Source organism: Lepus europaeus, chromosome 1 (assembly GCF_033115175.1).
Source record: "Lepus europaeus isolate LE1 chromosome 1, mLepTim1.pri, whole genome shotgun sequence".
Lineage (NCBI taxonomy): Eukaryota > Metazoa > Chordata > Mammalia > Lagomorpha > Leporidae > Lepus > Lepus europaeus.
Genome location: NC_084827.1, coordinates 10,124,361 through 10,248,398, shown reverse-complemented (window position 1 = coordinate 10,248,398; position 124,038 = coordinate 10,124,361). Strand labels below are relative to the sequence as shown.

Here is a 124,038-nt window from a genome sequence, read left to right as displayed (position 1 = left end):
ATTTGCTAATTTCCTAAGAACCTATCTACCTCTAAATTCCATTAGTCTGGGTATAATTCTTAGAATAGTATAAATAGGAATTCCTAACATACCACAAAATAGGTATAAATCTACCTTGGGGAGGTAGGGAAAAACATGCTCTCAAAATATCAAGAAAATGGAGGGGTGCTTGTACCTTGCTCTCTGCATGACAACAGTTTGCCTCAGAGTAGCCCCCTACCAAGACGGATTTTTCAGCATTACCAGGTACCCTCCTAACAGCTGTCAGTCCACTGCAGTGGGGAATGTTACAGTCTCTGTGCTCCACAGTTCCTAGTTACTTGCTAGCAAGTTGCCTTCTCTGTAGACAAAGAATGATCACTACATGATAGGGATAAGGATTTGATGGCCTGGCCTGGCCTGCGACTCCAGTCTCCCGTGTGTTGTCTTACAGACCCTTTCGCAGTTTTCTGGTGTTAGTGCGGATGTATTCTATGGCTCTAACTATTCCCACTTTCCACCTAGGAAACCCTTGCTTGCCTCATGTTCTGCCCTTGGCACTCTGTGTCCCTGGGCAAAATGGCCAGCCATTTAGCCTCTCAAGGAGGTAATTTTGTTACTTTGGTGGTGGGTCATTTCTCCTTTTCCCAGTCTAAATGGAGCCACTCTTCATGATTGCCAAGTGGGCCTGTTCAGATGTGACTTGGGTCCAGCAGTAATGCAGTGCATCCTGGGATGTGAGTAGCTGAGAGGTGGCGCCTTTATGTCAAGCCAGCTGCTGCTCAGTGATTTTGAGCACAATCTGGTGGCTTTTTTTCATTTGTTTTTTCAAGTAGATGAAAAGTTCTCCCAGTCTGCAGGTTGACTCCCCAAATGCATGCAGCAGCTAAGGCCAGGCTGAACCAAGGAGCGCCAGAACTCTGTCCAGATCTCCTTTGTGGGTGGCAGGGGCACAGACACCTGAGTTACCATCTGCTGCCTCCCAGGGTGCATTGTGAGAAGCTGGATCAGAAGTGGAGGTACCAGGATTCAAACTGACACGTATGTAGTGTGGGTATCTCACCTGGCAGCTTAACCCGCAGTGCCACAGTGCTTACCTCAGTGTATTCTTATCATGGTATGAAAAGCTTGCTGTAGGTTTAGAAATGGCACTTTAGGGGCTGGCGCTGTGGCCTAGCTGGTGGAGCACTCTCATATGGGCGTGGGTTCTAGTCCCAGCTGCTCCACTTCCCATCCAGCTCTCTGGTACAGCCTGGGAAAGCAGTGGAGGGAGGACGGCCCAAGTCTTTGAGCCCCTGTACCTGTGAGGGATACCTGGAAGAAACAACTGGCTCCAGCCGTTGTGGCCATCTGGGGAGTGATCCAGCAGATGGAAGTCACCTCTCTCTCTGCCTTTCAAATAAAGAAATGGCATTTTAAATGCCCTCTTTAGTGGCTTCCATGACCATGAAGATTTTCTGAGCAGGAGTGATTGGTACACATTGGCCAGTGAGATCCTAGATAATAAAGGCCATCTGAAGCAGGGCTGGCTGGGCAGCTGGACACCTGGGTTTGTGTGGGTGGAAGCAGCAGAGCTTGCCATCCAAAAGTAGGTGCTCGCCTCCCAGCTTGTGCAGAGGTTAAAAGCACCATAAAAGAGCATTGCTTTGCTTGTCAGAATTCTTTTCAATCTAGAACATCTTGTATAAGTACTTCGAAACGGAAAGTAGACGTAAATGATGTTTACTTTCATGCAACTTTTTTTTTTTTTTTTTTGGACAGAGTTAGAAAGGTCTTTCTGTTGGTTCATCCCCAAATGGCCGCCACGGCTGGCGCTGTGCCAATACAAAGCCAGGAGTCAGGTGCTTCCTCCTGGTCTCCCATGTGGGTGCAGGACCCAAACACTTGGGCCATCCTCTACCTTTTTCTTCAATCTTTTAATTCTGATTTCTATCAACTGAAATGCCCTTTTGAGAAATCAGTTACAGCCATTCACCTAAAGCTGCTGTTTATTTCCAACATTGGCTTATCCCATCTCCAGCCTTTTCCATATCAAAATTGTCACTTCCACCTGTCTAAATGGCAGTCGTATGTAAACTAATGGATCCTATGAGAGCGGGAAGTGTGTGGATAGGTCGTCGAGGCGGGTCTGAGCACTTTGAAAGAACCTAAGTGCTGTTAACTAATTCTTACTGGAATTAGCTAGAAGCCATGCACACCCACTCCCTGAACTCTTACAAATGATTCCAGTGAGGACTGTCCTGTAGATCAGAAGTCAACCGCACTCACCTGTTAGGACAAAGCTGTGTGGTCTGCCATGGGACAGGCACGTGCACTGGATGGCAAGGTGACACGAAGGTATAAACAGCCGCTCAGCCAGCAGAAGGACCGATTCCTGAAGACAAACAGCGCTCACCACCTATGCAGCAAAGGGTCAGATCGAACAGAACATGTTTGAGTTTTCATGTGGGTGCGGTCAAATCTAAGAGGAAAACTGAAGTACTGATGTCGGCAATTAACAAACACTTTAAAATGCCCAAAAGATTTAAAATTCCAGGGGCATGTAAATTCTGTTCTGTCATCCAGTCCTCAGGGCAAGCCTTCAAATAAACTCCTATAGGTTAATCTGGCTGCTTTCTCACACAGGCAACACCAAAGCTGCCTGCCAGCAGCCCACTGGGGGTGGGGGTAGGGGTGGGGTGTCTGCCCTCAGGGAGTGGAGGTGAACACCCCCTTGCCTGGTCTCCCCGAGCCAAGAGGAAACAGTTCCCTCAGGGCACCCGCTTACCCTGCTCATCTGGGCTGAGAGGACCCAAGTCCAGCTCTGATTAGACCACGGTGATTCTGAAAGTCTGGAAGACGCACACTTGGCTGCTGGCATCCTGTTCCCACTTCTTTGGCCATGATTCTAAGAAGCAAGGATTGGTGACGGCACGTGGCGCCAGCTCCTCCTGGGGGACTCAGCGGCGAACATCTCTGCCCTGGGTTCTGGTGGCTGCAGGGGTGGGCACTGCTGCGGTGATCAAGGTCCCGCTTGGGACGGCGTCTTCCCCTATCAGAGCCTGGATTTGGCCCCGGCTCTGCTTCCAACTCCGGCTTCCTGCTGATGCACACCCTGGGTGGCAGCGGCGGTGGCTCACTGAGTACAGGGCTCCTGGCGTCAGCCTGGCCCAGCCTCAGCGCGGCGGCTATTTGGGGAATGAGCAGTGGGTGAAGATCCTCCTCTGGTTTTCAAATACAAGTGAAAATAAATCTTAGGAAAGGGTAAAGGCGGCAGTGATAATGTGGGCTATTTTGGGACTTGAAGATTAGGCCAGAGATACTAGGCTAATTTTTTATTTTAAAAGCTTGAACCTGTAGTAGGGTCCTACATTTTTATGGGGTGCACTGTGGCACTGCTGTGCATGCATGTACCCAGCGGTTCACAAGTACACATGGTGGTAACTCGGCAGAAGGCCACAGTGCATTTGCAACATCATGGCAGCACACAGATGTGCTCTGTCCAAGTACTAAGAGGGCTGAGAGGGGCGGGGCGGGGGCGGTCTCCTCGAAGGGCAAACTCCTGGATTTTCATGGTTTCTCCTCTGGGCAGGATTCCCATAGGGACTGCACACACAGGGATCTTGGGACACTGGGCCTCTGCCTCCCTCCAAGCAGCTACAGAGCTGTCGTGAAAAAACTCACACAAGGTGTTGTTTTTCGCATCTTACTAGAGACGTGCAGCGAGTGACACTTGGCCTCTGTCCACATCCACCGACCTGGCGTTTGTCTCATGCGAAGGGAGCAGGGACGAGGGTTTCAGTTCCAAGACTGTGGGGGACTGGGGGCCGCACCCACCCCCGCGCTTACCTGGGCTCCCGGTGTCACTGGAGCTCCCACTGGAGCAGAACCTCACGGCCTGACTGCGCGGGGCTCCTCCTGCAGAGCCCAGTCCTGGTGAGGACGCTGCCTGGAGAAGCCGAGAGCTTGCATTCTCTCCTTGAGCTTTGCCTGGACTTTGGGCGCGTCCAGCCTAGTCGGTCACCCAGGCCTGTGAGGCATCTGAAGAGGGCGGAGCTTGCAGGAGCGAACCAGTACCGAGCCCACTTCTCTACCGCTCCGGGTCCGAGGGCTCTCCAGCTGGGCCGTCCTGGGCACACACGCGTCCGAGCTCCACGCTCACAGGGTGGGGAGGCGGCCGAGAAGCCATGGCGTCTCCAACGCAGCGATCTTCACCAGGGAAGGCTCGGGCATCCACCGGGCCTGCCCAGGACCACTGAGATAGGGTCCACTCCACGCCGGTCGTGGCAGCAGGGGCGGGAGCGCGGACTGGGAGCCCGCCCGCCCCCTCAGGTCCCTGCACGGGCCCGAGGACGCAGGGACGCTTCCCCGCCTGTCAGTCCTCCAGGCGCCCAACGTCAACCCCAGGCCACGTGGCCCAGGTGCCGCCACCAGTGTTAGCATCAGCAAGACGGTCAGTCCAGAGGCGGTGGCCCTTTCAGACTACAGGAAGACACAGGAGTAGGAATTTGCACAATCATTATATCTTTTTATTTACATATAGAAATTAGTAAAACTTAAAACAAAACCAAATGCGACTTGTACAGAAATCCTTTAATTTTCTTTATTTCACACATTAGAAAATGAAACACACTATACAAATGGTCTTCATAGCAGATGACACGTGGGCCCATTCAGACTTGCTCTCAAAGTGCTGCCAACATCGTAAGTGCTGCCCCGGCCGGCAGCTGGTAACCAGGTAGCCAATGTATTGATTTAAATGCAGTAGCATGCAGCCCTCAGCGTGGAAGGTTCAGTCCCCTCTGTTCTTAAATTAGGTTAAATGGCATCGGTGTCCATATTTACAGATTGAAATGTATCGATCCTGAGCAGTTCTGATGTACGTGAGACCACCGATGGGAGCCCTGGTCTCGGTTTTAAAAAGGGAGGTCCAAACGGCGCAGGCTGGCTGCTAGGAACTCGGGTGTTTCCCTGTGCGTCCCGAGCCGCCGGCGGCGGGCCACGGCGCACCCGGAGCAGGGCTAAGCCAGGTAGCTGTAGGTGTCCTTCTCGCCGTCCACGCGCTCCAAATACTCCTTCTCAATCAGAATGTCAATGCATTTCTGGGAAGAGACAGACAAGTCACCACGGGACAGGCCGCGGCCCCGTGGGTTCAGCTCCGGCAGGTCTCGCCCAGGCGGCTGACGCTGCCTTCCCGGGCCTCCTCCTCGCCTGCCGAGGGAGGGAGCGAGCCCTCCCAGCGCCTGGGCGCCTCTGGCCCGGCCAGGGTCTCAGCCGAGGCCGCCCCGCCCCGCCCCACGCTGGCACCCACGAGCTCCCGGGGCCTCTGGGATCTGCTGGGGGGCGTCCCCTCTCTGGCCAGAGGCCCCCCTGCGTAGTGGGCTCTGTGGATCCGGCCAGGCTCTCCCCCGGGTCTGGGTGCTTTCTACACAGGTTCACCGTGCAGAGTGAGCAAGCTGTGTGCTTTGTATAAACGAGCGTTTCCACAAGAAGTTACAGTTAAGCTGGTTTCCTCCCACAGACACTACTTCATGCCAATAAGCCACCTTCTCCCTCCAGGAACCAGCGGTCCACCCCGCAGCAGCAGGGCCCCCCGCCGCGCGGCTCCGTACCTTGATCACCGGGACCCGGGGCTTGAACCTGGACGACAGCTGAGTGAGGACCTCGCCCAGCAGCTGCTGGTGCTTCAGGACCTTCCTCATCTTCATGATCCGCACGATGGCCGCCTGTGCGAGCAAGCGGGGCACACGCGCACCGCGGTCACCCCCGGGCATGGCCGCCCGTAATCCACGCCCGCTGCGGTCACCCCCAGGCACGGCCGCCCAGAGGTGCGAGTTCTGTCCACGCTCGCTTCTAGCGCACGGTCACTAGCACACCGCAACCTCGTAATTAACCGGGCAGCATGTGTGTGAAGAGGGAATCGAACTTCGCGGCCACGGGAGCACTCGCCCTCCCCATCCAACACGTGCCCTCTCTCGGCTGCCGCCCCATTGATCTGCTTTACAACATTAGGAGCCACAAGTCGGTTCCATCTGCCTTGCAGCGGAATGGGCCGACTCCCTCCGCGCACAGAACCACGGTCACTCAGGTGCTCGCTCACGGGCCACACCCAGCAGGACCCGACCGAGCGCCTCCCCCACGCCACGCCGCGCCGCTGCCGGTCACCTGGATCAGCAGCTTGCGGTCCTCCTCAATGTTCTTGTGCGTGGTTTCCTGCTCCTGCTTCTGCTCCGTTTTCATCGGCACATTGATGTTAACCCTTAACTTCTTGCTGTCGAGAAAGCAGGGGACGCGATCACTACGGGTCTGCAGGCAGGCGACAGAGGTGCTTGTTTGGGCCCTGCCGCAGTGCTCTGCTCCTGCGCCACCCCATCGGCCACCTGGGGGCACTGGCAGCCCAGCCCCGGGAGCCTCCCGCTCTGCCACCAACAGTGACGTCTGCATGCCAGGAAATCTGCTCCCCCAAACTTTGTCAAGCAAAGTCAAATCAGGACACTTGGACCCGAGAGTCCGTACCTTCCGCGTGTGCCATTTAAGGAGACGTACTTGCCAGATGATTAGCCCGAAAACTCAAGAGTCACCCGGAGAAACATCTAGGGTCACCAAATGGCAGCAAAGGGCTACACCAAGCTCAGGACGCAGGGCCCGGCCCATCTCATGCTGAGTCTGCCCTCTGCTCCAGTTCACATGGAAACGTCCCAACAGTGCCAGGGGACCCGCCTAAGGCCTAGGACCACCTACTTCTTAGATTTTCCTTACTTTTTATAACCAAGATACAATTTTATTAAGGTATCTGGCTTCAATTCCACTTCATCAACGTTTGCATTTTCATCTTCCAAGACCTGTAAGAAGGAAATGCTGTCACCACACCATCTCAGGGAGGTGCTTCCTTGTAGCTTCACATAAAAAGTACAAACGTACCAATAACTTTGACTTCAATAAAATCTGTAGGACTTGGGCCAAAATGTCCTGCAATTAAAGAAAAAGGTGGTAAGGTAAAAGGAAAATGCTTCTCTTTGTAATGAGCACCACCGGCAACCCCACGGCCCACTTGTCCACGGAAAGCACAGTAGTGACAATCATCACGCACGGGGACGCCCAGGGGGTTCTCCGAATCCGCCACTTCCTCCCACCTCTGAATACAAAACCAACCCCTTCCTGGTTTCCATTACTCAATAATGAAAATGGATAATGGCCAAACTTAAATATCAGACACGATGCACAACCGATTTCTGCCATTTAACCTACAGGAGCCTATCCACGTGTCATCTGTCAGCTCATCTCGGACATGTTCAGCAGGACTGGAGGTCCGGCGCTGTTCACGACCGTGCTGGACGTGCCGGGGTGGCATCTGTAAGCAGCAGGTGGACCGGGCGTAGCCCAGAGCTCTGTGACCCCGTGGTCCAGGCGTACCATTAGCCTCAGCAGCCATAGCCAGCCACGTGCTGCCCTCACAATGGGGAGCCCTCCTGGCCCACGGTGCACCGCCCAAGCTATCAGGGCCACGTGGCACGGAATCCCACAGCGGTGATGCCAGGGAGGGCTCACTTCGTAGGCCGATCCGACTCGACAGTGGGAGGGAGAGAGCAGCTGTGGCCCCAACAAGCGAGTTCTAGTATGAAAATGAGTGGAGGGACCGCAGAGTCCGGCTGTCAGCCCGTCCAGTGCGGAGCAGGGAGTGAGCGGCTCTGTCTGGTCTGGGCGGCACCTGTGTCTCCTCGTCCTGATGTGGGTGAAGATGAGCAGACTCCTCCACACAGACGCTGAGGACACACTTGTGACGAACAGGAAGACGGACCATCCAGTAACCTTCCCGACTCCATGCTCCGAGGTCAGCACTGAGCTGGCACCAAAGGAGCCGCGAGAAACCACACCACTCTCCCTGACAAAACTCAACCCACACGGCCGAGCAGCCGCCCCTCACAAGCAAAGCGCCTGGGACTACCAGTGGCTCAAACTCCAGAATATTGGCACAGACTTGATCAGTTAAACGTTTCTAATTGAAAAATCAAAAATGCTTCAAAATATGGAACTTTCTGAGCAGCAAGTTGGTGCTCAAAAGGTTTTGGATTTTGAGACGTTTTGGATTCTGGGATTAGGCTTGCTGAACCCGGAGCAGCCAATCAGTCCCTGCAGTGTACAAAAGAAACGACCGGGGTGGCTCCGCACAGGACCATCGCTCGAGAGGCTGCGCTCCGCCGACAACCAGGAGGCCACAGCTGCCTCAAGACAGCGAGAAGAGCATTCGACAAAATCCAGCATTATTCCATGAGCTCGAACACACACACGAAAAGCTAGGAACAACAGGGACTCTCCAGTTCGATCCTGAAGGGCGCACTGGAGAGCTGACAGCCCCTCACTTCCCAGGGGAAGCTTCCCCCAAGGGGCAGGAACAAGGCGAGGACGCTTGTTTTAACCACTTCTACTCAATACATCAGCACTTCTAATTCAGAAGAATCAGGTGAAAACAAAAAGATCCAAATAGGGAAAGGAAGAAATAAACTATGTTTGCAGATGGCATGATTATATTTTAAAAATATCCTAAAGAATTCACCCCCCAAAGTACCAGAGCTAATACATGAGTTTGTCAAAGTTGCAGGTTACATCAACTGGATTTCTTTATAGTAGAAATCAGAGTGAAACAAAGTCATTTCATTTACAACAGCATCGAAAATAATACTTAGAAATAAATTTAACTAAAGAAGGGCAAGACTTATACAATGAAAACTATGAAACATCTTGAAAGACATTAAAGGCAACCCCGTCAGATGGAACATCGCCCACTCCGGACTGGAAGGCAGTACTGCTGCAATGGTAGTAACGCCCAAGGCAATCCGCAGCTTCAGTGCCCGTGATCTTAATGTTCTTTGTGCGGAAATGTACAAGAAGTTTCACAATTCATATGGCAATAGAAGGGACCCAGACTAGCACAAAGCACAAAGTTAGAAGTCTCAGTGTCAGCACTCACCACACAACAGTAACCAAGACAGTCAACACTGGCCAAGGGGAGATCTTCAGATCACTGGCAAAGTACTGAAATTAGAAAAATGAACTCAAGTGTCTATGGCCAACTGCCTTTCGGCAGAACTGTTGGCACTGACCAGCGGGGAGAGAAGGCCGTGACCTCCGGCAGGCAGGCATTCCCCGGACACCGGATCACAAGAGCAGGAGAGAAAACAAAGCGGGCTTCATCACAATCAAAACTGCCTACGACAAGGTGAGAACACAGCCCAGTCACGGGTGTCCAGAGGGTTGAAGATACAGACTATGCAGAATTCCTGTGACTCAACAATGAAGAGAAATAACCCAATGGAAAAACGGGCCAAGGATTGAAAAGACATTTCACACAAACAGCTAATAAGCAAACGCAAAGATTCTAAACAGGAGCAGTTGCTAGGAAAATGCAAATCACAACAGTGGTATCGTTTCATGCCCACTAGGATGACAAGAAGAAGAAGAAATAGAAATAACAAATGTTGAGTTAGAGACACTGAACTCTCATACGCTGCTGGTGAGAATATTAAATTGTCCAGCCACCGTGGAATAGTTTTACAATTCCTTAAAATGTTAAGCACAAAGTTGTCACATGACCCAGCAACTCCACACCTAGGTCTATACCCAGGAAAACGGAAAACATACACTCATGGAGGTATTATTCAAAATCAGCAAAAAGTAGAAACGATTCAAACATCCACCCACAGACTGAACACTGGTCAACCATGAGAAAGAAGTACTGGGGCCAGCGCTGTGCCACAGCGGGTTAAAGCCCTGGCCTGAAGCACCAGTATCCCATATGGGCGCCAGTTCCAGTCCCGGCTGCTCCTCTTCCGATCCAGCTCCCAGCTATGGCCTGGGAACGCAGCAGCAGATGGCCCAAGTCCAAGGAGACCCAGAAGAAGCTCCTGACTCCTGGCTTCGGATCAGTGCAGCTCCAGCCATTGCTGCCATCTGAGGAGTGAACCAGTGGATGGAAGACCTCTGTGTCTCTACCTCTCTTAACTCTTTCAAATAAACAAAATAAATCTTAAAAAAAAAAAGAAAGAAAGAAAGAAAGAAAGAAAGAAAGAAAGAAAGAAAGAAAGACGTACTGATGATGTAGACCATGGAGCCTTGGAAACAGTTCACTAAGGGAAAGGCAGACACCAAAAGCCACCCGTCAGGATCCCCTTGTGTGACAAGCCCAGAGCAGAGAACTCTGGGTAGTGAGCAGGACGCAAGGAGGAGCTGCCCCCTCAGTGCTGGTTTCTTTGTGGGGAATATTCTGGAGAGTGGTGGCTGGAAGCCTGTGATGACGATGGGAGAAACCACTTACACATTTTGAAGACAGTGGATTCGGTATGTGAACTTTTATGTTACCTGAGATACATCTCAATTTAAAATATGAATAATGCGAAGAGCAAAACTAAAATTAAGTGAAAATTTAAGCTTAGTTGGAAAAGTCTAGCTGGAAAAAAAGGTTAAGAACTGGTTAAGGGGCCAGGGTTGTGGGGCAGCAGGTTAAGCCTCCATCTGTGATGCAGGCATCCCACATGGGCGGGCGCCAGTTCAAGTCCTGGCTGCTCTACTTCTGATCCAGCTCCCTGCTAATGTGGCTGGGAAAGCAGCAGAAGATGACCTTAGCACTTGGGCCCCCACACGCACATGGGAGACCTGAACGAAGCACCTGGCTTCCTGGTCCCAGCTGTTGCAGCATTTAGGAAGTGAATCAGCAGACAGAAGATCTCTCTCTCCTCCCTCTCTAACTCTGCCTTTCAAGTAAATAAAAAACAAATCTCAAAAAGAAAAAGAACTGGTTAAATGAGAGAAGCTTGTCATGGGGTAGGAGTGGGTATTATATTGAAACTACAAATTAAGTCTTAACACTTATTAAAACTCAGAATAAGAGCACATTCACATCCCCGAGGCAAATGTATTTCAAATCCAAGACACCACATCTCGCCATGCCATGCCTCCCCACAATACACAAGAGCTCAGGCTATGAAGAGTACCATTTTAATCTGAGTGCTGTCAGTCAGCTGTTGGACCGTGTAGGCGTCTTCTGTGTTGTACTGGAGCAGGATCGCCATCTGGAACGTGGACGCCTTTGAAGCCCCCACATAAAAGAAAGAGAAGGAAGATTTAAATGCATGGAAAAAACTCCAAAAAATATGTAGCCTGGGTCTGAAGATCTAATCTAGGTAACAAATTCTTCAAATCGATGTAAAGATAAAGGAATATAATATAATTATAGTAGAATACAACATAATAATTCCATATGGGCACCGGTTCAAGTCCTAGGAAAGTGAGCAGGAGCTGTCAAAACAGGTAGCTCTCGCATCTTGGTAACCGAGGGAACAAAAACCTCACAGAAATGTTCCCTGTCAGGCAGGCACCTGGCCCACAGTGGGTTAAGCCGCCATCCCATGTGGACTCTGGTTTGAGCCCCCAGCTGCTCCACTTCTGATCCAGCTCCCTGCTGATGTGCCTGGAAAGCAGCAGCAGATGGCCCAAGTGCTCAGGCCCCTGCATCCATGTGGGAGACCTAGAAGAACCTCCTGGCTTAGGCCTGGCATAGTCCTGGATGTTGCGACCATTTGGGGAGTGAACCAGCAAATGGAAGATTCTGTCTCGCCCTCTCTCTGTAACTCTTTCAAATAAGTAAATATATCTTTAAAAAAAATCAATAATAATAAAGAAATGTTCCATCTTGGGGGTGGTTACACAGGTGAAAACATTAGCCATAACTCAAAGTGGGTACTTAAAACACCTGCCTTTTATCATGTAAGTGACCTCAATAAAGCCGATATCAATATTTTTTTCAAGAATCAAAGCACACTAGGAAAAAGCACCCTACTGAAACTAAATAAAAGCACCAAGGCCGGGAAAGAGCACTTCAGCTGGTACTCTACACCTGGCCTCTCTTGGCAGACATACCCTGTGCTACGCCTCTGATCAGACACAGGGCAGGAACACACAGGGACTCTTGGCATGAGCACACCATGTGCACACACATGTGCACAGGTGTAAACACAACTCCACCTGCCTCGCAGTAACACACGCAAGCGGATCACGCCTGAGCCCAGAGCGACCGGGTTGATCACAACAGAACCCTGGAAGCTGCAGACACCCCTGTCAGTTACAGGCTCCCCGGGGCCCTCCGGAGCCTGAAACAAGCCGTCACGGCGAAGCCCCCTACGCAGCAGCGCGAGCACAAAGACCCGAGCGAACGCTGGTTCTGCCGCACACAGGCCGGTTTCCAGGGAGGTCACCGACGTAACCAGAGCCCGTTTGCGAACCCACGGAGGGCAGCGTCAGCGGCACCGCACGGTGCTCGGCCCGGCCGCAGGCGCCGAGTTTGCTCTGTCGGAGGACAGGAGCCGTCCCGGCCGCCAAGGGCTTTCTGGAGCCGCCGGCCCACGCCGCGTCCCTGGGCCCACACTGCGTCTCTCCACGTTACGCCCACACTGCGTCCCTGGGCCCACACTGCGTCTCTCCACGTTACGCCCACACTGCGTCCCTGGGCCCACACTGCGTCTCTCCACGATACGCCCACACTGCAACCCTGGGCCCACACTGCGTCCCTGCGCCCACACTGCGTCTCTCCACGTTACACCCACACTGCGGCCCTGCGCCCACACTGCGTCTCTCCACGTTACGCCCACACTGAGTCTCTCCACGTTACACCCACACTGCGTCCCTGCGCCCACACTGCGTCTCTCCACGTTACATCCACACTGCGTCCCTGCGTGTAGCGCCCACACTGCATCCCTGCGCCCATACTGCGTCTCTCCACGTTACACCCACACTGCGACCCTGGGCCCACACTGCGTCTCTCCACATTACACCCACACTGCGTCCCTGCGTGTAGCGCCCACACTGGGTCCCTGCGCGGAGCATCCACACCTAAGTGCTGGCGAGGCTCGGAGCCGTCACTCGCTGACCCCTCGGGCCTGGAAGGCCGGAAGCAGCCCAGCCGCCTCCCAGCCTGGGGTTTCCCGTCATCCAGCCCACGCAAGGCTCCCAACGCAGCGGCGACCTTACCTGCAAGGTGTACCTGTTCTTGAAGCAGTTGGTGACCAGTTCTCCTTTAGACAGCTGATACAGCCACGTCAGCTTCCGGCCGCTGTGCCGGCTGGCGTAGAAGGCCGTGAAGCGCTGGTAGCTCCGCTCCAGCTGTGCCCAAGGACAGCGTTAGGGAGAGCGCCGGCCCCGCGCCCCGCACCTGCCCCGTGCCCGGCCTGCCCGCCCCTCCCGCCCGCGCACGACAGGAAAGGCGCGGTTCCCGTTCCCAGAGGCACAGGTGCTATCCCGTCACACAGAACGGGGCTGCACTGCCCAGCGCTGGCCGGGAGCTCCCAGGCTTCGCGGCCGGCCCTGCCCCACCGCCCAGCAGCGCTGCCCCGCCGAGCGGCCGCGGCCCCTCACCTCCGAGGGCAAGGCGAACGTGCAGGACTGCTGGAAGGGCCACGATCCGGAGCTCAGCACCTGGATGCTGAAGTCCACTGAGGAGGGAACAGCGGGTAGTCTGTCAACGCAGCGCTTCTCACGAGGAAACACGAGAAACGCACACCCTGCCCGAACCGAAAACTAAGAACTGACCTACGCAACGGCAATCTATTTCATTTCACTAGTAGTACAGGTTTAAGAAGAGCCAGAAATTCTTTCCCTCCAGAGAGGCAGTTTCGCCAGCTCAGAACTGTGGCAGCCTTTGCCTGCTGGCTCCCCTGGCTTCCATTCTCGGTCAAGGACAACCTCAGTCCTCTCAAGCCACACCCGTGTCCAGGAGGCAGGGCCTTACAGCCCCACACTCAAGGAAACAAAAAATGTAGATGTAGACATCTAACTTTACCATTGTGAGTAAACACACACACACAAACTGTAATAGTAATTAAAAAAAATGATTTATTTATTTGAAAGTCAAGAGTTACACAGAGAGAGGAGGAGAGGCAAAGAGAGAGAGAGGGGTCTTCCATCCACTGGTTTACTCCCCAATTGGCTACAACAGCCGGAGCTGAGCCGATCCAAAGCCAGGAGCCAGGAACTTCTTCGGGGTTTCTCACGTGGGTGCAGGGGCCCAAGGTCTTGGGTCATCTTCCACTGCTTTCCCAGGCCATGACAGAGAGCTGGATGGGAAGTGGAGCAGCTGGGACTGTAACCAACACCCATAGGGATGCTAGCACTGCAGGTGGTGGCTTTACCCACTACGCCACAGTGCCGGCCCCAACAGTAATTTCATCTTAACAGATAGCCAAAATCTTCTCTTGTAAAACTCTTTTAAGATTAATAATGGAATAGTATTCTTGGTCTGAGAACAGCAAAATTTCTCATTTTTTCATTTAAAAAGACAAAAATTACCATGTGATGATCTAAGCATAAGTACGCCATCCTGCTACGGCAAGACCTAAAGGATATAGGGCTGGCATTGTGGCGTAATGCCACTGCCTATGGTGCCAGCATCCCATATGGACACCAGTTCAAAACCTGGCTGCTCCACTTCCAATCCAGCTCCCTGCAATGCGCCTGGGAAAGCAGTGGAAGATGGCACAAGTGCTTGGGCCCCTGCACCCACATGGGAGACCTGAAGGAAGCTTCTGGCTCCTGGCTTTGGATTGGCCCTGCTCCAGCTGTTGCGATCATTTGAGGAGTAAACCAGTGGATCGATGATCTGTCTCTCCCTCTCTAACTGTGCCTTTCAAATAAATAAATAAATGTTAAAAAAAAAAAAAGACCTAAAGGATATGCCCTGCTGCCTCTCCTGGGGGAATGGATTTCTGCAGCCCACCTGCATTAATTCCTGCTTTAAACCTGCAGTCACAAACTCGCTGGTTTTACTATCTACATAGGCCAAGCAAGTTTTAGCTTAAAAAAAAATTGCTAAAAGAGATCCAAATCAAGTTTGAAAGCAAAATAAAACAAGCTCATGAGTCTCTCATTTGTGTGTGGGGTGGCAAGAGTCTAGAGGTTTGGCCTCAGATGCATGTCACCTGCTTGGTCTCCCTGACTCCCAACGTGGTGACCCCATCCTGCCATCTCTTAAGGTCACACTTGGGCCAGGAGAGAGGGGCATTTGGGAGAACTTCCTGCTTCAGAGTCCTTGAATTCTGAAGAGGCCTCTCCCATCCTTTCTGAACACTGCATCTGTTATCCCCTTCGCTGCAAAGAATCCTGTCCGTAAAAGCGGCTTAGACTCAGATACTCACGGTCTAGTGGCTCCGAATTCGTCAGGTGTTTCTTGAACTGCTCGTTCAGATCCTTGCTTACACCGATGTCCTGAAACATCCGCTGGAGTTTAGAGGTGTACTCAAAGCCACAAGCTTGCTGAAATGAATCCAGGCAATGGTCTCATCAACTTGTACAGAAATATATGCACGCAAGGGAGGTCACAGCACAGGATACAGACCCGACTGTACGAAACTACTACTAAAAGTTAGAAACACCGTGAATATCCCTTCATTACAATTATACACTGTGAAAAATAGTGCAACTAGAAGCTAAACAACCCTTATCTGGGTACCTACTTCTAAGGATGGAATCCTCTCCCCACTCCCCTCCCAGTGTGATGCTGCTTGCAGATGGTCTGTGCGGGAGATGACTGGGTTTGGATGCGGTCTAAACCTCACCTGGGGCCCTCCCGGTGCCATCCGTGTCCTTATACAAGATGCACAGGAGAGCTCCAGGCTTGCGCTATCATGTGAGGGAGACAGTCCTCCTCAGGAGCCAATCAGCTGGCATCCTGACCACATACCTCCAGCCTCCAGAACTGGGAAGAATCAGTTTCTGTCGCGTTTAAGTCACCCTGTTTACGGTATTTTGCTCTGGCAGTCTGAGCAGACAGAGGCACCCACACAGGGATGAACGCGAAGGAGGCAGAGAAAGAACTACTCGGTGGCAAGGGTGCACTGATGGTCCCGCCTTCCTGCACGCAGGGCTGCAGACAGTCAACCGAATCCAGGGCAAACCAGAGCATCCCATCAGCTCAAAGCCAACAAAAAGTGAATACCCGGAACCGGGGTGGGGGTGTGCAGACGGTGTCTGGGAGGGACAGAAGGTCCCAAAGCGCGGTGGGGAAGCACTGGGAGAGTCCTGGAGGCCTGATCACGGAGGAGCTGGCCTGGCCACAACAGCTAGCGTGGACTTTTGCCTGGAGCAGCAGAGCCCACACTACTGTACAAACTCCCCTGGCACACCACGCGGCCTGGAGTAAGAACTATTTTGTGAATGACTGAGAGGAGGGAGCTTCTCCGGGCGAGAGGAAACTCACCTTTAACTTGGAGATCATGCTGGCTTCAGCGTCGTCACTCGCGCTGTTCTGATGCACCAGTCGCTTGGCCAGCATCTTCGCGTAGAACTTCTGAAACACGTCTTTGTCCTCGATGTACTTGAAGACAACCATCTGGCAAAGCCCGAGAGAATACACTGAACACAGCACACTCACAGGCAGCCTGTCACCTGCCACACGCCAGGAGCCAAGGTGTGTGCTTGGTTTTGGCTGGGCCTGCTTGCCAACATTTATATGGTAAAAAACTATGCCAAAGACTTCAAATATTTTCATCAACCCCTTAAAATCACATCAAGTTGTACTAGGCTCAGTAATAGTGACCAAAATACAAATGCTAAAATTAATGACTCAATTTAGGGAGTAAAACAGATTTGAAATAAAATCTGTGGCTATTACTTTCCCATTTCAGATGCCCTATGTAAATAACGTTACAATTTGTGTAATCGATTGCTATGGGAAACACATGTGATAATGAAGCACCTTACCACTTGATTGAGCGTGTCTTCTAGCTCAGCCTCTTCTGGGTTCTTGGAACTGAAATTTTTAAGACACTGTGTTGTGAAACAAATCAGCGAACACTGTAACAAGCACCACTTAACCAAATTCCCATATTGGGATGTAGTATCAGGCACTCAAGTGAACAGTTCTCTTCAGATTAGTTCAGGGGAAGAGGGAAGGTTACCTTTCCTTACCTATAGCTATTTGGCAATTTCATACTGTAACATCATCACAAAATAGGTTATGAATCAGTTACTTAGAATATCCAAGATGACAACAGAAGATATTTATAGTCTAAACAAAACGGTTCCCAATGAACTTTTCCTTTAAGATAATCCATTTATATGTAAGTAAATGAGTCTCACTTTTCCAACTGCTTTCTACAATTTACACAAAGTTTTCCTTTTCAACAGCCTGATAAAATTAATGAAATGGTTCGGACTACTGCCGAACTGAGGCCTCCCATTAGTAGTCATGTCTATAAAACAGATTATCCTTCAATAACTGATTCATTCAATGAACAAGCATTACTTTACATATGATTTAAGTATAAATGGAATTTTTAAAACGTTTTTCTACAAGAGTCCTTTATAAACAAAATCACCTACTTCATATAAAACAAATCAGTCACCAAGTAAGCTCTGAAGAGGTGTTTCTAACCCAACAGCTGGCTCAGAAAGCTCAGTCCTGTTCTTCACCCCGTAGGTCAGGGCTGCTGCACTGACTCCAGGTGAAACTCGCCAACACGGGCTCATTACAGACACGGCCAGCCCATGTCTCTGCACCCTGCCTGGCTCAGCAGCCTTAATCAATAATCTATCAGTAGACTTGTTGAAGGACACTACGTGTTCTCTCACAGAAACTGAAGAAGTTCTCTCCATGTTTAAATTCATCACTTTACATAATCTAAATAAAATCAAGTCATTACACGCATTCCAATTTAAAGCCCCTTTTCATTCCCGGAAAAAATGCATTAGAGGATCTGACCAGAACTGCTAAATTATATGTTAGATCATCATTGCAATAAACAGGAAATAAATCCAATACTCGGTTTCTCACTGGCTCTGGGCAAATGGCTTTGTGGCAAAGACAGAGGACACACAGCTACCAATCTACCAAATGCTTCCTCCTCACGTCCCAACACGTCCACATGGTTTCCACCTGGTTCTGTTATTTCAGTAAGTCACACTGAACTCGCTGCTGCTGAGCCACCCTTGCGTTCCTGGAACCTGGAAGGGGGATGTGTCCTAGCTCTCTGGCCAGTTTGGTCTGCCGGCACTCCGGTGACAATGTCTGCAGATCTGTAAGTGAGCCTTGCCTGCAGCCTCCCTGTTCTGTCGGTGCAGGTTTTCTTGGTCTCTGGAGATGGGTTTATGCCAGCCTCTGAGAGCTGTTTAAAACATGGCTGACTCATGGGCAGACCACCGCCACAGAAAGCCAGAGGAGGACTGCTCCTCCTGCAGGGGAGCCTTTCATTTTTGCTAACTGCTGTTTGGAACAGTAAAATACACCTCGAGCATTTCTGATCAGAAACTGTTAAAGTGAAAGAAGCAGAGAAAAGTCAGAACAAACAGAAACAAAAAATCAAAGAGAACTTTAAAAACACAACACAGAGGTGAAAACTACATTAGATACTCTGCCTCTAACTCAACCTGATTAGGACAAACATCAGTTGAGAAATAGGATTAAGGAATACAGACTATGACACAGCACCACCACAAACTCAGGAGATGAGAATAACGTTTGAGAGTATACCAAATGAAAAAGTACTATAGCACACAGAGAAACTTTACATTTAAACAAACAGCCTGCAGGCACTAAAGCAGGTTTTCAATGTCAAAAAGTATTACGTTGAAAGTATTTTCTCAAAAGGAATGAAATGTAATCACTGCCTGTAAAACGTAACGTAATGGAGGCTGGTACTTCAAGCAGGCCTGCTGAGAAAAACCAAGTCCCTTAGGTACCTTTTCTTCAGCAAGGAGTCGCAGTACCGCGCCAGCAGCTCGGGGGATTTACTGGATGACTGAGCCATCTTGGTTACTGCGTTGTTGTTTATGAAGCGGCCACAAGCCTGTGGACGTGAGACACAGTTAGAGAAGGCTCTGATCGACACACTCTCGCACTACAGAAGTCACAAGTCACATATTTCACCTTGTCAAGCGCAGCCACGAAGCCAGCGTCGTTGTTGAATGCTGACATTACCAGGGCGTTGTACTTCTTGTGAACATCTAGCACTGTCTGCACATACATTTTGGGGTCCTTCGGTAGGAGAGAAACAGAATGAGAAGTTGGTTACTGGATTACATGATCTACTACTGTGTTGCTATACAGCATTCTAGAAGGTTTAGCTTTTTCTTTGAAGACATTAACCAATAAGATACAAAAACTCAACTTTTGGTTGTATCACTGAAGCACACGGCACATTTTGTCTCAACGCGTAAGTCAAGAAAATATTTTTTCCACACGCAAAATTAAGCACCTATTTCAAGCCTGCACTACAAACAGTGAAACCTCAGCAGAATCATGAAAACAAAATTTTCAAAGTGACTGCTTTGCTTAGCCAACCTTGTGTTGTCACAAACTCAAATTCTGGACATTAATGGCCACAATCAGGAGCCAGCCGGCAACACAGAACTCAGCTGGGCAGATAATGTAAGAACCATGTGGGCTTGGTCAGAGGACAAGCCCATGGGGAAGGGCATTCTAAACACAGGCACTGAGGTCAGAGCCAACCAGAAGACTCCCGGGGACTGGCAATGGGAAAGGGGAGAACAGGGACCGACCACCCAGAGCCGGGAAGACTGGAGACCACTGGGCACTCCAGACAAAGGGACGATGCGACGGCAATGAAATGGGAAGATCAGCCAGCGGGGAGGTTCTCTATCAGTGCCAAAGGAGACAGCACTGAGACAGAGGGGCAGAGCAGAGAGCAATCAGAACACACAGCGGGCGATGCTGAGCACTTAGCACACTCCAGACACAGCGAGGCTCTTTACCAGGACTGGCAGCTACTACTTTTATCCCCACTACACACATAAAAGAACTAAGGCTCAGCTAAGTATCTTGCCAAGAACGAGAGGCGGAATAATCAGCTGTGGGCCCAGGCAGCCCAACCCTCTGAGCTCAGCATTTCCTCAACAGCTATGGAACAAGACGAGGCCCACATGCCAAGTCAGACGTGAGCCATGGTAGCAGCCCGGGAGGTGGGCACGATGGAGAGGGGACACATCGTCCAGGAAGGAGGGTGGTCACAGCACAGCTGGGTGAGCTGTCACCCCAGATGAGAGGGCTGTGGTGCGGACGGCTGAAATGGGTTGCCAATGTCTCCAAATGCCCGACATTAATTCCCTGTAATTCAGCAATGAGACCAGAATCCCCCAATTCTAATTATTTTGCATGTTTTTGGAATATTTTGACTTTAAATAGTAACCAGCAATAGTGCATAATTTTTCTGTAAAACAAAAAGGATAATAAAGGTGAATATTATGAAGAAATACAGTATAAGATAATTTAAGGGCTGGCACTGTGGCACAGTGGGGTTAAGCTGAGGCCTACAACACCAGCATCCTGCATCAGCACCAGTTCCAGCCCTGGCTGTTCTGCTTCCGATCCAGCTCCCTGCTGATGCATCTGAGAAACCAGCAGAAGGTGCCTCCAAGTGCGCCATGGGCTCCAGACGCTCATGGGGAAGACCCAGAGGGAGCTCCTGGCTCACGGCTTTGACCTGCCTCAGCCCTGGCCATTACAGCCACTTGGGGAGTAAAGATATCTCTGTCCTTCCTTCTCTCTGAAACTCTTTCAAATAGATAAATCTTAAAAAAATAAATCAGTAAAATACAATTATGGTCTCCACCTGATATAAACATCTGACAAGAAAAAACACTAAGAGGGAACTTAAGGGTGGGGTGTTCGGCCTAGTGACTGACAGCCCACTCGGGCGCCCTGTGTCCCCTACTGCAGGGTCTGGATTCGAGCTGCGACCTTGCTCTCCATTTCCGCTTCCTGCTAATGTGCACCTGGGAGGCAGCGGTGATGACAGCTCAGGAACCTGGGTTCCTGCCACCGAGTGGGAGGCCCAGATGGAGTTCTGGGCTTCAGTCTGGCCCAACGCTGGATATTGTGGCCAACTGGAGGGTGAATCAGCAGATGGGAAAACTCTCCCTCTCTTTCAAATAAGTAAATATTTAAAAACATGTTTATTTGAAAGAGAGAGGAAGAGAGAGACAGCAAGATCTCTTTCATTGCTGTTCACTCCCCAGACAGCCGCCAACAGCCAAGCCAAAGCCTGGTCTCCTACTCCAACCAGGTCACCTACTCGGGTGGCAAGGGCCCAGGGACTTGGGCCGTTTTCCACTGCTTTCTCAGGCTCATTATGAGGGAGCTGGATCATAAGTGTAGCAACTGGGACACTAACCAGTGCCCATATGGGATGCCAGCATTAGAGATGGCAGATTTAACCGCTACTCCATGCTGGCCCCTAAATGAATTTTTTGGAAAAAGCATTTAATGCAAGAATAATTGCCAAATGAATATCACTTAAAATGCTGACAGGTAATCACAGGTAATATTTCTAAATAAACCACCTTAAAATGTGGTAACACTGGGACTGGCGCTACAGTACAGAAGAGGTTAAGCTTCCCTCTTTCACACCAGCATCTCATACGGGCACTGGTTCAAGTCTCAGCTGCTCCTCCTGATCCAGCTCTCTGCTATGGTCTGGGAAAGCAGCACAGGATGGCCCAAGTGCTTGGGCCCCTGTAGCCACATGGGAGATATGGAAGAAGCTCCTGGCTCCAGCCCCACCCAGCAATAGCCACTGAAGCCATTTGGGGAGTGAACCAGCAAACGGAAGACCTCTCTCTCCCTCTCTTTGTAACTCTGCCTTGCAAATAAATGCATTAAATCTTAAAAAATGAGTTTTTCTTTTTTTCAAAGAGTAATAACTGTAGTTCATGAACATCCCTTTACTCGTGAACACAGAGGAGCTTTTTCATCAAACACATCTCACAGGGCTGTCCCGGGGCCTCTGGCACTGCTGTTTCCATGGCCATCACTATGCCAATGACTGACACATTTACATCTGTAGACCAAACCTCCCCACTGAGCTTCAACTGCCCTTGGATGCCGCTTGGGATTCCCAAACTCCTCCGCGTGTCAGAAATGACCCAATGCCCTCCCGCCTCTGCCTCTAGAGCCCTCTCTCTCATCTCAGTAAGTGCCACCTATCACCCTAGGAGGCACAGCGACTCCTCCTTTCCAACATCCGGATGACCTGATGACCCTGTCTCTTTTTTCAACGTTTTATTGTGGAAAAATTTCAAATATTGTTAACTACAAATAGTGAAATCTGCCCTGTGTACTCATCATGCAGCGTTGGCAATGATCCGAACACAAAGCCTGCCTCTGTCAGCGTCCCGTCCTCCCTAATTCCTTCTCTCCAGGCCACCCAGATCTCCCAGGCTGTGGTCATGATCATTCGACCTGAACCACTGAGGCAAACTTCTCCCTTTTAATCCATTTCCCATACGGAAAATGCAAACAATTTTTAAAAAATAAAAATCTGATCTTTTTATTTCCATGCTTTTACCTGGCTTCCTCTTGCCCTCAGGATGAGCCAATCTCCTTAGCAAGGGCTGTCAGGGGCTTCCCGGATCTGCCGAGGTCATCCCCCTCTCACTCCTACTCTCAGGTCACGGTTCTCAGCCCCGGCCGTGCCATGGCTGGGGTCAGCCTGAAGGGCTGTGCTCTCTGGGATCCCTTTGCCCATCTAGCTCTACCTCTTCGCTTGGTCTCCATGCTATGTGATGGCACTTGCAGTCTGCTACAGCTGCCTCTCTTGCAGGACACTGGCCCAGTGGAGCCCCTGGGACACGAGTCCATGCCCACACTGCTGTTCTAAGTGCTCAGGAAAGCTGGCAGCACCAAAGATTTCTAAAACAACTAAGTCAGGAATGTAATGATGATCTCAATTATTATGCTTTACCCCACACATTCCCACTAAAAGGATTTGGAAGGCCAATATACGGAGAGAAAATAAACATGGACAGTCTCACTAATGTCTACGTTATTCTGTTCTTAAATTAAGTGGAATATGCATCCACGGACATTGGGGCACATTCTCTCATGGAGTACCCACAAAGAATAGGGTACCTCAAAAAAACTCATGGAAAAAATGCAATTAAGAGGGGCCAGCGCTGTGGTGCAGTGGGTTAACACCCTGGCCTGAAGCACCGGCATCTCATATGGGTGCTGGTTTGAGACCCGGCTGCTCCACTTCCCATCCAGCTCTCTGCTATGCCCTGGGAAAGCAGAAAATGGCCCAAGTGCTTGGGCCCCTGCACCCTCGTGGGAGACCCAGAAGAAGCTCCTGGCTTCAGATCGGCACAGCTCCGGCCATTGTGGCCAATTGGGGAGTGAACCATCGGATGGAAGACCTCTCTCTCTCTCCGCCTCTCCTCTGTGTAACTATGACTTTCAAATAAATAAATAAATCTTTAAAAAAATGCAATTAAGAGATAAATATGCTCTTATCCAGGGCCAGGTCTGAGGGTACATTTCACATACATTTCAGAGTGAAACAGAACACAGCAGCTCCCGGAGCCTTGGGGAGTTCTGGGGACAGGCAGCCAGCACCGCGAACAGTTCCACCAGAGACACGGGGACCCTGCTGGACAGCGACCATGGTTCTCAGTACCTCCAGGCAGGATCTCTTTCCAAAGAAGGCAGAGGAGAGCAGTCAACCCTCCTGAAGTCACGAACACATGATGCAGTTATTTGGGGGCAATGGGATTCTTCCTCCTATCCACTTGATCTCTGGAGTAACATTATCTCCACAGATAATATAGAGCGCGAAATTTCCAGGAAAGAAAGTACCACAAACCATCTACTACAGAGAAAAAGGAAACAATGTGTCTGCACGCAAAGTCCCATTTTGATGACTCCCTGTGAAAATCAGCCCTGGCCTGGCTCCCTCACCCCCAGCAGGTCCGTGTTCTCCCCTCCACTGTTTGTTGTGTAGCCAGGGAATAAAATTAGTGTTGATATGATGATCAATATTGGAGATAAACGTGAGGTCTCAAAAATCATTTCGTAAACATCTTGCATTTTCTTAAGACTTTTCCTAGCTAACCTAGGAATCAACCGTTCTTCAGAGTGAGGGTAGTTTTAATTTTAAAATACTGAGACAAAATAATATCACGTAAGTATGCTCTGTTCCCATTATTTAACCTGTCTCCTTGCTACTTTTGGCTTCCAACCATTTGTGATTTCTCTTGTGATCATGGCTCTGAGTTTCAGACCATGATAATATAGTTTTGGGCAGGTAACATTACCTTTGGATTCTGTAACTTTCACCGGCTCCTGAACCAGCCATCCCAGTGTATGGGTTTTCATTTTGACCCTGGTCTTGCCCTAGTTCTGCTCATACCTATATTTTTATTCAGTCCCAGGTACAGCTGAAGCTTCTGTCACCTTCAGCCTGCTGGTATTGCACTCTGTCAATGCTGAGGCTCTAGGCTGACCAGAGTTAGGGCTGAATGATCAAAGGTGAAATACCGAATTCTGAATGCAGAACTAAGACTTGCCATGACGTTTCTGAAGAGAACGAGTAAGATGCATCTGGAAGACAGGACAGTGGGCAGGAAGGCAGGGGCAGGGCTGCCTGTCTCAGGAAGAACCAAGACAGGGAGAGCGACGCTCGCAGGCAGTCTCTAACTGCCTCCATGCAATCAGGGCTCACGTCAGGACTCGTACATGAGAAGTCAGATTTGAGCAGGAATGTGCACTTCCAAAACGGGCTTGCTTGTGACATGGCTCAAACCTCCTCTACAGTTGGAAGAAAGCAAGGAGTATCCTCGATATAAAAACAACAGACTGATTCCCCTAGACTTAAAAACCACAACTAGTTTTTTCATTCTAAGTGGTTCCTCTTTTCCTCCCAATAAGATAAAATAAACCCAAGCCATCCTTGTTTCCCTCAAGTTACAGATCACAAACTTAGCTACCTAAACCAATTTGTATCTCCAGCACACATCAGCTCTTGGTAGTAAATCCGTCAGTCTAAGATGCTATACACAGCTGTGCTTCTTTTTGTCTTAGAGTAACTTTCTGAATGAACACATCCACTGATAGCTATGTGTTCCTTTTCTTATTTTTAAATGTTTTTTTTTTTCTTTTTAAAGATTTATTTATTTATTTGAAAGGCAGAGTTACAGAGAGGAAGAGGCAGAGAGAGAGAGAGAGAGAGAGAGAGAGAAAGTCTCTCATCCACTGGTTCACTCCTCAGTTGGCCACAACGGCTGGAGCTGGGCCAATCCGAAGCTAGGAGCCAGGACGTGGGTGCAGAGGCCCAAGGACTTGGGCCATCTTGTACTGCTTTCCCAGGCCATAGCAGAGAGCTGGATCAGAAGTGGAGCAGCCAGGACTAGAATCGGCACCCATATGGGATGCCTGCACTGTAGGCGGTAGCTTTACCTGCTATGCCACAGTGCCAGACCCTAAAATGGTCTAATATGGAAAATTCTCAAACATACTCAAAATAACAAAGAACAGTATAACCAATCCCTGTAAGTCCATCATCTGGCTTTCAGGGATCGTCACACCTGTGGCCGGCTAGGATCTTCTTGTCCTATAAGCTTCACAGTCAAGATTCTAGGGCTGCTCGTCATTACCTTCTTCGACCAAACCAAGCCAGGTCAGACTCCAAACGTAAGGTTCCCTGGTTTCATCACTAAACGGTTATTATTGTTCTCTCCCCATCTACAGAGTAAGGCTCAGTTGTTTAGGCATGCATTTGACTGTGGAATACAAAGGGAATCTCAGACGTAGGAAGCAGATCCAGACCTCCCCCAGTATCCAGTACTGTGTTACTCTGTTCACTCTAGCCTAGTTCACACATGACTAGGGTTTTATAACTACTTACAACTCAAGCTCTCAATACGGACCACAGAACATTTCATAACTCTGATAAGTTCTTAAACACTCCCGCCTTTAACATTATACTGGAAAATATGCTTGTTGGAGCTACCTGGTTTTATTTCTGCCTACAAAACTCTTCATGTTAAGTTCTCCCTCTTGAAAGCACTATCATTGCAACCCTGAGACCAGCTGCTCCTGGTGATTTGTCCTCGGATTTCAAGACACAATCTCCCTCGAAGCTGAAAATAAATATGCATGATTTGGTTTCTGGGTCAGTCTCTATAGCCGAATACCCCCATGCTAGACCAAACAGCCTTGCTGGACATCAAAATACCTACACACCCATTTCTGCTGGATCACATTTCAACAGCAGTTAAACCAAGGGTGCTAAATTAAGATATGGTTTTATGCTTTCCTGTTGCCATTGTGACCCTACCGACAGCAATGACACATTCTGCTGTGACCCAATTTATGTTCAGTTAGGAAACCACCTTTGAGGAGAGGACAACAGCATTCAGATCCTGAGGAATCATGTAATTATCAAGAAGGCTTCCGTTTTATCCTCAAGAGCTAATTAGCAAGTACTAACAAGTGTGCAGGATTCGACTCTTTCCCTCAGTTTTATTTTGGCATTTTGCTCTAAGCTGCTGTTAGGAAAACTGCAAAGTCATCCAATGGGTCAACATCGTATTTATCTCTAAGCGTACTGCTCATGTTCACTCTACATTTAGGATTAATGACCTTTCTCCAGATGAGCACTGGAGAAAGAATTGAATAGGAAAAACTGTTCTGAGTGGCCAGCTGATCATACTTCCCAGTACTGACTAGGAAAATTCAGTGGCAAAAACGTGGCCCACCCTTACCAGAGTTAGAGTACGCTGCATACACTTTACGTGCCCACTGAACCTCTGCCTTGTGTTCCATAGGCTTACTTCGCTACTCTGATTTATCCTGAGGGCTCTTCAAAAAAATTCATGGAAAATACTGTTGAAAAACAATTTTTTGCACCCAAATAGATCAGTGTTTAAATTCTATTTATCTACTCTTTTTGGTGTACCCCCAAATTTTACATATTGTGCAAGCAGCCCCTAAACGGGAAGAGTAAAGAGTGCAATTAAAATCTAACAATACTGCAACTCTACACAGGGCACTGTGCTAAACTGAGGATTCACATGTAGGTAAATCTTTCTCTGCTAAAAGCTTTTTAAAAATGGGATTTGATTATTTTTCAGTTGCTCTTTGAAATTTTATTTTAAAATTACTTTCATTTCCTTTGAAAGTCAGAGACACAGAGGCAAGGCAGAGTCAGGTCTTCTATCTGTTGGTTGGTTCACTCCCCAAATGCCTGCAAGTCATGTGTGGGCCACGCCGAAGCCAGGAGCCCGGAGCTCCATCTGGGTCTCTTGTGTGGGTGGCACGAGAGCCAACCCCTGCAGCCGCTCAGGATGCACGCTAGCAGGAAGTGGACTGGAAGCAGAGGAGCAGGGTCTGAATCAGGCACTCCAGGATCAAACGTGTCTGCTTAACTGCTACGTCTGATGCCTGCCCCTGTTAGAAAACTGCACAGATAACTGAACTGTAAAGTGACCCAAACATCACTTAAATAGTCCAACATGCTATTATTCCAGGGGAGATTCTAAGGTGACTGACGAAGGCTTTTTGCAACAAATGGCATCGAGCTAGATTTTGAACCATAGACGACAGGTGTTTAACAGAACTAGGAAGGTCAAGAAAAGCACATTTACAAACAGTGAGGGCTCCAGTTGAGACAGCAGACACAACTGGGAAGGGAGAGGTGGCCGTGGAGAAGACAGCTCTTCTTCACCATCACCATCAATGAATACCTGATGAGCTAAGTGCTCGGGGCTAAGATTACAGAGAAGATACAACTATAATGAGGTTACGAGCTTCCCTCGAGACATCTGCAATATATGGCAGACAGACAGGAAACAGGAAGTTATAAGCAAACCAAGTGATAATGAGAGTAGTGTATAAATGCCACAGGGAAGGGGAGGGGAATCTCTTCTTTGCCAAGGTCATTTGGATATTTATAACATCACTGCGGGCCACACAAAATTATCAGCTTAAAATTTAGCCTGCTGTAAATTATTGAATTTCAAGTTCCACCTGTGGTTGCCCAGGCAGGGCCAGCCTGCAGGCCGGGCCTTCCCCACCCCTGCAAGGGGCTTCGAATGGAGTAGTGAAACAGAGTTGTTCTTCGAAGCGAGGGCTGGGGCTGGCCTAGCCAGCAGGACTAAGCCCAGCAGAGAGCAGAGATGACTGTCCTCAGAGACATTCCCAGGAGTCTAACCAGCGAGTGCACAGAATCTGGGGGAAGACGCAGGCTGACAGAACAGTTTCACTGGAAGACAAGCTTCAGGAAAACGGGGTGGGTCGGAGAGGATTTTCATTTACATGCAGGAATTTCATGTATCATAGAAGGAAGAGTTTTAGTTTTCCTGTTCAAAACAAAAGATCAAGACTGCAGAGCAAAACTATTAAAACATTAAATGATGTTTTACAAAGATTAAAATGCTGTGGACGGTGTTGTGGCATAGCTGGTTAAGCACTGCCTGGGACACTGGTATCCCATATGAGCGCCAGTTCAAGTCCCAGATGCTCCACTTTGGAGCCAGCTCTCTGGAGAAGCAGTGAAAAGTGGCCGAAGGACTTGGGCCCCTGAGCCCACATGGGAGGCCTGGAAGAAGATCCCGGCTTCAGCCTGGCCTAGCCCTGGCTGTTGTCGCCATTCTGGGCAGTGAAACAGAGGATGCAAGCCAACCCAGCTTCCTGCAAATGCACCCGGGAGCAGATGACGGCTCACATGCTGGGGCCCTGCCATCCACATGGTAGACTCACATCAAGTTTCGGCTTCTGGCTAGTCTGAGCCAATTTCGGCTGCTGCAGCCATTTGGGGAATGAACCAGTGAACAGAAACTCTCTCTTCCCCCCTCCCTTTTAGTCACTCTTTCAAATAAGTTAATTTCTTTTCTTAAAAAATGGATCGGCCGAGGCCGCGGCTCACTTGGCTAATCTTCCGCCTGTGGCGCCAGCACCCCGGGTTCTAGTCCCAGTTGGGGCGCCGGATTGTGTCCCGGTTGCTCCTCTTTCAGTCCAGCTCTCTGCTGTGGCCCGGGAAGGCAATGGAGGGTGGCCCAAGTGCTTGGGCCCTGCACCTGCATGGGAGACCAGGAAGAAGCACCTGGCTCCTGGCTTTGGATTGACACAGCGCGCCGGCCGTAGCGGTCATTTGGGGGGTGAACCAACGGAAAGAGGAAGACCTTTCTGTCTCTAACTCTGCCTGTCAAAAAAAAAAAAAGATCTACAATGTAGTCACTACACTAGGCACATGAGCTCATCGGGATTGGATGAGAAGACAAAGGTTAGCATTTCAGTATCAACTATTAAAAGGAATTCCCTAAATGCTTGCTGAATAAGTGAAAACAATGACTTCAATTTTATCTGCAACATTTGTTGGCCCTTTGAGCTGTAACACCAACTAGTACCAGGCTGCTAGCTGCTTCAGTGGACTTAAAGAAAAATTAGGAACCTAGGGTGGCGCCAGACACATAGCTGGAAGGAACGGTCTACTTTTAGGGTGCTCTCCAAGGAGATGGCACCCCTCTTCCTATATGTTAATACACAGTGCTTTCTATAGCACTACACTGCCAACTAAACATATTTGTGTTTTGCCCCGCCCCCCTGCAAGCACACAAGATTTTTCAAGTTTCTGACTACCAATAATTTTGTTTGTTCTGGATTTATTTTACTTATTGGAAAGGCAGAGCTGCAGAGAGGGAGGCACAGAGAAAGATATCTTTCTAACCACTGGTCTACTCCCCAGATGGGCCAAGCAGAAGCCAGGAGCTTCATCCGGGTCTCCCATATGGGGCACAGGGGCCCCAGCATTTGGACCATCTTCTGCTGCTTTCCCAGGCACATTAGCAGGGAGCTGGATCAGAAGCAGAGCATCCAGGACTTGAACCGACGCCCATAAAGGATGCTGGCACTGCCAGCAGTGGCTTAACCCATTGTGTTACAATGCTGGCCCCCCAATAGAGTTAATGCCATGTAAAATGTGTTAATTTACCATCATGCCCACTGTTTTTTCAGTCCAAAGTCAAACACAGGGTAACTTGTCTATTACATAATTACTGATCACTTTGCTTGGCTATAAACCAGTTTTATAGCCCATCCTTGCATGTCTTTGTGTACCAGTTTCCCCAGCGATAGCAACATGCTCATTTATCTCTGCCACAGCAGTAGGGTGTCAGCACTCTCAACCCCAACCTAGGCTGGGGAGAACTCCAAACATGCTAGATGCCTTAAGGATGGGGGCAGGACGCTACGTCAACGTCACACAGCCTGGAAGCCCCTGTGCTCCATGAGGAGCCCACACCTGCATGCCCAGGGCGGCAGCTACCAAGGGTGTCTGGGCAGGGTACGAGAAACAGCACAGCCAAAAACAGTATGTTTGGAGGGCTCTCTTTCCAGTTGCGCTTCATCAAGGAGGACTGCCAGTTTTTATTTAGGTACAGACGGGGAGACACCACGAGGGAAGTTCCCCTCTGAGCCACTTATTCAGGAACAGCCTTTAGTTTTTAAATCAGTTTTAACTATGGGAGCAAAAATCTTAAGAAAAAATTCATAAACATGTTTTGAAGCATGTAACAAAAAGATACTATTTGAATCACATTATGAATATGCAGTCTGTAATAATTTCAATCTAGCCCAGATATTTAACAGTAAAGCTAGTTTTTAAGCAGATTAATTATCCGCCTAGGTGAACAAGAAACGTTGGGGGAGGACCTCTCAGAGGATCTTATTTAATAAAGGACAATTTGGGGGCAACAAAGTATTTCAGTTTAGACCAAGACACTGGATTAACATGTAAGAACTTTTTTGCCCTTAAAAAATCACTTAAGGGCCGGTGCTGTGGTACAGCAGGTAAAGCCACCGTCTGCAGTGCTGGCATCCTGTGTGAGCACGGGTTTGAGTTCTGGCTGCTCCTCTTCCGTTCCAGCTCTCTACTGGGAAAGCAGCAGAGGATGGCTCGAGCCCTTGGACCCCTGCACCTGCATGGAAAACCCGGAGGAAGCTCCTGGCTTCAGATTGGCCCAGCTCTGGCCCTTGTGGCCATTTGGGGAATGAACCAGCAGATGGAAGACTCTCTCTGCCTCTGCCTCTCTGTAACTCTGCCTTTCAAATAAATAAATCTTTTTTAAAAGATCATTAAGTAGTTTCTTCTACGGCATTTAATATGCTGATTATAAATACTTCTCAGATACAATGATTCAACTCAACCAGACAAAAGTTTTTAAACTTTAAAAATTGAGTTCTCAAAGTATTTAAAGTATGTGGAATAATTCTAACTTTCACTAATTCAAAACAACCTTTTTTTGAAACAGTGGGCTTTAGAAAACCACAATATTTGTGTTATATCTTTTACACCTACCACATATGATAACAATGATTACCGACTTTAATTATTTTTTGGCAGACCTACTTATTCTACTTATTCTTTTTAACAAATATTTAAGCACCCACTGTGTGCCCGCCACACACTGGGTATATCTGTTCTTCCTTGAGCTTCCTCAAGTTCATGGTGATCCTATCCCTGGGAATGGAGGTGACAGGTAGAAGCCAGAGCTGGGAAGGTTGTACAGTACAAACTCAGCAGTCTGAAACGTCACAGCCACGAGCAAAGAAACATTTGGGAAAATATTCTTTTTTCAGAAAACCAGGAATAGTATTCGCTCTAAAAATTTTTTGGGGCTATTGGCCGGCGCCGCGGCTCACTAGGCTAATCCTCCGCCTTGCGGCGCCGGCACACCGGGTTCTAGTCCCAGTTGGGGCGCCGGATTCTGTCCCGGTTGCCCCTCTTCCAGGCCAGCTCTCTGCCGTGGCCCGGGAGTGCAGTGGAGGATGGCCCAAGTGCTTGGGCCCTGCACCCCATGGGAGACCAGGAGAAGCACCTGGCTCCTGCCTTCGGATCAGCGCGTTGCGCTGGCCACAGTGCGCCGGCTGCGGCAGCCATTGGAGCGTGAACCAACAGCAAAAAGGAAGACCTTTCTCTCTGTCTCTCTCTCTCACTGTCCACTCTGCCTGTCAAAAACAAAAAAAAAAAAACAAACAAACAAAAAAATTTTTCGGGGCTAACACTGTGGTATAGCAGGACAGGCACCGCCTACAGTGCTGGCATCCCATATGGGCAGTGGTTCAAGTCTCAGCTGCTCCACTTCTGATCCAGCTCTCTGCTATAGCCTGGGAAAGCAGTGGAAGATGGCCCAAGTGCTTGGACCCTGCACCTGTGTGGGAAACCTGGAGGAAGCTCCTGGCTTCGGATTGGCCCAGCTCCAGCTGTTGTGGCCATTGGGGAATGAACCAGTGGATGAAGACCTCTCCCACTGTCTCTCCTACTCTGTAACTCTACCTCTCAAATAAATCTTTAAAAAATAATTTTTATTAATTAAAAATATTTTGTGAGTTTAATATAAAAATTATTCTATGGAAACAATAAAATTCTCTGTTTTAGCATAAGAACACAATAGTTATGAGAAAATTTAAGGAAAAAAAAAAAAACCCAGTGACCTCCTCAATGAATAAACAGTACAAGAAAACCTACGGCAGCATGTGCTACACAAAGATGCCTGTGAATGCTCCACTTCAGAAAGGCGAAACCAGGGCCCTCTGCTGACTTCTGGGGACAATCTTACTATCTGCCTTGGCACAGAAATACAGAACACGTGACTGCAGTCCACTGTGAAGTTAGGTCCATGGTTGCATTATTACTCACGTTCAAAGCAGCTTCTCCACACTTTTCAATTGCTGCAAGACCCTGATTATGAATGTGTGTCTCCAGCAGTTTTTTCAGTTCTCCTAAGCCATCCTGGATCCTAGAGACAAGATTATACATGCGCCCCAGATCTGAAAGAAGAAGGTGGCCACTGAAACAAACTGTATACCCACTCCATTCACCACGCATTTCCATCATGACGAAAGATACCTGACATGAAATCACCATGCATTTAGATCTTAGTAACCAAAACAACCATAACCCAGTGTTTTCTATTTGGTTTATGTATACTTGGCTAAAATGAGATCATGTTGTTAAGATTATTTTTCTTTTCAGTGTAAAACACTGAAAACACATTATACATTATAGAGAAATTTTTAAATCTGAAATCATATCTAATGCTTCCCCAAATTCCCAAGATCAAGTTGTTATTTATTTTGACACATAGAAAGCTTTCAAATATTTGTTTAAAAAATGAATAAATTCAAGGAAACTACAGATAAACCTCTCAACTACACAAGGAAGTCACTAAAAAGTCTTCCAAATTCTTCATTAAACCTGTGTATGGTATATGTTCAATTTACGAGGACCAAAGACAAAAAGAATCCCAAATCTTGAACATCTACCTTTTATTGAGCTTCTAACCTGTCCTAGTAAAACACGTTGTGAAGGAAAACATGAAATCACCTCACAATTTTCAAAGGAAAATTACTCAGGTTAAAAATCAGGGGTATGGGACAGGTCGTAATTCACATTAACCCCAAAGCACGCGCTTCCCTGAGTCGCCCGGAAGCACCCCGGCCAAGTCAGAGACCTACCAGGCACACGCAAATATGCGCACATGCAACTGACCTTAGAAACGTGACTGGCCTTAAAAATAATGTGACTTCAGAGGCTAGAATTTCAAAACTGCAGATAATAACAAATACCTACATTTGTGAGGCTTCACGACTCACCTTCATTTTTGTCAGCATCCAGCAAATTCTGAAACTCCGTGTGGAAAATTTCCAAGTGCTTCTCGATGAGGACCTGCTCACACTTGCGCGCCAGCTCGTCCTGGGTGCTTTCGTGAAGGTAGACCTGGACTCTTCGCTGCTCCTCGAGCAGGCGCGCCTCTGCCTGTGGAGCAGGACATTTCAGGGAGCGGCTTTGACTCATTGTTAACAGACTGTTCTGTGGATAACGGTGCATTTAACCACAAGAATGCGCTAATAAATGTTAAGAAAAAACAGGTTCTTTGGTTTGAAGGTAAATACCAACCACATTTAAACAACCACCAATGTGTTTTTTCTCTGCAAAATGTATTTATTTAAAATTCCTCTTTAAATACCCTAACAATGTTATCATCAATAAGAGTCCAATTGTCTATCAATTTTTTCCTTCAGGTAAGTGCCAATTCACCTTTTTAGGGTACTATCCCTCTCCCTCTGACACTCTTGAGAACCCTAGGGACCTTCTCCTGGGTGTGGACCCACATTCAGCAGTTCTACTTTGTATGGGAAGCTAACTTATGTCAAGAGTCACACGAATATACTCCCTGAAATGGCCACACGCAGAGAATCACCAGCAATTAAGACTTCTGAAAAACACAGCATCTCAGTGACCACAGAAACATTCCCGTGCAGAGAGCAGCATGTTTTATGTACTGGTAAAGAAACCCAAGGCCTAGGCACTGAGTGCCATTAAGTTGCAGGAAGGACAGCCATTTTCATTCTTGGTTGCTTCCAAGTCATGTAAACTCCCTTTAAACATAATCTAACTGATCTATTTGTATTTATCTGCAAGGAAGAGTGACAGTGACAGTCCTCCATCTCCCATCTGCTGGTTCACTCCCCAAATACACCTGCAACTCTTGAGGCTGCGCCAGTCTAAACCCAAGCGTCCAGATTCCCACCGGGGTCTCCCATATGGGTGTCAGGGACCCAGTAACTGAGCTGTCACGTGCTGCCTCTCACAGTGTGTATCAGTAGGAAGCTGGATCAGAAGCAAAGCTGGGGTCAAACCCAGGCATTCTGATACGAGATGTGGGTGTCCCAAGCCGTGGCTTAACCAGTATGTCACGCCATCTGCCCCAAATAAACTTCTGGTCATCACTGTACCTGGCAGAGAATTATAATAGAACATCAAGATAAAATCCAGGTGACTAAGCAAGATTAAGTAATCAAAGACTGCATCTTTTGAATTTTATCTGTGTCTCAGTAAAAACAAAAGGAAAAAAGAGGTAAGCAAAAATTGGTAAACAAGGCATTTTATTTTTAAAGTTTTAAATTAGAAGGGAAAGCACTGGGTCTAGTGGTTCAAATAGCTCAGTCCCATACCAGTGGCTGGGTTTGATCCCTGCTGCTGGCTTCCGACTCCAGCTTTCTTTTTTTTTTTTTTTTTTTTTCTGACAGGCAGAGTGGACAGTGAGAGAGAGACAGAGAGAAAGGTCTTCCTTTTTGCCGTTGGTTCACCCTCCAATGGCCGCAGCGGTAGGCGCGCTGCGGCCGGCGCACCGCGCTGATCCGATGGCAGGAGCCAGGTGCAGGGCCCAAGGACTTGAGCCATCCTCCACTGCACTCCCTGGCCACGGCAGAGAGCTGGCCTGGAAGAGGGGCAACCGGGACAGGATCGGTGCCCTGACCGGGACTAGAACCCGGTGTGCCGGCGCCGCAAGGCGGAGGATTAGCCTAGTGAGCCACGGCGCCGGCCCCGACTCCAGCTTTCTGCCCATGCAGACAGGACAGTGGAAGCAGTGGTGATGGCTGAAGTCATGGGTTCTTGCTGCCCACACAGGAGACCTGGGTTGTTGGCTCCAGTCCCAGCCGAGCATCTGGGGTGTGAACCAAGAGATGGAGACTTGCTCTGGCTCTTCTTCCTTCTGCCTCTCAGATAAATTTTGAAAATTTAAAAATCTTGGGGCTGGGGGCCGTGGCGTACTAGGTTAATCCTCTGTCTGCAGCGCCGGCATCCCATATGGGTGCTGGTTCTAGTGCCGGTTGCTCCTCTTCTAGTCCAGCTCTCTGCTATGGCCTGGGAAAGCAGTGGAGGATGGCCCAAGTGCTTGGGCCCTACACCCGCATAGGAGACCTGGAAGAGCACCTGGTTCCTGGCTTCAGATTGGCGTAGCTCCGGCCGTTGAGGCCATTTGGGGAGTGAACCAATGGAAGGAAGACCTTTCTCTCTGTCTCTGTCTCTGTCTCTCTCTCACTGTCTGTAACTCTACCTGTCAAATAAAAAAAAAAATCTTAAAAAAAAATTTAAAAATATTAAAAAATGTTACAAACCTGAAATCATCATACAAGGTTTTAATAGTTCAGATTAATCTCAACCATGTGAGAGAGTAAGATATCATGAAAATACTGCCATGGCTTAGGTTTGTTTGCTAATCAAAGCCACCCTTACAAAGACAAGCCAAGGAGTCTCAAATATTTCCACTAAAATTCTCCTGCCCACAGAGAAGAGCGTACTGAGGCTGCCAGGGAATCTGCAAATCTAGCCCAAACTGGCTGCTCAAGAAGAATGTCTTGAAAAATCAATACTTGATCTCAATACTGTTCATGAGAAGTTTTACTCTATTTCCTGGTAAAATGTTTGTTTTCATAAAAATATCATTTCTTCCTAAGTTACTGAATAACATTTGTTCTCTTCTGCCATGTGGCTTTGCACCCTCTCAGGCACGTACTAGAGGTTCTGTGAGATGTGTGTATGTAACACCAAACATACTAGGCTTGCTACTTACTACACGCTATTCTAGCACTTTTCTCTCACTCTCTCTCTCTCTCTCTCTCACACACACACACACACACACTCTCTCTCTCTTTAAAATTATTGTAAATTATTTTAAAATTAAAGCTTATTTAATCTTCATTACCTATTATTATTCCCTTTTTATAAATGAAGAAATTATGGAAGAGAAAGGTTCAGGTCGTCCCCTAAGTAAATGGCAGAGTATGGATTTAAAATTAAGATTCACGTCCCAGTTTGAGACAAAAGGTTACAGAATAGAATTACTCACATGGCTAAATTCTCATTTCATGTTGATAGATTCTTTGCATTACAGACTTTCAGAATGTGATGGAAGGCATGTTTGGTACGATCCAAGCAGATATGAACCGAACTTTTAACTTCTCTAGGAAAAAATACCTTTATGGGAACCTGGAAGTAGGAAGCATATTGCTACCTGAGGCAGGGCTCCTGCTGGATTGAAAATATTCAGGCCACTGGATGGAAAGGCTAGTTTCTCAAGTTGCCTTTAGCTTCAGGGCTGATTTTAAAAGCAGATTTCTCTGGGATGCCTACAAAGCTCTGACTATAAAGCTGGTCTCCTTGCACCAGAGAGCTACTACCATCCTAAGTAGAGAGAGCTGACTCTAACCATCATCATGATCTACTCAGAAGCCCATAAGTAGAACAGTTTTGTTCCACCACTGTACACATGTACTCTGATAACAGGTTTCACCTTAAAAACATATGGTTTAAAGGAATCACCACACAGGAGACTTCAGCAAGAGATATATTCACTGTCAAACTAGAAAATGAAATAATAGGCAATGCTAAGATTCAAAACAGATCACGTTTCCAAAGCTCATCTGTCAGGCAGCTGTTTGAAACGCTGAATGAACTGGCTGGGTTCCAGGTCAGCATACAAAGTCCATTTAACCCCAAAATACACAAAGAACTATTAATATTTCAAGTATAATACTTCTGAACCATTCCATTTTTCTTAGATTTTGAGATAGCAGTTTTCTGTTGTTCTTCTAAGCCCAATTATAACTGCTATCTCCTATGAGACAACACATTCCGAACAGCACAGACTGGATAGGACTTTGTCGCTTACTTCATCTCATCACACGGTCTGCAGTGCACTCACTCCAGGTGCACAGGGAATAAAGATCAAAGCAGCCCCCAGACCAACAAGACCCAGATTCCCTAGAAATCTGACTCCTCTAGTTCAAGGATCAGCAAACCTGTATGTAAGCCAAATCCTGCCTACCACTTTTTTTTGTACTGGACCCCAACCACACCCATTTATTCACATAATATTACGTCTGCTTTTGCCCTGCAGCACCAAGAGACCACATGGCCCACAGTGCCTCAGCATTATTATCCAGTTCTGGCAAAAAAAAGTTTGCCGACTCCTGACATAGGTCTTCCCTCAGAGCCCAAGCCCAGGATTCCTGTATTTCTAAGAAAGTGAATAAAGAACAAATCTGTTAGAACTTGGTAATAATCACTCGGTACAGAAAAGGACTGGAAACCCTGGTTTAATCCTGGGTTTGTCCCACATGAGAAACAGGATCCTGTTGTGTCAGAGACTACTTCTCTAACTTCAACCTGAAACTGTTACAGAGTCTCAGGGAGACATGTTAGAAGAAAGCAAAAACTTATTCACAGATCTGAGAATATTTGTATCTGAAAATGTTCTCACTAACATGGCAAGACTGAGACAACCCTAAGATATTTACGTTCTAGGATAAACAGTTCAAAACAAAAGTCACGCAGCTTTTATGTGTCTGTAAAACAGCCAGAACTTTCAGGCATGGTCATCAAACTAATTTATAAAAAGCTCCCTGGAGAATTAGAAGCAGCATTTACACCTGCTGAAGACATGCTAGGACAACAATGCCCAACAAATGACTTGTGTGAAGAAAAGTGCATATGCTAAAAACAGTAACTCATCTGAATGGCACATTTTTAACTTGTCTACGTTAAGTACTATATTTAAGCTTACCTTTTTCATATATTCGGTAACTGGGTTCTGTTGCAAGAATTCAGTACTCTCTCTGGTATAAAATCTTTCTGTGTCAGCCAAAAATTGAGATTCAAAGGATTCTTTATACACTGTTAACGTAGGGCCCTTCGCAAATGCATCATCTTCATTCAGCCCCAATTCCACTAGAAATAAATATGAGCTGCATTTCAATTACCCTATTTTTGTTATATTTCACAGAATATACTTAGATATAAGATTAAGTTAGGCATAAAGGTAAATGTGAATGGCAGAGCATAAGGTAATTATTATTCACTAATAATAAAATACATTGCTTCAATAGAAGAAAAAAGTCAGGACACAAAAAATAATTCTGACTCATACCAGGTATCCTTAAGAATTATCATGAAGTTCATTTGGAAAACTTCGTATTTCCAAAAGCAATAAAAACCTCTAATTTAAACTTTCAAAGAAATGCCATGCTATCCAAGGTTTTAAATACTGTGTAACTTATCAGTTTCTCAATTTTTCAAGCTGATAGATTTCCATTTATCATTCAGTTCAATAGCATTCTATCATATTATGTGGTCAGTAGCTAATTATGAGATCAGAAAAGAAAACTCAAATGTCTGTTTCATTAAAGTTTCTCAAAGGCATAAGGATCAAACAACTTTTAAGAGGGTAAAATCAAGTAAAATATCACCAAATAGGAATTACGAGCACCTCTATAATGCTAATAACAGTCTTGATGATATTAAATGTTTTTTAAATGAATCTGGTATGGCACTGTTGTGACTGTCATTTGACATGAAAACTCCAAATAATTGAAATTATTTACCATAGGACTGTACAACTCCACTAATCAGTCTTGTATTGATGGTTTCACCATTTCTTTCCTTTTCAATCAGTTTTAAGACAGCATTTGTTACCTTTAGAAAGGATACATGAAATATATTAGACAGATTACAGTATTTAATATTTAATATCCCATGTCCCTTAACCATTCAGAGCCATTAACAATGTGAGAGAAGGGATACTCTCAAGATGTTCTAAAGGATAGAGGCAGGAAGCTGGCAAAGGATCATAAAAGAGTGGGTACCTGTTTATTCAGTGGCCTGAACAGACAATCTCTCCAAGTCACCAATGCAAGCTGGACAGAAAAAAGAAAAAAAGTATAAAATGCCTATACTCACTGTTTTCCCAAGACTTCTGAAGTCACAGGAAATAACCTGAATACAAGATTTCATCAAAATGTCCAGATTATAACCTGGCAAAAATTTATTATCATGATGAAATCAGACTACTGCACAAGCTAGCAACTTCAAAAGGTATCAAAGTACGGACATTTTATCAGCTCACATTTTAAGTTTAAAGGAAATTTTGCATTTAGAGAGACAATTCATACTGGCTTAAAAGACAACAGTGGATTCAATCTATAAATGTGTTCCCTAGATCAAATAATTTTAATATTTGACCTAACAGAATAAAGATAATTCCATTTATCATCATGGTTTCCTAATAGTCTGCAAAACAAATTATAGACTATAAAAATCAAGTTTCAAGTTCTATCTTTTTTGTGGTGATGGTAAAAAGATGCACACAACTATAAATAACTTTAAATTCGACATACTTCAAATGGATGTGGTTTACTATAGATTAATTATTCAGATTCCTCACTTTTCCTCACATGTGTGATTTCTTTTTAATGAAAACATACAAAGATGATATAGTTTATTTTATTCATTTCTCTAAACTCCACACAGGAGTCACGTTAGCAAATTAACTAATATAAAACATTCTCTGAAACAGGAATATTAGAACTCATACATGGGTATTATTTGTTGGGAGATTATCCAGTTAAAATGAAATTCAGATTTTTTAACAAGAATACAAAATGCTGAGAAGTTCATTTAAATATAAACACAATCAGCCTTATTTTTCCCAAATTTAACTAGAGGTACAACTGGGTTTATATTTATATTGTATTTATGAAAAGGTCATATGCAAATTTAATCTATTTTAAGAACTTCAAAGTAGCAATTCTGCTAAAATATAAGCAATAACATGAAAGCAATATTAAGGGAAATATTAACAACACATAGTATACACTCGCGCCTAACGTAACGAGGTAGGATGCGTGGGTTTTGAAGGTAAAGTACAGAAAGGTGAGCCAGGACAGACACACTCTAGGAAGCACCCCCTGCTTCCTCTGTACTTTCTGTAACTACTGTTAAACACAGTACAGCAGAGTTAGACACTAGCGGTTTTTAAGAGTCTGTGGTTCAAGAGAAAGCTCAGACATGGACAGCCAAGACACTATGGCAAAAAATGACCTAAATGAAAGATCTGAGTGAGATCTTGGTGGAAAGAAGAGGCCATCAAAAGAGGTACCTTTCTCTGAAGGGAGGAGAGAACTTCTACTTTGACTATGACCTTGTCTAAATAAGGTCAGAGTTTGTGAACTCAAGAGGCTTCCATAGCCTTGGCAGCTCATGACAAGAGCCTAGGGTGATTACTGATGCCATAAATAAGAGTGTCAATTGTTAAAACAACAGGAGTCACTGTGCACTTACTCCCCATGTAGTATCTCTGTCCTTAATGTGTTGTCCAATGTAAATTAATGCTATAACTAGTACTCAAACAGTATTTTACACTTTATGTTCTGTGTGGGTGCAAACCTTTGAAATCTTTACTTAGTATATATTAAGTTGATCTTCTGTATATAATTAAAAATGAATCTTAATGAAGAACGAGATGGGAAAGGGCGTAGGAGATGGGATGGTTTGTGGGTGGGAGGGTGGTTATGGGGGCAAGAACCGCTATAATCCAAAAGTTGTACTTCTGAAATTTATATTTATTAAGGGCCAGCGCTGTGGTGCAGCGTGTTAACGCCCTGGCCTGAAGTGCTGGCATCCCATATGAGCGCCAGTTCAAGACCCAGCTGCTCCACTTCCTGTCTAGTTTCTGCTGTGGCCTAGGAAAGCAATAGAAGATGGCCCAAGTGCTTGAGCCCCTGCACCTGCGTGGGAGACCCGGAGGAAGCTCCTGGCTTCGGATCGGCGCAGCTCTGGCCATTGCAGCCAATTGGGGAGTGAGCTGTCAGATGGAAGACTTCTCTCTCTGCCTTTCCTCTCTCTGTGTAACTCTGACTTTCAAGTAAATAAAATAAATAAATCTTTAAAAAAATTATATTTATTAAATAAAAGTCTTCTATAAGAAAGTCTATGGTGGTGTTGTAGGACACATAGGGTATTTTAGGGCAAGCAGGTTTCCAAGAATAAATCAATCAAAACCATGCAGGTCCTACACTGAAAACACTAAGCCATAAGAAAGAATTTGTACATGGAAAAGAAAAGCCTATTAGTCATTCCACTATGGATACATATTTCAAAGCAACATGTTGTACAAGATAAACATACACAATTTCTGCCAATTAAAAAATTGTTTAAAAAGGAAGAAATAAAAAAGGAGTAAAAAACCTCAAAAAAGCTAACCCCAGAAAGTTTAAAAACTTAGTATTGCTGGAGCAGGGGTCTGGTATAGCAGTTCCCACTTCAGACGCCTTTACCCCACAGGGTGCCAGGGTCCACCCTGGCTTCTCCCCCAGTGTCCTGGGACGCCTATATCCCCCAGGGTGCCAGGGCCAACCCCGGCTTCTCTGCTTCTCCTCCAGTGTCCTGGGACGCCTATATCCCCCAGGGTGCCAGGTTCAACCCCGGCTTCTCTGCTTCTCCCCCAGCGCAGCGTCCTGGTCCTGGTAACTTATACTCTGAGAGGCAGCAGGTGATGGCAAAGTACTCAGGCCCCTGTTGTCCCTTTGAACTGACTTCCAGACTCTTGGCTTTGGTTTGGTCCAGCCCTGCCTGCTGTGGGCCTTCAGGGAGTGAACCATTGAATGGAAGATCTTGTTCTCTTTGTCCTGCCTTTAAAATAAAATGAAAATAATTAAAAAAAAATCTTTAAGGGGGGAGCCGGCGCCGTGGCTCAACAGGCTAATCCTCCGCCTTGCGGCGCCGGCACACCGGGGTCTAGTCCCAGTCGGGGCACAGGTTTCTGTCCCGGTTGCCCCTCTTCCAGGCCAGCTCTCTGCTATGGCCCGGGAATGCAGTGGAGGACAGCCCAAGTGCTTGGGCCCTGCACCCCATGGGAGACCAGGAGAAGCACCTGGCTCCTGCCATCGGAACAGCGCGGTGCGCCAGCCACAGTGCGCCAGCCACAGCGCGCCAGCCGCGGCGGCCATTGGAGGGTGAACCAACGGCAAAGGAAGACCTTTCTCTCTGTCTCTCTCACTGTCCACTCTGCCTGTCAAAAAAAAAAAAAAAAAAAATCTTTAAGGGGCCAGTACTGTAGCTGTGCTGGGGAAGCAGTGGAAGATGGGTCAAGCACTTGGGCCCCTGCCACCCATGTAGGAGACCAGGATGGAGTTCTAGGCTCCTGGCTTCGACCTGGCCCAGCCCTGGCTGTTACGGCCATTTGGGGAATGAACCAGCAGATGGAAGAGCTCTGTCTCTCTCTCCCTCTGTTAATTATGCTTTTCAAATAAGTAAAATAAATCTTAAAAACAAAACAAAACAAAACTTTATCATACATAACAAAGTACCAGTATGAAGCAGTATCAGTTCTGACACAGACATTGAGTTATATAAACAATAAAAATAAGTCGTGATTCTGAGAAGCACTGTTTCCTTTAATCAAATTTTCAAAAGTTAAGCAATAAAATATTGCCACTATGGCACCATTCTTGAATATAGAGATAAGCTCATTGTGCAGAATTTGAGATTTTGCAGCATGGTTCAAGGAGGAATGTGTTTATTTCACAGAACGCTTTTGCTACTCTTGCTCTGTCCTCCCTTAACGGCTCTGGAACAGTGTTTCTCAGAACTGGGTGTGCCGTGACAATCACCCAGAAGATGGTCAAAACTCAGACGGCCCCGCCTCGAGCGTCTAATGAAGTCAGCGCAGGACAAGGCCCCAGGTGCCCCGGGTGACACTGATGTTGCAGGCGCGGCGATCACACTCTGAAAACACCTTTGTTGACTGAGGAAACATCAGAATGTGGGAGAGTTCACAATTTGTTGCGTGTGAGGGTCATTCCTGAGGCCATTAGCTCTGGTAAGGGACCTGGTTGGCCCAGGACCACCAGGCCTCAGGACTTCAGCAGAACTGAGAGTCCCAGGCAAAACATGATGGTCTGTAAAATGATAGAAGAGACCTTGAACAGCAAACGCAGAGGCATACAAGTTGTGTTTTGAGAACTCCCAATTCACCCACCCTTCCACTTTCTTGCTACAAATGTTTAAGAGTAATACGTTGATAGAACAAAGGCAAACCCATCTACTCTTCTGAAAACAGACTCATATTTGCCTACATCCCCTTACTGAAAGGTGATGTATCTTTCTGAAATACACATGTGAAAGGCTTTGAAAGGAAATCTTACTGAATAGATTTCATATATTCCTTTTCGTCCTTCGTCACATTCGCGGCGAACCCAATGTCTATTGAGGTAGGCACAAATTCCATTCAACACTTTGCTTGAAAATCGATAATCTTCCCATTGTTGAGTGTAGAATTTCAGTACGCTCTCATCCATCAAATCTTCTCCATCCTAAAAATAAGTTAACTCAAACTTTAAGATGACCAATTTGTCATGTAACAAAGATGAAAGCAAAAACAAACTGATAGCCTTAAAACACATGAATGCATAAGGCTAAATTATGCTGTGTACAAAACATGCTAATTAACAAATTCTCACAAGAACACAGCAAAAAAATTCTTTCATCAAATTAAACTACAAATGCTTTCATAATAGGTACACACTCAATAAAAAGTATCCTGAACTGTGAAATAAGTAATTCTTTCAAGAAAAATCACCTCTATATTTCTCTTGTTAAAAAAATTAACATGCAATTTAATTTAGCAATTTAACCATGCAGCCAATACTATTAAATTGTATCTTCGTCTTTCTTTAAATTTACTTAGAAATTATAAACATTTTGTGTTTTGTGGTAATCTGTTGTGCTTTTGTAAAAATAACAATAGTACATTTCTTCTTTAAGGAGACCTCATGAATAAAATGTATATTCACCAAGATTATTTTTAGTGAGATTTCCATAGCTTAAAAGCAGAAACTTTTATTTGAAGAAAATCAATTTAAATTTTTTTCTTAGGTATTAATGGCATCTACAAAGTCTCACCCTTTAAAAACTGAGCACTGTCCAGCACCACCACTTACATGGACTGGAGGAAGGTAAGAGGTGGGGCCTGCTCTTTGGAGTCAGGGCCTGGCCTAAGCCCCTCAACGCCTCCAGGCTGCAGTGACTTCAAGTGGGCAAAACAAGACTTGAAGCCCCATAAATCTGAAGTACACAAGTGACCATCCAGGTAAAAATCTGATCTGATCTTGACACAACCAAGCTTTGTTAACTTGAATAATATGAAATAAACTGTAAAATGTAAAGTTAAGGTATTCTGAATAATGGAAATGTGACCTTTTTAAAAATGCAAAGACACCACTGAAGGCATGGCTATCGATACGCTTACACGATCTGTTCTTCATTTCAGAACTGAATTACAGCTTTCACTTTACAAAGCGTAAGATGTAAAGGACACAGCGACTTCAGCCAAGACACTAGAAATACCCTTAGGGGAACGTGAAAACGATCACTGAATTTGTCACCATTTGTGATCAATTAAGAGAGTCTGTCAGAAACTGTTTCAGTTTCCAATTAGCTTGTAACAAATGAAAAACAATTTTTCAGCATGCTGAAATTTTTGCACATTATCTGTGTAAATAAAAATTTTAAAATATATACACAGAAAGTCCCTGCAAGTTTCCCAGGGTAGCGTATCAGGTCTTCACTCACTCTCTATAGCATGGTAGCACCAGATGAGGGCGCCACCTCCCATCCTGTGGCTGGGGTAAGGCCTCACACTGCCTCTGCTACAGAGGAGGCAGACTGAGGAAGAGAAAGGCAGAAGATGAAGGGGAAGAGACTCCACCACTGCCCACGCACAGGCTTGAAGCAGGAAGCACCACACTCAAAGGACATGGATACTTGGAGTGAACCCAAACTAGTCAAGGGCACAACGTCATAGCAGTTTTGAAAAATGTGATTACCAAAGTATAAGCAACGTCATAATTATTTATATATCATTTGCTAGAGACCACCACATTGGGGTCAAAATAAAACACAGGTAACTGGATATAGAATTACATGCTTTAATTGAAAAAGCTCAAATACAAACCCATTAAATCATTTAAGGAAAGTGGTATTATGGTATAAGATTATCAAAACCTTTTAATGTTAACAAATAATAAAACAGTATGGTTACGAAGGTTCCGTCCTCAGGACAGTTAAAAGGCTAGGCAAGATCAAACCACCTTCAGACACATGCTAACATCTAAGTCAACAAACTAACATTTAGGTTAAACTCAATTCACTTTTTTTTGCATTCTATCACAATTGCTCAGTACAGACATAAAACATCTTACCTTAAGAAGATTTGTCAAGTAATTCTTCAAAAATTCCTTAAGTCGTTTGTATAATTCCAAGCCAACAAACTGAGCTCCTCCGGGCGTCTGCCCCTTTTTTGACTTGGAAGGCGGGCCACCAGCCCCTCGGGCTTGGTTGGACTGGTGTACACTAGTGCAGTAGTTATAAACATGACTTGGAGGAAAGTTAAGGAAAGTGTGCAGCACAGCTGTTGACAGCAATTACTATGAACATATTTGCTTATATTTCAGTATCAACACAGTCCCAATGTATCAACCAAAACCTTTAAAAAAACCAGGATGGAAAAAGATCCCATTCATACTATCAATGGACAGAAAGTCAACAAGTCCCATTCACGAGGTTGTCTGGAAGCCTAGGGAGAATGGTGGAATGTGCCAGGAGGAATACTGCCCCCTCCTGGCGGGGGGGAGGGAAAGAAATAATAATCCAATAATCCAGATCTTGAAGATTGCCTAATGTGACTGAGCTTGTGGAATACTGCTCTGCGTGTGTTAGCGTGAAAAGAACTGGCATAGCATACGCAAAGACATAGTTACAAATGAAAAAGAAAAGGCAATTCCAGTATTTAGGAAAACAGAAAGCTACTCATCACCACAAACTGTTCTGATGTCTGGCTACAAATAAAGTTCCCAGAAGTGCACATCATAAATACTTTAGAGTGACTTATAAATGAATTAAACAAAACCACATTTTGAAGATGAGGGATGAAAAGCAGACAGCAATGGCGCACACGAGAGCCACATTCTCACAGTGGAAGTCACAGATGTCCATCAGGCAACAACAGCAGTGCGTGTACTACTGAGAAATGCAGCTGCATCTCACAGGAGCAGAGAGGGACGGGGACAGGGATGGGTGAGGCAAAGAATGCCTGCGTTTTATTTCAACGTTTACATCCCATGAGCGTATCTGCAAACACTAGCTGGATAAAATTCACAGAAAGCCCATGACCCTGACTCGGAAAGAATGATCCAGAAAATAGAGTAAGAAGCAACAAAACCAATATTTAGGTACATTTAGAAATTTATTATATAAAGATCTCAAGTCAGCAGGCAAAAGATGATTTAATAAACAAATTGTAGAATTAGGTAAAGATATTTCAAAACACATTACACATGGATTAAGAAATGGAAACTATAGGGGTGCCAGCACTGTGGCGTAGCGGGTAAGGCCACCGCCTGAAGTGCATCCCATTTGGGCACTGGTTTGAGTCCTGGCTGCTCCACTTCGGATCCAGCTCTCTGCTATATCCTGGGAGGGCAGTGGAAGATGGCCCAAGTCCTTGGGCCCCTGCACCTGCGTGGGAGATCTGGAGGAAGCTCCTGGTTTTAGATCAACCCAGTTCCAGCTGTTGTGGTCAATCAGGAGTGAGCCAGCAGATGGAAGACCTCTCTTTCTCTGGCTCTACCTCTCTGTAAGTCTGCCTTTCAAATAAATAAATCAATTAAAAAAAAAAAAAAAGAAAGAAAGAAAAGAAATGAAAACCAGAAAGCTAAGACGACACACAGGAATACAGGAACACTTACCTGTTCAAGTTAGGGAAGCCTTTCCTAATAAGCAAAGGCATACAATTACTCTGAAATTTTTAATTTATGTACACCAAAAAACACTGTAAACAAAAGGCCACTATCTGCAGTAAATTCAGGTACAACAATATAAAAATGGATTGCTAGAGAAACACAGGTAAAATACACTGACAGAAAAAAATCCCAAAGAAATTTTTATTAATAGCTGAAAACCTAATAAAATATCCAAACCCTCAATAGTAATCAAAGAACTATGTGTTAAGATAATGAATTGTTTCATTAAATGTTTCCACTCTAAGAGAATCACAGATTATGATAAGGGACTACCTCGTGGCCCAGATTTGACGAATCTTCCTGCATTCCTACACTTGTCTTATATGCCACCTACAGCCCACCTCAACTTTTTAGGAAATGCACTATTGCAAATTAAAACAAACACTACGCTCTCCCCCGGGCCCACCCCTCTTCTTTACCCTGAGCACCTCCACCATGTGGTATGTGACATTTCTACGACCATTCTTATTTTACTAGATAAGGATACAGGCAACACATTCTCCTGTGTGCTTTATGCTTTCATTTGACACAAATTGTCCCATGATATCACGAGAGCAATCTACAGCTGTATGTAATATCCTCTACAGCAGATACCTCCAACAACTTATGCATTCTCCTGTCGACGAACCCTGCTAAGGATCATTCCAGCAGGCAGATTCGGGGCATTTACAAAGCAAGCTTCACTTCCTGCAGCCCTCATGTAACAGCCTACTGCCGTGTGTACATGCAGTTCCGGGTCACTGGACGACAGGAGAGGTGCTCTGCCAGTGGCTGTGCGGTCCCAGCCGTGCACGGGCCTTCACCACCCACAGCCTCACTCACGCATGTGTACCGTGTGTCACCACGGGGTCAGTACACATTCCTTAATTATGGTGGGACTAAGCATCTTAGAAATTTATCATTTTCACTTTCTCTTCTGTATACTACCCACTCATATGCTTCACTGTTAAAAAAAGCTTGCTAAGACATTAATGATGGGAGGGCAAAATGGTACAACTTCAGCAAACAGCATGGCAATTTCTTATGCAAATTGGGGTATATTCATAGAATGCTACTCAGTAGTTTAAACAATGAACTGATATACACACCATGAATGAATCTCAAAAACACAGTGAATGTGTAAAGCCAGACATATGATTCCATTTTTATAAACTCCTATAACAGGTAAAAATAAGGTGGTGACAAAATTCAGAAAAGTTCTTTCTTTTGATTTGAAAACTAAAAAACAAAAGGCTCTTGAGGCAACCTTCTGTGTCTTGATTAGGGTATTGTTTACATGAGTATGTGTTAAAAACTTCAAACCGGGGCTGACGCTGTGGCACAGTGGGTTAACACCCTGGCCTAAAGTGCTGGCATCCCATATGAGCGCTGGTTCGAGACCTGGCTGCTCCACTTCCAATCCAGCTCTCTGCCATGGCCTGAAAAAGCAGCGGAAGATGGCCTAAGTCCTTGGGCCCCTGCACTCACATGGGAGACCCAGAGAAGTTCCTGGCTCCTGGCTTCTGATCGAAGCAGCTCTGGCTGTTGCGGCCAATTGGGGAGTGAACCATCGGACGGAAGACCTCTCTCTCTGCCTCTCTTCTGTGTAACTCCAACTTTCAAATAAATAAATAAATCTTAAAAAAAAAAAAAAAAAACTTCAAGCCATACACTTAAGATCTGTACATTTTATGGTATATAATTATTGCCTTAACACTTCATTTTAAAAAGGTAAGCAAGTATTTGTACCACATACTAAAAAGAAAGCAAAACTGAGTTGTCCTTTGGATTTGCAGTTAATTTATTGTGAAAATCCATCTCTTGGGGTTGGCTTTGTGACAGAGGGTTAAACCACTATCTGCAATACCAGCATCCCATATGAGTGCAGGTTCAAGTCCCAGCTGCTCCACTTCTGATCCAGCTCCCTGTTAACATGCCTGGGAAGGCAGTGGAAGATGGCTCAAGTACTTGGGTCCCTGGGCACATGTGATGGACCAAAGCTCTTGGCTTTGGTCTGGCCCAGCCCTGACCATTGCAGCCATTTGGGGAGTGAAGATTTTTCTCTGCCTCTTTGTCTCTGTAACTCTGCCTTTCAAGTAAATCTTTATTCTTAGATTTATTTATTTATTTGAGAAGCAGAGTTAACAGAGAAGGAGAGACAGAGGGAGAGCTCTTCCATTTTCTGGTTCACTAAACAAATGGCTGCAATGGAGCTGGCCCGATCCAAAGCCAGGGACTAAGAGCTTCTTCTGGGTCTCTCACATGGGTGCAGGGGACCATGCACTTGGGCCATCTGCTGCTGCTTTCCCAGGCCCACCAGCAAGGCGTTGGATCGTAAGTGGAGCAGCCAGGACTTGAACTGGTGCCCATATTGGAAAAATGGAATTAAAAGATGACACTTACTTTCCATGAAACTGAAGACTTCAGATTCAGATAACAGCTCTTCCACCATATGATCTCTACCTCCACTTCTTTGCTTTACTTCTCCACTAACTTAGCAACTACTAGCTCATGGCCTGTGGCGCCTACAACGTATGAACCATCATTTTTACCCGATTCATAACTTTCATGTTGACCTTTTCACGGTGGCCTCTCCTGTGCTTTCTAACTTGAGCTCATTTGTGGTGGGACTTCCACATTAATTATTTGGGGAAATCCTCAAATAAGCTGATAAAACAACTCAAACCCTAAACATGATGAGGTGACAGTCTCCAAAAAGACTCTCCCTAGCCTTTTCACACCTAGAACTCAGCGTTGATACTTTCCTAGTTGCCCCCCCTGGGAGAGCAGGTCATGAGTATTACTATTTTTTCAGTTTACCTTTTCACTAAAGACTATTTGGGTTTCCCAGTCTTCTAGATTTCCATGGCAACATCAACTTCCAGCCCCCTTCTCACTAGGCCCAAGACTTTGTATCCTGCCAAAATCCTCATGCTGCCACCCAGTGGCTCATAACTGTCAGTGCCTTCGTTGTGCCAAGCCAGCCAAACATTTATATTTTGCTGTATAATTGACCCAGCAACCAGTTCTAGAGAATTGGTTCCAGGACTACTTAGCTTACCTAGTTTCAGTCTGACTTCTGTTTCCTGGTAATATTACTTTCCAGCTATTAAGTTAATAAAGGCTTTTAAAAAACCATTAGGGGCTGGTGCCGTGGCATAGCCGCAGTGCTGGCATCCTACATGGGTGCTGGTTCAAGTCCCGGCTGCTCCACTTCCAACCCAGCTCCCTATTAATGTGCCTGGGAAAGCAGAGGAAGATGGCCCAAATGCTTGGGTCCCTGCACCCAGGTGCGAGACCCCAGAAGAAGCTCCTGGCTCTGGATCGGCTCAGCCCTAGCCGTGGTGGCCACTTGGGGAGTGAAGCAGCAGATGGAAGCTCGATCTCTAACTCTGCCTTTCAAATAAAATAAATCTTAAAAACAAAACAAGTGACCCCAACGGTAGCTAAGTGCAGGAAAACAGGAGCTTCTGTACACTGAAGGTCTGACAGCATACACGATCACAACGTTCCTGGAGTACAGTTAGAGCCTTTATCATAGAGAAACCATCGCCGAAGCACACAAGACTTAGCTAATACTGCTCATAATGACAAAAACATCTAACAATCTAACAGAATTAGCTACATCCACTGGCAGGATTCACCTGTGTACACAGTTCACAGCTTCTAACAACATCACAGAATACACAGCAGTTAAAAAGACTGAAATGTATTTTTCAAGCTCCCACTAATATACCAACCTTTGCTTTTAAGGACCAGTAAGACCAGAAAATACTGCCAGTTAATGACATATGCATTCCTATCAGGCGGAATTTTTACTTTTATTTACTGAAAGATTAGCGGTTTCAGACTTAAACAGATTCATTATAACATTCTCACAAGGACATACATAAGGAAAAGGCAACGTGATTAAGATCTTGCTAAAATGTTTTTGCAGGGAGTCTGATTCTCTGAATCACTGACTTGTTAAAGGTGTCTGTTTGCCCTCTGAGCCACTAAGTGTGCGAGCACTTTTCAGTAGTGGTCTGAAATGGATCACAGGATTTTCTTCTAATCTCTTCCTTCCACATTAGCAAATTTTTAATGTTTTTTCCTTCCAGGGCAGATTGTTCAAGTATTTCTTATACGGTTTGCTAACAGAAAGAACAAGGTTGCACTCTAGTGTGTACTGGGACAGATAATGACAACTGTGTTATGATTATTACCAATACTGGGCCAGCTACTGTGCTGTGCCACGGACTCTAGCATGTGCCTCAATCAATGCACCGTGCGGTATAACCACAGACCATGTTGGAAATGTTGTTAAAAAGGACAGTGCTCCTAGGCCAGCGCTGTGGCACAGCTGGGTTAAGCTGCAGCCTGTGGTGCTGGCATCTCATATGGGTGCTGGTTTGAGTCCCAGCTGCTCCACTTCCGATCCAGCTCCCTACTAATGCGCCTGGGAAAGCCAGTAGAGGTTACACACCTGGGAGACCCGAACAAGCTCCTGGCTCCAGCCCAGCCCTGGTGGTTATGGCCATTTGGGGACTAAATCAGCAGATGGAAGATCTCTCCGTCCCTCCTCCTCTGAGATTTTTTTTTATTTGAAAAGGCGATCATGTCCCTTTGCCCACGTAGATAAAAGGCTGGGTGTGTTCAGACACAGATAGCAGTTCCTTCTGGAGAGCAGAGCTTCGAGTCCTCAAGAACTGGCCACAGAATCCTCCTTTCCCACCTGGTGCTCTTGGGGAGCAAAGTCCAGGGCACAGACACTCCCTTCTCCCCACCACGTCTTTCTCCTCCAAGGGACATGCAAAGGGTCCAACAGAACAGACTGAAAGGCATAATTTTGATGGAAAGGAAATCTCTAAAAGCCATTTTAAAGTTTTTGTTCAAAGTTAAACTCTACATTCATTCCAACACTAGCATCATCCCTCACTATTATCCAGTCATGGAAAGCAGTGTATAATAATGGATACATTTCTTGTTTACTACAGTTCAGGTTTTCTTCTATTGGCTTATATCTAGTTAAAGAGATAAAATAATGCAACAAAAAGAATAAAGTGAATGCTACGATTCACCCCTTCCTACTTGTAGCAACAACCATTGCTAATGATTTCTGGACTCAGTTCTTTTTCAGGTAGATAGGTACACAGCTTTAAATCATATGCCTGTGGGTTTTTTTTTTTTTTTGACTTATCAATGTTTGCATAAGTTACTGAATTTCTGCTAACAGAAAATATATCTTGTCTCTACCCTCTACCTCCAGTCAAATCTTTATCATAAGGGTCACCTTTGCAACTTTAGCTATACTTAAACCATGGTTCTGATTCTCATATCAAAGTATTTAAATCTGTTCCTGGCAAATAACTATAAACTCCTAGAAACAACTAGCCTTGGATACCAAAAACACACCAAAAGGCAGCCTACACTGAAGGGTAGCCTAGCCTTGGAAGAAAGGTAACAGCATGGCTGGTGCCATGGCTCACTAGGCTAATCATCCACCTGTGGCGCCAGCACCCTGGGTTCTAGTCCTGGTCGGGCGCCGGATTCTGAAACAGAAAAATAAGATCTACTCTGAACAGGAAGAGACAATCAACAGATCACGTGGTGTTGACCCAAATGCTGGAATTAGGAGACCAGGATTTTAAAACAACTCAAGGATATAAAAGATAAGTTCACAATAAATGAAAATTAACTGCAGCAAAAAATAGAAATCAGGTAAAAGAACTAAACAAAAACTAAAAATTCTAGGCCGGTGCTGTGGCTTAACAGGCTAATCCCCCGCCTTGCGGCGCCGGCACACCGGGTTCTAGTCCCGGTTGGGGCGCCGGATTCTATCCCGGTTGCCCCTCTTCCAGGCCAGCTCTCTGCTATAGCCCGGGAAGGCAGTGGAGGATGGCCCAAAGTGCTTGGGCCCTGCACCCACGTGGGAGACCAGGAGAAGCACCTGGCTCCTGCCTTCAGATCAGGGCGATGAGCCGGCCCCAGCGGCCATTGGAGGGTGAACCAACAGCAAAAAGGAAGACCTTTGTCTCTCTCTCTCTCTCACTATCCACTCTGCCTGTCAAAAAACAAAAAAAAAACAAAAAACAAAAAAAAAACAAAAAAAAACACACAACTAAAAATTCTAGAACTGAAATACACAAAATTTAGAATAAATTATTTATTGGATGGCTTTGACAGCAAAATGGAGGCTAGAGTCACACATTCTAGGACACACAAACAGATATGATTAAATCTAGAGAGAAAAAAGAGCAACTGGACATTAGAGGGGCTAAAGCAGACAGGAAATAATTCCATGTAAAATCTAAGAAAAGAATTCAAATGATCACTAACTACTCAAAAACTATAAAGGTCAGTAGAATAACATCTTTAAATGCTTGAAGAAAAAAAAAAAAACCTTATAAATCCAAAACTCTAAATCCAGTGAAAACATCCTTTAAAAATTAAGGCAAAAATAAACATTTTTTTCAGATAAAACAACTAAGGGAACTCACACAGGCCAGACCTGCTCTTCAGGCTGGAGGGAACTGACACCACACAGAACCCTACATCTGTAGGAGAAAGGAATGGAGAGTATCAGAAAGATCTGGGTGTACACCGAGACTGTTCTTAAATTTTTAAAATACAAAGGATAGTTTCACACAAAAATTTGTAACACTGACTTTTTTGATTTTTTTTTGGTAAGTTTTAAAACATATACAAGTAAAGAGAGGGATGTAGTAGTAAATAGATCTATACGAGGGCATTTCAAAAAGTTCATGCAAAGTGAAACTGAAAGGTAAGTTTATTTTGGTGCAAGAAAATTTTTAAATTTATCCACTTTCTTCAAAATACCTATTTTTCCATAAACTCTTTTAAGACCTCTGGTATACATGGATTTCAGGATTTTTGTAACTAAATAAACTTATTTTTTCATTGTTTTCCATGAACTTTGTGAACTACCTTTATACAACTAAAATGTTGCTATATTTCCTGTGACGTTATACAATAAGGACTCTAAGTAGTAAGTTAAGAAAGGAAAAAATGGTGTCCAGGTGTGCACCATGTTAACAATGGGCTGCATACAAGACAGCAGTCCCATAAACCCTATCACCTATGATATTGAGGCATCTATGCTGGTGCAACGATGAAACTGTCTAATGACACATTTCTCAGACTGTTATCTTAAGTGATGTGTGATTGTATGTTATAATCCCTAGAGCAATCTCACGCTCTCGCATACAGTCATTCTGCAGAGTGAGCTAAAGCTAAAAGTCAATAGATACACTAAAACAGAATTCTACACAATTTCATATAACCTAAAAGAGATGAAGGCAAAAAACAAAAAGCTTTAAGAGGAAAAAGAAATGATAGCCTTAAAACCCACCTATTAATATAATAAATGTTAATGGGCTACAATCATAATCAAAGGTACAGATGGTCAGCATGGACCAACAAGACTATGGCCATCTAATGATATGAAACACAATTTAAATATAAACACATACACAGGCTGAAAGTAAATGAATGCAGATACCAAGAAGGCTCTAACTGTAAGACAACAAAACGTTACCAGTCATAGGAGGACATTCCAATATAACAGAAATGTCAATTTATTAAACAATCATTAAGTGTTTATTTTCTTAAAAACAGAGCTTCAAAATTCATGAAACAAAATGTGACAATACTAAAAGGAGGACATAATTTCACAATCAGATTGAGATTTTCAACATTTCTCTGCAAAGATGAAAGGGGGGGATCACTCAAGACATTGATTATCTGATAACACCATCATTAACCTTCACTTAATGAACAGTCATGGCATTCTATACTCAGCGGCACGCTGAGAAACCGGCTCCCTGAAAGAAAAACAGACTAGAGGTGGCAAAACAAACAAACAAACAAAACAAAACAAAAAAACCAATAACAACAACAAACAAAAAAAAAAAAACCCTGACTTACAGACCCAAGTCTCACTGTGGCAGACTGCAAGCTACCAACAGGACATTTATGAACAGGCAGTTGGGCAAAGATGTGCAAAATTATCTCCCAGAAGCTGATGTGATTCCGCTCCAACAAAACGTTGTCCAAACCTAATCAACTGAAGACGGCACCTACTTTTCAAGAATACGTAGTACATTCACCAAGATAGGCCACTGAAAAAGCCACCATACATTTGAAAGGGCAGAGATTTGTTCTGAGACCAAAATGGAATTACAGTTAGGAATCAGCAACAATGAACTAGCCAGAAAACTCCAAATATTTTTATATTAAACAACACATCTCAATGTAACTCAAGGGTCAAAGAGACAAAAAAGGAAAATTATAAAATATTTTGAACCAAAGAAACTGAAAACACAGCATATTAAAATTGGTGGACCGAAGCTAAAAATCCTTACAAGCAAATATATGCCTTCAATTATTTGTATCAGAAAGGTGGATTGATTTAGTATTGTTAGACTGGCAAATTTCCCCCAGTTGATCTACGGATTCAATACAATCCTTATCAGAATTGCAATTAGCTTCTTTACAGGAACTGACAAAGTGATTCTGAAATTCCTATGAAATTTCCAGAGGTCCTTAAATGCCCCAAACAAACTTGGCAATAAACAGGTTATAGGATTCACATGTCAGGAACTCAGAACTCACTACAAAACTACAGTGATTAAGACAGTGAGGTACGGACATAAATCAATGGAAAAGGACTAAGAATCCAGAAATAAACCCACGTGTCTGTGGACAACTGATTTTTGACAAGGGTGCCAAGAGTATTCAATTGACAAAAAAATGGGATTTTCAACAAATGATACTGGGACAACAGGACAGCTACACACAAAAATATTGTCAGATACCTGTTAACTCTATAGATCAAAGACTTAAATTTAAAAAGCTGAAACCATAGAATTCTTGGAAGAAGGCATGCCTCTGGAACCTCAGAATTGACAAGGGACTCTTCAAATTACACCAAAAGTATAAATAGCCAAAGGAAAAAAGTAAATTAGACTTGTTCAAACTTAAATTCTGAGGGCCCGTACTGTGACACAGAGGGTTAAGATGCTGCCTGTAATGCCAGCATTTTATATTAGAGTAGTGGTTTGAATCCCAGCTGCTCCACTTCTGATCCAGCTCCCTGCCCATGTGCCTGGGAAACCAGCAGAGGATGGCCCAAGTACTTGGGCCTTGTCACCCACATGGGGAGACCAGGAGGGAAATCCTGGCTCCTGGCTTCCGCATGACCCAGCCATGGCTGTTGCAGCCATCTGGAGAGTGAACCAGTGGATGGAAGATCTCTTTCTCTGTCAGTCAGCCTTTCAAATAAAAGAAAACAGTGTGTGTGTGTTTAAAGAACACCATCAAGAAAGTGAAAAGACAACCCATGTAGAATTGAAGAAAATATTTCTAAGTCATATATCTGATAAGGAATTTGTATCTACAATATATAAAGAACTCTTACAACTCAATAACTTAAAAAAAAAAAAATGACCCCGTTAAAAGGTGGACAAAATCATCTCTCCAAGGAAGATATACAGATGGCCAAGGAACACATCAAAAGATGCTTAGTCAATAGAGAAATACAAACCAAAACCGCAGTGAGATATTACTTCACACCAGGATGGCTAGAATCCTAAGTTATACAACAACTGTCAGCTAGGATGTGGAGAAACTGGGAGCTTCATATCCTACTGGTGGGGAGGTAAAAAGTGATGTAGCCACTTTGGAAAATAATCTGGCAATTCCGCAAACAGCTAAACAGAGCCATCATCCGACCCAGAAACTACACTAATTATTAAGAGAAGTAAAAATCTATGTCCACAAAGAAACTTGGACACAAATGCTTATGGCAACATTATGTGTAGTGGTCACAAGGTGGAAATAATCCAAATGTTAATCAACAGATGACTGGATAGACAAAATGTGTCATATCCATAAGAGGGATTACTGGACCATAAAAATGAATTAAGTATTAATATATGCTACACATGGACAAAGTTTGAAAATGCTATGCCAAGTGCTAAGTAGAAAGGCAGTCACAAGAGACCACATGTATTAGTCTGCTCAGACTGCTGTGACAAAAGAACACAGATGGATGGCTTAAAAATTGAACTTATTTCCTCAATTTTGGAGGCTAGAAGTCCATGAGCAAGGTGGTGTCGGAGTTAATTTCTGGTGAAGACTTGCCTGGCTTGCAGTCGCCCTCTTGTCCCCACATGGCTTTCCCTTTATGTGCACCCTCTGATGTCTCTTTCTCTTCCTATAAATCTTACCAGTGTAAGCTTCTACTGTATGACCTCATTTAACCTCAACTGAGAATCCAAAGGGCCCACTTCCAAATCCCATCATCACACTGGGGACTGGCGACTCAACACATGAGCTGAGGGGCACAATTCAGTTCATAACACCACATATGATATGACACTTACATGAACATTTCAAAACAGACACAGTTATAGAGATGGAAAGTAGATTAGTAGGGAATAGAAAAGAAAAAGAATGGTAGCTAAGAGGTACAGGCTTCTTTGTGAGATGAAAATATTCTAAAATTGTGGATGGTCAGATGCATTTGCAAATACACTAACTACTACTGAAATTTATATTTTAAGCAGGTATATTGTATGCCATGTGAATTATATTTCAATAAGGCTGTTATTTTTTATAAAAATTCAATGCAATTACAATCATACTCCACAACTTTCAGAGTAGAAATGTGCAGGCTAAATATAAATGTACAGAAAAACGCAAAGAATCGTGATAAAATTAGAGGAAAAGAGAACAAAGTTGCAAGATTCACACTATCTTCGAGTTTTCACAATGCCACAGTAATCAAGACACCTTTCTCTCCATTTCTCCCTTTCTCTGTAACTCTACTTCTCAAATAAATAAAAAAACTAAAAGAAAATCCACGGAGAAACTACATGCCAATTTTCAAGAAAGAAAATTAAGACATTACAAAAAATGAAAACATAACCAATATCCCAAATGAATATAGTTGCAAAAAAACCCAAAAAGTAAAATTTTTCATTCCGTAAAGATCAGCATATTAAGCAGAATCCTAGAAGCAGAACCATGCTTCTATTGTCATTTAACAAAGGCACTAAGGTAACCCACTGGGGCAAGCTATGATGCTGGAATAACGGAATAGACAGGTATAGGAAAAGTAAGTTCAAGCCCTACCTCATTCCCTGCCTCCATAAAAGCTAACTCCAGATGGATCACAGGATCTAAAAGTGAAAACCCAAATCATAAAGCTTTAAGAGAAAAATGCAGAATATCTTTGCGACTTAGGCAAAGACTTGTTAGGTCACAGGAAGCAGTGATAGTAAGAAAGAAAAATAAATTAGGTTTCCTCAAAATAAAAAACATCTACTCACCCAGATATGCCATTAAGAAAATGATTAACAAGCTTCAAACTTTCAGAAAATATTAGCAAAATATATCTGGTAAAACACTGATATTTAAGACATTTATAAATAAAATCCCCTACAACAAAATAAGTAAAGTATTCCATAAGTGGAAAAGGTGGTGGTCAAAGAGTTGGAGACTTCACAAAAGAAGACATACACACGGTCACCTAGCAGGTGAAAGGCACTCCAAGGAGGCAGTCCTCACAGGGTAGTAAGACATCCTGACAACAGGATCAACCTGAATCCAGGCTGATTCAGGAGATTCACACTACCTTCACTGCCAGTTATTTTTCTTAGCTTTAATCAAGTAATTGCGTGGGGAAATGTTTGCAGCAAAGGAAAAAGCAGATTGTTAATGTACCTGAGTAACTAACAGAAATTTGGCCAAAGGCCCCAGCACTTGCTCACGTCTCGCTGGTGTGAGGCCCGAGGGAAGAGCACCATTCAGGGGGCCCGTGTTTAATTTATCAGTTAAGATGCTAGCTGGGATGTCCACATCCTATAGTTGGGTGGCTAGGTTTGAGTCCAGGCTCTCCCAATTCCATCTTCCCACACACACACCTTGAGAGGCCGAAGGTGATGGCTCAAGTAGTTGGGTCCTTGCCATTAACATGCAAGACCTGGACTGAATTCTGAACTCCTGGCTCAAACTGGCCAACCCCCAGCCATTGTGCTACTTGGGGAACGAACCAGCAGATGGGAACTCACTCTGTCTCAAAAAAAAGGTTGGGGGCAAAGTACCATTCTAATAATTCAAGTGCGCCATCTGGAAGGAGAGACTCACCCTCGTCCACAGGAGGACTTTGAAACAGATGTATTCTTGAATTACTGGGAGTGGTTTCTTCCTACAGAATGAGCCCAAAGGGGCCCTATGAGGAAAGTGCGAGGCAATGCTCTTAATGAACCAAGCTCATTCTGCTGCTCCCTTACCATCTGCTGTCCCAACACATGCACAAACTGTTAATAAACCACGTACTTCAGACAAGTATAAAAACTAAATATGATGAATATTTAGAAAAATGCTCACCTCTAAAGTTACTCTCAAAGTAAAAAAAAATTAGAATATGAATAAAAGTTAAACACAGGAATTAAAAGAAAATAAGGAAAAGAAAAAACACCAGGGAAAAAACTAAAAAATACCAAAAGCAATAAAATAAAGCTTCATCCAGCAGACAATGGGTTAGCTGGTTTTTAACTAAAACACAGAGTCTAACACCCCCCCCCCACACACACATTTTAACTTGTAAAACTTCGACCTTCTTTTCCAAAGGTTGCACAAAAGAGCTTTTCTGGCAAGAAAGCGGAAGGGTTCCAAGCAGGTATGTGCCTGTGTCTTCTATTGCAGGCAGGTGCTAAGTATGTAAGGGAGGGTCTACAACCAATTCTTTGTCACCCTGGACTGTTTATCAAGGTGTTCTTCATGACTGGTAGGGAAAAGTCACTGCGTAAGGGTCCTGTCAGAGGCAAAGCTGCAGACTCTAGCTTTGCAGCAGAGCTCACTGGGCACCTGTCCTGCACCAGGTGCTATGCAAGTTCAAGTTTGCAGGAGAAACTGCCTTCATGGAGCTGACCCCCAACACAACTAGCTGTCGTAAAAGGTGAGCAGAAGGGGACAGGTCTTCTCAACAGACTGTAAACATCTCATGAACAGGGAGACGTTTGTCACCCCACAGTACCATGTCATATCTCTGAAGCAGGTACATCCACCAAATCAATTCTCAACTTTTAGTTATTACCAAACACCGACTATTTCCATTTCCTAAAAGTCAGTTTGCTTAAGGAAGCAAAATCAAACAGAACAGAACCCCTTAGTACTAGCTCTTTCCCAAATGCACCTTAACCTCTTTTAAGTGACTGGAAAAACTTAGAAGTTGTATTAAAAATAATTCCTGTCCTTCCTCATCAACAAGTTTATAAAATGGCAACAGCAGCAGGCCACGTTATCACCCAATACCAGCCTGGAAAGTCATAAAGTTCTCCCCAGTGTGTGATTATGGAATATTCCTTTTCAGAAATGTGCTTATAAAGGAAATAAATTCACATCTTAAAAGCATACCTCAAAATCAAAGACTACTTGCAATTGGTTGTGCTAAACTATAAAATTTGTTTAAAAATGGTCAAAGTGCTCTCAGCACATATACCATGAAACAAATTTAAAAGAAAAAAAATCTGATCAAATTTATACTAATGAAAACAAAAAAAATCACTTCTTAAGGGAACTGCTCCAGAAGTTGGTAATTTCTGTGGGTTCTCACTTGAAGATGATACCATTACTCAATCATAAAACCCATTTTTAGTACCAGGTCGGCAGTGAAAGGTAGAATTTTGCAAGTACCTATAATTAACATTTACATTTGTAATGAGAAAAACCAGTAAATTTATATTTTAAAATGCATGCTCTATACTGAAAATCTAAAAGGCATAGACCATTTTTAAAAAGTCATGTGTAAGGGGCCAGGGTTGTGGTATAAGCAGGTTAAGCCTCTGCCTGTGATGCTGGCATCCCACATGGGGGGCCGGTTCAAGAGCCAGCTGGCCTCCTTCCAGTCCAGCTCCCTGTTAATCTTCCTGGGAAAGCAGTGGAACATGGTCCAAGCCCTTGGGTCCTTGCACCCACAAGGGAGACCTAAAAGAAGCTCCAGGCCCCTGGTTTCGGCCTGGCCTGGCTATAGCTGCTGAGGCCATTTGGGGAATGAAGCAATATAGATGGAAGATCTCTCTCCTCCTAACTCTTTCAAATAAATAAAAAATAAAATCTTTAAAAAATAAATGAAAGATCATTAAAAAAATTGTCACATGAAACCCAACACCCGTTGACAGCCATTTTCAATATGGCGTGGAGAGACTTTAACAGCAGGCAGGGGCACTGGGGCTCACAGTCCACATGCCACCTGATCTCCTGCTTTTCCTCAGCAAGACTGCTCACACCAGTCTGTGTCAATGAATGGTCTTCACGGCATTCGAAAGGACCACTTATGGTTCCAAGGAGTCTTCATAACGTTCCTTCATAACGTTATGAAAAACTACATGGACTTCACATTTTTGTACCAAGGTAATCTTAATTTCATTTCCCATAAACCTTCCGAAGTACCCTGATATATCCAATTCTTAGTGTTGCAGATTGGGGTTACTCTTCATTATTTCTTAATATATGTTGAAGAGTTTTGCGCACAGCAATTTGAATATAATTATTTCCTTAGGGTAAGAGTTAAAATTTAAAAAATAAATCACTGGGCTCGAGTATATTTTTGCCTCTAGAATTTTATGTTTTAGTTTTTTTCTTTTTTTATTTGACAGAGTTAGACAGTGAGAGAGAAAGACAGAAAGGTCTTCCTTCCGTTGGTTCACCCCCCAAATGGCCGCTACTGCCGGCGCTGTGCCGATCCGAAACCGGGAGCCAGGTGTTTCTTCCTGGTCTCCCATGCGGGTGCAGGGCCCAAGCACTTGGGCCATCCTCCACTGCACTCCCGGGCCACAGCAGAGAGCTGGCCTGGAAGAGGAGCAACCACAACTAGAACCTGGCGCCCATATGGGATGCTGGCGCCGCAGGCGGAGGATTAACCAAGTGAGCCACGGCACCGGTCCCTATGTTTTAGTTTTAAAATTTAATAATTTTTAACTTTGTTCCACATACACTTCAAAAATGAACATACATATATATGCTAATTTTTCTTGGAAACAGACATTAATATCACAAAGTGAGGGATTTATGACAATGAGAAATGTATTCCTAAATGTCTCTCCAGAAAGTTCACACAAACACTTTCACCTGCACAGTAGGAGCTTGGGCGCCCTCCCTCTTGCCAACACAGGCTATTGTTTCTTTAAAACTATTTCAATCTCATTTTTTTTTCCTAATCTAATTTTTTAACATTACAAGGCTGAACATTTCCCCATAGGCTATTTTGATTTTTTTCTTCCTGTGAATCCATTATGTATCTTTTGAGCCTTGTTCTGAAAGCATTAATATGTATGGAAATGACACTTTACATTTGGAAAAAATATAAAAAAACTTCTCTGTTTAGGTTCATTTGATGTAAGCCATGCTCATGAGGTGAACAAAATTAGATTAACGTAAGATTCCTTAAAAAAGCAAAGCTAAAAATAAAGAGTGCAAGAAGAGCAATGGCCAATTGGTCATGAACCACATACTGTTCCAGTCAACAACAGATCGCATACATGATAAAGGTCTCCATCAGATTAAATCACATGGTGATGCTGTAGTCATCCTAGGATGTTCACATGACCATGAACTTGTCTAAAAACATTTTTCAGAAAACATCCTTGTCATTAAGTGACATATGACTGTACACTTGTTGGGTTAGAAGGTTTGAAAACAATCTGTTACTCCCTCTGTTATCTGCTGTTCTACAAGATTTTCATTTTCTAGAAAGGAAAGAGAAATGTGCAGTAGTGAGGCAAAGTAGGAAGCCTGCCACCTGGAGTGCTCCCCTTGTTCCTGCAGCGCCTACAGAAGAGGGGCAAGGGGCAAAGTGTACAGAGTGGTGGCAGCAGCGGTGACACGACTGCACAGCCGGCAGGTGCTGAGCGTGTTCTGTCATGCTGTCCTGCAGAGCACACGCCTCAGGCTGCCAAGAGCTTGGCAGAGTGACCCTGGGTGAAAAAGCAGCCCGACCTCCGGGAGGAGTCCTCCCACATCAGAACGGTGGATTCAACATGCATTCTGAGCATGGTTATCTTACGACGTGGAGATGTAAGCAGCAAGACCAGGAGACATGAATGTGATCCTTGTGATCTAGTGGGGGAAAACAGGACTTCGGGAAAAACAGGTTAAGAAAACAGAACAACTCATTGCAATTTACAGCACTATTGGAAGAAAAAGAAAAACTTCAGTTTATGACAACTTAGGTAGACAGAGAAGAAAAAAGCATATCAATGTGGAAATTTACACCGATTCCAAGAGAAGCTAAAGTTATGGATCTGAGGCACATGACGACTGCGGAAAGGAGAAAGTCTGCAGTCCAGCAAAAGTGAACCAAAACCTCACAGATGACCCAAGGCCCGGACTAGCTCAGCTGGACCCCCATACTGCACTGTGTCCTCTAAATACCTCTTGCCTAGTCAGGATCCATGTTCGTTTTCTTGGTCAAGTACGGCGCCCAAAATTTAATGGTGTTAATAAACTGAATGCTTAAGTTCAAAAGGAGGGAAATCTATCACCTGCAAACCTACACAGAACATACAAACACACACGGCAGCGGGATGGGAGTCTGTCACCGTAGTGAAGACTCTGTTTGATATGTCTGCATTCCGTATGCATGCCTGGGTTGCAGTACTGGCTCGGCTTCCAACTTCCTGATAGTGCGCAACCTGGGAGGCGTCATGGGATGGTTCAAATACTTGGGTTCTTGTCACCCACATGGGAGCCTGGATTGTGTTTTGAGCCCCTGGCTTTGGACTGGCCCAGCTGTGGCTGTACAAGCACCTGGGCAGTGAACCAGCAGAAACATTTCTTTCTTTTCTTTTTTTTAATTTGAAAGGCAAAAAGAGAAAGAAGTTGTTGCATTGGAACTCTATATATATGATGAAAGGCATCACATAAAACTAGAAGTAACTGGACAGACAGTAGTAGAAAGCAAGGGTTTAAGGCCCAATACTTCAGAAGAAAATAAAATGTTTATGAAGGGCTAGAAACAAAGTTATTGAATCTTATCTTTCTGTTGGCAGATGCTTTGGGCATTTTTCCCCCTTTCCTCTGTCATTCAAGAAAGGTGGCTAGTTGTAATAACTCACCTTCCTGTAATGGCAATCACAAATGGTTTTTAAAGGTGTTAAGAATATTTGTTTTACTGATTTAAGTAGCACTCTGACCTCAGAATCAGCCCTTAAAGCATCCTGGTCTGGCTGAAAAGCCCATGAGAGCACTTCAGGGCATGGAAAGCCAAGACACTGTGGCAAAAAATGTCCTACATGAAGGATCTCTGAGTGAGATCCCAGTGGAAAGAAGTGGCCATCAAAGAAGGAGGTACTTTTCTCTGAAGGGAGGAAAATAACTACTTTGCTTATGGCCTTGTTTAAATACTGGTGGAGATTGTGGACTCAAAAGGCTTCCATAGCCTTGGCAGCTCATGTCAAGAGCCTGGGGTTATCACTGACGTCATACATGTAGGACCTCTGTCCTTAATGAGTTGTATTATGAGTTAATTGTAAAATTTGTTCTCCGTGTATGTGCAAACTGTTGAAATCTTTGTACACAGAAGACCAACTCTGTACCATGTAAAGTTAACTGAAAATGAATCTTAATGGAGAATGGTTCTGGGAAGGGGAGAGGGAAGAGAAGGGGTGGGAGTGTGGGTGGCAGGGCAGGCATGGTGGCAAGAATCACTATATTCCTAAAGTTGTACTTATGAAATTTGTATTCATTAAATAAAAGGCTCAAGGCCGGTGCTGTGGCGTAGCAGGTGAAGCCGCCAGCTGCAGTAACAGCATTCCATACGGACACTAGTTCAAGTCCTGGCTGTTCCACTTCCAATCTGGCTCTCTGCTATGGCCTGAGAAGGCAGTAGAGACTGAACTTGGGCCCTTGCACCCACATGGGAGACCCGGAGGAGGCTCCTGGTTCCGGATTGGTGCAACTCTGGCTGTTGCGGCCAATTGAGTGCACCGGTAGATGGAAGACCAATCTGTGTAACTTGGACTTTCAAATAAATAAATCTTTAAAAAAAAAAATAGTTTCTTTGGCAGGGAGGGGGTGGGAGAGAATATCTGTTTTACATCTAGAAATAGGACTCATTCCCTAGCAAATACTCACATATGCTTCTCCAGCACAAAGCACAATACACGAGTTTTTGAACACCTGGCTTCCAGCATCAACAGAGGAAGGTTGCCCCCACTAACCCTCAGGGAGAGCTGAGCCCAAATAAGAGGTAGATACTGTTGTGTTATTTCAAAAATATCCAACAACTCAAAGAAAGATATTTTTAGGTTCAGTTTGGATTCTCTAATAAATCAAACAAAACGAAGGACAAGAATGCCAACTTTAAGAGTGGCAGCCCTAAAAAATTGAAATTGTAAATATCTGAGCAACTACAAATTATGACTATAGCATAAAAGAACTCCATAATCTCTGTAAGCACACAAAGCCTCTACTCACAGTTCTACAAAAATACTATCAGACAAAGGAACAATTTGATTTAGTAAAAAAAATACATTTTAAGAAATTTCCCAGAGACAGATTAGCAACAAAATTTCTGCGGTCTTCACAGTAGCGCTCTCCCGTTTCTCTGCTTACCAGAAATTCAACCATGTGTCCTGCCTCATCCCTGGAATCGTCATCATCAGCAATATTACTTACAAGAATTTGAAAAATAAAATGCCATTCCTATCACACCACAACCCTGTTGGGTGGAAGAATATTCTCCCACTTGGCACTCTTACTGCCTTAAAAGCATCTTACATATTGTGTATGTCAGCAATTCCATTCCTATGTATATATATACCTAGCGAACTGGAAACATACAGCCATAGAAAAACTTGTGTACAATGTAAGACTATTCTTAATAATAACTTAAAGCAGAAGTAACCCAAATCCTCACCACTGATGAACAGGTAAACAAAATTTACAATATCAAACAATTCAGTCCTAAAAGATAAAATTCTGACCAATGCCCCAAGGATAAAGCTTAGAAACACACTTGTGAAAGGAACCAAACACGAAAGCCTGCATTTTATGGTTCTGTTGATACAAACTGTCCAGAGCAGGTAAAGTCACAGAATCAAAGTAGATTAGGGGCTGCTCAGGCCTGGAGGAAGGGGCCCATGGGTAGTGACTGCCGACAGATACAAGGTTTCTTTCTGGGTTTATGAAATTTTTCTAAAATTAGACAGTGGTTACAAAACTCTGTAAATACACAGGAAACCACTATATTGAATACTTTTAAAAAGTGTAAAATTTATAGTACGTGAATTATCTCTCAATGAATATGTTTAAAAAGTGCTCTAGTGTAAATATATGTATACAAATATGTGTACACACAATATACTTTAAGTCCATTTAGAGATAGAAAGCTTATCTACTTAAATTAATGTTAATTGTTTTAGGATTCTAAAATAACACATTTGAAGGCATACTGGAATATCACATAATCTAATCACTGATGCATACATATTTACAGAAAACCTTCCACTGAACTATCAATGTTGTAAAGTCCTAGAATCAGCAGCAATTGGTAACCTGAAATAGCTTAGCTTTAATTTCAATTTTATGTTTGTATGGAATCAAGAAACTACAAGTTAAATGGTATACCTCTGAGTATTTAGTAGCAGTAGCTACATCTTTTATAGCCTCATAATCTTTGTAACATAGAGCACAGTTCCTCTTCACATCATGAACCAAATATTAAAGGAGTGAAATAACTTTTTAATACCATATCTATAATGCAGGACCATAATAAGTTTGCTCTATGTACTATCCATTTAGAGCAGGTCAGCAATTTTTTGTATAACAGGTCAAATTATAAATATTTTAAGCTTTATGGATCAGACTATTTCTGATACAACCACTCAGCTCTATCCCTGTAACATGAAGGCAGATACAGAGAACACCTAAATACATGGACAATATATAAACGAATGATACCCTGCTTTAAGCCATTGCTATCCAACAAATGTTCTATAGTGATACAACCATTCTATTATCTGGCTGAGCATCTGCAATGTGGCTATAAGGAACCAAAGTTTTAAATTACTTTAACTAAACAGCTATACGTTATTAGTGGCTATTATACTGACCAGCAATACATTAGGCTACTAACCAGACAGTTTTACTTCTATTCAAATAACTTAAAACTAAAAATGAATTCTGACTACAACACAAGATGAACTGGGAAGAGAAAAAAAGTAAAATTTCTAGTTAGTCATAGATCATACCTGTCAATATTCAAATTTCTAAACAGATTATCTCAGCTCTAACGTGAGGATACGTATAGAGTTCCATGTATCTGGACTTAGCCATACTTTGTCTGGTATACACTTGCTGGATTCCAGCTCTGAGGTCGTCCCAGATCTGGTCAAGGCCAATCTGCTTCAGTCCATGGGGATTCTGACTCCTGTTGGATGACATTGTGAGCAATATTCTGAAGTCGTCCAGTGCAGCAATCCTTAGTCAAGGTACAACTAATTCTCCATTAGTTGAAAATATACAGTATCATTCCAAATTTATTCACAGCAGCTCAGAAAGGATGTCCTTTAAATGTAGAAAATGAAATCTCATTGCAGGAAAACCTGAAGAAGAAATAAAGGGAATTAATGATTTCTAACATCCTGGGGTGACACACACTGACAGAATATTCAATCTGTAAGGTATTAACAGGTGCCACTCTATCCAGAGATTCTTTTAACATATGGAAACACACATTATATATGGACTGTGTACAGAAATATGCTTGCTTAGGTAGCTCATTCAAAATCATTTTTAACTCTTAGCATTCATGAGAAATGCTGAGTCAAACTCGGCACAAATACAATCTGACTTTGTTGCCGTTTTACTTCATAAAATTATGAAGACAGGTACCACATGACCTTTGTAACAATTAGAAAACTCAAAGGAAAAAATGACATGCCCAGGAAACTGCCAGAAGAGAAACAAAACCACTAATAAATAGGAAAAACCATTCAATCTCATCAGTTTTCTGTGAATTTCAGTAATTTTTCATATAGCACTGAGCAAGAATGCAAGTGTTGGTGAGGCTGAGGATGAACGGAAATGAGTGCTCCCATTTAGAAGGGAATTCAGCAAGAATTATCACAATTTAAAATGTATCCTGGGGCCAGCGCTGTGGCATAGAGGGCAAAGCTGCCGCCTGCAGTATTGGCATCCCATACAGGCGCTGGTTCAACTCCCAGCTGCTCTACTTCCAATCTAGCCCTCTGCTATGGCCTGGGAAAGCAGTGGAAAATGGCCTGAGGCCTTGGGCCCCTGCACCACGTGAGAGACCCGGAGGAGGTTCCTGGCTTCTGGCTTCGGATCAGTGCAGCTCCGGCCATTGCGGCCAATTGGGGAGAGAACCAGCAGATGGAAGACCTCTCTCTCTCTCTCTCTGCCTCTCCCTCTCTCTGTGTGTAACTCTGACTTTCAAATAAATAAGGCCGGCGCCGTGGCTCAATAGGCTAATCCTCCGCCTGCAAAGCCAGCACACGGGGTTCTAGTCCCGGTCGGGGCGCCGGATTCTGTCCCAGTCGCTCCTCTTCCTGTCCAGCTCTCTGCTATGGCCCGGGAGGGCAGTGGAGGATGGCCCAAGTTCTTGGGCCCTACACCTGCATGGAAGACCAGGAGAAGCACCTGGCTCCTGGCTTCGGATCAGCGAGATGCGCCAGCCGCAGCAGCCATTGGAGGGTGAACCAACAGAAAAAGGAAGACCTTCTTCTCTGTCTCACTGTCCACACTGCCTGTCCAAAAAAAAAATAAAAATAAAATAAAATGCATCCTGAATTCAGAGACCTGGATTTGAAGCTTAGCACCACACTTAGGAAGTAGCTAAGTCGTATTGGGTAACCTACTTAGCTTCTCTAAGCCTCCATTTTCTATTCTGCAAAATGGGGACAAAACTCTTTCCTCAAATGGTTGTTACAAAGTTTAAGATTATGCATGTAAAATATTTACCACAGTGCACACTTAATAGTAATGGCTATCATTTCTAAGTACACGAAGCTACTGCAAAATACAATCTATACTGCTTTAGTATCCTTGTCCCACAAATAAAGGACCTTAGGTGTTCAATTAGTGCTTCTCATTGCACAATGTCACACACGCCCTGTAAGCGTTGTCTATGGGCACCACTTCAATATGTGGAGGACTTAAAGAATTACTTGTATTTTAGTGCAAATCAACAAACAATGAACTAGTTGGCTTCATAAAATAAATGACTAATAAATAATGAGTTATTGGAGAAATCTGCAGTGGAAATTCTACAGAAGAAAGGATGTCGTCCGTCAGCGTGGAAGGTGCTAAGCATGGACACAACACATGACCCCCATAGCCGAGAGCTGGAGTGTGAGGCAAGAGCACACTACAGCCGCCTGTGCGCTGGTGACACGGCTGGAGGACAGCCTGGCAGAGCACACTGTCTTTGAGTCTGGCCTGGAGCCCAAAGGGGGATGGGGTACCTGCCTAACCTAGCAAAAAATAAATAAAAGGGAAAAAAGGGCACTTTTCTCTCTCCCTACACAGCAGCACTCAACAAACGGCTGGGAGGGGGTGCCACTTTGACATGAGTACTGGCTGTGGCAATCTGTCCACAGGGATCCAGGGATTTCACCAGAGGGAAAATCAGTGTTTCCCACTGACTGCATCTGGCTGGAAGGACTGACAGGGAGCTGGGCACCCACGGAGAACTGCAACACACCCCCAGCCTCTTGAAATATAACAGGCTTTCGGACTCAAACCATCAAGGCAGAGCACCCAAAGCAGCTGGCTCTGGGAACATCTCTACCTCTTTCTTCATGGGATCAGTTAGAGGGGCACAGCAGATCCTCTGCACCCCATGACTGTGGGAGCCTTGTGTGCTGAGACTGTGGGAACTCTGAATACATGACAGGGCTCAGGGTGTAGCTGAGTCTCTGGGCAAACATTGTAGAAGGATCCAGGCTCACAAGAGATCCTTAGTGCAACTGCACAGATCCTTAGTGCAATTCATGTGACAGTGCAGGTGAGTGTTGCACCCATTGTGGGTTAACCCTAGGCACTGATAACCTTGGAAGAGAGGAGGTAAGGGTGTGGTTACACCTACAGAGGTGATCCTAACCTCTGCCCTGCTGACAGAGGAAATCTATCATGTCCAACTTGAGTGTCAGCCTGGATCCCGGCCCCATCATGGAGCACTGCCCATACCCAGCATGTGCCTCTGGGCATTCGCTGAAAGAGCGGACACTCCACTAAACCACAGAGGCTTAAGTCAAAGATAAAAACCATCAAAAGAGAAAACCAACAAGCTTTTCCACAAATGCCTAAAAATAAATGCAGAAATTCGAGAAAAAAGAATAAGGAAGACAGCATGACTACCCCAAAGGAACACAACACTTCAGTATTAGAAAGTGAAGACAAAGAGATTGATGAAATGCCTCAATGGGAATCCAAAAGATCAATCATAGGATTACTCAGAAGCAGTGAGAAGCAGATACATGAGTAAAAGAAATCCACACATGACATGGAAGAAAAATTTTCCCATGAGATTGAGATTTTGAAGAGAAATCAAACTGAAATATAGAAATAAAGAATTCAATGTCAAATAAAAAATACACTGGAAAATCTTAACAACATACTTGGTGAGGCAGAAGAATATCAAAGCTAGAAGACAAATCTTAGGAAATTTCTCAGACCAAACAACAACAAAAAACAAATAACAAGAAAAAAGAAGAAATTAGAAGAATTCAAAACAGTGTTGGAGGTTTATGGAATACAATCAAATGACCCAAAATGCGGGTCTTAGGAGTTCCTGAAGGCATGGAAAGAGAATGGACTAGAAGGCCTATTTAATGAAACAATTACAGAAAACTTTCCCAATTTGGAGAAAGAAAAGGGGCATCCAACTAGAGGAAGCAAACAGAGCTCCTTATAGTCATGAACAGAAAATATCTTCACTATGACACATTGTAGTCAAACTTTTAGCAGTAAAACATAAAAGATTCTAAAATGTGCATCAGAGAAGTGCCAGATTACTTTCAGAATATCTCCAATTAGACTCACAGCCAACTTATCAGAAATTCTACAGGCAAGGAGAGAATGGAGAGACATATACAAAGTCTAGAGAAAAAAACCTATCAACCCAGAATATTGTACCCTGCAAAACTCTCATTTATGAAGGTGAAATTAAAACCTTCCGTAACAAACAGATCAAAAGAATTTGTCACCATTTGTACAGCCTTACAAAAGATGCTTAAGGATGTGCTACTCACAGAAACACAGAAAGTCATCATTATGAAAGAATGTAAAGGTAGGAAATCTAGTAAAAATACAAAGGAAATCCAAAGCAACCAATGGGAATATTGATGGGAAAATAGTAGGGTCATGTCATTACTTATCAATAGTCACATTGAATATAAATGGCCTCAACTTTCCAGTTAAAAATACAGACTGGCTGAATGGATTAAAAATAAGACCCATCTATTTCTTGCTTACAAGAAACACACCTCACCAAAGATGCAATCAGACTGAAAGTGAGAGGATGGAAAAAAATATTCCATGCTAATGGAAGGCAAAAAAGGAGCAGGTGTAACCATCTTAATATCAGATAAAATGACTTTACCACAAAAACTGTTAAAAGAGACATTGAAGGACATTATGTAATGATTAAGAGATCAATTCAACAGGAAGATGTGACTACGATAAATAATGTATATGCACTCAATGCCACAGTGCCTGGCTATCTAAAACAAATGTTAATGGATCTAAAGGGAGATACAAACTCCAATACAATAGTAATGGGGGACTTCAATATCCCACTTTCATCAATGGACAGGTCTACTAGACAGAAAATCAACATAGAAACAACAGAACTAATCTACACTATTGACCAAATGGACCTGATGTCTTCAGAACTTTTCACCCCATAGTAGCAGAATATACATTCTTCTCACCAGTGCATGGAACCCTCTCTAGGATAGATCATATGCTAGGCCATAAAGCAAGTCTCAGCAAATTCAGAAAATTCAAAATCATACCATGAATCTTTTCTGATCACAATGGAATGAAGCTGGAAATCAACAACTCAAAAATCTCTAGAACATATGCAAACTTAGAGAGACTGAGCAACATACTCCTGAATGAACAATGGGTCACAGAAGAAATAAAAAAATTTCTGTAAACAAATGAAGACAATACATCATATGGAAACTTATGGGATATAGCAAAAGCAGTGTTAGGAGGGAATTTTCTAGCAATTGGTGCCTACATCAGGAAACTGGAAAGCCCCCAAATGAGCCATCATTGCATCCCAAGGGCATATAAACAAGAAACCAAACCCTAAAAGAGGAGGAAGAAACAATTAAAATTAGGGAAGAAATAAATGCAACTGAAAACAAACAAACAAAAAAACAAGAACACAAAAGATCGGCAATACTAAGAGCTGGCTTTTTGAAAAACAAACAAAACTGATACACCATTGGCCAAACCAACAAAAAGAAAAAAAAAAAAAAAAGGGAGAAGACCCAAATCAACAAAATCAGAGATGAAAAAAGGACATACAACAGATAACACAGAAATAAAAAGAATCATCAGAAATTACTACAAGAGTTGTATGCTAACAATTTGAAAAACCTAGAAGAAATGGATAGATTCCTGGACACACACAACATACCTAAATTGAGCCACGAAGACATAGGAAACCAGTAATAAAGACCCTCCCAACAAAGAAAAGCCCAAGACTGGATGGCTTCAATGCCGAATTCTACCAGACATTTAAAGAAGAACTAACTCCAATTCTCAAGCCATTCAAAACAACTGAAAGGGAGGAAGTCCTCCCAAGCTCCTTATACAAAGCCAGCACCACCTTAATTCCTAAACCTGAAAAAGACAAAACAGAGAAAGCAAACTAAGGACCAATACTTGTGGTGTACATAGATGCAAAATTTCAACAAAATACAGCTAACTGAATCCAACAACATATCAGAAAGATCATTCACCCAGACCAAGTGGGATTTATCCCTGGTAAGCAGGGATGGTTCAACATTCACAAATCAATAAATGCATATGTCAAATTATCAACTGAAGAGCAAAAATCAAATGATTATTTCAGTAGATGCAGAGAAAACATTTGATAGAATACAACATCCTTTTATGATGAAAACTTTAAACAAATTGGGTATAGAAGGAACATTCCTTAACCCATCAAGGCAATCTGACAAACCCACAGACAGTGTACTACTGAATGGGGAAAAGCTGGAAGCATTCCCCTCATCTGGAACCAGAAAAGGATGTCCACTCTCACCATTACTATTCAATATAGTCCTGGAAGTTTTAGCTAGAGTCATTAGGCAAGATAAAGATATCAAAGGGATACAAATTGGGAAGGAGGAAGTCAAACTATCCCCGTTTGCAGATAACATGATCCTATATATAGGGGAACCAAAAGACTACACTAGAGACTAATGGTACTCATAAAAGAGTTTGATAAAGTAGCAGGATATAAAATTAACACACAAAAAGCAATAGCCTTTGAACAGAGACAATGCCAAGGCTGAGAAAGAACTTCTAAAATCAATCTCACTTACAAGAGCTACCAAATAAACCACCAAATACCTTGGAATAGATTTAATCAAGGAAGTGAAAGATTTCTATAATGAAAATTACAAAGCATTGAAGAAATAGAAGAGACACCAAAAAATGGAAAAATCTTCCATGTTCGTGGATGGGAAGAATATCATCCATACTACCCAAGGCAATTTACAGATTCAATGCGATACCAATCAAAATACCAACATTCTCCTCAGATCTAGACAGAATGTTAAAATTCAAACACAAGAGACCCCAAATAGCTAAACCAATCTTATACAACAAAAACAAAGCTGAAGGCGTCGCAACACTAGATAAAAACATATTACAGGGCAGTTATAATTTGTACTGGTACAAAAATAGACATATAGATCAAAGGAACAGAATAGAAACTCCAGAAATCAATCCATGCTTCTACAATGGTAGCTTTGGGATCCACAAGAAGGGAAGGCCTATACTTCCAGAAATAGAGTCCCTACCTATACTTCCGGGGAAGAAAAGTCCTTGTCAAGGTCCCCACGAGTTCCTAAAGGTCAACCAATGAGGATCAACCTTTAACCCCCACGCCCTGAATCTATAAAAGGAGCCCTCCCAGCCTCTGACATGCGACTTCCCTGGCCCCTGCTCTGCTGCTCTGTTGGGACCGGTGAACCTCGCCCAGGAGCGGAATCCCAATAAAAGCTTGTGAATCAATTGATTTGTCTGCCTGGGAAGATTCGTTATGCACTGGACACCTTGCATACAACAAACGTATATTTGACAAAAATAACTAAAATCAATCCCTAGAGTAAGGACAGTCTCTTCAACAAATGGTGCTGGGAAAACTGGGTCTCCACATGGAGAAGTACAAAACAAGACCCTTATTTTACACCTTAGAGAAAAATCTAGTCAAAATGGATCAAGAACCTAAATCTAAAATCTGACACCATCAAATTATGACAGAGCACTGGGGAAAGTCTGCAAGACATTGGCATAGGCAAAGAGTTCTTAGAAAAGACTCCAGAGGCACTGGCAATCAAAGCCAAAATTGACAAATGGGATTACAGCAAACTGAGAAGCTTCTGTACTGAAAAAGAAACATTCAAGAAAGTGAAGAGGCAACCAACAGAATGGGAGAAATTATTTGCAAACTATGCAACTGGTAAAGGACTAATATCAGAATCTACAAGGAACTCAAGAAACTCAACAAAACAAACAACCCACTGAAGAGATGGGCCAAGCACCTAAACAGACATTTTTTAAAAGATGATATCCAAACGGCCAACAGACACATGAAAAAAATGCTCAGGATCACTAGCCATCAGGGAAATGCAAATCAAAACCACAATGAGGTTTCAGCTCACTCCAGTTAGAATGGCTCTCATATAGAAATCAACAAACAATAAATGCTGGCAAGGATATGGGGAAAAAAGTACCCTAATCCACTGTTGGTGGGAATGTAAACTGGTGCAGCCATTGTGGAAGACAGTATGGAGATACCTCAGAAGTCTGAATATAGACCTACCATATGATCTGGCCATCCCACTCCTGGGAATTTACCCTAGGGAAACGAAATCAGCAGATCAAAGAATTATCTGTACTCCCATGTTTATTGCAGCTCAATTCACAATAGCTAAGATATGGAATCAACCCCATGTCCATCAATTGATGACTGGATAAAGAAATTATGATATATATATACACACCATGGAATACTACTCAGTTGCTTAAAAAAAAGAAAAAAAAAAAAAGAAAAAAGAAATCCTGTCTTTTGCAACAAAATGGGTGCAACTGGAAACCATTATACTTAGTGAAATAAGTCTCCAAAAAGACAAATACCATTTGTTTTCCCTGATCTGTGGTAACTAATAGAGAACCTAAAAGGTAATGTATAGCAGTGAAACTGACATATTAAACTGTTTACAGCCCTGGTTTCCACCGTGGAAGTGTTTTTTTTTTTTTCCCCTTCATACTATTTTTTGAACTCTTAGTGTAGGGTTAATCTTATGTATAAAGTAAACTGAAAATAGATCTTTGTAAAAATTAAGAGTGGGATTAGGAAAGAGAGGAGGTAGAAGGGTGGGAGCATGGACACAAAGGAGGGTAGGGTGAGAAGTATCATTATGTTCCTGAATCTGTATATGTGAAATACATGAAATTTGTATACCTTAAATAAAATTTAAAAAAATTAAATGGGGAAAAACAATAGCTAAGATATGGAATTAACCCAATGTCCATCAACTGATGACTAGATATGGAAATTATGGTATATATACACTATAGAATACTACTCAGCCACCAAAAAAAAAAAAAAAAAAAAATAAGAAATCCTGTCTTTTGCAACAAAATGGATGCAACTGGAAACCATTATACTTAAATAAGCCAGTCCCAAAAAGGACACATACCATATGTTTTCCCTGATCTGTGGTAACAGTACCAGGTATGTAAATATAGGAGTGAAATTGACATTTTGAGATTGGATGATTGTTTACAACCCTTGTTTCAACTGTTCAGGAACAGTGTTTTTTTCTTTTTACTGTTCATTGAACTCTTTAGTGTAAGGTTAATGTTATGAGTATAAAGTAAACTGAAAGTAAATCACTGTAAAAATTAAGACAGAGAATGAGAAAGAAAGAAGAGTAGGAACTGGGCAAGAGGGAGCATAGCTTTAGAAGTATCGCTGTGTTCCTAAATCCGTATATATGAAACACATGAGATTTGTATACCTTAAATAAAATTTTTTATTTATTTGATAGACAGTGAGAGACAGAAAGGTCTTCCTTCCGTTGGTTCATTCCCCAAAGGGCCACTACGCCAGAACTGTGCCAATCCGAAGCCTGGAGCCAGGTGCTTCCTCCTGGTCTCCCATGCGGGTGCAGGACCCAAGCACTTGGGCCATCCTCCACTGCCTCCCTGGGCCACAGCAGAGAGCTGAACTGGAAGAGGAGCAACCAGGACTAGAACCCGGCATCCATATGGGATGCCAGCGCTGCAAGCAGAGGATTAACCAAATGAGCAATGGCGCTGGCCCCTTAAATAAAATTTAAAAAGAAAAAGATTGAATTATCAAGCACTGAATCATCTGGCTTTGTAAAATAAACTGTTGATAAGCGAATGAAATCTAGAACACTAAGCTAGGTTGTTACAGCCTGCAAATCTAAGTCTGGGTTACCTCATCACTTAGTTCAATACGTCCTATATCCTCAACAGCATTATGGAGCTCTCGTAATCTAAGGCACGTTTAAGGACTGTGTAGGTTATGCTTACTGAACCACTACAATCCAAATCTTCTTTAGTATTTGTATCTGAGCTATGAAACTAATGTTCCTGATCTTGAAAATATTTTATTTCATACAGTTATATTCAAATGTGAAATATAAAATAGCATTAACATAAGGATTCTCTCAAGTTTTAAGAAACTAACAACTCAGCAACTACTCTGCAAAAGCTCTCCCTCTGTAGTGCCCATCTGCCTTTCATCTGCCTGGGGAGGATCATACCAACCCCCCACCGGATAATGAGCACTGGCACTTGACAACATCAACTATTTAAATTTACCCTCCCCTTTCCCATTGCTTCTTTAATTTTCCCCTAAGGGGAAATTATCAATTAAGTTCTCCTAACTCAGTTCAGCTACTTCTATCTTGGATAAACTCTCTCATACAATCTAGCTGTCCTTTTACTCCTTTTTCTACATTCTACTTCTAATTTCTATCAGCAACTGAGAAAATGTTCTACACTCCTCCACTGGGACTGCCCATCTTGTGACAGTCCAACACGTCAGAAACCTGGGAACGGCTCTCACACCTCATCTTTCATATTCAAGTATTTCTGATTTCTAACTTCCAACGCTACTTCAAATCATTCACTATCTCCCTTTGTTTCTGTAGTAGTCAGCACGGTTGCCTCTTATTCGGACCAAGCTTTAAGTAGCCTAACTAGACTCCCCTACCTTCCACTTATTTGTATCATCCTTTTCCCCATTCCTGACAGCAGTTAGGAGTCTGAAATCCCCATCATCCTAATTCTGAATAGACCGTCTCCCTAAGAGCAGTAGGTAGCCCAAGCACAGTTTCAAACCAGGGAAATCCTTGATGTGGCATAATCCGATCCTTTTCTCCCTTTCCATTTGCCTCTTACAAAACCACCTGGAGTCGGAGCTGTGGCATAGTAGGTTAAGCCTCTGCCTGCAGTGCTGGCATCCCACATGGGTGCCGGTTTGAGTCCCAGCTGCTCTACTTCTGATCCAGCTCCCTGCTAACCGCCTGGGAAAGCAGCAGAGGTGGGAGACCCAGATGAAGCTGCTGGCCCCTGGCTTCAGATGGGCCCAGCTCCATTGCAGCCATTTGGAGAGTGAACCAGCGATGGAAGACCCCTCCCTCTGTCTCTAACTCTGCCACCCAAATAAATCAATGTAAAAAAAGCAAAGAAGGAAACTTCCACCTTATTTCCTTGGTCACAGTCACACCATCTCCTTCCTGCTCCTGAGCATCTCTGGCTGCTGCTTCTGCCTGGAAAGCTTCTCCCCTTCTTCACCAAGTTGTCCTCTAGCCAAATTTCACTGCACTTGAGACTTACTGGGAAGTCCCAGAAGAGGTGCAAGTTCACCCATCATAACTGGACTGTTTTTAACACTCATTCAAGACTCAAACCCCATGCCCATTTCTTTCCTGGAGTTCCTTCACTGCACGGTGTGAAGGATCTGTGGGCACCGAGAATGTATCTGGCTTATCATATTTTTTAAAAAAAATACATTCCCATTTTTTTTTATTTTTTAAAAATTTATTTATTTATTTGAAAGAGTTACACAGAAAGAAAGAGGCAGAGAGGTCTTCCATCTGCTGGTTCACTCTCCAACTGGCCACAACAGCCAGAGTCATGCTGATCCAAAGCCAGGAGCTTCTTCCAGGTCTCCCACATGGGTGCAGGGGCCCAAGGACTTGGGCCATCTTACTGTATTCCAGGCCGTAGCAGAGAGCTGGATCGGAAGTGGAGCAGCTGGGACTCGAACCGGCGCCCACATGGAATGCCGGTACTGCAGGCAGCTGTTTTACCCCCTATGTCACTGCACTGGCCCTTTGTCATATTATCTTGAGAACCTACCACAGTGCTAGGAATACAGCTCAATAATGTTCACAGGTGAAAGAAATTAATGAAATGAAAAGTTCTACCTTTTAAAAGGGCCTAGAAATAATGAAATGCCACTTATCCGGCCAAAGCCAGAAGCATCTGAATTTTCTCAAAATAAAAAAGAGAATCTCCACAAAATTCTATCTTGTTTTATTAAAATTTTTTTAAGCACTGGATTTTAGGCTAAAATGTACTTCTTGCTGCTTCATTTAGTAACGTGTATTGTTTAGTCACTGAGTGTTTGGCAGAGCAGTTACATGCCACTTGGAACACCCCCATCCCACGTCTGTAGTGCCTGGCTCTGCTCCCTGTTAGAGCTTCCTAGTAGACAGTAGGTGACAGCTCAAGCAGTGGGGTCCCTGTCACCCACAGAGGAAACCTGGATTGAGTTACTGGGTCTTGGCTTTGCCCATCCCAAGATATTGTGGGCATTTGGGCAGCGAGACAGCAGATACAAGATTTCTGTTTTAAAGGCAAAGAAAGACATACAAATATTTACACACACACACACACACACACACCCTATGTTAATACAGCCTTTAAACAGGCTTAGCAGAATTATAGAACTTTACAAGCAATCTTTACATTATGTTCTTCGCACACACTCTCTCATTCTTTCCCCTTTGTATTACACTTCTGATTCCCACTATGAAACTTACTCTATCAAAACTTATTGATAATCTGTAAGATCAAATAGAAATTTTTCATGTTAAAATGTCAAGTTAGCTTTAGTACACACCATTTTTATTCAGTTCTATTCATGGTAACTGTGTCACAACAAATATCAGTTTATATTCAGAATATTATGAAAAATGAGCAACGTCTTCTATTCCTGTTATATGCTTTATTCTCTGACTACCCATTCCCCTTTTCTCATTGTTCCACCAAGTATCCAAAATGTACACATAGTTCATCTGAGGTTCTCAACTATTCAAATCTGTATCTACTTAACTGGGCAAGTGTATTATCTATAATGTTAATATCCCAGAGATCGGCTCACACCTTTAATATGTAAAACATTTATAACTAATATAGCAGAGAACCTAAAAGTCAGTCTAAAGAAATTTCCGAAGTAAGTATATCTGGGTGGGTGTTTGGCACAGGGGTAAAGAGGCTGCTTGGGATGCTTGCATCCCATACTGGAGTGCCTGGGCTCAAGCCCTAGCTGCATTCCCAAATCCAGCTTCCTGCTTGGGTCCTTGCACGCATGGGAGACCTGGATTGAATCCCCATGCTCCTAGGTATTTGGGAAGTAAACCAGGGGATAGGAGGTGTCTTTGCCTCTCAAATAAAACAAAATTAAAAAAATAAACACACGATGGAAGTGTCTCAAAGGACAAGTCAGACTGACAAGCAGCAGCAGATCTGTGGGTCTTAAGTGGAGCTCTCTGGAGCAGATGCTGAGGCCCAGTTTGGGTAGAAGATGCTTCTCTGGGACACATGTGAGCTGAAAAGGAAGCAGGACTGGGCAGAGAGAAATGAACTGTGATATAGGTCATACAAAGCCAGCGGCAACCTGGCAAGGACCTCTCACAGTTATTGCCAGTGTCACCTGGGACTGCAGACCAGGGATGAGGCCAGGAAGCTCTGCAGCTGAGCAGATCCAAGGGAGCTGACCGCTATGGACCATTTGGTGACCATGGCCCCACACTGGGAGTCAAACCCTTCACTTTAGGAGTAGCTGGGTGGGCTGTTTCTAGAAGATTGCTCCAACGGATACAAGCAGCTTAAAATATTTATTTATTTGAAAGACATACTTACAGAGCAGAGAGAGAGAGAGAGAGAGAGAGAGAGAGAGAGAGAGAGAAACAATCTTCCATCCACTGGTTCACTCCCCAAATGGCCTCAACAGCCAGGGCTGGGCCAGGCCAAAGCCAGAAGCTACATCTAGGTCTCCCACATAGGTGCAGGAGCCCAACTTCTGCTGCTTTCCCAGGTGCATCAGCAGGGAGCTGGATCAGAAGCTGAACAGCCAGGACTCAAACTGGTGCTCCTATGGGATGTTGGTGTTGCACGCAGCGGCTTTACCCGCTACACCACAGCACTGGCTCTGGATACACAAAGCTTTGATAATGGAGTTTTCCATCTCAGAGGGGGTTGCACATGGGTGTGACCATGGACACATCTAATCTGCTCATGCATTACCACAGTTTTTGGAGAACTTTGAACTAATAAACTGCTTACAGCAATAAAACAGAATATAGGTGCCTATAAGTCTGGCTTATCTGTCAAGGTTGGATTTTCAGAAATAGACCATCTTGGGGCTGGCGCTGTGGCACAGCTTGTTAAAGCCCTGGCCTGAAGCACCGGCATCCCATATGGGCACTGGTTCTAGTCCCAGCTGCTCCTTTTGATCCAGCTCTCTGCTATGGCCTGGGATAGCAGTAAAAGATGGTCCAAGTTCTTGGGCCCCTGCACCCATGTGGGAGGCCCGGAAGAGGCTCCTGGCTTCAGATCGGCACAGCTCCAGCTGTTGCGGCCAATTGGCGAATAAACCAGCAGATGGAAGACCTCTCTCTCTCTACCTCTCTTTCAAGAAAATAAATCTTAAAAAAAAAAAAAAAAGACCATCTTACAAACTTATACACTCTTCATCTCATAACCATACCCTTAAAATATGTCAATTTTTTAAAAAAGGCTTATTTATTTGAAAGGCAGACAGAGGGAGAGGGAGAGGGAGAAAGGGGGAGAGGGGGAGAGGGGGAGAGGGAGAGAGGGAGAGAGAGGGAGAGGGAGAGGGGGAGGGGGAGGGAGGGAGGGAGGGAGGGAGGGAGAGAGAGAGAGAGAGAGAGAGAGAGAGAGAGAGAGATATCTCATCCATCTGCAGGTTCGTGCCCCAGATGGCTCCAACAGGCAGGGCTGAGCCAAAGCCAGAAGCCTAGAATTCCATCCCAGCCTCTCCTGTAGGTCTCTCACCGCCTTCCCAGGAGCATCAAGACTTGGACCAGCATGGATATGGGCTGCCAGCCTCTCTGGCAGCAGCTTAACCCTCTGCACCACAGTGTGAGCCCTGACAGCAGTCTTAACTTCATAGAAGGCAGTGAGATTCAGAAGGCTTTTAGGTAAGAGGCAAAAAATTTCCCTAATCACTTCACATAGCCAGAAACCTTAGAAGGATCTCCAAGACCTAGAGACTTTAAAACTAAAAACCAAAACGTGTACATGTACATGGATTTGAGAAGTTTTTGTACCCAAATAATTTTATCTTCCAATTCCATTTTCCCACACATTTTCAAAAGAACTCTGGTATAGCAGACCTGCGGTATCACAGGACATAACCTGTAGTTAGGAACATCAGGAGTTCTAAGACACAGGGACTGCACACTTGCTACCTACATCCTTACTTGGAAGCACAGGGCTGACCTGCTGGCAGACAATCAAGTGGGCAGAGTGCAGTGGGTCACAGGCCCCTTACAACTTCAGTGTTTGCTGGGAAGCCAAGTCATGCTCCAGAGTTCCCTTCAATTCCTAGGAGATGGGCACATTTCATTTTCTTGGGAGGAAACTAAGGCACAAAATGCAACCTATCAAGGACAGGTACCAAGGGCAGAACCAGCTGCACCTGCACACACTAGGCACTGGCTGACAGAGCCAGTGCCAAGGATCCCCCAACTCCGCCACTGCTATTCACTTTCATCTCACCCTAGGAACTTAAGATAATGGGATGGAACACAGAAACCAAAATCAACAGGTCTAATACAAGGAGTTTGTATATTTAAGGCTTTGTTGAACAGAAAAAGACTGTTATTCCAAAAGGAGATGAAAGCCAACAAAATCTATTTTAAACTTGCTCCCTAACAAGTAAACCATGAACTAACCAAACAGCCCGTTTGTCAAGATTAATGAGGCATATGATTTCTTCATTGAGAAGTATGAACCAACAAATCATCTTCGAGTCATGGAAATGTATTTCCTTTGATATTACTGAAACAAAGTTCCATCCATGCATTCCGAAACGTCTTTTTAAGAAGCACACAACAGTCTTTTACTGAACACGAATTGGAATATAAACTGAACCGAGTAGAAGTGGACTTCAGGAAATACTACCTTAAGTTAAATACTTCATTTGCTATAACACTCCAGAAGCCTTAGTAAACTAGTGAACACATTTTATGAATTTCCATCAGGAAAAGATTCTCCCACTCGAATGTACTTGGCCATAGGATATTTCTTCCAGAATGTATCTCGGGAGTAGTTTCTCAAGAAAACACTAAACGAGGCCTGCATTGTAGTGTAGCCTCTGCCTCTGAGGCAACCACTATGGTCGCCGTTTGTGTCCTGGCTGCTTCTCTCTTATTTAAAGGTTTATTTATTTGATAGAGTTACACACAGAGAGAAGTCTTCCATCCGCTGGTTCACTCCCCAGATGGCTGCAAAGGCCGGAGCTGCACTGATCCAAAGCCAGGAGCCTTCTTCAGCTCTCCCACGTGGGTGCAGGGGCCCAAATACTTGGGCCATCTTTCACTGCTTTCCCAGGCCACAGCAGAGAGCTGGATCAAAAATGGAGCAGCCGATATGGGATGCCGGCACTGCAGGCGGCGGCTTTACCCGCAACGCCACAGCGCCGGCCCCCCGGCTGCTCCTCTTCTGATCCAGCTTTCCTCTATGGCCTGGGAAAGCAATAGAAGATGGCCCAACTCCTTGGGCCCCTGCACCCATGTCGGAGACCTGGAAGAAGCTCCTGGTTCCTGACTTCAGATTGGTCCAGCTCCAGCTGTTTCGGCCATTTGGGGAGTGAACCAGCAGATTGAAGACTTTTCTCTCTGTGACTCTACCTCTCAAATAAAATCTTAAAAACAAAAACCCACAGCACCTGTGCTAACCCACACACTCACTGGTCTTTTTTTAACTTATGAATGAGCTACACCTCATTTCACCTACTGAAATACACCTCACGGTTTTTGTGAGCTATGCATTATTCTATCATTTATCAAACTGGTTCCTGCACGAAGTATTCAGGTTTTTACTTTTTAACAACTATAATGCTGCAACAAGCAGCCTTGTATTTTACTTACTTGAGTGAGCTCAGATGACAAATACCAATGTATATCTGTATAATAAGTAGGATATAAACCATGGCATCACCTGCTAAGGCTGGAAACAATAGGGGAGGAACAACTTGTAGGCGGCAGTTTCCTTTTGGCCATGATGAACCCTGAAGACTGGTGAATCACAGTGCAGGAGAGAAGACGGACTTGCGAGTTTATCTTTGACATACAGCACTTGATTCTGGGAAGCAGTTAATCAGAGAAACCACAGGCAGATGGTCTCACACTGGGTAGCTTCTGAAAATGGACTAGACGATGAAGCCAAGGGAAGAAAAGCCAGTGGTCATCTAGGCCTAATGAAGTCACATAAAGCTGCCATTTACTCGTGTGATCTGGGCAAATTCCTTCATCCAGCTCAATGCCTCACAGGTGTGTGGTGAGAGTTAAATGACATACGCTATTATTTTCATCATCATTACCATATCTGAACCCTACCTTCTGTAGTTTTATGTACTCAACAGTTACTCTGTGACTTTAGCAAGGAAAGTGTTACAGTGTGGTTTTTAAGAGCAGGAATCAAACTGGAATGGGCTGGGAGTGACAGAAAGACAGAAAATGCAGGTCATCTTCAAGAAGGCTGGCAGTGGACACCACGTGGGAAACCTGGATTGTGTTCTTGGCTCTAGCTTTGGCCCTGGCCCAATCCCGGCTGTTGTGAACACTGGGGGAGTGATTCAGTAGATGGGATCTGCCTGCCTCTTTTGCTCTCTTTGCTTTTCCATTAAAATAAAATAAAATAATTCTTTTTTAGAAAGTGAAGAAAGCTGGAGGTGGATGTGATCCCCAAGAGGCTCTGGTGCCCTCATTCCCTCTGCCCCTAGAGAAGAGTGCACAGAACAGACAGACAGAAGACTGTGGCTGGAAGTGCTGGTCTGGGCGGGAGGGTGTGCAAGGCCCAGGAAGGGCTGTGCCTGCGAATGACTGGAATAAAATGGAGCTCCAATAAGCAAGAGGTCAAGGCACGATGAAGCTGAGTAACCTACGACAACAGGTTCTAGGAGTGGGGAAGACTTTGGGCGGTGACAAGGTGACCATTTGACTTCAGAAATTTGATGGTTAGGAGATGACCCCAAAGAGGGAAAATGTGCACAAGGCAGACAACCTCCAAGGGACACACCTTGGGGTCTGTGGTTACAAACACGAGGGATGGAAGGACACTGTTCTGCACCCCAGAGGCTTGCAGGATGTGGGAAAGCGTGGACAGCCACACCTCGGGAAGCCAGTCTTTAAGGAAGAGGAGGAGGAAAAAGGACTGTGAGAGAGGCTTCCCATCGAGGACCAGACTCCAGTGAGCACCAGAAGAAATGAAGCGGGCAAGGCAGGAGTCGGGTGGGGTAGGGAGTCTCCCTTAGAGGTGTCCCAGACAGCTATAAGGGCATGTAGTTCGGAAAATGTAAAAGCAACCTGAGGGCCTGTGACAGCCAGTGCCCACCGGAGAGCCACAGCAGAGCTAAACCCCGGCTTGAGGAAGGACGGCGGCCTCTGCTCTCCAGTATTCGGCTTGGCCCTGGGACTGCAGCGCAGCGCCAGGCATTTCTTCACTGCACAGCTAACTAGGCTTTGTGCACGCTGCTCGTGACCACTCCCCTGACAATTCCTAAACAGACACCAGAGGACAGTCCAACTCTGAAGACTTCAATGAGCACAACTGCATCTCTGTTCTCAGGGAGGAATCTACAGATTTTGAGAAAATTGTGCCGGCGCCGCGGCTCAATAGGCTAATCCTCCACCTTGCGGCGCCGGCACACCGGGTTCTAGTCCCAGTCGGAGCACCGGATTCTATCCCGGTTGCCCCTCTTCCAATCCAGCTCTCTGCTGTGGCCCGGGAAGGCAGTGGAGGATGGCCCTAGTACTTGGGGCCCTGCACCCCATGGGAGACCAGGAGAAGCACGTGGCTCCTGGCTTTGGATCAGCGTGGTGCGCTGGCTGCAGTGCACCGGCCGCAGCAGCCATTGGAGGGTGAACCAACGGCAAAGGAAGACCTTCCTCTCTGTCAAAAAAAAAAAAAAAAAAAAAAAAAAGAAAGAAAGAAAGAAAATTGTGTTCCCACCTCAATTTCACCTCAAATATCCTAAACATCTAGTTACTATTTTTTGCCCATAAATGTAACCCTGATAGTTGCCTTCATTCCAATAAATTAAAACCAAACACATTTAGCAGATGCTGCTGCAGAAGCCAACGTTGAAGAATGTTAACATGAGATAATTCAAATCAGAGTTATAACAGAACACAAGAAATAAGGTTTTCAAGAAAACGAGTAGAGCTGCTTTGGTCAGGGTGATTGCTGAAGACGTTAAGATAAAAACAAGGCACAGACTTAACATTTTACAGTGCAAGGGCCAACAACAGGTTAGGCTATCGTATCAGAGCACTGGTTTGAATCCCCAGCTGTTCCGTTTCTGATAGAGCTCCCTGCGAAGGTGCCTGGCAAGGCAGCAGAGGATGGTCCAAGTGTTTAGCCCCTGCCTCCCATGTGGAAGACCTGGATGGAGTTCCAGGCTCTTGGCTTCAGCCTAGCCCAACCCTGGCTGTCATGGCCCCTGGAGAATAAACCAGTAGATAGAAAAGACAGAGAAAGAGATCTGTTATCACTCTGCCTTTCAAATAAATACTTTAAAGAGTTACAGTATTTTTCAAAAATAAAGTCTGTAGTAGAGCTAACGAAGATAAAGCTAAAACTGACTGTTAAAAATAAAACTAAATTTAGCTTTTCTAGTTTGGTAAAAGTTTAAATACGATTAAAATTTCAATGATACTGAGTATTATTCAACAAACGATTTATTTTCTAACACCTGTTTAGACGTACTCAAGGCACTCTGGCTCTGACTTGCAGTGTGACAGATACGCAATGAATACAACAATTTTGACCTAGAGAAACTCTTGCATAGGTGCACCAGAAAATATGCACACACATTTGCCATGCTGTTCATAAGAGCAAAAAAATCACCTGGAAACAATCCACATGTCCACTAACAATCCACTAATAAACCGTAGGACAGTCACAGAACAGGTCACACACAACATAAGTTGATTTCCACTACATACACAGACATGGACTAGTTTCAGAAAGACTCCACAGTGGATAAAAGCAACAGAGGAATCCATCTACTATGATATGATTATTACATCTAGATTAATTAAAGAAGTAGTTTTATGAAGGAATGGCACACCTATGACAAGAATGGAAGATACCCAATGACCTACACTACATGTCTGGTCAGGATGCTGTCCACCAAGGCTCTGCTGTGTTTACACACACACATACACACACAGATACACACTTTTATGGGTAAAATTATATGGTGGTTGTGATTTACTTTAAAATATTGCAGGGTAAAAAAAAAGCCTGAATGATAGACTGGCATGTTGTAGTTCCTATTTTCCATAATAAAAGCTAACAAAAATCATGTAAACCAATACAACACATGAATTAAAAACAGAAAAGCAAAGGAACCTGGGGAGGAGAGGGTGCAGGCAATTCCAGATTCTGGTGAGGGTCACGTGGGACTGCAAAGACGCACAGGGGAATTTCCAACACACTAGGAACACTGTAGTTCTTCAGGTGGGCAACGGGAGACCACTGGTGTTTATCACAGCAGCATGTTTGCTTGTTAACACTATCTATTTGATATTTACATAAGAGAACTAACTATTCAGCAGGTTAGTGTGTACTTAATGCCATGAGAGTTGAAATTGGAAAGCTCCCCAGTTGAGAAATTCTTAGTTTTAAATGAATGCAATGCCTGCAAAAGGCAGACATAGAGGAGCAAGTGTTTAGCCTAGCAGCTAAGATCCTGGCAGGCCACACCAGAGTGCCTCAGTTCAATTCCCAACTGCGGTTCCTGACTCCAAGCTTCCTTCCATATACCCCTTGGAAGACAGCAATGATGGCTCAACTAAGTGGGTTCTTGACACCCCACAGGAGACTTGGATCGCATTCCAGCTTAAACCCCGGCCAGGCTCTGGCCACTGTGGGCATTTGGAGAGCTCTCCCTAGCGTGCGTGCACAGGAATGCATTTTCTGTCTCTCAGCCTTTTTTTTTTTTTTTAAAGATTTATTTATTTATTTGAAAGTCAGAGTTACACAGAGAGGAGAGGAAGAGAGAGAGGTCTTCCATCTGATGGTTCACTCCCCAATTGGCCACAACGGCACCGATCGGAAGCCAGAAGCTTCTTCCGGGTCTCCCACGTGGGTGCAGGGGCCCAAGGACTTGGGCCATCTTCTACTGCTTTCCCAGGCCACAGCAGAGAGCTGGATTGGAAGTGGAGCAGCTGGGACTAGAACCAGTGCCCATATGGGATGCGGGCGCTTCAGGCCAGGGCATTAACCCGCTGTGTCACAGCACTGGCCCCACTCTGCCGTTCTAAATAAAGCTATTCAGAAAAAGACCAGTAGGCATAAAGCGTGGCAGCGGTAAACCTCTAAGGGTGCAGTTCAGTGCATTCACAGAAGGAGTAAGTCTACAAGACGACCGGCTTCGGTGTGCACATGATCTTAGCACAAGCACTAAGAGCATTACTATTTGGTGTCCTACCAGAAAGAGAACTTCAGCAAGTGCACATGAGACATTAGAGAGGAGCTTATTCTCTCCTGCAGCACATACAGAGTATCTGCCTGAAGGTCCACGTCACAAGGCATACACGACTTATTACCACATTAAAGGTAACAGACAAAACAGCAGTGCAAGTTCAGAGGGGAAAGAAGTCATTCTGGGCTAGAATGATCAAGAGGCATTTAAAACACACACATGCAAAGGTTGAACAGGATTTGAACCAAAGCAGAGGAACAAGGAGAAGAGTGTGAGGCAGAAAAACAAAGCACCAAGGCCGAGTGGAGACTTGTGCAAGAGCTGAGAGGCGGGGTGGGCGAGTCTGCAACAAGGGAATGCAAAGCCTTTCTGTGGGTAACACCTGCACACAGCCATGGAAGGTTCCGGGGAGGGGGAGTTACAGACATGACTGATGTGATCTGAAGAACAGTGACAGCTCCGTGGAGTTTGCAAGAGAACACAGGCAGTGGAATTCACTGGGACACTATGGAATTGAGGTAACAGCCCCATTTACCAACAGCAATGGAAAAACAGAGCAAAGGACAGAAGCTTAAGACAACACAAAGTAGGAATTACGGTATCAGAGCGCACTAGAGCTGGGGTGCATAGGTAAGGGAAAAAAACGACAGACTGGCTCCCAAACATGCACTTTCAAGCCTCCAAGCGGTTACCTCTGGATCCCCCCACTTGACAGACAGTACACTAATACAAAACCATTCAGCTGCTGTTGGTAGAAACCCTCAATGTTACAAATAGGAATTTGAATGTGTCTAATAACTTGACAGATGCACTTACCCTTTAACCCAGTAATCCACTTTAAAGATCTATCCCCAAAGTAAGCCAGCCAAAACCACAAGAAGTTGTAACTCAAGATTAGTCACTGCAAAGACTAGAAATCCAACCAAAATCCAACGGAGTACCAGAGAACTATGGCATATCTACAGGATGGAGCATTACGCAATCATGCTTTTTTAAAAATTAGGGCTACTTACACTTTTAAAAACCTACTATTTATTTGAAAGGCTGAGTTATGGGGGGAGGGGCAAGAGGCAAGTATCGTCTGTCCACTGGGGCACCTCCCAAAAGGCCACAACAGCCAGGGCTGTGCAAGGCCAAAGCCAGGAGCTTCTTCCTGGTCTCCCACATGGGTGCCACGGTCAAAGCATTTAGATCCTCCACTACTGCTTTCCCAGGCACATTAGCATGGAGCTGGCCTGGAAGTCGAACAGCGGGACTTGAACCAACACCCATAGGAGAGGCTGGCCTCGCAGGCGGTAGCTTAACTCACTCTGCCACAACGCCAGTCCCAGAACCATTTCCACTCTAGTAATGCAGTAACTGAAAAAAGCAAGATACCTTTCCAGCAAGAAGAGAGGGGAATACATACTAACACACAGGTATGAATGCATTTTTCTTTTCAGAAAAGTTAAGGGGCAGGAGTTGTGGCACAGCGGGTGAAGCCACTGCCTGGGATGTCAACATCCCATCATCAGAGAGCCTGGTTCAAGTCCCAGCTACCCCCGCCCCCTGCTGACCCGGCTTCCTGCTAATGCACATCCCGGGAGGAAGCGGCGGCGATGCCTCAGGTACCCGAGTCCCTGCCACCCACACGGGAGACCCACACGTCCAAACCCAGTTCCTGGCTTCCGGCCTCACCCTGACGTAGGCATTTTAGAACCAGCAGATGAAGATATTCTCTCTCAAGTAAATCAATCTTAAAAAAAAAAAAAGGAAAACACAAGGGGCAGGTATGTGGTGCAGCAGTTCAGACACCACATCCTGCATCAGAGTGGCCAAGGCTGGAGTCCTGGCTCCACGGCCAATTCCAGCTTCCTGATAACGCACACCAGGGGGCAGCAGTGATGGCTCAAGTAGCACGGTCCCTGCCACCCATGTGGGAGCTCTGGCTTGAGTCCCCAGTCCCAGCCGCTGCAGGCATTTGGGGAGTGAAGCAGCAGATGGGAAATCTCTGCTTGCTTCTTTAAATATTTTTTTTTTTAATAAGAACAATTGGGACGATAAATTGAAAATGGAAAAAAATGGTTACCCGTGGAGGATGGAGAATGGAGCAGAGAATTAGTAGAAGCAACTCTTCAGTGGGACCCAGGGAGAATTCAGCAGGACTGTGAGTTTAGGAAAAAAGATGCAAATTTCTTTCTCATCTAACTTCTGACTAAGATTGGACAATTTCATCAATTAAGAATGTAGCAGAGACCTAGGAGTTTCAGCAGTGCCTTTTTGTCAGCAAGAAATTGGAGATTTTCATTATTCCACGACAGGTAACACCAGTATTATTTATGCTCATCAACACTTTGAAATTACATGAGCTATCAAACCTACCCAATAGATCTTAACTAGGAGTAAATAAGTTGAAACACGCAGCTCTGAGGCATGGGCAGGTTTGCTGCACTTTGACATCTTAAATGATAAAAATTAGACTGTGAAACGTCCAAGGACCATATTTGGCCTGCTGGATCTCAACTACCCATGCCCTCTGCTTTAGGTAATCACCTGGCAACAAAGTAACCATAAATAAATATGAACGCACTAACAAAATCTCATGGCAATTTTAGGTTAAATGATGATTACAGTAAGAAATTATTTATCTCAATAAATTAAACACTCAAAACTTCTCATGTTGGCAGAACCCTGGGAGTAAAAGAAGCTTCAGAGGAACAACCCTGGAGCCAGAGTTGTGGCACAGCAAAGCCGCAGCCGGTGATGCCAGCATCCTATATGGGCACCAGTTCAAGTCTTGGCTGCTCCACTTCTGATCAGCTGCCTAACAATGTGCCTAGGAAAAGCAGTGGAAGATGGCTGAAGTACTTGGGCCCCTGCCACCCAAGTGCAAGATCAGGATGGAGTTCCTGGATCCTGGCTTTGGCCTGACCCAGCCATCATGGTCATTTGGGACAGGGAGAGATGGAAGATCTTTCTCCCTCCCTCCCTAACTCTGCCTTTCAAATAAATAAAGGAAAAAGAAACAACCCTATATGAGAAAGTTGGGATTATTAAAATAGAGAAATTATATGAAAAAGCCAGACTCTAGAGGGAAAATGAAGAGCTTTATTTTAGAAAAAGCGTTTAGTGATTTAAAGCAAAGAAACACCGAAACAGGGGCGGTGTTTTGGTACACAGAAAGGTAAGTGACCACTTGCAATGCTGGCATCCCTTACTGGAGCACCAGTTTGAGTCCTGGCTGTTCCACTTCTGATCCAGCCCTCTACTGATGTTCTTGGGGAAGCAGTGGAAGACAGCCTAAGTACCTGGATCTCCGCTTCCTATGTGGGAGACCCAGATGGGAGGTCCAGGCTCCTGGCATAAGGTGGCTGTGGCCGTCTAGAGAGTGAACCAGCAGATGGCAGACTGCTTTGCTTAGCACTCTGACCTTCAAGTAAAGTAAATCTTTAAATAAAAAATAATAATAATAATAAAAGCACCAAAATGAAAACACCCAAGCAGGCAGTTTAAAAATACAGGACTGGGGCAGGCAACGTGATAGAGGGCTCACTGCATCCCGTATCAGAGTGCCTAAGACTGAGTCCTCACCATTCACTGCTCTTTTAATCCAGCTTCCTGCTAATACACATCCAAGGAGGCAGAGCTGATGGCTCAAGTACTTGGGTTCCTACCACCATGTGAGAGACATGGATGGAATTCGGGGCTCCTGGCCCAGCCCCAGCTGTTGTGGGAATTGGGTAGCGAACCAGCAGATGGAAGAGCTTTATCACTCTGCTTTTCAAATAAACAAACATTAAAAAAAAAACATAGAATCACAACCCCAAAGAAATCACATTAGAAGAAATAAATTTGGTAACTGTCAAGAAGTTAACACTGTTATCATGAGTGTGAATAAAACCTTCAAAGCACAAAGAATGAACTAAACAGAGATGAGAACTGAAGCTTACATCTAGAGGACATGCAAACAAGTGAGTCCCCTGCCTCCCAGCCCACATAAAAGGAGAGACAGGATATACAGATAGGAGAACCAGGAAGCCGGAAAATAGGAGCCAAATCAAGAGTTCACTGCAGCTTCTAATCCAATGATGTCAAAAATTGGAGACAGATCAAAGGAAAGTCCTATTAAGAAAAAGCCACTGACTCCAACAAGTCCCAAGACACTGGTGGCCTTCAAGAATGCCTAGTAGCTCCAACAGAGCAGAAAGTGTCAAAACCAGGTTGCAGCATTGTGGAAATGAACATGACGCCAGAACAATGGACAATACCTGAATCTCCTGATAGCTGGTGTCACAGCAGGATCCCCTGGGATTAGCTCAGAGACTGATGAGCAGAATGCTTATTCATCATAAAATGATAGTAAAAGTCCGACATGAATTTTCCTTTTAAATTACAAAGCTAGTACATAAACACCAACATACGGGGCACAGCAGGTAAAGCTGCCACCTGTAACACTGGCATCCCATGTGGATGCCAGTTCGAGTTCGGCTTCTCCACTTCCAATCCAGCTCCCTGCTAAGGTGCCTGGGAAACAGGAGAAGACAGCCCAAGTGCTTGGGTCCCTGCACCCACATGGTAGACCTGGAAGAAGCTCCCAGCTCCTGGCTTTGGTCTGGCCCAGCCCTGGCTGTTGCAGCCATTTAGAGAGAACCAGAGAAAGGAAGATGTCTCTGTCTCTCACTCTCTCTGTGTAACTCTACCTTTCAAATAAATAAATCCTTTTTTTTAAGGTTTTATTTATTTATTTGACAGGTAGAGTTATAGACAGTGAGAGACAGAGAGAAAGGTCTTCTTTCCATTGGTTCACTCTCCAAATGGCCGCAATGGCCGGAACTGCGCCGATCCAAAGCCAGGAGCCAGGTGCTTCCTCCTGGTCTTCCATGTGGGTGCAGGGATCCAAGCATTTGGGCCATCCTCCACTGCTTTCCCAGGCCACAGCAGAGAGCTGGACTGGAAGAGGAGCTGCCGGGACTAGAACTGGCACCCATTTGGGATGCCGGCACCGTAGGTGGAAGATTAACCTACTGTGCCATGGTGCCAGCCCCATAAATCTTTTTAAAAAGCACAACTCTTGGGGCCGGTGCTGTGGCGCAGCGGGTTAAAGCCCTGGCCTGAAGCGCCCGCATCCCATATGGGCGCCAGTTCAAGTCCCAGCTGCTCGTCTTCCGATCCAGCTCTCTGCTGTGGCCTGGGATAGCAGTAGAAGATGGCCCAAGTCCTTGGGCCCCTGAACCCACGTGGGAGACCTGGAAGAAGCTCCTGGCTTCAGATTGGTGCAGCTCCGGCCGTTGAGGCCATCTGGGGAGTGACCCAGCGGATGAAAGACCTCTCTCTGCTTCTCTTAACTCTTTCAAATAAACAAATCTTTAAAAGAAAAAAAAAAAAGCACTATTGTAAACTTATACATGAACAGACATAACACGCTTTAACTTCCAAAATAAACTCCAAATAAACTCCATAACTTATTCAAAAATGTACAACCAATGATAATTATTTACAAGAGCAGTCTCACAACAAAAATTTTTTTAAAAGATTTACTTGAAAATCAGAGCTACACAGAGAAGGAGAACACAGAGATCTTCCATTCACTGGTTCACTTCCCAAATTGCTGCAACGACCAGGGCTGGGCCATTCCGAAGCCAGGAGCTTCTTCCGGATCTTCCATGTGGGTACGGGGGCCCAACCACTTTGGGCCATTTTCAGCTGCTTGCCCAGGCACATCAGCAGGGAGTGGATCAGAAGTAGCGCAGCCATGACACGAACCAGTGCCCATATGGATGCAAACAACAAGCTTTACCCACTACGCCACAGCGCCGGCCCCCACAATAGGTTTTACAGTTGAACACACAAGTTTGGTGTCAAGTCAACTATATTACGTCCAAGTGTGCTCATGCTTCCCGCTTCCCTCACAACCAGTCCCCCCGCCATCTCACCAGGATGGTCCCAACTCACATCACCACCAGAGGGCTCTGAGGAAACACTACACCACTTACAGAGCAGAGACAAATACAGAGAACCCAAGACCACTTCTTGTCCCATTTACTTATTTAAAACCTTTTTTACTTGAAAAACAGATACAAAGAGATGAGGGAACTGGATTGGAAGTGGACCAGCTGGGACACAAACTGGCACCCATTTGGGATGGTGGCATTGCAGACAGCTGCTTAACCCACTGAGCCACAACTCTGGCCCCATTACTTCTTAGTTTTAAAGATGTATTTAGGCCAGTGCTGTGGTGTAGCAGATAAAGCAGCTACCTGCAGTGATGGCATCCCATATGGATGCTGGTTCGAGTCCCAGCTGCTCCATGTCCGATCCAGCTCTCCATGGCCTGCGAAGGCAGTGGAAGATGGCCCAAGTCCTTGTGCTCCTGGACCCACGTAGGAAACCCCGAAGAAGCAAGCTCCTGGCTTCGAATCTGCTCAGCTCTGGCTGCTGCAGCCATTTGGGGAGTGAACCAGTGGATGGAAGACTTGTCTTTTTTTCTGCCTCTCTGTAACTCTACCTTTCAAATGAATGAATGAATAAATCTTTAAAAAAATGTATTTAAAAGGCAGGGTAATAGAGAGAGGGAGAGACAGAAAGAGATCTTCCATCCAGTGGTTCACTCCCCAAATGGTCACGACGGTCATGTCTGGGACAGCCCAAAGCCAGGAATTTCCATCTAGGTCTCCCACTTGGGTGGTGGGACCAACTACCTGGGGGATCGATCTTCCAGTGCCTTCCCAAGCACATCAGTAGGAAGCTGGATCAGAAACAGTAACCAGGACTGAAAACTGCATGCTGGTACTGCAAGTGGCAGCTTCACTGGCTGTGCCAAGGCCGGCCTAGTCAGATTTACTTAGACTAAGTTGACATTTGGTTCCTTCTATAAGGCCAGTTCCAATTCTGCTGTTGTTTTTTAGTCTCTTTAAAAATTGAACACCAGAGCAGGTGTTTGGTGTAGCAGTTAAGATATTGCATGAGACACCCGAGCGCACTGGTTCAAGTCCTGGCTCCACTCTCAGTATTAGCTTCCTAGCAATGTGTACCCTGGGAGGCAGCATGTGACAGCTCAAGTACTTGGGCCTCTGCCACTCATGCGGAAGACCAGGACTGAGTTCCCAGCTGCTGGCTTCAGTTGTCACAGGCATTTGGTAAATAAACCAGTAGATGGGAGATCTCTCCCTACATGTCTTTCAAAAAGATTTTAATAAAATTCTTAAATAAACAACACAGGCCAGCGGGAGGGGAGATCCTGATCAAAGGGCACAAATTTTCACTTAGGATAAACTTAGCACAGCATGGACTGTAGTGAATAATCAGGTACTATATAATGGAAAATTACTTAAGAAAGAAAACTTCTGATAGATTTTTTAAAGTTCTCACCACAAAAAAATGGTATCTGAGGCGCTGGAGATGCTAACCAGCTTGATTTAATCATTTCCACAGTGCATAAATGTATCAAAATACCACACTCCATACTATAAATATATGCAAGCTTTGTCAGTTATACCTTGATAAAGCTGAGGGCGGGAAGGGGGATTAAACACTAAAATACCAAATTCTCAGAACTGCTATGAAGACTAAATGAGACATCACATGTAAAAGTGCCTGCTATGCCTGGCACATAGTAGGGGTTTCCCAAAAGACAGCTTGCTTTCTTCTGAAAAAGAACAGAGTGGCAGGGGACTGTCCTTAAAGATCCTCCTAATTTACATTATTTTAATCAGAAAAGGAGTAAAATCTTTTACAAAGCCATTTTTAGTATGTTAAACATTTGCAAAAGTTTTCTTAAAAATAAAAGTACAGGTCCACTTTTGATTTTTATTTCACTCACAATATTTTATAATGCATAAAAACAAAAAACTAGTATTTAATATTTAACACTTGTTCATTTTCCTTTAGTAAAAAGTAGGGTTTTTTTTGCTAATTACTGCTATTTGAATACTGAATGCTTAGTAAGTGGGTTTTATGTTTGTATCTGTTACTACGAAAATGGAAAAATGTGTCAATAACTAAAGGTACTCTTTGTCAATAACTAAAGGTATTCTTTGTCAACAACCTAACTTTCTGACCTTGAGATTTAATGGAGGCAACTGTGTGGGTGTACATGCAAGCGTGTGTGCGTGTGTGTGAGAGAGCAGGAGCTTATCCGCAAGGCAGACACGCAGCTCCCACTCAGCTTCTGGACTCTGGGAACACCACCGCTGGCCTGTGAGCTGCAGGCCAGGCACCTTACTTGCAGTTGAACCCTTGGGGCTGAAAGCAGTGCTCGTGCGTTGGCCTAAGTGTTCCACCAGCACTGGTGGATTAATTACTCCAGTCTGGAGCCACACCTGCCCTCTGATGACACATCACACACACACCCCAACTCCCACTCACCCCTCAGCATATGAACTGTAACATAAAATCAGACTGAAGAGTGGTGAATTTCACACCATTTTCTAATGGCCGGCTATCAGTACTGTACACAACATATACACTACACATAAAATTTAAGTGAAATATAATCATTCAAGAGGCTGGCATTGGTGGCGCAGTGGGTTAAAGACCTGACCTGAAGCTCTGGCATCCTCTATGGGCACCGGTTAAGTCCTGGCTGCTCCACTTCTGATCCAGCTCCCTGCTGATGCACCCAGGAAGGCAGTGGAGAATGGCCCAAGTTCTTGGGCCCTTGTACCCACACGGGAGACCCGAAGAGGCTACTGGCTCCTGATTTCGAATCAGCACAGCTCCAGCCATTGTGGCCACCTGGGGAGTGAACCAGCAGATGGAAGACCCCTCTCTCTGTAACTGTCTTTCAAATAAAATAAATCCTTAAAAAAAGAAATATAATTATTCAAACAAGCCATAAAAACTATAAAATTTTTCATTTTAACAACTGAAACAAGGCTAAGACTCACTATTCTGGGGTAGGACAAGAGAAAATGTATGTACTTCACATTTCATAGTCCAGTTAACTCTAGGCCTTCTCTCACTTCCTAAAATTAGCAGGCGCTTCAGATTAGTAGACCCTTTCAGTAAATGAATTAACATATCAGTCATTTTCTGATTAATCTTGTGTCCCTCCAATATGTAATATATACACACATGCTAATTTATCACATACACTTTTATAAGAAATCTCAGATATCATTAAGTACAGAATTTGCTCTTACGAACACCTTAGCAATTAACAATTTTTCTTCTTAGACTTGATACCTGAACAAGTAGAAGAGGTTTTTTTCTTTCTTTCTTTTTTTTTTTTTAAAGATTTATTTGAAAGACAGAGTGACAGAGATATGTGGAAACACAGAGGTCTTCCATCCGCTGTTTCACTCCCCAGATGGCCACAACATCCAGAGCTGCGCGGATCTGAAGCCAGGAGCCAGGAACTTCTTCCGGGTCTCCCATGTGGGCGCGGGGGCACAAGGACTTGGGCTTCCACTGCTATCCCAGGCCACAGCAGGGAGCTGGATCGGAAGCAGAGCAGTTGGGACTAGAACCGGCGCCCATATGGGATGGCAGCATTTCAGGCCAGGGCTTTAACACGCTGCACCACAGCACCAGCCCTGAAGAGATTCTGCTTAAATCTTAAAAGTCCACACACAAGATCTAATGTGTTAAGTACTGTTCAATTCATAACTGAACCTTAATTCAGTTAACACTTATATTTTTCCTACTTCAATTACTACATTACTTTGGATGGGGTGCCAGACGATTCACTGATATAAACTGCTTTTGAAAACTTGAAAACTTGCAGGAAGTTGTAACTGCATTATAATCAACAGGTGGTGTAGTGGGTGAAGTCGATGCCTGATGCCTGCATCCGATATGGGTACTGGTTCATGTCCTGGCCGCTCCACATCCCATCCAGTTCCCAGCTAATACACCTGGGAAAGGAGCAGAGGACCACGGCCCAAGTGCATGATCCCCTGCACCCATGTAGGAGACCCGGAAGAAGCTCCTGGCTTTGGTCTGGCCCAGCCCTGGACATTGTGGCCATCTGGGGAGTGAACCAGTGGACAGAAGATGGATCTGTCTACCTCTGCCTCTCCTCCTCTAACTCTTCCAAATAAGTAAAATAAATCTTAAAAAACAAACAAACAAAAAAACCCATTAGGTGTTGTATTATTAGCCTGTTTATTGCAAAACACTAGTTTTAAACACTAAGAACTGAATTTTAGTTCTGTTTTAGCACAGTGCTTCTTATTCAAATTCTAGATGGACTTACATTTATTCATGGTTTAGATTGGTACTTGCATATATTTCATTCTCAAGCATTTTCACTCACTTTAAAGGACAAACACTATTATATTTGATCAGAACCATGTACACAACATCTGTTTGTCAGACTGAAGAGTACAGTTCATTGTTTTCTAAGTCATCAAATTAACTTAGTAAATAGCAACTGGACATTTTTTTAAAAAGTAAAACAGGGAGGGCTGGTGCTGTGGCTCAATAGGCTAATCCTCTGCCTGCGGCGCTGGCACACCGGGTTCTAGTCCCGGTTGCCCCTCTTCCAGGGCAACTCTCTGCTATGGCCAGGGAGTGCAGTGGAGGATGGCCCAAGTGCTTGGGCTCTGCACCCCATGGGAGACCAGGAGGAGGCACCTGGCTCCTGGCTTTGGATCAGCGCGATGCGCCGGCTGTGGCGGCCATTGGAGGGTGAACCAACGGCAAAAGGAAGACCTTTCTCTGTCTCTCTCTCACTGTCCACTCTGCCTGTCAAAAAAAAAAAAAAAAGTAAAACAGGGAAAAAAAGTTTATGGTACAGAACAAGTATTTCCCAGGGCATCTTTCCCCCACTCTGTGAGCTATGTCATCCTACAAAATGCATTTATTGCACCATAGACAACTCATGAGACACTCATCAACTTCACAGCAATAAGACCATTTCAAATAGCTAATATAAAAAATGTATGTAGGTATCTGAAATGGCAAATTTCTGGCTCCACAACTCAGTAGCCACATAAGCCTGGACACATTTCTTCACTTCTGTATCTATCTTTCACTACCTGGAATTGGGATAGTTAACTTTTAAGTCAAAATGAAGAAAATTAATATTGCCTGAGAATTCCACAGTATCTTTGATAACCAAAGACACCAAAGCAGTACTCCCCTCCAATTCCCACCAAAATGTTCTTCCTGGCACAAAGGGGTCTTGATAGCCTCAGGGAGCTGGTGATAAACCCTAAGTACTAAGTAGCTGATAGAGGTCAGATTTTCTTTGAAATATCATCTACCTTAAGATCTGTGTGACTCTCTCATCCTACCATGAAATACAGATTTGTTTTTATAGAACACCCATCCTACTGGTGAACGGGCAAGCCTCTGTTGTGCAGAGGCCACTAACTGAAGGAGCCGCCACTAAAGGCCTTCCGCTGCGTGTCAGCATCTGAGACATTTCCCTTCTGTGGTATTTTCAGAACCCTGGGGAAGACAAACTAGCAAGCAGCAAGCATCCCTGCGCTCCTCTGAGATGGTCAGGACACTGTTGGACAGGGAAACACCTTCAGCCCACTCAGGGTGCAAGCCAGAAGTGCACCAGCTGCCAAGTCTCCCCCGGTGAGGGGTGTGTCAGAGGACCACTCCAGTGAAGGACGTGCAAATGTTCTCACTCTCATTTAAATGAGCTCCATTTCAACTCGTGGTTCCCACAATCCTATTCAATTAACTTCCAAATTCCCCGGATATGCAGTGCACAGTTTGCCCCATAGCTGTAAGCACTAGGCTCAAAAGCCATCTGCTCAATAAGCAGGCTCTGGAAGCCAGCACATCACTAAGAGAACATGACACTGTTCATCACCATCATCAGGGTTTTCAATTAAAAAAACTCCTTTCATCACCTTTCTTCCCACTAAGATAAATTATTTAACCCAGAATTCAAAAATTCTGATCTGCAACTTTCCCTAAGAGAACTTTCAAACACATTTCCCATTTACGACAAATTGGTTCAGCATAATGAAGTCACACTGCTCTCTTAATTTGATGCAGAGCTTTTACATTTTCAGTCTTTAATACAAGTTAAGATATATACAAGAGTGCATATTTAAACCTGGGCTTCAAATCTCTCTAACTCTTTCAAGTAAATAAATACATCTTTAAAAAATGGTGGTGGTGGTGTGGGGGGGGGTACGGGCGGGCACTGTGGCTAGTGGGCTAAGCCTCTGCCTGTGGTGTGGGAATCCCATATGGGTGCCAGTTTGTGTCCCGGCTGCTCCTCTTCCAATCCAGCTCTCTGCTATGGCCTGGGAAAGCAGCCAAAGATGGCCCAAGTACCTGGGACCCCACACCTGCAAGGGAGATGGCTCCTGGCTTTGGATCAGCTCAGCACTGGCCATTGCTACCATCCGGGGAGTGATCCAGTGGATGGAAGATCTTTCTCTCCATCTCTCCCTCTCTTTGTAACTCTACTTCTCAAATAAAATTCTTAAAAAAAAAAAAAAAAAATCGTGGTTTTGGGTTCAGCACTGTGATAATAGGCTAAGCCTCTGCCTGAGTTGCCAGCATCCCATATTGGCACCTGTTTTGAATAATAGCTGCTCCTCTTCCCATCCAGCTCCCTGCTAATGTGCCTGGGAAAGCAGTGGAGGATGGCCTAAATGCTTGGGCCTCTGCACCTGCATGGAGACCCGGAAGTAGCTTCTGGCTCCTGGTTTCAGATAGGCCCAGCTCCAGCCTTGGCAGTCACTTAGGGAATGAACCAGCTGATGGAAGACCTTTCTGTCTCTCCCTCCAACTCTAATAAATTCTTAAAAATCTTAAAAATGGTGGTTTCTTTTCCACAATAAGGTGTCATCTCACTCCAGTAAGAATGGCTGATGCTCAAGAGGTTGAGGAAAATGAACTCATACATTGTGTGAGTGGGAACGCTAATCAGCATAGCCACTACGGAGAACAGTGTAGAGATTCCTCCAAAACACAAGAACTACCAAATGATCCAGTTAACCTCACTTCTGAGAATATATGCTAAGGAAATGATACCGGCATGGGAAGGCGACACCTGTACTCCCATGGTCCCTACAGCATTTTTCACAACAGTCATGACATGGAATCAGGACTCAACCTACATGTCCATTGCCAGATGAATGCATATGGAAAATGTGATGTATATACACAAGGGAATATTATGCAGCCATAAAAAGAATGAAATCCTGACACTTCCAACAAAACGGAAGAAACTGGAGATTAACTGAACTAAGCCGGACACAGAAAAATGAATTCCACATGTTTTCTCCATGGATAGAAGCTAAAAAAAACAAAACAAAACAAAAAAAACACCATGTGGCTCTACTGTGATTTCTAGAGGTTAAGCAGAGTAGGGGAGGGGAGGTAGAGGGACATTGGATAGCAGATACCATAACACAGGTAGAAGTAACAAGTTCCAGTGTTTCTTAGCACAGTGGAGCCACTGTAGTACACAATGATGCAGTATACAACCTATAAAGAACCAGGGCAGGAGCCAGTAGATTGTAAGCACAAAGACAGGAAAAGGGGGGCTGCTTTGTTCAACTGGTCTGCACTCTGTGTGTGTGTGTGTGTGTGTACCCAAGGGTACCTCACAAAAATGTGGAAGTATTACATGGTAATTTTTTTAATACATTAAGGAAATAAAGTAGTTTCTTTAGGCGTATTGCTTAGGGGGCAGAAGAGACAGAGGCAGTTCAGCTGCATCTTTATAGTCATTAAAACCCGTATTTTAAATATGCAGAGAATATTCTACAGGTTAAGATTGTTAGTTTTCTATACCGCACTTGTGACAGGCAGTACCATATTACTGCACAACAAGCAATCTTTCACGATTCTTGGTTTCACGTAATACACTTTCCACGTGCTTGGGTCCCCGCAACTAGGTATGAGGGTATCAGGGCCAACTGAAGCTGGTGACAGAAGGACCAAAAAGGAAGATATGAAAAAAGTATTTTGAAGGAGGAATTATTAAAATCTGGTAGTTCAGGGCCAGCACTGCCGCTTAGCGGGTTTAGCCACAGCCTGCAGTGCCGGGGCATCCCATATAGGTGATGGTTCCAGTCCCTGCCACTCCTCTTCCAATCCAGTTCCATGCTCATGCATCTGGGAAAGCAGTGGAAAATGGCCCAAGTCCTTGCACTCCTGAACCCATGTGGGAGACAGGAAGAAACTTCTGGTTCCTGGCTTCAGCCTGGTCCAGCCCTGGACATTGTGATCATTTGAGGAGCAAACCAGCAGATGGAACATCTGTCTCTCCTTCTCCAACTTTTCCTTTCAAATAAATAAATCTTTAAAAAAGTGGTAGTTCACTGAAGACAGAAGAGACAAAATGTCAAGTCTGTCTCAGATACAATGCTAGGAGTAGAGAAGTTGTTTATAGTTTAGAGAACAAGAGCAGCATGGGCAAGATGGAGGTAAAGGCAGGTTAGCCATGGGAAAAGCCCTGAAGTCTGAGGTTACGAGCTCAGCTCCAAGTTGCTGAGCATTTCTTAGCCTAAACAAAACTGAAAAACTCCAAAGCAAAACAAACTAGAACACAGAACACAGGATCAGTCAGAGATTGCTCCTGAATTCCCATGAAGGGTATAATTAGAACCTCAAGTTTATCCACAGAACCGTCTGCCCAGAGATTTAAGAAAAAAAAAAAGAAAGAAAAAAACTTGCTCTAGAATGGGTACAAGCTACAGCCCACCCTTAGAGGGGCCAGAATGCACTAAAAAATATAGATCTGGTTATGCTACCCCCAAATGCAACCTAGCACCATCAAGTGAGTAACGTTCACATATCCTGGAAACCAGAGTTAAAATGCAGGAGAATCAACTGAACAAATCAAGGAAGAACCAAGGGAAAGTATAGCAGCACTTACTTTTAAAGTCAAGAAGTTTTAGATCTTTAACAGGAAGAATTAAATATCTTTGTAGTTAATGTTATTTTTTAGGTGTAGGAAGTACTCTTGGGACCGGGGTTGGGGCACAGCAGGTTAAGATGCTGCCTGCAAGGCTGGCATCCCATATGGGTGCCACTTTGAGTTCTGGCTGCTCCGCTTCTGACCCAGCTCCCTGCTAATGCGTGGAGAGCAACAAAAGGCGGCCCAAGTGCTCGAGTCCCTGCATCCATGTGGAAAACCCAAATAGAATTCTAGACTCCTGGTTTTAGTTCGGCCCAGCCCTGGCTGTTGCAGCCATTTGGGAGTTAACTAGTGGATGGAGCTTTGTCTCTCCCCAATTCTGCCTTACAAATAAAATGAAATACATCTTTAAAAAGAAGTATTCTCAATAGGATAGCACCAATAAGATGAGAAATGTGAATGAGACAAATTCTGTTGTTTCCCAGCAGCAATTATGGATTAATGCTGATCCACATGCTTTACCTTTATAGACATTCTGTAATAGCATTTTCAATCTAGGATTCAGATACAAGGCTAAACTGAAACAAGTCATTTTTTGAAAAAAGATCTGTTTATTTGAAAGTCAGAGTTACACAGAGAGAAGGAGAGGCAGAGAGAGGTCTTCCATCTGCTGGTTCACTCCCCAATCGGCCGCAGTGGCCAGAGCTGCGCTGATCTGAAGCCAGGAGCTTCTTCCGGGTCTCCCACGTGGGTGCAGGCTCCCAAGGCCTTGGGCCATCTTCTACTGCTTTCTCAGGCCATAGCACAGAGCTGGATTGGAAGCAGAGCAACTGGGACTTGAACTGGCACCCATATGCAGGTGGTGGCTTAATCCACTATGCCACAGCGCCAGCCCCAACAAATCACTTCTAGACTACCGAGCCTATGCCTATATACATCAGAATCTTTGGCCCCAAGGCTGCGATGGCACAGCCCACCGTACTCTAAAGAACACCAGCATTTCTGAATGCTTGTCACTGCTCCGCCCAGGATGGAAAATGCCAGCATGTTAACTTACTACATACCAAATCTGCACTGTAAGGCCCATAACCCTGCTCATTCTATTATTTAAAATCAGCATGTGTTCTACAAATTGTTCTTTAATATGGTCAGGGAATTTCTTCCTTCAAAGACTATTATTAAAGGTACACTTTATACACACATACATAGAGTACTTCCCAAAATTTATGAAAGATGGAATATAGAAAGGTTATTTTAGTGGAAAAATCACTTTGAAATTCACATAGTTTTTTTCACAATATGTATTTCCATGAACTTTTTGAGGGCCCTCAATTATGCACCAAAATTAACTCATCTTTAATTCTATTTCCTGTGAACTTTCTGAAAAATTAAATATATACATCATCCCATAAGATAAATGCTCCTTCTAAGACCAGTGAGGCACACTAATAGAAGGACCTTCAATACACAACCCAGCAGCATTCCAAGTCTGCTTAGTCACACATCTTCCCTCCTACTTCCTTGTCTTTACAGATGGGCAGCTTCAGACCAAACTGCCCAACTGGCTGAGTATTCAGCATCCCTAAGCCTTTCTTTCCCTGCTGGTCCCTTGTTGGCAGCAACCTACTCTACATTAGGTACCCAGTTAGTCTTTTGTCAACATAGCATGCGGGACTTTCCAATTTCAGGAGTCTCTATCTGATGCTTTGACATGTGTGCTGAATGTCAAAGTCTATGTGCAACCAGGACAGCTTAAGACAGACTTCTGGGGGCCAGCCCTGTGGCACAGTGGGTCAACACCCTGGCCTGAAGCACTGGCATCCCATATGGCCGCCGGTTTGAAACCCAGCTGCTCCACTTCCGATCCAGCTCTCTGCTTTGGCCTGGGAAAGCAGTAGAAGATGACCTAAGTCCTTGGGCTCCTGCACCTGCGTGGGAGATCCGGAAGAAGCTCCTGGCTCCTGGCTCCTGATCCAGGCAGCTCAGGCCGTTGCAGCCATTTGGGGAGTGAACCATCGGGTGGAAGACCTCTCCCTCGCTCTCTCTGCCTCTCCTTTCTGTGTAACTCTTGACTTTCAGATAAATAAATCTTTAAAAAAAAAAAAAAAACAAACTTCTGTCCAATGCAAGGCACATGCAAGAAGCAGAGAGCTGAGGCTGGACAGTGACTAGGCCATAAAACATGTGCAGCACAGCCTTTAGTGTATACTTAGAGCTGAATACCCAGTGTTGTTACTATATACAAGATGAGCCTACAAGTCAATGTGGTAAATATTTTAAATCTTTTAAGACTGGAGAAATCAGACGACATCATTCCAGACTTTTCTTTCTCCATCGTCCCCCCAACCAAAGTCTCCTAATTCTCAAAGATACGTGTGAGATCTGGTGAGAGGTAAAAGGCCTGGCTCCTACATCTATCCTTGGGACTCTGAAGTCGGGTCCATGCTCCCCATTCTTTCCTTCCGGCCTGACAAGCCTCCTGCCACCCCTCCGAAATGGATGGCTGAGATCTCTTGCCTTTTTCCCTCATTCTGATTTTCGGATTCCTATGAGGCATAACTGATATAACTATTTTAGTTAGTATATAATTAATTCCTATGTAATCAAGACATCCCATCCCCTAGCATGTGGCGACATATCCTATGCACCTATTCTCATAATTCCGACAGTATTCCTAATTCATGCCACTTAGAATACACTTTTAGTCATTAGTAAGCTATTTCCCAAGCTACAGCAAAATTGTTCCAAAAAATTTTTCAAAAGTATTTATTTGAAAGGCAGAGTGACTGAGAGACAGAAAAAAAAAAAAAAAAAAAATCTTCCATTGGCTGGTTCAACCCCCCAAGCAGCCCCAACAGCTAGGATTGGGCCAAGCTGAAGCCAGGAACCTAGAACTCCATCTAGGTTTCCCACACAGTAAGCAGGAGTCCAAGCACTTAGGCAGTCTTCAGGGCTTTCCCAGGCACATTAGCAGGAAGGTGGATCAGTAGCTGGGACCTGAACCAGTACTCAGATATGGGATGTGGGTGTCAAAAGCAGTGGCTTAACTCACTGCCTAACAATGCTGGCCTCTCAAAATATTTTATTATTTTCCAATTTTTAGCAAATTTATATTCCTAAGCATAAAGACATTAAATTTAAGTCTTCAACTTTAAAGTTCACCTATCATCACCAGAGTTGTGAACTAAGCAAAAACAGAAGTTCCCAACTAAGAAAAGGAAATTTTCATGGGAGATACTTCATTAGTCTCCAAAACGTACATGAGTTTCATGAGATTCAGAGAGGTTCACAGAGGGGAACCAAAACATGTGAAGGACCGGGAAGACAGAGGGAGTGAACGCAAGGATGAGGCTGCAAAGACCCGAGCACAGCAGTACCAAACACTGCATCCCAGCTGGAAAGGGGTGGGCAGTAAAGTAAACTGCAAGTGATTTCAGCACTAAAGCAAGCAGAAACATCTTCCTGCCTCTACTGTATTGGGACTAACGTAGTGTTATAAATACAACAGGATTTCAGAAAGTTTATGGAAAATCGAATTTAAAAATAAGTTTACTTTGATACAAAACATTTTGAAATTTACTGTTTTTTCAGAACTGCCTGAGGATCTTATATGCAAAACAGATATTCCCGTGAACTTTTTGAAGATCTCTGTATGCACGGATTTCAAAATGTTTTGCACCAAAATGAACTCATCTTTTAATTTCCTATTTCAAAAACATTTTGAAGTTCCCTCATAAATGGACACTGTAGAACAGGAAAAAATAAGCTAAGAATAAACTAAAAATAACCCATAATCCCACCACTCAATGGAGACAAGTTAGTATTGATCTCTGGTTTAAGATCTTTTTAAAAAACTGTATTTGCAAACAATAAGATCCCAAAAACTACATATATTGTTTTACAGTATGTCTAATATTCATTACTTATCAATTATAGAAATGCAAAGATTTAGCTAAACACTGATGAAATAATTTAAGCAATGAAATTTAATAGCAAAAAGAACCTGAAAACAAATGCTCAATAAAAGAGCATTAATTGAACATGATACCCAGGACAGGATATTAACCTATTAATTTTTTTTGTATTTTCTCGAACTAAATCCTTAGTAGATTAACTATTTTAAAGTACATATTTTGTGAGCTTCTGTTCTATGTTTTGCTTTTGAAAAGCTGTCTGAAATTACACTCTAGCAATGTACCAGTGGGCTTATTTCTCCATACCCTTCCCACAAACAGCTTATTTTTTCATCCACGTCAACATTTTAAAAAGTAAGAACAAATGGGAGACCAGGATAAGCACCTGGCTCCTGCCATTGGATCAGCGCGGTGCGCAGGCTGCAGCGCGCCAGACGCAGTGGCCATTGGAGGGTGAACCAACGGCAAAAGGAAGACCTTTCTCTCTGTCTCTCTCACTGTCCACTCTGCCTGTCAAAAAATAAAAATAAATAAACAAAACAAAACAAAAAAGAACAAAAACAGTATCTCATTGACTTGTATTTCTGGCAGTACTGCTGGTGAAGCTGAAATTTTTTTCATGTTTCTTGCTTTTAAAACTTACTAGTCTGTCCATTTTTTCCATGAGTTGGAGAGGTCCTTTTTTTGTAGGAAAGAAAGATTTGCTTGAAAGTTACTTTTCTCAGTTTGCCATTCACTTTTTAATTCTGTTTATAAACTTTTCACATACGGAAGTTTTATTATTCTACAGCAATCAAAGTTGTCCCTTTACAGTGACTACTGTGCTGTTTTCTTACATGTTTTCTGCCTCCTGAAAACACCAACCACCTATTATCTTTTGGCCCCCTTTTTTTTTTTTTTTTTTGGAAAAACATTTTAAAAGCACACAAGGTCACCACCCTAAGATTACAATCATTTTTACTGTGTTATTTTCAACAGTGCATACACACTTTACTCATATTTTAAATGGCTGCACCGATTTCACACAATCTCTTTTTCAAAGTGTCTAACATAGGCCTTTGAAAAATTAAAGCTGGTTAGATTTGAACAACCTTATATGGCTTTGCAAATTTTTGCAAGCCCAACAAATCTTAACATCACACCCAACTGAACAATAGTCCCCAAATTCCAAAGCTGGTCACTTCCATGCCATCAGTGCCCAATTATTCTCCTTCAATGTTACTAAAAGAGCAGGAAGAACAAGTTTATTCTTGGTAGTAAACCCTAGTTCTGAATAATGAATTGTTCTAATTATCAATTATCAGATGTCAATCCTTACAGCTTTTTGATTTGAATCTCTTTAGTATTCCATGTCATAGAAATCACACATTTAGGGACTGTCTAGTTAAAAGCTCAGGCTCTGGAGTTACTGTTTATTTTAACTTGGGCTTCACCATCCTACTAGGCCCAGCCTTAACCACTCAAAGCCTCAGCTCCTTCTGCATTCTATAGGTGGGTTACACCGCGGTACCTGCACTTCCCAGGGCTTTGTAAAGATTTCAAGTGGGAGCAGTGTGGAGGCTACGGGAACAGAGGCACACCACAGCACCCACTTCCTAAAGGAGGCCACCCAGTGGGAGAAGACCAGAGCAGCCCAGGGAAAGCCCTAGCCCACACAGCATCAGCACCAGCGCTCCAGACGTGGCCATGCTCGAACCGTCAGGCGACAGGAAAGGGAAGAGGCAAACAGACGTGCAATTCTGGAAGTGGAACTGCCAGCTGACAGTGAAAGCCAAAGAGCACAGAGCTGGGCTTACTTGCTCCAAGTTCCCCAAGGCAAGTTTAACCAGCAAATGTGGGCTTTCCAACTCTGCCATCCTACATGAAGAGGATACAACTTGCTCTCCAAGACAATGTTTACAAAATGTTGTTACTGCTAAAAGGTATCCCATTCCCACAGAAACCACAGGCTTCAAGGACCTAAAGATATCTCAAACAGTGTCAATGGAAACACATTTCATCTCACAAATGAGGAAATACAGGACTAGCAAAGTCAATTCACACTGGACCTCTTGTTTTTCCCAAGCAAAATGTTCTATACTAAGCAAAAAGAAATGAATCTCTTACACACACACACACACACACACACTCAGCTTTTTCAGAAACTAGGACCTATCTCTGAATAAAAAGATGTAAAAGTTAGTTATAATTGCTATAGTATGTATTTAATATACATATTATAAACAGGGAGCTTATAAGGTCTTCAGTAATAACCTTAAGGGTTTTATCCAGATTTTAGTTATTCTTCAGTTAAGAATCATTGCTCAGGCTTGAAGCAAAACAAAAAGAAAGTCACCTAACTGATAAATTACCAACTCTTTAAAAGCAAGGCCCCTAAGTGGTTCACACTCTTTTCTCCAGATACCTAAAATGCAGTGAATGGTCACTGAAAGACCATTTTTATCACAAGCTGACTTAACTGTGAGGGGAGAAAGGGCACGGTTTGGGGACCCAGGGCCGGCAGCGCCAGCAGGGAACACACACACACACTCCTAGTTTTCCCAGACCCTGCGGTTTCAAGTTTGAAGACTTGTGCAGAACAGCGCTTACTCCCTTGAAATTTCCACACTGCAGGAAGGTGCACTATGGCTGGCCCGAGTATGCAGCAGCGTGACCGTGTGCCCGAAGCCCTGAGGACCCACACCGGCTCCTCCCACAGAGGCTTCCCCCAGACTCCACAGCAGCACTGGGCCAGCCTCAGCCCCAACTCCAAAGGCAAGGCAGGGCTATATTTAACCTGGGCCTGGGGCCAGTCTTGTTTTTTAAAAAAGAAAAATGTTCTTTCAAAGCCTTAAGTTTTGGAGGGGGAGAAAAGCTAAGTTAGAGTTAGAAAGGATACCCCAGCAGTGGAGAGGAGTCCACGAGGCCTGATCCCTAAGGACACCCAGCAGTCAGCTCAGGCATGTGTCCCGAGATCCTGATGCCACATAGCCTGGGGCAGGCTGGGGGACGTGCCTACAGGGACCTGAGCACGCAGCTCTCAGGCAGAGTGGATTGTATACACTGATGAAAAACCTAGTGTATCTGAAGTTGGTTTTCTGGAAAAAAAAATTTTTAAATGGTACCAAGGGAAACAAAGTTTAACTTTTTCTTTTTAAAAGCAGACAATTCAGCCATCTCTTTCAAGCTTAATGAGCACTCTCCTGAAACCTCCAAAAATGGGCATAATAGAGTTAAAGCAAGTCTTGTGTTTGCATGCTTTGGAATTTGAAATGCGATGCAACTATTTCAACTTACTATGGAAAGCAACACACAGGACTTTCAAGCAAAAATCTTTCTAATACAAAGAAAAACCTCGTACCCAAACTTTTTACAAAAATGCTTAGTTTTACTTTTTCAACAGATCACAGATTATCCTACGTAACATATAAATGCTCCAGGACTTCAGAAAGCCGGGTCCATTTTGAGGGACACTCCAAAATTAACTACGAAACTTTAAACTGCACACACTTCTGCAGGGCAATAACTATGCTTACGTCCTAGAAGCTCCTGGCTTCAAGTAAGAATGAATTTAGTTCCTCTTCTCCAATCTGTTAAGTGCATTTAAAAAAAACAGTCACCCTTTACTCCGCTCGTAACTTTGGACTATTTTAATGCTACTGCAGCAAAGAGCAATTACACAGTGTAAATAAATACTTGAGTAACTTGAATGCAACTCAGTATTTGCGCACTTACCCTAACCCCTACTACGAACTGCAAGCAGCGACAGTGACCCAATCAGCAGAGAGAATCGTCTTTGGCACAGCCAGCTCAAGAGGAGACACCCTCAACTTTGGGGCTTCATCTTAAGGAACGCCAAGCGTTTCTTTCTCAATCCTACGTCTACACTGCACAGCGCCACACAGGTGATGGGAAAGGCGGAGTTTTCGGGCTAACCTGGGCCTCGGGAACCGAAGCGCACGGCCCGCGTGCCTGCCGGGACCCCAAATCCCCGCAGCCCGGGGCTACCTCCCGGCGCAGGGGCGCGCGCTCGTGCCGGGGCCGGGGGCGCGCCGAGGCCAGGGCGCAGGGCCTGGGGCCGAGGCCAGGGCGCGGGGCTGGCGCCGAGGAGCTCCGTCCGGCTCCGCCGCCGCACCGGCATCCCTGCGCCGGGCCGCTCCCCCGAGGGAGCGGAGCGGAAGGGAGACTATTACCCAATAATCGCGCCCTGCACGGTCGCCACGGTGCGAGCGGGGGGCCCGGCAGCCGCGGGCAGGGCGCCGGAAAGCCAGAGAGACCGGCTCGGCTGCTCCGGAGGCGCGCCCGGGGGAGAAGCGCCATCCGGAAGGCGGGGGCAGGCAGAAAGGGCCGAAGTGCGGCCGTCCCGCGAGGGTCGCCGCGCCGGGGGACGCGAGGCGCGGCGCGGACGCCGGCCCAGCCTCCGGCCCGGCGCCGAGCAGGCCGCCGCCTCCGGGCGCGATGAATCGGGCTTTTTCGCGGTGCGCAGTCCGGGCCTGGCCGCCCCGGAGCCGCGGCCCGGCCACAGGCCCGAGCCGGCCGGGCTGACTCAGGGCCGGGCCCGCCTCGCTCCTCTGCCGCCCGCGGCGTCCTCCGCCCCGCGAGTGCCCCCGGCCCGGCCGCCGCCATTCCGCCCGGCCGCGGCTCGGCGGCTCAGGCCTCGCCCGCCGCGGCCCCAGTCACTGCGACACCGCGGCTCGAGGCCGGGCCTGCGCCGCCGCCGCCGTTGGGCCGCCGCCACTCACCCGCATTTCCAAACGCCCGAAAGGCTCCCGCGACGTCTCCGCCCGGCCGCTGGGCCCCGGTGAACCCCCCCCCGTCCCGCCAAGGTCTGGCCGCGTCCCTCAGCCACCGGGGCTGCCCCGCCTGGAGCTGCGTGCGACACGGCGCCCGCCTCCGCCTCCTCCCCTGCCCGCCCGCCCGGCCCGCCTCCTCCCGCCGCCGCCGCCGCCGCCGCCGCCTGCACCGCGCAACCTCCGCCCTCTCGCCTTCCCTCCGCGGCTCCCCGCCCTCCCGGCCTCACCGGCTCCGGCGGCCGCGGGGGAGAAGCTGTTGGGGGAGGGCCGGAACGCACCGCCATCGGCGTCCGGGGCGGGGGCGCCGGGAAACCGTCGCCGCCATCGCCCCGCCAGCCTGAGGCGCGGAGGGGCCCGGCGCCCTCCCGCCCGCCGCGGCGGCCCCGGCGCTCACCGCCCCGGGCGCCCCCCGCTCGCTGGGGTTAGTTCTACCTGCAGTCCCGCGGCCCCTGCGCCCCCAGACGCCCGAGCCGGGGCGCCCCGGATCCTCCGCCAGGGTTTACAGGCCGCCTCGGCAGGAGAGCCGGCTTTTCCCGCCACTTCGGACCTCGCGAGCGGGGCTGGGGGCTGCAGCGGGTGGGGGGCTCCGGCCTCTGGGGAAACTGCGCGGAGCGGCGGGAGGAGAGGGGCTGCCCGCTCCCCGCACACACGCCCCCAGGGCTGACATGGAGCCCCGCTGCCCCCAACCACGTGCCTCCGGGGACCCGGAGCGGTGTCCCCCGACTGGCAGTCAAAGGCAGTGGGGGCAGGCGGGCCCGAAAACCGGCGCGGACTCCCGCGACACGTGCGCGCCTTGCTCCACCCGCGTTACACCTGCACGCCTGCGGAACGAGCGCCCGCGAGCCCGAGCTCGGCTGCCTGTCTTCTTTCTCAAAAAGTCTTTTTCTAAAATGCACCCAGCCAGGCTCCCCTCCTCAAACCCTTTAACCGACGCGCTTTGGGCACATTTTGACGAAGATTCGCTGTTCCTTAGTCTTTGTAAGCCCACATCAGGAGCAGAATTGAAGGTTTTGATGACATGTTTGGCATGAGATGTGACTATAAAATATTGTTTTCACGTGTCTTCAGTAGTAGTTAATCTCACTCCTTAGGAATAATCTTAGGATTGGGTGTTTGGAATAATCAAATTAAGCAGAATTTGGCAGCACCAGTAACCGAAAGCATTGACTTACCTCACACCTAGTGAGAGATTTTGAGCTGCCTAATTCCGCTCAATGAGTAAGGAAGGGTTTCCAATTAGCCTATCGGGCAAAAGATAGGATGGGGGCAGTTTCCTGTTTTCCCCAAACCAAAACATTGCAGAGATTCTAGAAGCACTTTGGGGCAGAAGTGGTCAGCCAGAGCAGAAGGCCACCCCCAGAGTCCACACGGTTCCCCTAGGAACAGCGGGTTCTCTTAGAAGAAAAATCGATCTCTGAAATGGGGGTCTTTTGTCAGTCTCTGTTAAGCATCTTTAGTTTGTAAATACACTTGTTACCAAAGTATGGAATCCTTAATTTGTGCAGGGGTTGAAAAATTCTTGGTCCGTACACTTCTAAGTAACCTAGTCAAAAGAATCGTTAGGTGTATGTAGCCACTTTTTATATGGCTTTCCTGTGATATACTTGGTTCCCTTTACTGGGACTTGTGTGTTCCACAGACAACTTATCTCTGAATTCCCTAACCTGTCTTCTCCATCTCTTTCAATGGGGTTTCCTTGTCTGTGACTTCCCACAGCTGAAGGTAATGGCTAAATGGGTCAGTTTTCCCTTTATTGTTTACCAGAAAACATTCTGTTTTGTGGGTCTCAAAAAAAGTTTTATTTATTGGGAAGCCAGAGTGACAGAGATGGGGAGACAGAGAGCGATCGATCTTCCATGCACTGGTTTACTCTGCAAATGCCAGCAATAGCTGACTGGGCCAGGCAGAAGCCAGGAGCCAGGGATTAAATCTGGCTCGCTCATGTTGGTGGTAGGGACTCAAGTCCTTGAGCCATCACTTACTGTCTCCCAGATTTGTGTATTAGCAGGAAGCTGGAGTCAGGAACAGAGCTGGGACTTGAACCCGAACACTCGGACACAGCACACAGGTGTCTCAGGCAGGGCCTCACCATGCTGCCAGCTCCCCACACCCATTCCGGTTTCTGAACTTCCTCCTGCACCATCATTCCTAGCAGCTAGATCAACACCAATCTCCACTTTGCAACCAGATTGCATCTATTCTGGACAGATAACCTTGCTTCCAACACCACAGGCCAAGACCATCTACTCTGTTCCAACTTCAAAACAGCCTTCCTCCAACTTTGTCCCCCATCTCAGCAAAATTAATGGCCCTCCAGATGACCCAAGGTTTGGAGAGATAATTCATGTGGTAGATGTCAGAATCAAAATTTAAAATAGCCTCAAAAGATTATTAGGCCAAACCGATGAAATAAAAAGACAACTTTCAAGTCTAAAACAATATGACAAAGCTGGAAAAGGCCATGTTTGAAGTTCAGGCGGACCTTGGTTTGTATCCAGACACAATTACTATCTTTTGCTTTAGTTAAGTCACCTGTTAATTGGGGATAAGAAAACACCTACTTGTAAGGGTGTGGTGAACGGTAATTCCAGCATAATTCCTGGAACACTCAGGAAGTTTCCCTTCCTTTCCTCATCTTCCACAAAGTGCAGGCCTGCTCAATTCCCTGTTACTATTTGTAACGCTTTTCTAAGTCATAAAGGTCTAGAAACAAATTCAAAATACTGACATATGCACTTGGCATCCCAGAGCTGTTAGCTTCCTGGAGAATCCCATGGTCTACTTTAGCTCAGGCTACAGGGTACAAGCACTGTCATCATCACACCTGCTTCCCAATGGAAAAAAAAAAAAATCTAAGGCCGAGAGTTGTTAAGGCAATTTGCTCTGAATCACTCAGCCTGGTCAGTAGCAAAACCTGATCCGATGACTCTCAAGTCCAAGTATAACCACTCCTTCGCTAAGGCATTTCCACAGCTGAGTTGCTGCTTTCGCCTTGCCGGGGGGTTTTCCGAGTCTGGTGTCTTCCCTATCCTCCTGCCTGCATGCCGAGTGACTGAGCATGTCTCTTCTAAACAGATTCCTGCAACGTTGTGTCTTTATCCTTGTAAACTTCAATGGATGCCCATCGTGTACAGCATTCAGTCAAAACTCAGACCTGGCACTTGTAAGGTGTACTATATCTTATCCCAACTTACTCTTCCAAATTTATTTCCAGCTACTTGTAAAAGGAACTCTCAGCTCTGTCCAATTCTGTTGGACCTACTCACTGGGCTGTAAATACCAACTTGAATCGCCGTTTAGGAATGCTGGCTTCCATTTATTCTTGCTAGATAGTCAGGGAGCAGTGACTGTCAGCTTCCTGCTAATGCATCCTGGAAGGCAGCCAAAGATGACCCAGACACTTGGGTCCCTGAAACCCATGTGGGAGACCCAGATTGAGCCCCTGGCTCCTATCTGGTTTGGGCCAGCTGCAGCTGTTGTGAACATTTGCGAAGTGAACCAGCAGATGGAAGATCAATCTCTCTTTTTGTCTCTCCTTCTGTCACTCTGCCTTTCACATAAATAAAATATTTTTAGAAAAAAATATACAAATAATTTTTACAAAAAATGTACTTCAAAAGGTTCATGGAAATGGAATTAAAAGATAAGATTGAAGCTGATGTTGTGGTATAGTGGGTAAAGCTGCCGCCTGCGACACCAGCATTCTACTTGGGCTCCGGTTGGAGTTCCAGCTATTCCACTTCTGATCCATTCCCTGCTAATAGCCTAGGAAAAGGAGCAGAAGATATCCTAGGTGCTTGGGCCCCTGCCACCCAAGTAAGAGACCTGGAAGAAGCTCTTGGCTCCTGGCTTCAGCCTGGTCCAGCCCCAGCTGTTGTGGCTACCAGGGGAGTGGACCAGTGGATGGAAGATCTGTCTCTGTTTCTCCCTCTCTCTTTGTAAACTTTTTTTTTTTTTAAAAGAAAGATTTATTTATTTGAAAGACAGAGTGAGAGGAGAGACAGACAGATATCTTTCACCCTCTGGTTCACTCCCCAGATGGCCACAACCACTAGGGCTGGGCCAGGCCGAATCCAGGAGCCAGGAGCTTCTTCCAGGTCTCCCACATGGGTGTAGGAGCACAAGCATTTGGACCGTCTTCTGCTGCTTTTCCCAGGCCATTAGCAGGGAGCTGGATCAGAAGTGGAACAGCTGGGACTCAAACCAGTGCCCATGTAGGATGCTGGTGCCGCAGTTGACGGCTTTACACACTACACCACGGCACAGGCCCCTCTCTGTAAATCTTAAAAAAAGAAGAAAAAAAAAGGTGTTTATTTTGGTGCCAAAATGTTTTGAAGCCCGCTCTCATAAGGAAACTTTAAAATGTCTATTTGAGCTTAGAAGAGTGATTGCTACAGGTGGGGAAGGGTAGCAAAGAGGATCTAGAGGGAGGTTGGATAATGGGCACCAAAAAGGGGTTAGGAGTAATCAGCCTGGTGTTCCAGGCAGAGAGATGACTCTGGTTCACAATAACATATTATATACTGCTGAAGAACTGGAAAAGAAAACCTTGTAAGCTCTGAACACGAAGATCAGGAACTAGAGATCCTAATTACCTGATTTGATCAGTTTAAGCCGATACATGTGATGAAACATTGCACTGTTCTCAGTAAAATGTATATTACATTTACTAAAAAAAACTTTCAAAAAGAAAAAATTGCAATCCACACTATGGGGAATCTTCAAAAATTCATGAAAAATAGGTATTACAAAAAAAAACTATGTATGGATTTCTAAATTGATTTGCATCAAAATAACTGTATTTTTGGTACCATTTTTCTACAACTTTTCAAAGGACCCTTGGCGTTCCCTCCTTCTATTCCGTATCTCCAGAGTGTGCTCCTGTGTCACAGCCCAGCGCAGTGCCCTCCCAGGAAGCCTGCCTTTCACCTCTACCCAGGCCTTTGTGATCCTGCCCCCTCACTTGTGCTTTTAAACGAGGTGGCCTGGGACTCTTTCCTAAAATTCACCAGCTTCTCAGCATTGTTTACTACTCGGGTGAAAGCGTCCTGAGTCACTTGACTGTGAGCTTATTTCTAAGGCATGGGTAAGGAACTAGCTAGCCATCCAGGGCACAGTACATTGATTTAATGGGATCGTTTCCAACCCCGACTTTGCTTCGGAATCATCTGGAGACTTAAGTGCTGAGTCCAGGGGCCTCATTCTAAATTAGCTGAATCCAAATTGCGTGGGAAGGAGCAGGGAGGAAATTTGAGACTACCACAGTTTATTTTATATCCTGGCTTCACCACTTATTAGCTGGGTAACTGGGCAAGTTACTGAACCTCTCTGGATCTGTTTCTTTATCTATGGGCTGGAGATGTAATAATAGTTCTCATACACAGTTGTAAATTAAATATGCAATAAAATTGCATACGACGATGGTGGTGGTAAGATGACTCTGTAATGACCTGCGTTTGGGAATCACTTGCACTCCTTCCCCTATTAAAGTTACAAATGTTAAAACTTTCAGTATTAAGCATTATGATACATTCTAATAAGCCTTATTTGTTTTGAAATAGTGTTATTATTTTAAGGAAGAGGAGCCAAGTAAATCAGATTTTTCAATTACATTTATTTAACCCAAAGCATGAAATATGCATTATTCATGATTTTTTGAGAAACTAATTCCTTTTAGAAAAACAACTACATATATAATGGAGTAATTCAATCAAGTTAGTATTCAAAGGAAGCAAGAAACAGATGAAATAACATCATGATTTCTCCTACTTCACAGAACCATAAACTCCTCTTGAAGAAGCTGGTTTTTAAATTCTCTAATTTATTAGAAAAAAATTTCATAATTCATTTTGATTCATCAAATCTCAAAGAAACAAAATATTTATAAAATATGAATCAGAAACTTATTTACCGAAGGCACGAGTTGTCCCAGCGAGGAGCAGAGAATTAGCGGACCTCACCTACTCAACTCTTAACTTCTATCTGAGCACAGAAGGGCCTTGTTTTCCTTACTGAAGATTCCACCTGTGATTCTTAAGCATCCGCTTTTAAAGAGTCAGATAGCTTCGGGGGAGTAGGGCCTAGAGAGTCATCCACCTGTTAGCCTGACCCCCTCCAGTCAGGTTGCTGTCCTAGTTTGGGGCAAATGAAGTTTGGAAGAAATTTTAAGTGCCTCGGGGCAGGCTGACGGTTGTAGGGCAGAAGTTCTTAAGCAAAAGAAGGGAATGCAGGAAAGGTTCGCAAATCCTTAAAACCATGGAGCACAGGAAATGGAAATTCATTTTTAAGTGATTTAACATAGTCTCTATGAGAAATTATTCAGGGTTCCGGAATACGCTGCTAAAAGTACTTCTTCCCGGAAGCTATGACGCTGCACGCCTCAGGCCACCTCCATATCCACCAAAGAAGGCCTCCGTTCTGATTCTTCTTCTTTACCATGCATTTATGCTGATTAAAGAGTTTGTCCTCGGGCCTCTTACTTTCCCCCTGTCCTGTATAGACAGCAAGCTACACGAATTCACAGACTGTCTCTTGTTTCTGTGTCCTTAGCATTTAGCTTGCTTCCTGGCATGTAGTATACTGAAAGAATGGATGGAGCGAGTCGTTCTACTTCCTGGCTCAAAGACCTGCACTAATTTCCCATTTAATGCCCAAAGCATTACAACACTGCCTTCCTGAGAGTGAAACACCATCTGTATTTTGGCTCCAATGGATCAGTCCCTCTGGTTTGTCTCTCTCTGGTTCCTTCCTTCCTTCCTTCCTTCCTTCCTTCCTTCCTCCCTCCCTCCCTCCCTCCCTCCCTTCCTTCCTTCCTTCCTTCCTTCCTTCCTTCCTCCCTCCCTCCCTTCCTTCCTTCCTTCCTTTCTTTTTAATTTACTTATCCTTTTATTTATTTGTTTTTTATTTGTTTGCGAGGCAGAGAGAAAGAAAAACAGAGACAGAAAAACAAACAGAACTGTTATCGGCTGTTTCACTACCCAAATGCCTGCAACAGCTTGTGCTAGTCTGGGTGGGAGCCAGGAATCAGGAATGCAATCTAGGTCTCCCACGTGGGTGGCAGGAAGCCAATTACTTGAACCATTACCACTGCCTCTCAGGATCTGCACTGGTAGGAAGCTGGACTCGGGAGCCAGAGATGGGAACCAAGCCCATGCAATGATGTGTGGCAATGGATGTCTTAACTGCTGGCCACGTGCCCTCCCTCCTTCTGGATTCTTACATGTATGTACTAGATCCCAGCTGGACTCCGGTTGAAGTCCCATGAGCCTCCATGAATTTCCTCATCCAACTACACCTTCCATGGAAGTCATTGTTCCCCATCACTGCATGCCCTAATGCAATCCATCGTTCTGGGCCTGCTTTAAGTGAAGTCTCTAGTGAAACCTTCCTGTTCCTGCTCCCTGTCCCTGGACAGCTTCTTGGAGATGTGCTTAGGCGAGCTTGTATCCCTACAGGATTGGGTTAGTTAAGTATCTCCAGGGAGACGAAATCTAATCATTTGTGGAAAAATTATATTAAAAGATAAGCTTATTTTTGTGTAAAAAAAATTTAAATCCAAGCGTAATTGTCGATAATATTCATTTTTCAATGAACTTTGTGAAGATCCCTTGTGTGTGTGTGTGTGTGTGTGTAGAAAGAGAGTGAAAGAAAGCAAGCAAGCAAGAAAGGGAGGAAGAAGGAACTTCAAGGAATTGATCCATAACTATGCAGGCTTTCCTGTCCAAAATGTTCAGAGCAGGTTGGCAGACTGCACCCCAGGGAAGTGCCATTGTTGAAATTCAAGACTGATGGTCATCAAACTTCTTGTTTAGGGAAGGTCACTCTTTGTTCTCCTAAGGTTCTCAACTGGTGAGGCGAGTCCTGTCCTGCCCCAACCCCACACTGTGGATGGCAATCTGCTTTATTCAGACTCCACCAAACACCAACATCAGAAGACAAAAAAAACCTCACAGACACATCTGAATACTATTTGACCAAATATCTAGGCACTGTGGCCCAGCTAAATTGTCACAAAATGAACCACCATGAGAACCCAGCAGAATACCTTGGACATAGCAGATAGCACTTTATTTAAAAAGTAGTTAGACATGTTGTCTCAAGTTTCTTACATCCTAGAGACTCCTCAGCCCATTTCTAGTACTCGTTAAGTTCAACAGCCTTTGGTCCTACCGCCCCATCATCTAACTGCTCATTCTTTGACTCCCAACTACTACACTCTCACGGCACTCCTATCTGATATGTTTCCCTTCATCTGACTCCTTTCCATCTACTGCTTAAATGTGGGTTCCTGAAGCTTCTATTTTTCTGCAACATTTTCTTCTTGTGTGATTTGGTCAGTTTCAATTGTCATCCATATCAAATTATCACCTCCGACTCTATCCAAAAGTACATCTAGGTTTTGTGGTACTTGAAGTTTATACAATTGGATATGTGTGGGTTGGTGGGGAGTACTCTAAGAAAATTTGTATGCTGGGATGACTAGCAATAACTTAATTGAACATGGAAGCCCCATAGATGTATCCCATGAAACCCATTCTATATTGTGTTCCTCAGTCGGCTTCCCCCTAAGCAGCACTCTCCCCCTCCCCATGTCGGGAGCATCCCAGTGCCACCTGACCTGAGAGGAAGAGTGAGGAAGAGGAAGACTTAGTGTGGAAAGAGGCAGTAGTCCTGATCTTAACCAAGTGCAGCTAAAATAACCGACTTCTGACATTTTTATTGAAAAAATTATGACTACATGCACATATTGCTAGGGCCCCTGCCAGGGGCTTGAATGAACCCAGACAGGTGGGGGGGGGGGTGCCAAAGCTTAAGTTTCACTACCTTCAAGAAAATCCATCTCCTCTCTGTCTTCAGCCTGACCTCTCCCACGTTCCAGCTCTGAATTTTGAGCTGCTTGCTGCACCCCTCTACTTCAATGCCCCTCATATTTTAAACCATGTGGCCTCAAAGACCACCATTCTTTCTTCTCCCCCGACCCCTCCTATACCTCTCCTTCTGTTTTCTGTCTCTGATATTGGCACCAGCATCTACCTTATTCTGCTCTCTTTTCCACCACTGAATATTTTTGTTTATTAAACAAAACATTGCTGTGCTCCAGATGTGTGTGCTTTGTCCTGGAAAGGTGCATGTGTTGGCATTTGGTCCTCAGTGTGGCAGTAGGAGGAAGTGGCAGACCTCTAACAGGTGGAGCCTATTGGGAAGTCTCTGGAGATACTGCCCTTAGAAAGGATGGATGTTGTTCTCCTGGGACCCCAAGTTGGTTCTCATGCAGAAAAGCTGTTCTAGAAGAGCCCCTCCCTGCTCTCTCTGGCTCCCTGTCTTGCCACCTGTCCCTCACACACACACTCCCACCACGGTGATGCCACTGCCATGAGGTGGTGCAGCCAAGGGGCCCTCACCAGAGCCTGCCTCATGTTGTTCAGACTTTTAGCCTCCAAACTGTGAGTGCTGTAAACTTCTTTTCTCCATAAGTTTCCCAACCTCAAGTATTTTGGTTATAGTAACAGAAAATGGGTGAATGTGCTTATCAAGTTCAGAACTCTGTTAGCTTTCAGTGGAACTGCTCCCATGGCCTCCTAGCTGGTCTTTCTGCCTCTGGTCTCGCCTCTAATTCTCCCTGCACATAGCTGTGGTTATCTTTCTGCGATATGATAACGACTTCCTCAAGAACTGGGGCTGGGGCTGGGGCTGGTGCTGTGGCATAGCTGGTAAAGCTATCCCTTGCAGTGCTGGCATCCATGTGGGCACTGGTTCAAGTCCCAAGTTCTGCCTGCTTCACTTCCTGTCCAGCTCCCTGCTAATGTTCCTGGGAAAGCAGCAGAGGATGGCCCAGGTGCTTGGGCCCTTGTGCCATATGGAAGACCCAGAGGAAGCTCCTGGCTCCTGGCTTCAGACCAGCCCAGCTCCAGCCACTGCAGCCATTTAGGGAGTGAACCAGCAGATGGAAGATCTCTTGCTCCTTCTCTCTCTGTAACTCTGCCTTTCAAATTAATGAGTTATCTAAAAAGAAAGAAAGAGAGAAAGAAAAAGAACCATGGTTGCATGGGCTCTGCAGCTAGACAATCCAATTGGAAAACTTGACTCTACTGCTTGCTAGTTGTTTGACCTTGGGAAATCATTTTATGTGTCTGTGCCTCAGTTTCTTCACCTATAAAATGGGAATAGCACCTACTTCACAGGATGGTTTTGAGAAATAAAAGCATGTCATGGTGCTGGATATGTGACACAGAAGAAGCATGGGTATACTACTGTCATGACGTAGCTCTCCTAAGAAAACTGTCAGCAGTTTCACCGATGTACCCACAGACAAGGCATTCAATAGTCATCACCAGCCTGAGACTCAGCTCCTGTCCACACCTCTTCTGAGACGTTGCACTGCAGTCACACTCAGGCAGGCAGCTTGCTCTGTGGGCAACGTCCTCCTTGATTTTCCTCCCCAAGGAAATCTTAGTCCTTCCCCAGGCTCCTGATCTAACACCATCCTCTCTCTGCAGTTTCTCGTGTCTTGTCCACCCTCACTGTGTCCTAGCATTTTCTCCCCCAACACTAGGAAAAAGACCTTTCAGAAACTCTCCCTCACTCTGGATTTTCTTCATCAATGGCCAAAAAGTGGGTTTGAAGTTTTCAAGCCACTCTTCTTGCAGGCATGCTCTCAAGTCCTACATGTAAAGTGTTTCTTGGATTATCCCGAGTTTTTATTGGCACAACTTGGAGAGAACTTTCTAGCCATGAATGATGAAGTGTGTTTTCCAGGTCATAGTGAATTTGTGCCAGGAAAAACTTCATAGCCCATGCACACCATTTGTTTATATGACATATGGTAAGGAACTGCTAGAATATTTAGAGAATTTACAGAGAAGAAATTTTAATGACCTTAGGACTTGGTTTTCTTGGTCTATAAGGTCAGTTGCTTTCGATTCAATATTCACTTTGGAGATAAAAAGATGGAGCTGGAGGGAGCTTGCTGGCTGGAGTCACCAATGAACAGGGAATAATCAAAAAAGATATTATACTCCTATTTTATAAGGAAATAACTCTTCCTTTAATTTCTCTGTGGGATGGCATGTGAAGAGAGCTTTCCAGAATTTGCATAACTTCTCTGACCATTTCTTTTTTTAAGATGGTGCATTTAATTCTGAGTTGGAATCTGCATTAAAACCTCCTGGCCAGTTCTGCTGACAGAGTAAGATCAGAAAGCAAACTCTCTGTGCAACAAGGGCTACCTATTGTCATTGTAGATAATGTTCCGGAAACTTTGTAAGGGTCACCATCCATTCAACAAGGTCATTGGCAGGTGTTTGGCTTCTCCGAGGATGCCATCAGCCTCCCAGTCAGGAGCTGGGAATTCAGTGCAGGTCTCTCTCTGGGTGCCAGGAGCCCAGCAACCTCAGCATTCACTGCTGCCTCCCAGAGTCTGGAATCTGGGGTCAGAAGCTGGAGGCAGGCACCCAATGCGGGCACTGTGATACGGGATGTGGGTATCTTAACTGGCATTTCAACTACCAGGCTAAATACCGCCCCCCCACCCCCCATTTATCTTTTAATTTAACTTTTCTGTGAACTTTTTAAAAGCCCTTTTGCAGAATTACTCTCTATTTTATAGTCACTCTTTCATCACATTGAGCAATTCTTTTTACACAACATTCCTGTTTAGCCTACTCTGTGGTTTCTATGTTCTGAGTGGACCCAGATGGCTACACGTGGTTTGTCACTACCCTTATTTGTTAGGGTCCCTGTGGTATTGAGTCTCCCTGCTTTGCCTGTGCAAGCAATATTTTAAGGCGCACCTCTGGTAGTTGTAATTTATGTATTGGGATGAATTAAGCCAGCTTTTTATGATGGAAAGATCCAGCACTTTGGGATAAAAAGCTCAGCGTTTGAGGTTGGTCCCTCCGTTATGAGTTGAGTGATTGTCAACATGGCATGGGCCTTCTTGGTCAAGTTGCTTATCCATGGAGCCTTAAAAGGAGAGTGATCACACCACAGTGCTGATGTGCAAATCAAATGAAACACACACAGGACATGTTTTGTCCAATGACGTGTTCCAAATGAAGAGCAATCTTGTTCATTTAACTGTGAGACACATTGTGTAATGAAAGACTGTGACTTTTGCTGATAATCTC

General features: G+C 44.7%; 1 protein-coding gene across 2 annotated transcripts; it reads right to left on the bottom strand.

The window, feature by feature from the left end:
* Positions 1-4,473: 4,473 nt before the first annotated feature.
* On the bottom strand, positions 4,474-111,969 carry CUL1 (cullin 1). 2 transcript variants are annotated; one of them, XM_062190698.1, is made up of 22 exons: positions 111,863-111,969; positions 67,497-67,797; positions 45,611-45,785; positions 43,556-43,723; positions 39,218-39,268; positions 38,957-39,047; positions 38,140-38,303; positions 33,383-33,545; positions 32,427-32,557; positions 18,866-18,973; positions 18,679-18,785; positions 16,702-16,750; positions 16,199-16,330; positions 15,138-15,255; positions 13,363-13,439; positions 12,979-13,110; positions 10,947-11,039; positions 6,880-6,927; positions 6,718-6,800; positions 6,124-6,229; positions 5,571-5,684; positions 4,474-5,060 (listed from the first exon to the last, which is right to left on the bottom strand). In XM_062190698.1, exons 2-22 carry the CDS (start codon positions 67,634-67,636, stop codon positions 4,980-4,982), a joined length of 2,331 nt encoding a protein of 776 aa, XP_062046682.1. In that variant the 5' UTR covers positions 67,637-67,797; positions 111,863-111,969; the 3' UTR covers positions 4,474-4,979. The 2 variants fall into 2 exon arrangements, with proteins under 2 accessions (XP_062046682.1, XP_062046773.1); XM_062190789.1 differs by lacking the exon at positions 111,863-111,969 and adding an exon at positions 96,985-97,200.
* Between the last annotated feature and the right edge of the window lie 12,069 nt (positions 111,970-124,038).

Bases quoted from the DNA above. Each gene is read 5' to 3' on its own strand.
- CUL1 (XM_062190698.1), bottom strand. From the start codon at position 67,636: ATGTCATCCAACAGGAGTCAGAATCCCCATGGACTGAAGCAGATTGGC. The intron at 45,786-67,496 runs GTATCCTCACGT...CTTTCCTCCAAG, and splicing joins AGATACATGGAACTCTATAC to TCATGTTTATAACTACTGCA. The intron at 18,974-32,426 runs GTGAGTAATAAT...CTCCTACCGAAG, and splicing joins GTGGAGAAGCTGCTTTGAAC to GACCCCAAAATGTATGTGCA.